Source organism: Malus sylvestris, chromosome 11 (genome assembly GCF_916048215.2).
Source record: "Malus sylvestris chromosome 11, drMalSylv7.2, whole genome shotgun sequence".
NCBI lineage: Eukaryota > Viridiplantae > Streptophyta > Magnoliopsida > Rosales > Rosaceae > Malus > Malus sylvestris.
The window spans coordinates 38,468,588-38,608,158 of NC_062270.1; the positions used below are offsets into that span (position 1 = coordinate 38,468,588).

At 38.0% G+C, this 139,571-nt stretch overlaps 18 protein-coding genes, 1 non-coding gene and 1 pseudogene across 29 annotated transcripts; 13 read left to right on the plus strand and 7 right to left on the minus strand.

The window, feature by feature from the left end:
- Positions 1-1,642: 1,642 nt before the first annotated feature.
- LOC126590481 (non-specific lipid transfer protein GPI-anchored 5-like) lies at positions 1,643-5,437 on the plus strand. Its single transcript, XM_050255928.1, has 3 exons — positions 1,643-1,655; positions 4,333-4,713; positions 5,003-5,437. Exons 1-3 carry the CDS (start codon positions 1,643-1,645, stop codon positions 5,143-5,145), a joined length of 537 nt encoding a protein of 178 aa, XP_050111885.1. The 3' UTR covers positions 5,146-5,437.
- A 1,931-nt stretch (positions 5,438-7,368) lies between these two features.
- LOC126590960 (F-box/kelch-repeat protein SKIP30-like) lies at positions 7,369-10,731 on the plus strand. 2 transcript variants are annotated; one of them, XM_050256481.1, is made up of 4 exons: positions 7,369-7,619; positions 8,436-8,486; positions 8,768-8,969; positions 9,177-10,731. In XM_050256481.1, the coding sequence occupies exon 4, from the start codon at positions 9,254-9,256 to the stop codon at positions 10,289-10,291; it is 1,038 nt and encodes a 345-aa protein (XP_050112438.1). In that variant the 5' UTR covers positions 7,369-7,619; positions 8,436-8,486; positions 8,768-8,969; positions 9,177-9,253; the 3' UTR covers positions 10,292-10,731. The 2 variants fall into 2 exon arrangements, with proteins under 2 accessions (XP_050112438.1, XP_050112437.1); XM_050256480.1 differs by lacking the exon at positions 8,768-8,969.
- An 855-nt stretch (positions 10,732-11,586) lies between these two features.
- On the plus strand, positions 11,587-14,690 carry LOC126590958 (uncharacterized). The gene is made up of 10 exons (XM_050256479.1): positions 11,587-11,789; positions 12,126-12,290; positions 12,393-12,573; positions 12,721-12,777; positions 12,855-12,925; positions 13,197-13,275; positions 13,365-13,424; positions 13,556-13,656; positions 13,753-13,813; positions 14,108-14,690. The coding sequence occupies exons 1-10, from the start codon at positions 11,656-11,658 to the stop codon at positions 14,495-14,497; spliced, it is 1,299 nt and encodes a 432-aa protein (XP_050112436.1). The 5' UTR covers positions 11,587-11,655; the 3' UTR covers positions 14,498-14,690.
- Positions 14,691-24,277: 9,587 nt separating this feature from the next.
- LOC126590963 (protein MARD1-like) lies at positions 24,278-26,832 on the plus strand. Of its 5 annotated transcripts, none has more exons than XM_050256485.1 (4): positions 24,278-24,923; positions 25,021-25,062; positions 25,140-25,898; positions 26,564-26,832. In XM_050256485.1, exons 3-4 carry the CDS (start codon positions 25,186-25,188, stop codon positions 26,664-26,666), a joined length of 816 nt encoding a protein of 271 aa, XP_050112442.1. In that variant the 5' UTR covers positions 24,278-24,923; positions 25,021-25,062; positions 25,140-25,185; the 3' UTR covers positions 26,667-26,832. The 5 variants fall into 5 exon arrangements, with proteins under 5 accessions (XP_050112442.1, XP_050112441.1, XP_050112444.1 ...); XM_050256484.1 differs by having other exon boundaries at positions 25,151-25,898; XM_050256487.1 differs by lacking the exon at positions 25,021-25,062.
- Positions 26,833-31,689: 4,857 nt separating this feature from the next.
- Positions 31,690-34,479, minus strand: LOC126590966 (uncharacterized). Its single transcript, XM_050256491.1, has 3 exons — positions 34,281-34,479; positions 32,129-34,131; positions 31,690-32,026 (listed from the first exon to the last, which is right to left on the minus strand). Exon 2 carries the CDS (start codon positions 33,936-33,938, stop codon positions 33,306-33,308), a length of 633 nt encoding a protein of 210 aa, XP_050112448.1. The 5' UTR covers positions 33,939-34,131; positions 34,281-34,479; the 3' UTR covers positions 31,690-32,026; positions 32,129-33,305.
- A 351-nt stretch (positions 34,480-34,830) lies between these two features.
- Positions 34,831-36,018, minus strand: LOC126590961 (uncharacterized). Its single transcript, XM_050256482.1, has 2 exons — positions 35,630-36,018; positions 34,831-35,535 (listed from the first exon to the last, which is right to left on the minus strand). The coding sequence occupies exons 1-2, from the start codon at positions 35,933-35,935 to the stop codon at positions 34,969-34,971; spliced, it is 873 nt and encodes a 290-aa protein (XP_050112439.1). The 5' UTR covers positions 35,936-36,018; the 3' UTR covers positions 34,831-34,968.
- Positions 36,019-39,588: 3,570 nt separating this feature from the next.
- TRNAA-AGC (transfer RNA alanine (anticodon AGC)) lies at positions 39,589-39,661 on the plus strand. Its single transcript has one exon. It is a non-coding gene; the product is annotated as a tRNA-Ala (tRNA).
- Positions 39,662-47,417: 7,756 nt separating this feature from the next.
- LOC126590969 (uncharacterized) lies at positions 47,418-48,206 on the plus strand. The gene has a single exon (XM_050256493.1). The coding sequence runs from the start codon at positions 47,488-47,490 to the stop codon at positions 48,034-48,036; it is 549 nt and encodes a 182-aa protein (XP_050112450.1). The 5' UTR covers positions 47,418-47,487; the 3' UTR covers positions 48,037-48,206.
- Positions 48,207-51,613: 3,407 nt separating this feature from the next.
- Positions 51,614-53,522, plus strand: LOC126590962 (late embryogenesis abundant protein D-34-like; annotated as a pseudogene).
- A 6,043-nt stretch (positions 53,523-59,565) lies between these two features.
- On the plus strand, positions 59,566-60,661 carry LOC126590964 (transcription repressor OFP12-like). Its single transcript, XM_050256489.1, has one exon. It carries the CDS (start codon positions 59,657-59,659, stop codon positions 60,371-60,373), a length of 717 nt encoding a protein of 238 aa, XP_050112446.1. The 5' UTR covers positions 59,566-59,656; the 3' UTR covers positions 60,374-60,661.
- A 4,597-nt stretch (positions 60,662-65,258) lies between these two features.
- Positions 65,259-67,127, minus strand: LOC126590970 (40S ribosomal protein S18-like). The gene is made up of 4 exons (XM_050256494.1): positions 66,963-67,127; positions 66,679-66,839; positions 65,785-65,973; positions 65,259-65,595 (listed from the first exon to the last, which is right to left on the minus strand). Exons 1-4 carry the CDS (start codon positions 66,963-66,965, stop codon positions 65,490-65,492), a joined length of 459 nt encoding a protein of 152 aa, XP_050112451.1. The 5' UTR covers positions 66,966-67,127; the 3' UTR covers positions 65,259-65,489.
- A 971-nt stretch (positions 67,128-68,098) lies between these two features.
- On the minus strand, positions 68,099-75,932 carry LOC126590972 (uncharacterized). Of its 3 annotated transcripts, XM_050256500.1 has the most exons (10): positions 75,686-75,932; positions 75,258-75,580; positions 73,080-75,227; positions 72,663-72,816; positions 72,444-72,526; positions 71,772-72,028; positions 71,234-71,320; positions 70,291-70,390; positions 69,921-70,131; positions 68,099-69,821 (listed from the first exon to the last, which is right to left on the minus strand). In XM_050256500.1, exons 2-10 carry the CDS (start codon positions 75,477-75,479, stop codon positions 68,632-68,634), a joined length of 4,452 nt encoding a protein of 1,483 aa, XP_050112457.1. In that variant the 5' UTR covers positions 75,480-75,580; positions 75,686-75,932; the 3' UTR covers positions 68,099-68,631. The 3 variants fall into 3 exon arrangements, with proteins under 3 accessions (XP_050112457.1, XP_050112455.1, XP_050112456.1); XM_050256498.1 differs by having other exon boundaries at positions 73,080-75,580; XM_050256499.1 differs by having other exon boundaries at positions 73,080-75,580; positions 75,682-75,932.
- A 2,672-nt stretch (positions 75,933-78,604) lies between these two features.
- Positions 78,605-80,897, minus strand: LOC126590973 (40S ribosomal protein S24-1-like). The gene is made up of 5 exons (XM_050256501.1): positions 80,712-80,897; positions 80,542-80,583; positions 79,980-80,150; positions 79,042-79,128; positions 78,605-78,841 (listed from the first exon to the last, which is right to left on the minus strand). The coding sequence occupies exons 1-5, from the start codon at positions 80,784-80,786 to the stop codon at positions 78,803-78,805; spliced, it is 414 nt and encodes a 137-aa protein (XP_050112458.1). The 5' UTR covers positions 80,787-80,897; the 3' UTR covers positions 78,605-78,802.
- A 1,141-nt stretch (positions 80,898-82,038) lies between these two features.
- LOC126590974 (uncharacterized) lies at positions 82,039-85,927 on the plus strand. 2 transcript variants are annotated; one of them, XM_050256504.1, is made up of 2 exons: positions 82,039-83,692; positions 85,413-85,927. In XM_050256504.1, the coding sequence occupies exon 1, from the start codon at positions 82,091-82,093 to the stop codon at positions 83,684-83,686; it is 1,596 nt and encodes a 531-aa protein (XP_050112461.1). In that variant the 5' UTR covers positions 82,039-82,090; the 3' UTR covers positions 83,687-83,692; positions 85,413-85,927. The 2 variants fall into 2 exon arrangements, with proteins under 2 accessions (XP_050112461.1, XP_050112460.1); XM_050256503.1 differs by lacking the exon at positions 85,413-85,927 and adding an exon at positions 83,853-84,265.
- Positions 85,928-88,904: 2,977 nt separating this feature from the next.
- LOC126590975 (uncharacterized) lies at positions 88,905-90,980 on the plus strand. Of its 2 annotated transcripts, none has more exons than XM_050256506.1 (3): positions 88,905-89,158; positions 89,476-90,244; positions 90,418-90,980. In XM_050256506.1, exons 2-3 carry the CDS (start codon positions 89,570-89,572, stop codon positions 90,712-90,714), a joined length of 972 nt encoding a protein of 323 aa, XP_050112463.1. In that variant the 5' UTR covers positions 88,905-89,158; positions 89,476-89,569; the 3' UTR covers positions 90,715-90,980. The 2 variants fall into 2 exon arrangements, with proteins under 2 accessions (XP_050112463.1, XP_050112462.1); XM_050256505.1 differs by having other exon boundaries at positions 88,906-89,186.
- Positions 90,981-95,272: 4,292 nt separating this feature from the next.
- Positions 95,273-99,514, plus strand: LOC126590976 (F-box protein SKIP17-like). Its single transcript, XM_050256507.1, has 13 exons — positions 95,273-95,643; positions 96,302-96,477; positions 96,688-96,882; positions 96,965-97,075; positions 97,153-97,238; positions 97,314-97,435; positions 97,582-97,646; positions 97,723-97,795; positions 97,897-97,959; positions 98,058-98,122; positions 98,247-98,321; positions 98,465-98,730; positions 99,113-99,514. Exons 1-12 carry the CDS (start codon positions 95,347-95,349, stop codon positions 98,676-98,678), a joined length of 1,542 nt encoding a protein of 513 aa, XP_050112464.1. The 5' UTR covers positions 95,273-95,346; the 3' UTR covers positions 98,679-98,730; positions 99,113-99,514.
- A 1,540-nt stretch (positions 99,515-101,054) lies between these two features.
- On the plus strand, positions 101,055-102,223 carry LOC126590978 (uncharacterized). Its single transcript, XM_050256509.1, has 3 exons — positions 101,055-101,368; positions 101,742-101,883; positions 102,014-102,223. The coding sequence occupies exons 1-3, from the start codon at positions 101,079-101,081 to the stop codon at positions 102,095-102,097; spliced, it is 516 nt and encodes a 171-aa protein (XP_050112466.1). The 5' UTR covers positions 101,055-101,078; the 3' UTR covers positions 102,098-102,223.
- LOC126590977 (uncharacterized) lies at positions 102,197-104,246 on the minus strand. Its single transcript, XM_050256508.1, has 2 exons — positions 103,342-104,246; positions 102,197-102,716 (listed from the first exon to the last, which is right to left on the minus strand). Exons 1-2 carry the CDS (start codon positions 104,179-104,181, stop codon positions 102,306-102,308), a joined length of 1,251 nt encoding a protein of 416 aa, XP_050112465.1. The 5' UTR covers positions 104,182-104,246; the 3' UTR covers positions 102,197-102,305.
- A 20,570-nt stretch (positions 104,247-124,816) lies between these two features.
- Positions 124,817-127,164, plus strand: LOC126590979 (N-terminal acetyltransferase B complex catalytic subunit NAA20-like). Its single transcript, XM_050256510.1, has 6 exons — positions 124,817-124,984; positions 125,067-125,157; positions 125,828-125,960; positions 126,358-126,427; positions 126,769-126,829; positions 126,924-127,164. The coding sequence occupies exons 1-6, from the start codon at positions 124,907-124,909 to the stop codon at positions 127,013-127,015; spliced, it is 525 nt and encodes a 174-aa protein (XP_050112467.1). The 5' UTR covers positions 124,817-124,906; the 3' UTR covers positions 127,016-127,164.
- A 3,088-nt stretch (positions 127,165-130,252) lies between these two features.
- LOC126590981 (ent-copalyl diphosphate synthase 1-like) lies at positions 130,253-136,645 on the minus strand. Of its 2 annotated transcripts, none has more exons than XM_050256512.1 (15): positions 136,376-136,645; positions 135,498-135,575; positions 135,280-135,359; positions 134,869-135,175; positions 134,503-134,686; positions 134,111-134,325; positions 133,833-133,953; positions 133,622-133,734; positions 133,262-133,488; positions 132,473-132,588; positions 132,123-132,221; positions 131,801-132,016; positions 131,045-131,168; positions 130,680-130,883; positions 130,253-130,575 (listed from the first exon to the last, which is right to left on the minus strand). In XM_050256512.1, the coding sequence occupies exons 1-15, from the start codon at positions 136,476-136,478 to the stop codon at positions 130,354-130,356; spliced, it is 2,409 nt and encodes an 802-aa protein (XP_050112469.1). In that variant the 5' UTR covers positions 136,479-136,645; the 3' UTR covers positions 130,253-130,353. The 2 variants fall into 2 exon arrangements, with proteins under 2 accessions (XP_050112469.1, XP_050112468.1); XM_050256511.1 differs by having other exon boundaries at positions 135,280-135,368; positions 136,376-136,644.
- Positions 136,646-139,571: the final 2,926 nt, after the last annotated feature.

Here is a 139,571-nt window from a genome sequence, read left to right on the forward strand (position 1 = left end):
AAATAATAATGAGAGGGTATACTTACCCATTCACAACAACCTCTTGTGATTACCCATCTTTTTGGCCTCTAGAGAACAATGCCTCACGATTATACGATATTGGCACCATTTCTCTTAGTTAAGTTATTTCCCACCATGCTGGTTTAGATAGGGGTTCAAGCATGACCTCACGATTATACGATATTGGCCACACTCGTTGCCTATCTTCACCTCATCAAATGTTTTAAATAAACTCCTCCTGAATATAAGCATGCACTTTGTCACTTCCCCATTATAGGGTGAAGGCGGTGTACAAGTCATAAACGCTTGGAGCCTACCATGGTGGAAGGCCACGAAAAAGTGTTCAAAGCACTCTTACGTTTTCAACTTAATATTGAGTGGTTTGAGGGATTTTAAGGTCTCATCAATTTCATTTATTTAATCACAATCAAATAAATAGTGTCCTATTACAACTACTAGTCCAAAGTTAATGAAATTAGTAGCATATAATATCCCCACTATTCGTTTTCATAAAACAAATCAATATCAAAACATTTTTCAAAATATTGGAGATATATATAACTACTAATTGTATTCATTATAGTTTAGTAGCGTATGATACTCCCACTATTTGTTTTGAGAAAAACAAATCAATATCAAAAACGAATTTTTCAAATATTGGAAGTAACTACTACTACTATGGTTTTTGCATTCCTTTGTAATTGGACTTTATAGTTTATCTTAGGCTCTTGGATGACTATGGACTTATTAGGTTATTGCAACAACGAGCCAACATTGTTGAATAAAAAACTCGGGGAGGTTGTGTCAATTTAATTACGTGCTTATTAATCCAATTAAAACTATTTTCATTGAGCCATTAGAAATGAAAGACAATCATTCATTGCTAATTAGGGCGTTGGACCCATTTAAACTTTAATCTTATGTCAAAAAACCCTTCTTTTAGTTATGTCTCCTTACCAATAGTTAAAGAAACTCTAGTCTAGCACTAGAGGGAATCAACTAATGAATAGAGATTAAGAAGTAATAAGAATTACAAACCGATTTGTACAAATTCCTATAAATTACATATACTAAAAGGAGAGAGATAGATTAACTTCAAACGTGATAAGGTCCAATTAAACAGTAATTAAAACACATTCCCAAGGTTCAAACAATTTGATTTTAGCGCCTTATCTCATAGCTCAATTATCGTTTAAGGCATAAGTCCAAAGTCATCCATTTCACAACTATTTAAACACATTTAAATAATTAAATGGAATGCAACATAAACATTTAGATTTAGTGCATATGGGCATAATATAATTATGAGTTTAAACAACTAACAAAATTAAAATCAAATATTTTAACTTTCTAGTTAGTAGGGGCCTAAATGCAAATAAGAAAAAGTTAGGGGTCAAACCATAAATACTCAAAAGTATAAAATGTCTTTTTCTAAATTACAAAATACCCCACAAGTGGGTATTCCAATAGGTAGGCCGGCCATAAGTGAGGGGAAATAGAAAAATCCCATTCATTTTGCTTTAAATCATTTCAAAGTAGAAAAACAAATTTTATTTGTCACTTGTCTATGCTTTAAGGACTTTAATGAAACAAAATGATGGAATTTCACCTAATAAAGATTAGGATTTAATAAATTTTTGAGATGGCTATGGATGGTATGTACATCATCCAAAACCACAAAACAATGCATGAAAACCATTTTCATCAAATCCAAACCATGAACACCAAGAACAAAACCATGAACACATTTTCAAGATTTATATGTTCTTGGTGATTTTTCAAACCCAAAAACAAAAGTGACAAGATTTCTACTTTCTAGCTTTAAAGTGTGTGTGTGATTCAAAATAAAAACACAAACACTAAGCCAAAACCATGCCAACCCCAAGTAACAAAACCCCAAATTTTGTTCATGACTTATTCTTCATTCATGCATACAAAACAACTTTTACATGCATATCTTTTTCAACTTTTGATTTATATTTTTCAACCATTGAAAAAACAAAAGATAAACATACTTTTAGATGAAGAAATAATATGTCATACTAGTTCTAAACTCATTTTTCATTCATGCATACAAAACATTTTGCATACATATCTTTCTCAACTTTTGACTAACATTTTTCAACTATTGAAAAACAAAAGATAAACATAATTTGAATGGAAAAGTAATATGTCATACATAACATTAATACCCATATGCATAAAATCCAAAAGGACACATTATACATAAACCTTTGGCTCTTGATACCAATTGAAGGGAAATTTATGAGTTTCATGTGGGATTTCTAGATGACTAGCATGCATATACAATTCAACAATATATATACATGAGCAACGGAAGCATGTTATCAAATAAAATCAAAGCTATAGTCATGCAAATCCCCTTCAAGGTTCATAGGTTTATATATAATGCATCAAAACATTTTAAAGAATCAAGAACAAAGTCAAGGAATAGATCTATACCTCTTGATCTTGATTTTAGACCAAGGATGGACCACCTCCAATCTCTTTGCTCCTTGAAATCCTTGAGCCTAGCTTCCCTCCTTGCCTCCTCCACTTTGAAAGAATGAGTGCTCCTAGGTTCTCTTCAAGTTTCCAAAGTAGGAAACCTCTAAAGATCCTCACCCACTAGTGTAATGAGAAGGATGAAGGAATAACCAAAAGGGTAAAAGATTGTTAGCTCTTTTTCCCTTAAGGTGGCCGGCCCTTGTGAGTATTTGAGAGAGTTTTCTTTAGCCTCTTTTTAGTTCTAAACACACAAAAAAAAAAAAACCCTTAAGAAACATTTGCTATAAAGTTCCTTTTATAGACAAAAGAAACCTAGTCAACAACTTGACTATTCTTCTCTCCTAAACACCTAATATGGCCGGCCCTCTTTGTGTTGTTTGGGCTTTGGGCTTTCATTTATTTCAAGTCATCCAATGCTTGAATAAAAGCCCAATGGGTTTGGGCCCAATGGACCCAATTAAACCCGAACGTTTCTTTAAGCCCAAAACGATCTTTATCGCTTTTATGATTTCTTTAGACTTTTCTAAATTAATCACAACACATAATTAATCCAATTAATTGTTTCCATCATCCATTAATTACTCACTACAATAGTGTATTGGTGAACAATCTTTTAGGTTCTAATTAGCAAGGCAGTGAGGTGATTGGCACTAATCCAATTAATTCAATCACTTAGTGAATTGAAACTTCATTTCAATTCACCATTCTTCTTTGATGACTACATTTAATCATCTAGAAGAACTCACAAGCTATGATTGACATCTAACCATATGTCATAGCTACCCAAGCTAATGTAGAAGTTTATTCAGAGAACCTATTCAGTTAGAATTACAATGTAATTCGATCCTTCTCTAATACAATACTCTCAATCACATCATTAGGGTATGGATGTATTATGTCAAACCCCTAATGTGATTATTCCTTCTTATATGATTCATTTGAGTCGTATAGGAACGCATTCCTTTTAATACGCTCGATACTTCGGCCGAAGATTCCCGAATCATATCTTAGAGCATTCTTCCTCTCTTATTGAGGATTAGAGATTCCTTGTTGCGCATACACTTGCCTTCATGACTAAGTGGCTTAACCCCAATCATGCCGTGAACACCCTCGAATGGGGAGACTTTGACATAATCAAAGATTAAATACTTAGCCACAAGACAACGACGATGCCTCAGGTCTAAGGACTACTTACATTATTCCAACCATTAGAGTTACTTGCTTGACATATGAGTAGACCTCCATGCAAGTACTCTCGTTCGATTGTGTTCAGTGAACTCATTCCCCTAATGAGCACCTACATACTTGTCTTAGTGTCACAACACGAATGGGATGAGACTTTCCATCCTTCCATTTGAAGCAGACACAGTATGTACCAGTCTACGCATTGTCAGTATCCCTCCGACAATCCAATGACTAGGAACCTTTTGGACATTTGGTTATGTGAAGAAGGTCTCTGTAATCTAACATCATTAGATTACTTCTTCAATCAATCTATTGTCCATGGATACACTATTTAGGACATATATCGTTCATTGAGATAGTCTTAATTCGTGTTTTTGCCTTTGATGTATAAGATTCATCCATACATCCATTCATTTGTCCTGAAAGATTTCTTCTAAAGATTGACTTTCAGGGCATATTTCCAACACCCTATTCTTAAGGGACAAGTAAGCATTTTCTGTTTTGACGTAGTCTTTACCACGATTATAGGACCTGTAAAATCGTGGGCAGTTGTTTTCTTTTCTGTTCAGTTGTAAGGCTATTTATTAGCCATGATGGTTGCTTTCAGAGAATAAGAATTCTCCCTCTGCTTTGAGTAAGCTTTCGAACTTTGCATTGCAGCAGTCCTTTGCAAGTTTCTGGTTCTAACATTTAGGAGGAGGATTAATGAATTAATGGTGCTAACTTTGGTCTTTTTTATGGCTTTGTGGGAAGGAGGCAGAGTTGTTGCTCAATCTTCAAGTTGCACCAATGTGATAATTAACATGTCCCCATGCCTTGATTATGTAACAGGAAACTCATCATCCCCATCTTCCTCATGCTGCTCACAGTTTGCCAATGTAGTCAGCTCTCAGCCACAGTGCCTCTGTGAGGTCCTCAATGGAGGTGCTTCTTCACTTGGTGTGACTATCAATCAGACTCAGGCCTTGGCTCTCCCCTCTGCCTGCAATGTCCAAACTCCGCCGGTTAGCCGCTGCAACGGTATATAGAATGAAGTGTTATTGTCGTCAGAAAAAAAAAAAGATCATTTTGTACTCCTTTGAATGTCATTTTTCTTTTGAGTACTTCAATTTAGACACACAAAACCGGCCACATTCCTCATATGGTTGTATTAAAAAATGTGTCAGCAGTGTTTTCACTTTCATGCATCTAAATAACATTATTATTCTGGTTTATGTTTCTATAACACAGGAGTGCAAGATGATAAATCTTCGTGCTTGTCTAGGGTTTAGGAAACTTTATTGGTTGACTTTTAATCATGATTTTGCAGGGTCTTCCGCTCCAGCAGCTTCTCCTTCGCCATCAACTGACGTGGGGTCTTCAGATGTAAATTCTAACAAGTTGGCATTTTCTCTGCTGTTCTTCTTGCTCTTCGTTGTATCATATGCCTCAACATCCACAGCCAATTTCTAAGCTCTTATGCCATGGATGTATCTAGCTAGATTACTCCTTGAACTATAGGGTGCCATATTGCTGTTCCAATTTTTTGCAAATTGTAAGCTTTTGGTGTTCCTGTAGGGTTACGAGACATTATTATATATTTCTCGAGAGTTAAGGATGGGATTGGCTATCTTCATATTAGTAATAAGTATGGTAACGTGATTTCTGGTTGTGTATTGCCTTATGTCTCTCTCTTTTGTCTTAAGCTATTCCGGTTGGTAATTGACTTGGGCTTCGCCGTTTGGCTTGATGGCCTGTTTTGTAATCGGATCCTTTTGGTTTTTGAATGAAGTTCTACTACCGTTTCTGTCAAAAAACATAAAAAAAAAATAATTGCGGTTATATAATTTATTGCTTCTCGTCCGAGATGATTGATTATCTTGAAGAAAATTGAGATTCTATCATGCAAAAACTTATAAGAGGTTGTGCTACTTTTTATATTGCCAATTGGTTTATGGTGTAACCTCCAACTCTCTTGGTGGTATCAGAACAGGTTGCCCCATATGTGAAGCCTAATAGTCACACATGCTCCACGTTATTCCATTTGTGTTGTCTACATGTTAAGTTTGAAAATTCGTCACACATGAACCATGCATAGTTTGATCTCTCACCGATGTGGGACCCCTTAATTGTAAGCCCTTGCATGGTTTGGTCCCTCATCAATGTGGGACTTTGTCCTCACATTTTCACATACCCACCTCACGTGTGACGAATTTTCAAGCCTAACACGTAGACAACATAAACAGGTGACGTAAAGCACGTGTAGCCTTTGAGCTTCACATGTGGCAAACTTGCTACCATAAAGAAAGTTGAAATTTTACCATAAAGCCATTTGACAAAATAAAAAATAACTATAACCTCTTATAAATCCTTACATGAGTTGGTACTTCACTCACATATTATCTCCTTATTGAATTGAAATAAAACAGCCACTGAGTTTGCTACTTTTCCATGGACGATACAAACCAAGTACAAAAATCATTGCTTGTACCAAAACAACAAAACAGATTAATTAACTTGTCACCACTAAAACGGTGGTACTCCGAAGAAGCCTCCAAATGAAGTCAAATCTCGATTTCAACAATATGAACATATATAATTATATACGATGAAGCTGAAAGAACAACCATATCAACAACAAAATCATGAGCTTTGACCAAACCGTGTTCCTTAAGTAAATTAATCCAAAATTAAAATATAAAAATGTTCTTGTATAAAAGAACTTTTCGTAAAAGCACTTTTGTAGGTCTGTCAAATTGCTTCATTTACACGCAGCACACATACCGCCACCGTGCCCCCTATGCCAAGGAAGGAAGGCTCTATTCTGGAGTCAAAACATCAATGCATCTAACCTTCCACACGGCAAGGTATATTGCTATAGGTACCATTTTTTCTAATTAATCTTTTGGAAGAAAAGTCCTACAAATTACTCATTCTGCAGAATGTATGGAATATGCCTCCACAAAAGATCACATAAAATTCGGAAATATTTTGGAAAGGACAGAAAAAGATGCTAAATCTCAATTTAAAACAATGGACATGCCAACTAAAAATATGATTCATTAAGATATGTCATTTTTTGTTTATTAAAAATATAACTACAATGTAACACGAATTCTTCGATATAAAAATATAAGAATGATAAAAAAAAACCAAATTGTAATTTATATACGATTTATTGCCCGATTAGTGTTTTTGAATTTTATGGCTACGTTAAATCTATGACCGATTTATTTGTGCATATTAGTCTTCTTTTTTTAAATGATACTTAACTTTAAAGTGATATGTTTGACCCTATTACTCTTATTTGTACATACATATTAGCCTTTTTTTTAGATATAGAAAACGATCAATAAGATTACTTTACTGAAGCAATTCTCAAATTTAGTGAGATCATCATCAAGTCGATTGGACCGACATAAAATTTGAGGAAAACAAAAATACAAGAAGCCTCATACTTTTTGACAAAACTTGGCCCGAATAACGTAGTTTTATGTCATTACCTAAATTTTTCTCATTTCGGTGAGATTTCGCAAGAGTGTGCCATGCACGTTTCAACCTAAGACGAACCAAAAATAACAAAAATGCCATGGCAAAGCGCGAAGGAAATGGGGGAAGCAAAGAGGAACCAACTAGGAATTTAAGAATATCCTTTATTTTATTCAGTTCTTAGGGTTAAGTGAAAGAGGATAATCCCAAGAAGTTCCCCAATTTTCCAATCCGTCGCTGTAACGATCGAATTATCTCGCGTTACCTTACAAGCAAACAGCACGCACAAATAACATTGGATTTTGTAACGCGGCGTTTTCCTTGAGCTCTTAAAAGTCCTCCTCTCAGCCTAGAAAACCAAACGCTACCCTCTCTCTCTCTCTCTCTCTCTCCCCCTCTAGAAGTTTGAGCAGCAAAAGCACAAATCTTTGTGTTCTTCACCCGGTCCCCGTGTACAGGTACATCCACTCTCTCTCTCTCTCTCTCTCTCTCTCCCTCCCTCTCCCTCTCTTTCTGCCTCTCTCTTATGGGCAAGGAAAAACAAATTTTGATATGTGATTAGAGTTGTTTCAGTTGTAATTTGAAATTTTTACCATAATTTTTGGTGAATTGTGATAGATTTTTAGTTGGAGTTGAAATCATTGTTTGCCCAGTTTTTGTTATGTGGAATTGGAGGTGGGTTTCGTGTTAAAGGTCAAGAATTTTGGTGTAATAGTACGGATTGAGTTTCAAAGTTGTGTGCTTTGTGCATCAATTGGTGAACGAATTTGATTGGTTCTGTTTTTTGGGTTGAAAGTTGAAACAAAAGTTTCATGCTTTTGTTGCATAGGTAGTAATGCATGTGAGTTCATACCAATTTTGTTGCATGAGGCCCGGATCATGCTTTAAATGGTGTGGTCTGTTGGAAATTTTTAATTACCTATTGCCTCATTTCTTGTTTGAGCATTTTAGTTTCTCATTTGGAATTGATAACAAAGGTCTCTTACAAGGTTAACGGGTTTTGCACCGATGCATTTTCGTTTAGTGTGTGAATCCACCCTAATCCAAATAGTTATGCCATAGCTGACAGTGGTGTATGCTTGAATGCTCGAGAATTTTCGGACCGACAACTAGTTTAATTGAAAGCTATGAGTTTTCTGATGTGTTAGAATGCGAGTAGTCTCGTACTGTGAGATATCTTTTATTACTTGTTAGATTTCTTGTTTTGAACATCGTTTATACAAGCTATTATATCTCAAAGTTCAAATTTCTTAACTTTCATTTTGTTTTTGTAGGAATTTCTGCATAGAGAAGAGAATTGTTTTGCTTACGTCGCACTAAAACCAGTAAGTAACAGAGAGCAGTCATACTCTCATGCAGCTATTTTTTGCTATATCACAATATCAGCACGGTAACAAATCTCAGTGGCTGAGATTTCTGATGTTGGCATTCGTTTTCTTATCATGATTTGTGCAGAATTTGTTTTACCTTATATTATTTTGTTTTTCCATATCTACAACATTTAATTTACATGATAGCTTGCGTTTGAATGAAGTACATTATGTTTCGACATTTTGAAACTTAACAAACGTTTTATGGTCTTCATGCTGTCATTTATGCACTGCAGGATACAAATGTAAAGGTCCTTTAGGATGTTTTAGCAGTATCATGAGGATGATAGATGCTTTTAGTAAATGAGGGGCTTGATGATAACGTTGGTGATTGAGAATCAGACCCATTTCACTTTTTGAGATTATGTTACACTGTGATTATCTTTCGTAGCAGTACATGCACATAAGGGCCTTGAAATTTGCAACACAATTGACAAGGTGATTTCTCATGTTGAGGTTTTGTTAGAAGTTTTTGTTGCAATTTGTGGCATTTATTTGCGGATTACTTATGAAGTTTGATAGAAAATACAGTGACCTTTATTGTGCACCTTCTTTGATCTTAATACACTGTCATTGAAACTTTGATTTTGAAAATTCGAAATCGATATTCTCTTCTCGGCATAACCTCATATTTTGATGTTTCAGGTTGTTTTGCGGTGCTGCCCTAGAGTGGCAACAGTCAGCAGTGAAGGATCAACTGAAACAGATGAACTGTGATTATTATGTCTGAACAACTGATAGAAGGTCTCCCTGACGCTGTTGCCCTTAGGTGCCTTGCATGGGTTCCCTTCTATCTCCATCCCAAGTTGGAGCTTGTTTCTCGTTCCTGGCAAGCTGCCATTCATAGCACTGAACTTTTTAGAGTTCGACAGGAAGTTGGCTCATGTGAGGATCTATTATGCGTGTCTGCTAATGAACCCGATAATCTATGGCAACTATATGACCCTCGTCGAGACCTTTGGATTACACTTCCTGTTCTCCCCTCTAAAATAAAAAACCTTTCCAACTTCGGCACTGTCTTTACTGCTGGAAAACTGTTTGTTCTTGGTGGTGGCAGTGATGCTGTTGACCCACAGACTGGTGACCATGGTACCTTTTCAACCAGTGAGGTTTGGTCATACGATCCTGTAACCAGGCAATGGACTCCACGTGCATCTATGCTTGTTCCTCGTGCAATGTTTGCATGCTGTGTTTTAGGTGGAAAGATTGTTGTTGCAGGGGGTTTAACCAGCTGCCGGAAATCAATCTCTCTAGCAGAAATGTATGACCCTAACAAAGATGTGTGGGCTCCAATTCCTGATCTGCATTTATCTCATAATTCAGTATGCTCGGGGATAGTGATTGGAGAAAAGATGTATGTCTTGCACAGGGGTTTATCAACGGTGCAAGTCTTCGACAATGTTGGGCGTCAATGGACGGTAGAGGATTATGGTTGGCAACAGGGTCCAATGACAGTCATTAAGGATGCACTCTATGTGATGAGCCATGGAGTAATCTCCAGACAAGACAGAGAATCATCAAAGGTATTGGTTTCGGCTTCTGAGTTCAGTGGCAGAGTTGGGTTTGCAATGGCTGGACTAGGAGATGAAATTTATGTGATTGGTGGGGTGATTCTCTCTGAACATGGGACCTCGGAAATCAAGCAAATATCAGACGTTGATGTTCTCACGATCGGAGATGAAAGACCAACTCGGCGCCAGGCTGCTCCAATGACACGGTGCAAAGGAAGCGTTTATGGTTGTGCACAGTTGAGAATTTAGGTCTCATTTGTTCTGGTCGCCATTTGTTGTTGTGTTTTCGTTCCTGCTAGAAGGAATTGGCGTTATGCCAGCTGCCTTTTTGTTGTTTCGTTCCTGCTAGAAGGAATTGGCCTTATGCCAGCTGCCTTTTTGTTATCGTCGGTCGGCCTTGTGTCACAATACGATCATCGGCTTGTGCTCCCCTCGGAACTCTTATATCCGAAGTTAGGCCGAAGCGCCGGTGGAAGAGGCGACAGTTCAGTGGTACAAGAATTATATGAACGAACGATCTCATGGACCAAGCACTTGTTTTCTTCTTCCTTCATAATCTTCTTGTATGTCTCTCTCTGCTTCTTATATAAATTTCTTTCATTCATGTTTATTTGATGGGGCAACCTGTGTTGTTCAACAAGTCATTTATAGAATGTGATCTATATATATAAAAAAATCATATCAATCCATTTTCCTAGTTTGTTTGATTATATAATTATGATACGCTGATCCAACGTGATGCCAATCAAACCAAGGACGTTTTTGGATGAATCTAGGGAGTTTCCCGCACGTAGGCAAGTACTGATCCCTTGAGCTGGGTCAGACCCCATTCGGAGGGCAAGCTCTCCCATTGTTGGCTTCTCCATTCACAAGGCTTGAACTCAAGACCTTGCTTAAGGGAAACAAGCTCATTACCACTTGAACCACCAAGCATTGGTGAACCGAGGACATTAAGTTGTACTACAAAAACGAGAAAAATAGGGGTAGAGACACCTTAACCGCTTCAATAGTAGACCAACTCTTACATTAGCACGAAGGGGACTGTAATTATGGTCTTGTCTGACTCCACATTGGCCTCGCTTTGTGTCAAAGAGAGATTTTTTTAGTGCGTTGGGAACGCGGCTCGGTACATTTAGTGTAATAATATAATTGGTTGAAAACTTGAAAAAATAAGTTCCCAACCAGTATTTAATACTTGGTGTATCAAGGACCGTGTTTCCGTCATACTGAAAATTTCTTCCACACTAGAGCAATTGTTCTACTAAAGTGTTTCTTTTGTTGCTTTTATTATTAAAAATGTGAATATAATTAATCAAAACTTCATTTGCTTCTCTAAAACCGCTTATCGGAAATATTTTTGGTTATTAGAAAACACTTTTAACCTCTCAGAAATAATCTAATTGCAACCGCTTATCCGAAATACTTTTGGTTATTAGAAAACACTTTTAACGTAGTTTCAATCACTACTTCAAACCCGTTATTTTAATGGGCCATTGGGCCCAAATACAATTAGATAGGCTTTCTACGAACCCAAAAGATAAACCCCAATTTTGGTGTCGAAACTCAAAACCCTGAAGAGGACGAGCGCCAACCAGAGCCGTCTCTGAGCAACAATGGAGGACACTCCGATGGAAAACGGTGAGACCAACAAGGATTCTGAGGTGGCCCCAGCCTTAATTGCCGTCCACCCCACCCATAGCTCCGTCGCAGTAGCAGTCGGGTCGGACCTCCGTGTCTTCGACCTCCTGTAAGTTATTTCCCTTTGTCTCTGTGCATTGTTCCTTTGGATTCTAAAAATTGGCCCCATTGAAATGCAATACGATTCAACTGTGAGTCCCTGAAGATTGAAACGGCGTCGGTCCCTTTGTATTTTGAATTGTACATGTAGAACAGAGTGTCAGTTTTGGTCAAGTTTTGAACTTTATGCTATCTTTGGATTTGAGTAATTTGTCAGGAAAATTGGAAGTTGTAAATTCAGTTTCTTGTTGTAATTTAATACTTAATTAGCTGTTTTTATGTGATTTTATGAGGAAATTAATCAATTTTAGCAAAATAACTGCTTAATCTGATGTTTGTTTGACAGTGGGGGTTGTGCGGTTTCTTTGGTAGATGATTCTGGTAGTTCTCTTCATAAGGATTCGATAAGAGCCATTCGCTACGGAGCAGACGGGAAGCTATTTGTGTCGGCTGGTGATGATAAAACCGTCAAGATATGGTCGACTGAATCTTGGCGCTGCATTACCACTGTGTAAGTTGTTTGAAACTCCCATGACATTTGTACCCTTATGAGTCGTTTTGAGGATCATATCATCGAAATCATACGATATTATTTCCGCTTATCTTTTTATAGGTGCTCGGAGAAAAGAGTGAGTGCAGTTGCCATAAGCAGTGACGGTTCCTATGTTTGTTTTGCTGACAAGTTTGGGGTTGTTTGGGTTGTGGATGTGGATGTGTCTGATGGAAATCAAGCTTCCGTTAATATGAAGGCAGCACCACTGCTTTCTCACTATTGTAGCATCATAACAAGCCTGGTGATTTATTTTCTGCTGCTCAGGATTTATTTGTTTCTTACTCTCACGTAAATACTAATGGTTCTTCTTATATTGTAGGTGGACATTGTTTCTATGACCACCAGATATTCATGAGATGAGTAGTAATTAACATTGTAATTTTGGCAGGAATTTTCACCAGATGGACGGTTTTTTGTTAGTGCTGACCGGGATTTCAAAATTCGAGTAATCCAGCATTACAACCCTTTCAGTAATCTGATAGCTACATTTGCATATAGTTTACATGATTTTTCTTATGGCAGGTTACAGTGTTTCCCAATAAGCCTTTAGATGGAGCTCACGAGATACAAAGTTTCTCCCTTGGTCATACAGAGTGGGTGGCTATTTATTCTGTTATAAGACAGCAGACAAACTATATCGATAATGAACAAGCTTTATGCAAACAATTGTACTTGCTATGTTCTTAGTCAGGGATTTCCTTTAAACTTCAACTCGATATGCACAAAACATGCAGTGAACTCAAAATTAAATAGACAGGCCTTGGTGTTTCTTATTAAGTTTAGCAATTCGACATAAAACATGTTTAGGAAATCTTCTTGCAACTAAACTTTCACTTATCTTCACTTTTTTGCATCTATTGGCAGGTTTGTTTCATGCCTTGCCTTTGTTTGCACTCAGGAATGCCTCCAGGGGTTTCTTGTCTCTGGAAGTGGTGATTCGACGGTAAGTAATCATAGTAACACTTGGTCTTTGAATTTCTTCTGCATGCATCTTGTGTACGGTAGAGTAATTGATCCACGTTGAGTTTTCAGGTTCGTCTATGGGATATTTCTTCGGGATCTCTCCTAAACACTTGTGATATTAGGGAAAAGGTACTTCAATAGTTCTAAGTTTCCTCCTCTTTGTTCTAAAATTTTCCTATTTCTCTAGCTGATACTTACTAGCAGTATGATAGTCTTGTAATTTTCTGTTGGCATGCTTTTTACTTGATTTCATTCTGAAGGCAGGACTTTTAGAATCCAAGGGAATAGAAGAGTGCTATGGGGCCGTTACCGATTTGTGCACCATCCCAGATAGCACCCTTGTTGCAGTGGCTGTTCAAAGGCAAGTTCCTATCTGTTGGATTTTGTGTCTATTTTTTCGTTGTGCGGTTGTCTGTTTATTTCATTGTCTTTATCCTCATTTGGTATTCCATTGTAGTTTGCAAGGAATAATATTGTTGAGCTGTGATCCTTCTGCGCAAACACTCCATGTGGCCAAGGTAAGGACCTCGATTAGTCAAGTAATTTGAACTGTAAGAATGCATCCGTATAAAACTACACTTTGACCTGTTATCAAGCAGCTGTAGTTGAATTCATTCACAAAATTTCTTTTCATCTTGCCTGACATTACCATTGATTTTGATCATTTGTCCTTCCTGTTAACCCCTTTATCCTAAGTGTTAACTACCTAATTAAATTAGCATGAAATATAGCTCCTCGGAGCTAAATTGCTGAAGATCTATACCAAGACATGCACATAAAGTAGACATTTGTATTTGGTGTGATTCGAACAGGTGGTTTCTATCGAGGGGGATGCCTTTATTCCGACAAGTTTGGGAACTAGCTCATCGTCAGGATTATTGTGGATGGTAACCGGTGCCTCTAACTTGCATGATTCTCAATACCCTTGTGTGGCCCGTGTCAAGGTTATCTCTGGCTTTAAGGAAAGCACTCCTGATTCAGTTGAGCACGGATCAATTGTTTTGAAAGACAATGAGATCCCCGGAGGTGAGAAATTGCTCGAGAAGTTGCAGGGAAGAGTGTCCTTTGACGAAAACTTTTTCTTGACAGCTGCTGAGGCTTTGAAAACATCCATGAGCAATTTGTTAATAAAAAAGCAGTACTCAACGGAGAAACGAGAGTTTAGAAAGAGAACCAGAAACGATAAGAAACTCAAGCAGTGATGGGATTCCTAAAACGTCAAAAGCTCCTCCGGAAACCGGTTTTGAGAAGCCCTAATGTGAACTACTTGTATTACTCTTAGCTTGTGTAACCCTAGTGATTGTTTTTACGTATCTTTGTAAGAAAATGATTGTATTGTTTTGAGATATTAGAAAATCTGTGCCTTTGCAAGTTGCGATCAACTTGAGCAGACAAGTATTTTGAGCAGGTTTGTATTCAAGTGATTGCTTTCAAGTTTTAACCTTCAATAATTGTTGCTTGGTCGAGTTTTGGAGAGATTTTTCGGTAGGCTGCACTCGCACCATCTGAAACCACTGTGGATCGTAGAAACCGAACACGGGGCTCATGGTTTTGTGAAAGTAAACTCGCATATGATGTGATCGGGGACCCCAACCGAAGTTTTCTTGAACAGTTCCGATGCCTTAAATTTTGTCTGCAGCATGGTAGATCCTTGGTGGTATGGCCTACTACCTGCAACATCCAGAATATGGACCCACTTCAGGAAATGAACGAATTATTATCTTCATGTGTGACCACTACGGGGTGTCCCCTTCAGGTCCGTATTCCACAAGACATCTCTTGTATTAGATTTATGGCGCTGGTGAATCACATAATGATGATCAGGAGGAAGTTGAATTGCCTCTGTGAGCCTTATCCGCTTCTGGAAAGGTGGACTAGCTTTGCGAAGGCACAAGCTGATTCTCTTTTGAAAAAAATAAAAAATAAAAATTTATTTTGAAGGTGATTACGATGCAGATGAAATTAACTTTCCTGTTACGAAGTGGTGTCATCACCCTTATATATGTCTCTATTTCGTGTGTGACATGCAAGTTTCTTTTCATGACTAGCAATTAGGTTAGTGATTATCTCTTAGGATTAGGAAAGAGTCTCTTATCCTAAGACGGTTTAGTTAAGTGGTTGTGCATTTCGACAACTAATTAGGTCTTCACAATCACAATACATAAGACAAATCCACCAGGTGTTATGAACATTTTGTAATTATCATCTTAATAAACCCCACAAGCATATCCTTACGCAGAAAGTTGATTATCTTAATTAATCAAAGGTGATTGATTATCCTAATGCATAACGTCATTAAAAGACAAAATTTGGACCCCATTTTTGCACTTCATTGCCCTCTTTCATTTCTCACCTTCCACATGGTAATGACAAATCATCACCTAAAAACAAATGGAAGACACCAGAAGGGATCACATAATCATGTCTTGGTAAATTAATTATCTACTTAATCCAACAAATTTTTTTTTTCTTTTTGCATAACTATATTGTCCTCCTTTTAAGTTTATCGAGGTTTTAATTTTCTAGCACTGCATCATTAGATTTTAAAATCACTCACTTTATGTCATTTAATTGTTTGATTGTCTGGTCATCGATAAATTGATGACGTAACAATTCATAAATTAAAATAATTTACATAAACGGGTCGTACATATGTCACATTAACAATCTCACATATGATTATACAATCAAATTATAAAAGGCATAAATTGAAATAATTTTAGAAATGCAAAGATGCAATATACGAAATCTGAAACTCCATAAATTAGCTAAAGAGGTGTATTCAATTGAGATTTTGAGGGATTTTAATTCTTTTAATGGATTTAGGAGTATTCAATTATGATTTTAAAGATTCTCTGAAATTCAATATGTATTCAATCAGGATTTTTAAATAGTTTATTAAAATCCTTAGAAATTTGGGTGTATTCAATTAAAATTTTAAAGAAGTTTAAGTGTATTCAATTATAATTTGATTTTAGAGAATTTGAAAAAGTTGAGAAATTTAAGGAAATTTGAGAGATTTCGTAGTGTAAATTAAGCATTCACAAATCTCACATCTCCCCATGAGATTTCGAGGGAATTGAATCAAAATTTTACATGGAATCGCTACAGATCAATTAAACTCCTTAAAAATTCATGAATTTATAAATTCATTAAAATCTCTCAAATTCTTAATCGAATGAGCATGTAAAATATAATATAATTTTTGCTTTGTGCCAACAGTACAATCCTATCTTATGCATGAAAAGAAAATCATTGCCTTGAGGAATTGAGCAAAGTCAATAGATCAATTATGTATTGCATTTATCTTTCTTTCTTGCTCTCTCTAGAATTGAGGGTTGCCCAAAAAAATAATTGACTGACAACGTCATCTTGTTTGAAGACATGTTAGTGGTGCTTGGCAATGGTGAAAGTGACTCAAAACTTGTTTGATTGCAATCGTGGGATCATTTCCTCTCTCAAGTTTTACCCCCATCGATCAAGATATCTCAATCGGTTTGTTATCCATCACTACATTTTGGACGATGCCTCGCGTGTGCTACATTTACGTATTGCCACCTACCCCTTCCATATCATTGAACGATGGGAGTTATGCTATGGGAAAAATCTACGTCAACATCTCTCATCAAGTAGGATCGTGTTTGAAATGATCACTATAAGCGAAGAGCAAGATTTATAGTCAAGGGCGGATGTTTGGTACGGGTATTTTCTGTGCTTATCAAGTGCTCAACAAGTTCTCTCTATATTATTCATTAAACTGTTTTGGCATATGTCGATATCAGTTGACATATGTGCACACATGATTTGATTGACAACAATGAGCCCACCAACTGTTCGTCAAAATGCCTCTCTTAATAAACTGGAAAAAAAAAATTGTGCGCTTCGGGTTCTATTTCTATCTAAAAACTTATATTTAACATTAGGACACTCCAAGATTCAAATCCTGAATCATTCATTGTTTATAAGTATATATGGTTAATGTCACTGAAAAAACCTTTCGTGTTTCAAGTAATCGTAGACTAAAGAGTGCCCATTCCTAACTATTGATTCGATGTGAGACCAAAGCATTATCAACCTTATGTTTCGTAAAGATGACATATGCTTTAGAATTGTAGTAAGAAATGTGTTACACGATAAGATCTACTTTGATGCTAAGTTTTATGTCACGATTTGTCAACCGACTCATACGATGAGTACTACATACAAAAAGGGTAAATAGTTTCAATTGTGCAGGAGATTCTCTCGTTTACATTTTATTCAAAAGCTATGCAATCAATAGGCAACAGGGTGACCAAGATTAATACCCGTTACTAAATATTACCTCGAGGATAAAGATGTGATGTAGTAAATAGTAAGATAGGGTAACTTTTTTGGGCATAAAGAGCATTTTCTTTGCTTTCTTATTTGTTGTGTCAACTCGGAAAAGACGTAAGCTGTTGAGCAAAGCAAAATATTAAAATCCACTCATACAAATCATAATGATTTTGTTTCCCATTTCTCTCTTGGACATTTCATCTCTGTGGAGCCCACTTTTTGACTGAAACCCAAAACTTAGGCCTTAATGTTGGACCCGGCTCCATAGTGGGGCCCACGATTTACCTGAGATTGATTTGTTTTTTTGTGTAGTGAAAGATAAATCTACGGTCTAGTAATATTCTTAGGTAATCTTCTACGACAATGTGATCACAACCGACGAGTTTGCTCGTTGTATTTCTACCACTAATAAAGATGATGGTGGTAGCAATGCAATAGTACGGTCTAGCGATATTCTTACATAATCTTTTACGACGATATGATCACATCCAAACGATATGATCACATCCAACAAGTTTGCCCATTGCATTTCTACCACTGATGAGGATGACAGCAGTAGAGATGCAAATATGTGATGAGATGCTCGCCTCCGGCGACTTTCATGCGATGATATGATAACTTCCAAGAAGTCCACCTCTCCATCGCCGATGAGGATAACGGCAAGCTGAAGATTGGTGAGACTGTTAGTTGGAGAGCAAGTACATAGCACAATCATTTTTCACCTTGTAAGCAGTAAATTTTAAATTTAACTACTATTAAAAATTATGAAATCGATACGTAATTATGATTGACCTGTAGTATGACATGGTTATTCTTACACGAACCTGGCTTCTCTGCCTCAGTTCCCATACACTCTCATCCCCTCTTATTTTTGTGGTCACGGTTAAGCCACGTCAACATTTTATATCACTATTATTTTTTGTCTTATTATGTCTATAAAAAAATTAATATAAAATATTGACGTGACTTAATCGTAATCGCACAAAATAGAAGGAATTGGAGTGTATGGGAACTGGAATGGCAGAGAAGCCGGATCCATTCTAACACCGAGAAATGTTGAAATTAAAAAAAAAAAGAAAAAAAAAAGAAAGCAGGACCCCACATCTTATCTTCAGTCGAAGGCCCACACAGGTTTAACGTTTACGTAGCCAACGGCAAAGGAGTTGGGAGCGGTTGTACGTCGTCACTGGTGGGACGTGCAACAGTGGAAGAAAGAATCCAAAAACTTATCGCTGCCCGTTACTCTCAGTGGGCCCCACCCACTCACTATAGCCACGTCCGTATTTTATTTTGTTGGGCCCCACTATTCACTTATTCGAGGGCTAACAAACAAGCAAACCCCACAGGGCCTACTCACATAATTGGGCCAAACCCAAACCTCCACCCCCCGCCCCCGCCTTTCAAATTGACAGATTGTTTTCTCTTAGAAGTGATTGGCTGTGCAGATATTATGCAAGACTGTACGATATGTGAATTATAATTAAAGATTTTGACCATATGGCTATTTCATTACATTGTTGATAACAACCTTCAAACGATTTGTCGTCGTTGAAAATATTGATTATATATGAGAAATTTTATTTAAACTCATCTAATCACTTTTTACACCTATTTTAAATTTTAAATTTTAATTGTCTGTTTTATCTTATTGTACAAAATGAAATTATTAATAAAAATCAAATTTATCAGTAGATCCACGTACTATAATTAAACCCTAGCATCACCCTTTGTTTATCCTATGTTCATTCCGACAAAAACCCTAATAGCTATGATAGAGAAAAACAAGTTTTTCTATTGATGGATGGTGATTTTGAAGTTTTTAATCCTCCAATTAAGGTATGACTCGATTTATGGATATTTTGTTTATTTGCTTCTTCTTTGGATTAAATTTCATACTTTTTATATTATATTGTATTTATTTTTCTCTGTCGTCTGTATGCGCCCCAAAACACCAATGCAAGGATTTTTTATTAGTACTGCAAAGACATCAAACTTGATTCTTGGTGCAAATAAAGATTGCTCAACCTTAACCATGAACTAGCGGGTGACATGTCTTGCACATTTTTTAGTTGAAATAGCTCCAATTTGTTTATTTGTTTATTAACATAGCAGCAAAACACTCAACCCTATGTCACTTCAAAGTTTTTTTAAAAAGTACATGAAAATGCTCGATTTAAAAATGACTGAACTGGAGCTTGCTTAACATTCTCTTGGAAAATTCAAGTCTATGGAATGATCTCTTGGATCCCAAGTCCATGGATGGGTTGTGGTAGCAGAAAGAAAAAAAGCAACCATGGAAATGCTAGTCCTATACGACATATGCAATTATAAAGGGAATGGGTGTAAAGATAATTTTACATTTTGAATTGGGTTTGAGAGGATAGTTTAGGTAATAAATTTGGGTTTAAAGAGATATTAATTCTTTAATAAAAAAACAATATGGATGAAGATAGTAAGTTGGGTGTAGAAAGAGGTTAGATGAGTTCAAATAAAATTTCCCTTATATATTTAGTGACTGTTTCTAAATAATTATTTCATTACAAAAAAGTTTAGTTTATTTGAGAGAAATGATATGTTTACCTAGTTGTGAGCTTTGAAAAAAAAAAGTAAAATTATTTTGTGTTTATTTACGATATTGCCTATAACTTTTATTTTGATTATTTTTCTTTAGTTTTGTTGATAGGGTTGATTTAATCTGTTCATCTCTTTTAAAGAAGGTTTTGTTAATAGGTAATTTAAGTATTAATAAAAAAATTAGTTTTCCGCAATCTAAACCTTCGTCTAATTAGTATTATCATTTAGTTGTGTTTATTTTCAATTGTAAATAAGAGTTCTTATAAATGACGAGCAGTAATTACAATACTTGATCATTATAGTTGTTATATATGTCGCTTAACCGAAATCTCTTTCTGAGAATAACAACGTTGTTCCTTTATCTCCCACGTCAAAGAAAAAGTGGGTGAACTAAATGAGGCTAATTAATTTATGGCCAGTCATAACTATTCAGTTTTCAACTTTGGATTTGTATTTTTTTTTTTTTTTGTTCAAGATTTGAGAAAAGTACATAGAACAAAAAGGGATAGGTGAAGAAGCTAAATAGGAGAAACAGAAAGAAACAAAGATGAATCAATGAAAATAAAATTTTATTTAAAATTTTGATTTTGATTTTAATTTTCATTGTGTTTTCTTCCTTATATAATTCTTCTATAGTTCCCTCATAATTCTTCATTTAAGCTTCTTCATCCATCATTTCTCTCTGTATTTTGATTATAAAATGTACCCTTTTGACTTTTATTTTTTAAAATATTGTATTAAGAAATAGAGTGTGAAATGTAGTAAAAACAAAGTCAAGAACGTTCCAAAACTTTCATCTAAAGCCTAGCTAGTCATGTGGGATAGATGTACCATGTTAATTATTTACTGACCTTTAATGTTGCGAAGACAAAAGCTTAGGCCACATGGTATGTCAGAAGTAAAAATGAGCATGTGAATATCACTATCCTTATCAAAGAAAGCATACAACTGATTACATTTAAGTAGTACTGGATTTTGCATTGGTGAGGTAAAACTAAGCATTTTAGACTAAACTCAAAAGTCGAAATCCGCTAAAGAATGGATTAGTATTTCTAATCACCACATGCCAGATGAGGGGTTATGAGTTATTGTTTGCATAAAACAAGAGCCTCGTTTTTGCAATGGGAACGCATTTAGCAAACGTGTGCTACACAAATAATGTAGCAATGTGGTAACGTTCGTTTCATCGAATGTTTAAAACAACTTATGCCGAAAGTGTTTTAACTTTTGCTTCATGAAATGTTGGTACTCTCCCAAATTTTAACCAAATCTAGGTTAATCAAGGAGCTGAGTCGTGCAAGATATTTTATCATACGACATGTACGTCTTGCCACGAAAACCTACTAATTGTCGGTGGCGGGTTCGGACCTTTTTTTTTTCCTTTGATTGGGCGAAGTATAAAGGCTTGGTGGTTCTTGTCTAAGTTACATTATTGGTAGGTAAGTCCTAGCGAGTGTTGCTTGAGAGGAACTTGGATTGTCTGTCCTCTCGATCTCATACGCTTCTCATCCTTCTTATTTTGTGGTCACGGTTAAGCTATGTCAACATTTTATATTCCCATTGCTTTTGGTCTTATTATTTCTATAAAAATCAATATAAAATGTTGACGTGGCTTAACCATAACCACAGAAATAGAAGGAGATGAAATGGAGGAGGGCAGACAATTCAGGTCAGCTTAAGAGATCAAGAAAAGAGTTAAACAGAAAGATTTGAGTGAAGTGGGTGAACTTGGGCGAATTAAAAAGGAAAGTAAAAGACAACCATAATTGATGGTTGGAGTAGAAAAGTGTGTTTAGTTGCGATTCTGTCTTACCCAGCTACTCGATAGTAATTCAGTCAATAACTTTTCACAAGTCAAGGTTGGCAACCCTCGCTTATGATTGACACCGCCCTACTAACTACAGATCTTTTAAGGCTTTTTAGCCAAAATTGTTTTTGAGATTTATATAATTCTTCACTTTGATCTCTCAGATTTAAAATCAGTAGAAGTGATCTCTGAGTTTGTCTACCATCAATCATTTTGGTTTTTCCGTAAAAAATCTTCATTAAATAAAAATGAAATGATGAAATTACCTTAAATTTTTGTCAAATTGTGTAGGTCCATTGTTTATTAAATTGAGTGTATTTTTATTATTTGGTCCTTATTTAGCATAATTTTTCAAGTAATAACCAAAATGATTGATGGTGGACAAACTCAAGGACCACATTTATTGATTTTAAATCTCAGCAACCAAAGTGATTAGTTATGTAAATTTCAGATATCATTTTGACTAAAAAAAACCTTATTTTAATAAAGTAACTAGAGAAATGCTAAAGAAACTTTTTCAAAATTGAAACTCTTTATGGATTCTTTGTCACTTCATGTCTTCAGCACAATATCTTATAATGTTATAACATAAATTAACGTTAAATGTGTGGTATCAAAGAATCCATAAAGAGTCTTAATTAGTATTTCTTAAGTAACTATATACTCATGATTAATTGTGTTTTATCACTTAACTAGAGAGAGTGATGTGATACCAATAATTTGTGCATTGTAATATCAAAATGGAAACTATATAATAACTTTGCATGGTGGATATATATAATCAAAGAGAAACGTAGGGATGAGCTCAACACTTCGTATGAGTGCGTGCGTTTATTTGTGCATTCATAACTGCAGAGTCCGCAGAGAGAGTTTCACACAAAGTCCAAGCCAGTCACGACAAAATACCCCCACAAAGAAGAGATTTTTCAGTGTAATTGGCAAACGAGATGGTACATCATATGTCACTATATAAAAATGGTGGAATATGTGTCTTAAAATGTTAATAACTTAAAAAATAAAATTTCTCACCATTTATATAAAAACATATTATATATCACCCGTGTTTCCATAAAAAATTTCTCCTCACAAAGCCTCTTCATAGAAAGACAAAATTTAATCTGTTTGAGAAAATAGATGCCTATTTTATTATTTTATTAGAGAAAGAAAGCTATTCAATCATGTGAGAAAAGAAAACTACAAAAGTAAAATATTAGAAAAAAATAAAAATTCGAATTTCTGGGTTTTGTGGCTGTGTGGTCAATACACAATACTTCTTATGAGTTATGAGGACCGCATACGAGCGGTGGAACACAAATATTAAAATAGGCTTATTTTCTAGTTACGTTGTCTAGAACTTGATTTGATTTCGTTTGTGTTTTTTTTTTAAACTCAAAAGTATGTACTTTACTCAATGACACTCGGAATTTATTCTATTTTAACTTGTGAACTGTCTCTTTTATCTGAAACTCACAAGTCGCATCTGGAATATATGTGAGACCTACTACTCAATAAGAGTACCATATGTGCCAATAAATTTAATTATAGATCTCCACTATGCATTAACATTCAATAATCAGAAAAATTAAGTTTAAAATAAATTAAAGATATGACAAAAATAAAAAAGAAATGGATTAGCTGGTACACCAAAATCAAACCCACATAATGGAGTTAGCATGATTAAGGCAATTTGGAGCAAATTTTGTGTTTAATAGAGTAAAATGATGACTTTTGAGTTTCATCAGTAAAATATGATCAAAATCGAGTTTCAAGGGCAAAATGGAGTGAATTTTGAGTTTTAGGGAGTAAAGTAACACCTTTTAAATTACACACACATGTGGTAGGGTGGAGGAGGACAAAATAAGATTAAAATCGAGTTTTAGACGCCATAGCTAAAAATAAGCCATTGAAATGTAGGAAGTGTCTAAGAGTCTGAATTTCACATCGATGACTTAAGGAATTTTGCATGTACTTATAAATTAAGTTACTCCTTTTACTGTCAATTACTCTTTAGACTAGATTAAAGATTAGACTGAAACTATAACCTAATTGTCAATTTTCTTCATGAACTATCTTTTCAGCCAATTTACTATGTTGAACTAGATGTAATCGGCAAATTCAAGATTTTTCGTCAATTTGATAAATTACATCTAATTTATCGTAGAACCTCAATTTTTTTTTCTCATCTATTTATCTATGAGAGTTATCTTATAAATGACGTGGTTAGAATGTCCAGCTAAAATTTTTATCTTGTTTCTCACTCTTTAAAAGGATAAAAGGCACCCCGAAACCCCACTCTTTTCTCTTCCCTTTTAAAACAAAGGGCCTATTCTTTTCTCCATCTTTCGCTTTCTCTTTTGGCCAAGTTGCAAATTCCTGCCCAGAGGAAGTGAACTTGATCGATGGGATGCAAAACCCACTAGCAAAAAGTGAAATATTTTAAGAGAGGGGGGGAGAGAGAGAGAGAGAGAGAGAGGTTCTTATATGAAATGATGGCTCTTTCATTTCATGGGAAGAAGCAAAAGCATTTATGCCAAATGTGCCTGAGACAAGAGGGGATATAGAACTCCCTTTGCTGCTAAATGCCAGAGCTGCTCTCTTCTTATATTTCCCTGCCCTGATCACATGGCATGCATGCTCTTTGTTATGATGGGAATTTGAGCCCCAATTTGTTCCAATCCCCAAAAAAATATAACCACAACTGAAAAAAAAAAAAAAAAAACCACTTTATGTTGTTTTTTTAAGTTTTTATCTATGGAGGCCACTGAAATTTAGCAAGAATCCCCCTTCATTTTTTTTATCTGAGATTCTTCCCTTTGTTTCCTTTTTCTTCATTGAATAGGAAGAAAACCATTTAATTTACTCTACTTTTCAAGCTCATAGTGATTTTCAAGACAAACGTCTGCTTCATAGCCGGAATTACTGACCTACTGAAAGTAAGTACTAAAGTTCTCATATATTCTTTCTTTATTGTTGCTAATCTCTCGCATGGCAATGTTGGATTAATTTTGCTCTACTTTTGATACTCAAAAGGTTATTTTTGAGTGAAGTTTGTTTCATAGCCGGACTATCAGGGTAAGTTTCCGAATACCGAATACCGCTTCTCGAATATTGTCACCGTCTCTCATGCAAATATCTGATTAATTTTTTAGCTATTTTGCAGTGATTAATTTAGTTCATTTGCTATAGAGCAAAGTAATGCTGAGGAACAGATCCAGAACAGTGACCAGCAAGCAACCTCTAATGGCGGATTCTCAACCGTCTCTAACTCAAAAAAACTACTCAAAAAGCCCATCCTTCTTCGACTCTCCAAGATTCAGAGGCTTCACGATGAAGGGCAGTTCCGAAACCGATTCAAATTTGATCAGCCCAACTTCAATTCTTGACACCACCAAGCCATTCCCCTTCGGAAAAAACCCGTTTTCGGGTGACCAAATCCAACCCAAAACCCCAAAAATTCAACCCGGAAACAAACCCTTTTGGGAGAAATCTGAGGCCAAAGGCATTGGCCTTGCTCTGGCTCAAACACTCAAAGATGAAAACTTGGAAGACAAAAATTCAAAAACCAGTAACCGTAAGGTCCTGTTTGGCACTAAGCTCAGAGTTCAAATCCCCAAGACTTTGAATTCCCAGTTTTCAGAAACTGGGTCTGTTATCCAAACAGAGAACCCGAATTCGGGTTCAGGGTCTGGTTGTGTGAGTGAGAGAAGTGAAATGGAGCTTTCTGAGGATTATACTTGTGTGATTTCTCGTGGGCCGAAGCCGAGAACGACTCACATATTTGATAACTGCATTGTGGAAAGTTACCATACTTTGTCGGATCAGTCGAGCTCCGGTTCTGAGAATTTCCTTAGCTTTTGTTACACATGCAGGAAGAATCTTGAGCAGAAGATTGACATCTACATTTACAGGTTCGTTTCAATGGCCCCTTCTTCAAATGATTACTCCGAAACTGTTGTTGTAGGAAGTACTTCTGTTCATAAGGGCTTTTGTCGTAGGTGCTTTTTACTTGAACAACAGGATTAGTCTTCTTTCCTAAAACACACTTTTAATACCTACAAAGTCTATAAGTTTTTATATCTAGCGTAATCAGAAGTGCTTTTTATCGTCAAAAAACAGTTCTAGCTCTTCTTCAAATAATTACTGTGAAATTGTTTTTGTACGAAATACTGTTCGTAAGGGCTTTTGTCGTAGGTGCTTTTTACTTTAGGAACAGGATTAGTCTTCTTCCCCAGAACACACTTCTCCGACCTACATAGTTTATAAGTTTTTCTGTCTAGCGTAATCATAAGTATTTCTGATCGTCAAAAAACACTTTTAGCTTTTTTTAGAAGCCATCTCAAACACGTTCTTATTCAATTATTGGAAGTTTGAAGCATGAAGACGAAGATATTGGATTGCATGCTTCTCTTAATAATCACTAAACAATATACATACCGTTTATTATTGGTTTAGTGTTTCTACTACTTTTGATCAAACATTTGTAGCGGTTATATGTATCCTACGCTTAAATCATTTTTTCAACATTTGTTTCTAATTAAATAACGATTTATCGTCTGTTGAATGTCTCGTGCAGAGGCGAGAAGGCGTTTTGCAGTCAAGAATGCCGGTACCAAGAAATGCTCTTGGATGAAGTTGGGAACACACAACTTGATGATACATTTAGGAGTTGTTCTTGAATGATTGATTTTAGAGACCAAAAATGTTAGGTCTTCCTATTTAATCCTTTTTTATGTTTCCATACCCTCTCCACTGCAGATAAAGATAAGAGAGGATGAGGTATTCTAAGTTTGTAGAGTTCTGAGTTTTTTAAATTAATGACTTAATGTCCTATGATTATGATAAGTCGTTATATGTTTTACGTTTTAACTTGTTCATCCTTTTAACGTCCTAGGTACATGTAAATTCTTCTCCTTCCCTACTTGCATAACTTGGAAAGACTCAGAACCTGCGCAACTTTAGTCTTTTCTAATCAATCGTTGATAATTTTAACTGCACAAGAGGTTTTGTTTTTTTGGTTGTGGGGAGGTCATAATTTTTTATTTTCGGTAACGTAAGAGAGTAAATCACCTCAAAGCTAACTTAATAAATGATAACAACTGCAAAACTATAGACCAAAATAAAGTATTTTAATTTCATGCAAACTTAATGATATAATCGATAGAAAAATCACACACAAAATTAGTATAGAAATTTTAAACTCTCGAGAATAATTAAAAAGAGGCGACAGTTTGATCGGATAAAGGAAAAATAAAATGGAGAAAGACTCAGTCCAATAAATGGATCCAAAGTTCCATACCTATTATTTATACATTACTTGATGGCTCGGATAATTAAATATCGGTAGCAGTTAAGAACTGTGATGCAAATTGCAGAGGCTGTCCCAACTTTTGAAGTTCACTTAGATTTTTGGATAAATATCAGTTTACTATCCTTAAGAATTTTAGTTTTTAACATTTGGTACATAAAATTTTTTTTGTTCCAGAGTCATACCTAAAGTGTTAATTTTGGAACAGTTTCATACATCCGTTAATCAAACTGTTAACACTGCCGTTAATTGATGATGTGACGTTTATATAGACAATGACTAGACGCCACGTGTCATTAAGGGGTCTACGTGGAAATTAAAAATTCAAAAAAAAAAATTAACTAAATATTAAAAAAAATAAAAAAAACTAAACTGAACTAAAAAACCAAAAAAACCCACCCACACCTAGATCTTCCCCATCGACCGTTCCCCCAAGCTGGGATTAAGAACTTGAAGAAGAAGAAGAAGAAGAAGGTTTAGTAAGAGAGAGAGAGAGAGAGTGTGTAGGGGGAAAGAGAGAGGGAGTCCCGACCCTCTACGTCACCTGCGACCGCGACATCCACCCTGCCAACCCTCTTAGCCAACGCCACGAACGAGTCTCGATCACGCCCTTCTACAACTCGATGAACTCGGCCACCGATTTTGTCCCCTCTATCAAATCTGTTGTCAACTTCCTCGATGACAGTTACTTCTCCGACGTTGACGAAGAGATCGAGGCGAGGAGGGAGACGTCGACATGAGAGAGAGGGATGAGATCGAGAATCGACATGAGAGAGAGAGTCCCGACCCTCTGCGTCACCTGCGACCGCAAGAGTGGGGTGGTGAAGGAAAGTTTGGGTTGGAGGGGGGACACTGGTCGACGGGAATATCTGGGTGTGGGTGGGAGGGTGGGCACGGGGGATTTGGGGAAGACGATCTAGGTGTGGGTGGGAGGGTAGGCACGGGGGGATTTGGGGAAAACCTCGAGCTTCTGTTCAAATCATTCCCCAATTTTAAGTCTCTGCCTTTATCCACACATTTCTCATCCTCTCTTTCTTCTCTGTGCAGATGGACCTAATTGTATGACTCAAATTCGAAAATTTTGGATTTTGATTTTGATTTAGGGTTTTGGAGAATTAGAGCTAACAAATATATTGGGAGAATGTTTGTGTTAGGAGCAGATGAATGGAGGAGAAGAGGGAAGGGTGGTGAGAGGAGTCGACGAGGAAATGTCGATTCGGCTGATTGGACGCTCGCAACGGCGATGTGACGAAGGGGAACAGGTGGGTCGCGATTCGCAATTGCAAATGGCAGGTCGAAAGAAGATGAAAGAATCGACACCTTATCTTAACACTCAGACGAGGGATTTTGGCGGAATAGGAAAGGAAGCTAAAATTAGATAGGATTTTTTGCGGCATCTTGGATTGCTTAGGTGACGAGAAGATCTGGGTCTTGCTTTTTTCTTTTTTTTTTGAACTTTTCTTTAAATAATTATTTTTTTTGAATTTTTAATTTCCACGTGGACCCCCTTAATGACACGTGACATCAAGTCATTGTCCACATAGACGTCACATCATCAGTTAACGGCAGAGTTAACAGTTTGACTAACGGATGTATGAGACTCTCAAAATTAACATTTTAGGTATAACTCTTGGACGAAAAAAATTTCATGTACCAAATGTTGAAAAACACGAAACTTGAGGATGGTAAACTGATATTTACTCTAGATTTTATTGCATTAGTTTTCCTATCATTACCAACATCTGCTTGCATCATCCAACATACCACGATACCAAGAGATTTTTTAATGTGCCAGAAACACGATTTTGTATAACAAATGTCATAACACAAATGGTTAGATACTTAAAAAAAATTATTTGTATTCTGACACTTAGTGTACCGAACCGTATTTTTGACACAATAGAAAATTTATCCATGATGGGTATCTTATCTAAACCACATATTATTAAACACACTTTGTCAATCAAATACACAAAAAGGACGGTATTAAGTATTAACCCTATATTCACTATTTCAATATAAAAAATAATAATAATAATTAACGAAAAGTCTAAAAAAAACTTTAGTTTTAATGAAAATAGACAAATAAAGGCGTAGTGAATAGTATCAGGGAAAGGTAAAAAAGTGGTTTTTCGTTAAGAGTGAACAGTACCAGAAGTGTTTTGTTAAAACTCCAAAAAAAAAATGGCAGTCATGTAGAGCGCATTGGATGAGAGGTATATCTTCAGTTCACAACATAATCTCTCACGTGAATAAGTCTCTCACGTGAATAAGCAAAACTTGTGATGAATGTATATATCAGTACAACTGAAGATACATGTCTTTGTATATCAACAAACTTAGTCATGGTAGATATATGGTGGATATAAATACAATGAATCTTAGGTTACACAATAAACTATAAAGTATCTCGTATGCTAGTTATCTATTAATAAAACACACTTCGCTAATCAAATACGTGAAAGAAACGGTATTAACCCTAAATTCACTATTTAATACAAAAACAGAAGGCAAAAAAAAAAAAAAATCATATCGCCAATCATGTTGAGTGCATTGAATGAGAGGTATATCTTTGGTTCACAACATAATCTCTCGTGTGAATAGGCAAAACTTGTGATGGGTGTATTTATCAGCATGGCTGAAGATATATCCCTTTGTATATCAACAAACTTACTCATAGTAAATATATGGAGGATATAAATACAATGAAGTAATCTTAGGTTACACCTCAAAATCTCTCGTATAAATAAGTAAAGCTAACGATAAATGTATAAAGAAAGAGATCACAATGTATCCGAGAAAATATTTTTTTATATATATCTCTAACATCACGCGATAAAAGTGTAAAACTAGAGGTGTAAACAATATAAAATATGTCATCAGTTGCACATCAGAATCTCTCACATGAGTAAACAGAGCCTGATGAGGCCAACTTACCAAGAAGCCAAAAGCACTTCGAAGATGTAATGAGGAAAGAGGGAAAAGAAGACTAGTTTAAGATAAAGGCTGCCTAAAGGGATCGGACAAAAAGGAATGTTGTCTGTCAAATGTTACTGTTGAAACAAGTATCAAAGTTGGCTTTGGCATTCATCCCTTTCTCCTGTTCACGTTCCACGCCTATACCACAGTGAAAAACTGGACCGCAGCAACAAATCAGCAATGATTGAAGGGAAAAGAACACTCGGTCGCAATAATACAGCAGCAAATTGCATAATGCTTTCACAAAATGAACAAAATGAACAGAATTAAACATAAAACATGAACTAACGAAAATGGGGGTCTTCCTTGTCCTCATTAGCTTGGTGTGGTGGGTTTGGGGTGACCATTTAACTTAGTTCAAGTGTCTATGGCTTGTATCCCCGCTCACTGCTTTGCTCTGGTTTAGTTTTCGTGGTGTTTGCCTCTTTGTAGGCTTTCTTGCTTATGTTCGGCTTCTTAGCCCTAGAATGTGTTTTCCTAGTTATCAAAAAAAAAAAAAAGAACAAAATTAAACATAAGGGTGTACGATGATAGAAAGGGTGTGGCTATCAACCTCCTGTCAAAAAATACTTGTCATGTGCCGCCACTTTAGAGTCCCATTTCATTCAAGTTGAAACACATGACATGCTTAGATACCACCCCCTTCGCATCCCTGTTTCATGTAACTCGCTCTTCAAATCATCAAATGCTTTGGTCACAAGACAAAACAACCATGGACAGATCACCACCAAGAGCTTGGTTCGTAGGAGATGCTCAAACGAAAATCCGTTTAGGAATTTCTTGTTTAACTTGAGAGCCTCCACAAATATGTACCAACCGGTTTGCACACTGGAGAATTAGAGTTATGGAAAAGAGAAACCTTCTCGACATACATCAAAATTACCAATCTTCCATGAGAATAATCCTCAAAGATGAAATGGAAGCACCCCCCAAGCTGGACAATATTCTCGAGTCTGACCGCGGGTGCAACTAGCGTTTGAAATATTTTCGATATGATCGATATTTTCAATATCAAATTTTGTTGATGTTTCCGATATACAAGTTAAATATCGAAAAAAGATTCTTATATTTCATCTAAATCTAAGTTTGACATTCTCTAAAGTTTCATTTTAAATTTCGGTAATTTCTATCAAAACCAACTGATATTGATATTTCCATCCCACAAATTTACAATATCAATATTATCACCAATACCGATATTCGCGACACAAACAGCACCCAATAATTTCTCGCAAAATGGAGGTATTTCGGACTGAAAGTTTTGCGAACGGTGTCAAGTTTCAAATTGTCATGGCGACAGAATCATCAGCAACTCGCAGATACATCAAAGTACATGATTCACATCTAAGCCGATCGAAAGAACATTATGCGCCATACAGCAACATCAATGGAACAGACCATATAAATCGAACAGATAGATAATGTTAACATCCATAAAATTAACGTACAAATACGAAAGATAACGATAAACAAGCTAGCATCGAAGTTTAAATTAGACGACAGAAGAACAGGCTCAACATTGAAACATAAATACAAGATATAAAAGGTGACCACAAACATGTCCGATACTACAATGCTCCACCGGATCGATGGAAGACAAACAGCTTTTCCATACATCATGCATTCTTCAACACAAGTGATGATGTAATGGAACCGCATTTGCCTTCAGCAAGGAACTATTACACGCATAAAGGACTACATCATGAACTGCTAACGAACACACCTCCGGAATACTGTGTACCAACTTGCACCCTGTTTCACACACATTCAAAAGAAATTAGTTACAACTGAAACAAATTATAAAAGAGTTGGCAAACACAACAATGAAAGGGAACAGGAAAACAGATGTATTACCTTGTCGATGGCGAGGCGAGATCAACAATCTCCAAGGATGAATACGATGTGAAGACCACAACCGGCACCATCATTTACAAGAACAATGAACTAATAGGTAATTCCAAACTCAGGACATCATACAGATACAGGACAGAACCACAGATTGACCAACCCTAAAGACGAAAAACCAATGAAGCAGAAGTACGAAAGAACAATCACTACCCCTTCCCTCTTTTCTTTCTTAAAAACAGAAAAGATTGTGAAAGGTGAGAACACCCTTTGATAAGAGTGTAGTTAAAGGGGTTAGATTGTTATCAGAAGTAAAGAACGTTTCGTTGAGTATGAATGCAAACAAGGCTATAACAGGAAAGGCAAGAGTGTTCAATGAAAGAAGATTACCTAAGCAGCTATTGGGACAACGCTGAACTAAGGAACAAAGAGACTAGACAATGTTAGAATATTTAGAAGGACACTAAATCTAAACCCTAAGGAAACAAAAGACGTAACGCAGAAGAAAAGTGAAACCTATAGAAACCTACAAAGTTCGGTATGGATAGATCACTAGACATTCTACAGCATGTACAGTTACCGAAAGAAGACACCTACACCTAACTCTAAAAGGGTTAACAAGAATTAGCAAATTTGTGAGGGGATTACATTGGAACGTTCACGTCCAATGTAGTTTCCCTCTGCTTTCATATGTAAGACGGGTTGCTCAATCCCTCCCATTCCAGAGTGCTGGCAACCATCCGCTTCAAAAGTACAAGCCCTGTGCCACTAGTTCCCCTCTGCTTCCGTAAGTTCCATGTCAAAAATCCCATATTACACATACCATGCCAATTTTTCCCTATAAGCCATCATCTCCCCCATTCAATAGTGCAGACAACCATCCACTTCGAAAGAACAAGCCTTCAAAAGTACAAGCCTATCACAATTTCCTTCTGCTTCCTTAAAATTTCGGGTCGGGTCCCATCCATGTCGAAAATCCCATATTACACATACCATGCCACTTTTTCGAGAAAAACCATTCATCTCCCCAATGCCAACTCCACATCCAACATAACCATGACTTTAACTTGTAGCACCACCACAGAAAACTAAGCACACTCATCACAACCCAAGACTACCAACCAATTTATTCATTCTATATACAATCTAAACCTATTTACAGGAGCCTAGTGCTCCCATCTGCCCTTCATTCATCGTCTACATCAAGATTCAGAATGCGACGCAGAGTCTTGGTCGCGGAATCAGCATTGTGAAAGAGATCTCTAGCAGAAGACCCAGAATACTCCCTAGTTGGGGATGCGGGTGTAGACTTGGCAATTGGGTGGTGCATTTCGATATCAGCGGGCGACTTGGGCAATTCGAGCGACACGGTTCTCTTGGGTCGGATTGAAAACTTGGGGATTGGCAATGAACTCGGTGGGGGAGAGTTCGAGTAAGCCGGGCCGGCCCAGAGCTCAGAAAATGAAAAACTTCCATTGAAGTGCTTGCCTTTCTTCGAGTTGTTGACATTGATAGCAATTGGGGTGCTTCTACTCAATGTTCTGCTATCAGACTGTGAAACTGGACTAGGTGTATGTATCTTGTTTGGACTAGTTGTAGTTATCCTAGGAGGAGAACCAGAGCATGCTCCCTGTTTGGATACAGGAGTAGAGCAAGCCTTGGATGGGGTTGGGAGTATACCTGACCCGGATTGGAAAGTCCGGCAATTGATCCCTCGGAAGTCCTTGGACGGCGACGGGCCGACTTGGCCCGGCCCGTGTGGCTTCCCCTGGCCATAGTACTGGTTCTTATGCTGCGCCACAACCAGAAGAGTCTCCATTACAAAAGATTCAGTGAGTCAAAGAGTACAACTCGGCCGAGTCAGTCCGATTCTCAGAGTAAACGATCTACTTCTACAACTCAGCCCCAAAATGCTAAAAGATTACAGCTTTACGGTAAGAATCGCAGGAAAATCAGTCCAATCGAAGACCCAGATCCCGATCAGATTCAGATCAGAAAAAGCACCTATTTCGCTGTAAATCGAAAGATCATAACTGAAAATTAGATCTAAGAACTGCGTAAAAATGATTACCCCAAACACGAAATACACAAAACCCATGAAAATTAAACATTCAAATCGAAAACCCATGATTATTTTCTCGAGAAAGTGATGGAAAATTACCAAATCGAGCGAGAAAATTATCACTTGGACCACAAAGGCAGTAATCACCTCTCAATCTTTGCTCTGCTTCTGGTTCTCGAGCACTGGTTTTTCGGGGATCGGAGTGAAATGGGGAATTGAGCCCCGGAGAGGAGAAAGGGAGAGGGAGAGAGAAAGGTACAAGGAGGAGAGACGAAGAAAGCACAAAAAATGGCTGTCTACAGTTGTAGTATATAACAAACGTACACTACTACTGTGGTACAGCCCCATATGGCACAGCCCAGTTGACTATTTTACCCCTTGAAATTTCCTTTTTGGGCGAACAAAGTCAAAGTCTATAAAAATCCTCTCTTAACGTTCAAAGTTGTACTGCTAAGGCCACCTCCAACCGAGGGCTGGCCAGAGGGCTCGTTTGAGCCCTTTAGCCCTCCAAGATTCCCCAAGATATTAATATTTTAATAAACAGTACAGGGTCATATTTGCCTCCGTCTCCAACCGAGGGCCAGAGGGCCAAAGGGCTCGTTTTAGCCCTGTCACAAAAAACTGTCTCCAACCGAGGGCCAAATGGCCATAGGACCAAACATAATTTATTATTTAAATTTAAAAACTACAACAACTTAAATTTAAAAACAACAACTTATATTTAAACACTACAAATTAAATTTAAAAACAACATTAACTTAAATTTAAAAATTACAACGACTTAAATTTAATATCCATAATTAATATCATCTTCATCATCCGCCATTGTAGGAGTATAGTCAGAGGTAAACAATTGCCGCCGAGCCATAATTTCTTTTTTTTTCCTATCAAAATAGGCCTTACTCATTGGAGTGTAATCCGAAGTGTTCCTTTCCATATTCTTATCATCCATCTCTTCTTGTATTTGTTTGGCTCGCTCTTCATGTCTACACTTCCTTTCTTCCGCCTCACGGGCATTTTGCTCCGCCAGTAATCGAAATGAGGCCGCCACTTCATGTTGAGCGGCGTAATCAGCATTTGCCTTGCCCTTTTCCCTCAACCTTCGGGCCTTGTTTCGTCCCATAGCCCTAGGTAAAGAAATTTCGGACGGAGTCGGATTTTCTACCCTTGTTTGTTGAATGGTAGGAGATCCATCTTCATTCATATCTACAGATGGGGATGCAGCTTCCAAAGGATCCACTCTATGTTGAGGTGGATCTTCAAATAACACCCACCCTTTACAAATTTCCCAACAACCGTGAAACTGAAAGGGTTTTGAGCTGCCCTCCATATACAATTCCTCCGCTTGGCGTACCTAGAAAATATAATTAAAAAAATTTTAGGAAATTAATTCACGAAATTAAATGTAATATAATTAAACATTTAAAATAAACTGTAAAAACACTAACTTCGTCATAGTAATTGGCGCCGCTTTCATGTCTACGTGCTGCTGCTAATAGTGCTTGATGCCATTTATTCAAACTTGGATGAAGATGTTTCTTCCATCTTGAAGAACAACTTTCGTGGTTTCGGGTATTCGGTGGAGTGGTGCCTTCGTAGAACTCTAAGTATTTTTTGGACACACGAGTCCAAACACCTTCACTTGTTTGAGAAATCCCCCTCACACTATCTTCTGAGATCCATCTATAAGCCTTGCAAAGAGCTTCATCTTCTTTTCGGGTCCAAGCCCTACCTTTCATTGCAGATGAGGCCATTTTTTTTGAAAAAAAATGAAGGAAATATTGCAAATGAAGTGAAGAAATATTATAGATGAAGGAAATATTGAAAAATTGAAACAAATATTATAGATGAAGGAAATATTGAAAAATTGAAACAAATATTATAGATGAAGGAAATATTGGAAAATATATTGAAGGAAATATTGAAAAATTAAAACAAATATTATAGATGAAGGAAATATTAGAAAATATATTGAAGGAAATATTGAAGGAAATATTGAAGGAAATATTGAAAAATATTGAAGAAGGAAATATTGCAAATGAAGTGAAGAATTGAAAGAACTTCACCATATTTATAGAAGAAAAAAAAGTTTAAAATAAATTAAAAAAAAAAAAAAAAAAAACCAACGGCTAGCTGAGTCAGCTAGCCGTTAGATTCAAAAATATTTCAAACTATTAGTGTCGGTTATAACCGACACTAATAGCAGAACTATTAAAAAAAAAAACCCTTTAATGCTATCGGTTTTAACCGACAGCAATAGGAAATATTAAAAAAAAAATAGCCAGCCAGCGGGCTGGCTGGCTGGCCGAAAGCAGCCAGCCCTCCAGCCCTCTCCGATCCCGTGGGACCCTCCCAGATTCCAGAGCCCTCTGGCCTAGCCCTCGGTTGGAGACGGTTTTAGGGCTATTTTCGGCCCTCTGGCCCTCTGAACCCTTCGGTTGGAGATGACCTAATTTGCTTCTTTGTTAGCCACTGTAGTATGAAATATTGTGCTAATTTTACCCAAAAAAAAAAAGAAATATTGTGCTAATACGACTTTTATGTGTGTCTGCAAACAATACGAGTAGTTGGCTCAGTTTGTTTTATTTGTCATATGTTAACAATCTTAACTATTAAACGATTAAAATGACTTTGAGATCCGAAAGTATACTTTCGTTTTAATCTTCTAGTTCATATTATGAAAAAATATACATATAAAATGCTTCTAGTTCCTTATAATCCTAATTTAGTGTATGAAATGTAATTTTTTAGGGAGGAACGAAGGTAAAATATATACATAAAAAAAAAGTATTTGTCAGTTTGTCTTTCAAACTTGTACAAAGTTGCTAATTTTTCTTTAAACTTTAATTTTAGTCGATTGACTACCTGAACTATTATAATTAGCCAATTTCCTCCTGAACTTTAATTGTACCCCTAAAATTTTATAAATAACTAATTTCCCCTACATAGATTTTAAAATTCTTCATCCAATTTTCACTTATCCAATTTGTCATTCTTTTGCCCACATATAGTTGTCATGTGTTGTCCGCGTGATCAAAATGAATAAAAAATTTAAAATCTAGCATCAGGAGAAAATGGGTTGTTTATAAAAGTTCAAGGGATAAATGGCTCAAATTAAAGTTCAAGGAGAAAATCGGCTAATAATAAAAAAAATTGGGAAGTAATTAACTAAAATTAAAGTTCAAAAGAAAATTAATAGCTCTATATAAGTTTGAGAGACAAATCAACAAATATGCCTAGGGAAATTTTATTTGAACTCATCTAACCTCTTTCTACACTCAACTTACTCTCTTTACCCATATTGTTTTTTATTAAAGAATTAATATCTCTTTAAACCCAAATTTATTACCTAAACTATCATCTCAAACCCAATTCAAAATGTAAGATTATCTTTACACCCATATGCTAATTAGCTTATAACAATGTATGATTGGATTGGGATCAAGATTTGGGTTGAGAATGAGATTGAGACTGAGAGGTGTCAGCTCGCTTTAGGCGTTTTTTCCTGTATATCCATGCTTACTTGAATGCATCTTTCTGCAAGGCCTCTCCAGTAAGGTGACTCATACCTGCCATAAAAACCAAACTTCAACATCAATGTTCTATCATAAACCATTCCCACATGCATCCAAGACGATTTCTTGCAAACCACGTATGCATATGTCACCAGTCTTCAATCATGTATGCATACATGAGATATGAATAGCTTTAATAAAGTAAACCGTATGGCTCCTTAAACACGTGGTTTGCGCAAGAATCTGGAGAAAACACTGCTAACTTCTTCAATGTTAGCTGCAGCAATCAATGGAAGAGACCTACATGGGTGGACTACTCTCCATAAAGCTTGTTTCAAAGGGAAGATAGAAGTCATTTGAACATTGCTTGAAAAGGGTGTGGATATGGATGCTAAAGATGAGGATGGATACACCGCGTTGCACTGTGCAGCGGAGTCGGGACATGCAGATGTGATTAAGATGTTGGTAAAGAAAGGAGTTGATGCTGAAGCTCGAACTAACAAATGTGTGACTGCACTGCAGATTGTTGAGTCTTTGCACTACGCTGGGATTACTAGGATACTTATTCATAGAGGTGCAACAAAAGACAATAGTAATATGGCACATATCTTGACCCAGGCCTCAGTTTCATTTGGGAAAAAAATTTATGGGACTAGAGGAGGAGATCATCAAAGAAGGAATGAGGAAGAAGAAATTGAGTTGAGCTAGAGCTCTATGTGGAAGCTTCGATCGTTCAATGCCATTGGCTGTTGTTTAGCTAGTAAAGCTGGAACTAATATTGGTGCATTTGTATTTTAATAAACATATGATAAATTGGAGGATTCAAAACTTCAAAATCATCATCCATCAATAAAAAAAACTTGTTTTTCTCTATGAGAGCTATTAGGGGTTTAGCCGGAATGAATGTAAGATAAACAAAGAGTGATCTTATGGCTTAATTATAGTGTTTGAGTTTATTAATAAATTTAAGTTTTATTATTAATTTCATTTTGTACTTAATAGTAATTATGCAATAAGGTAAAATAAATAATTAATATTTAAAATTTAAATTAAGTGTAAAAAGAAATTACATGAATTTAAATAAAATTTCTCATATGCCCATTAAAAACACTCATAACTGATAACTCTACTGAAAATCAAAATAAAACTTATGAGTGATGAGGGCGTTTTGGTGTACCTAGATAAGTCTGAATCAAAAAAGTCGGACCCACGAAAGTCATCTTTACTAAAATATGTGCAAAAATATCGGCAAAAAAAAGATAGTGTGCAAATAAATAAATAAATGAAAAAAGTTGTTGGAGACTTTGACGTGTTGTGTAGTGGGTTAGCGACCTACACGTGTCCGTCTTTTAGGTCGGTCTCATAATTTTGCTCTCCAACTTAAAAAAATTAAATGATTTCCCTTAGTTAATATTTTAAAAAAAATTCAATCTACCGAACCGATAATACGGTCTGGTATATTGAATTTTTTTTTCTAATATTACAATTTTACTAATGAATATAGGTTTATTTTTTACGAAGTTGAGTCCAAAAAATCAATAACTATGTTGTTCATTGTGTGATTCAATTAGTGTAAATATATTGTTGCATTAAAAATAAATAATTTTAACATTTTTTTTCTCGTTTACATTTTTGTTTATTTTTTTAATTTTCTATCATCCAATTTGATGATAATTTTTCTATGTAACATAGACAAAGATATGCATGAAAATAAAAATAAAAATAAACAATGTTTCTCCTTTTTCCCGCAACGAATAAATCCTAAAGTGGGGATATTTGCTTCGGTGGGTGAGCTTCAAAGGTGGAAAGATGCCCATGAATACCATTCCGAATGTGCCACAATTTCACTTTAGTGACATTATTAAAATTAAGTGGAATGAACGTCTCAAAACGGGGATGTAGCTCAGATGGTAGAGCGCTCGCTTAGCATGCGAGAGGTATGGGGATCGATACCCCACTTCTCCATATTTTTAAATTTTTTGACAATTGTTATTCCTTGCTAATTTTTTAACAATAAATTTTGTTATATTACATTAGCTATTGACAAGGGATCTCAACTCATTCTCACCATTGTAGTAACGGAAGGGTATAAAATATCGTTGATATCGGAAATATCGATAGTTCAAAAACACGGAAATTTGGATGGAAATATCGGGATATTATTGATATCGATAAAAATTGAATAAAAATCATGGAAATTGTAAGAAAAACTTGGAAATTTTTATTGAAACTTTGTAGGATGTTTATTTAGTCAATTATCTATTAGTTTATCACAAAAAAAATTGGTAGGAAATGCATTTCATGATGGATTTAACTGATTTAAGTTGATTATATAGCGAGCTGGCAAACATTGTGAGTGTAGAAAATATGTAGTAATTAATAAAAGAAGTTTAAACACACCATAATTATTTATATATAATGAATTAGTACAATATTTTACACTTTATACATTGCATGGTAAGATACATGAGTGACTTAGTACCACATAGAGTTCCTATGAGGTTCAAATTTTTCACTATCTTCATCATCTCTATGTGTAGAGTAAGTGTATTGTAAAGAGTAGTCATCAAATGATAAATCCCCAAAATAGTTTTGCATGTAATTGTTAACATGTCACTCATATGGATCCGAGATTGATTGACGTTGTCCATAAGCAAAATCATTTAAAAATTGAGTCTCGAATTCTTTCCATGAGTCGCTTGATTTCATCCCAACAGGAATGTGATATGAAGGGTAGGGAAATGGTTGGTTATGAGTATAACCATGGTTACTACTTCACACTCCAACAGAGTCCAAAGTTACAGATAACGAGTCATCTTCTTAACTTGACAAAGTCCTCTTGCCTCTTTCTCTACGAGTATAGTCATTCCCTATGACACTAATTCCTGGTCATGCCCGCCTACTACCATGGTCCTTATCCTGTGTTGCATGCGTGAAGTTTGCCTCACCAGTGAAGGGGCTCATAAATCCGGGAGGTGGTCCAACATAGTTTCCATATCTACCACTACCTCCAGCTCTACACTATCCTTCATCATTCCCACCTCCGGTGGTAGGTGAGTTTCCTGATCTTGTACTAGATCTATCATTAGTATTAGCATGATCTTGTGGTTGTGTAGGATTGGAAGAATGTGGAATTCCAGTGTTTCTTGGTCTTGGGCGCAAAAGTTCTTCCAAAGAGTCAGCGCTGCTAGATCCCACCTCCTCCTCTAATACTCTTTCTACATTTATCCCTTCATTATGTGCTTCTTCAGCAACTCTGGGAGCTGAGTTGCCTTTATCATCATCTAAATGAAGAGGTCTAATCCATTGATAAAGTTGGTTATCCTCTGTATCATCATCTTCAGCAATAATAACAAAAACATCTAGTGAGTCACCACAGTCGACATGATCTATTTCTGCTTCCTTATGTCGAATTTGAAGCTTCATGTTGTAATAGCAATAAACTAATTTTTCCAACCTATTATGAGCCAACCTATTTCTTTGCTTTGTGTGTATGAGTGCAAATGTACTCCAATTTCTTTCACAAGCAGATGAGGAAGCTGTTTGTGATAATACTTTGATTGCTAACTTTCTTACCGTTGGTACATCAGTCCCATACATGATCCACCATTCAGCTATAATGAAAAACAGTGTTGATAAGCCTAATAATTCCAACAAATTCTATTATAAACTGATAGTGAAATATGTTTACACTCACTATGAGACATTTTTGTTCGAGTAGCAACTGATGTTGGTTCTCCAAAAGGTCTTCTTGCATCTTTAAACCATGTTAGCTGAATTCAATAAATCGTGTTAGTTTAATCCAACAATGTAATTATTATAATTTAAGTAATTGTGTACCTCATTTCCAAATTGGCCAACTTCTGGTGATGCAGAGTCTAATTTAAAGTATACATTATGTACAACACGTATAAGGGTACCATCATCTCCAACACCGGGTTTGTATTGGTATCGAGGATTCAAATAATATGTTGTTCAAAGAAACACATACTCTAATAAGAGAAATAATACTTATGCAACTAAATAAATGAATTGCAAATTATGACATAATTTATACCTGCTACATGCAAATCGTGGTATAATGTTTTATACCATCGGTCATCAATTATCTTTATGACCCACCTTGCACCATGTTTTCTTTCCAAGTCATCCTTCACTACACATATCAACTCATATATTACCCCCATAGTAAGATACACTTCTGTGTCAACGATCCATAAAACTTTGTAAAGAGATTCAAACACTTGGCATACATGTTCTGATTTAGTCCAAAAAGCATGATCAAGCACTATACTTTCAATCATACGACCTGCATTTGAGCGGCTTAAATTGTGGTTGGCTCAATCGTCATTAGTGAATAGTTGCTTCAACCCTGCTTTCTTCTTAAGTAAGCTGTCTAATGCAATATAGTTGGTGGCGAATCGAGTGATAGCTGGACGAATAATTTCTCTTTTGCAAAATTCACGCATCTTTGCCAACAACCAACCGTGATTGTAAATATAATTTGTGATTGTTTTAGCTCTTTTTACGACAGTAGCAATATTCTATCTCTTCCTCATTGCCTCAAACATGAGATCAATACAATGTGATGCACATGATGTCCAAAACACATTATGATGCTTCATTAACTTTTTTCCAACTTTGACAAATGTAGAACCGTTGTCAGTCACGACTTGGACAACATTATGCTATCCCACCTCTATGATTACATCCCTCAATAATTTGTAAATATACTTGTAGTTCTTTATATGGTTTGAAGCATCAACAAACTTCAAAAAAATTATCTTTCCTTTGGAGTATATCATGAAGTTTATGATAGACAATCTGGTCGGGCCAGTCCATCTGTTACACATAATTGTGCAACCATTACTTTCCCATTTTGACCTCAACTTGTTAACATACTCGCCAATATCTTTATACTCCATTTCCAAATATTTGTTTCTTACCTCATAGGGAGTATGAGGTTGTACTCCAACACCGGCCTATTGACATCCCAATACCATATTTTTGAAATGATGTGATGATGCCTTCTCAGCAGAGAAATTTTCATAGATAAAGAACTTGCTAATTAGACGCCCTATTCCCTCCTTCACATTACCTCCAGTGAAATAACTCCAAACACTCTTTTGACGTGCTTTGGATGACTTATATAAACTTGGGGCTATTGGTGGTGTTGGTTGTGATTCTCTAACACTTGCTTCCCGTCTCATTTGTGCACCACCACTTGTCCCGGAACCTTGTGCTCTATTAGGAATTTTATGAAGGTGTTCTCTTTCCCATGCTGACTGTTTGGAGGCACGTAATGCTTGTTTGAAACTGCATCGTTCTTCAGGTCCCAAGTCATCATCATATTCGTCTTCATCGTCATCATCATCATCATCACCACTATCAACCGCTTGGCCAATGACTTCTCCTCGTAGCCTAGCTCGAATATTTTCCATTCCATGTGTTATATTTTCCTTATGCTGTTTTTTATTTTTTAATAATGTGGTGATGAATGCCTTCACTTATGGGGGGACATTATCGCATCGTTGGACATTATTTTCTGGATCTAATCCACTAAGATGGTACTTAAGTCTTGTCACTCTGCCACTCTTCATTACCCGACCACAATATTTGCAAATTGTGCCACATTTGTTTCCATCTATTGGGTCTCCATGTTCCCAAGCTGGATTACGTTTAGTAACTCCATTGGACATTTTAAACGTACCTATATTTATTTTTCATGAAAATTAGGCAATTACTTTTTGGCCAAAAAATATAGTAGTGACGGAAACATATTAAATAGGAAGTAAAGAAAATAGGAAGTAAAGTTATTCTACAGAAGAATTAAATAGGAAGTAAAGAAAATGATTGTAAGAATTTAAGTAATTATAAAAATAATATGGAATAATAAAACCTAGTATTAATGAATAATAATCCAATTTGATAATAAAATAATAAATAACATTAAACATATTAAAATTATTCTAGGGAATAATTATACAACATTACTTAATTACTTCAAAAAATTAACATGCAACTATTATTTGGTTCTTAGTTCACATGCACGGGTCCACACAAATTTTGTTGTTGTTGTATAAATTACAATAATATAAATATAAGTTCATAAACTTACCTTAAATATGGAACCCTTTGTGTAAAGGCCAAATAAAATTTGCGTGGAGCAACAATAAAATAATAATTACACAAATGTAACAAATCTAGAACTTTCGATGTCGTACGTAGTAGCAAAACCTCGACGATCCTTTGCAGCTTGCCGTCTGTGAATAAATGAGAGAGAAAGAAGGTATTTAACATTTAATTTGGAGTGGCGTGAGCTGCAGATCCATTTATTCAATTTGAAGCTCTGAAATGGCTCTGGAATAGATCTAGAATGGCTGTGAAAGGGCTAAGGGAAGAAGAAGAAATGAAAGGGTGTAATAGAGGTTTTTCAATTTTCGAAGGGTAAAAAAATATGTGATGATCTGATACTCTCTCTGAGAATGTGAAAAAATATCACGTGTGGCACACGGTTTTGAATCTTGATGAAACCACCATTATTTTTGTCTTGTCAAAAATTGTACAAGTTGTAAAAGTTGTAAAAGTTGTAAAAGTTGAATTATTTGGATGTTTTTTTTTTCACACGCCACCACACACGCACACAGAGACCTCAGTCTCTGGATCCTTCTCTCTTCTCTTTTATCCCTTCTCCCACACACACGCACAAAGACCTCAGTCTCACGATCTTTCTCCCACATGGCCTTCTACTCCTCCCTCGCCTTCCTCCTCGTCCGCGACTTCCGCCTCGTCGGTGCTGTTTCCATCTCCTGTGACCTCTACCTCAAGTCGATCATCCCCATCGGCGCCCTCTATGCCCTTCGTAGTACTCCGTCAACGGCATCATCATCACCATCTAAACCTCGTCTTTCTCTCCATTTCTCTCGGTGCAGCTAGGACAGTGGAACCCAGGAACTCTCCAGCGAGTTCTCTTGGTCCTTCTCCAGTTAGGTAAGCCCCGGGTTACCTCAATTCATCTTGGATGTTGTGTGGTTAAGATATACTAAGTTTTATCTCGTTTTTTTAACAAGGTTTTAGAACGAGATCGACCTGGGGGAAGGCACACCTAGCTCCGGCGAGGCCGTGAGTGTTGAGGAACTTTCCGAACACCTCCGACCGTTTCACGCCAAACGGAAGTTATAAAAACATTCATCTCGTCTTATATTTCATTTTGATACTTAGATCGGAGTCTAGGGTGCTCTTTTACAGTCGACCGGAGTTGTAGAAGCTCCGGCGTTCTTCTCCAATTCGCACCAGCCTAAAATATTGCGATATTTTGACGACAATTCAGTAGATAAGTGTGAAAATATCGCTCTCTCACAAAACTGATATTATCGGCGAAATATCACCTATAATATCGGCATTTCAAACCATGAGTAACGGAACATTTACCAATTGACATTCGATGAACGACACTGTTTTTGGGGGACGAAAATAAAATTAATTATATCACCCTCATACAAAGACACAACTATGCCGTATTTTAAGGTCAACAGGGTCATAATAGTCAAATTCTCTCTGCCTAGAACACTCAGAAACAAATACTTTAGAGTTTAGACAAATTATTTTTTTTTTAATATTTTGGCTCCATTTTAATCAAGTGTGAACAAAAGATGGCATAATCTTTCCATAATTCTACACCTTAATGTTAGTCGTGGGTACCAAACAAGACATATTCCTTTTAAATATCTTGTCCTTTTAAAAAAAAACAATTGAATATGTATTGTCCTTTAAGAATTAAGAGGATCTTTGGTATGATATGAAATTTTTTTATTTTTTATTTTGTATTGCTTCAATTGGTTGGATTTAGGCCTCTAAATATGTATTATTACTTGTCAAGCTTGAATTACCAAGCTGAGCTCAACTCTATCTCGAGTCACTTGTAAAAACTTTAGAAGTTGTTTATGAGCTTTACAAGCCAAACATACCAATGTTCAAGATTAACTTGTTTCTTAATCAAACTGAACTAGGCTTCGCTTGGTTCTTTCACGAGCCAAACTATGACGAGCAAAACATAAGTCAAACTTGGTGCGAGTCAAATTGTTTTGAGCCAACCCTAAACATTCATAAAAGGGTGCGTTTGGTACGTGGGACGGGACATGACGGAACGGGACGAGGCGTTCTGTCCCGCGTTTGGTGCGCCAAAAATGGGGGGAACGGGCTGTTCCACGGGACAGATTTTGGGTGTTTTTGCGTCCCGCCTCCCCCCTGGAACGGGTTTGTTCCACGTGTGTGGAACACAATGTTTTACCATTTTAAGACAAATATACCCCATGTCTTTTTCAAAAATTACACCTTCGTTCCGTCCCGTTCCGTCCCGTCTGCGTACCAAACGCACCCTTAGTGCCCATTTGGTGGGCAATATAGGATTGTGCTTAGGGATTAGATTAGATTGTCAGAGACTTGTAATACGGTACTTGTAACTCATGTATAAGGATATGTTAAATAACTCACTATGTTATGGATCCACAATCTATCTTGTCCGATCATGTCCATCTCAAATTTTAACACAAATTATCTCATCTAGCTGACCAAACAGAATTTTAAAGTTTAGACAAATGAAATTATTTTTATTTTTTAACTTCCGGGTCCATTTTAATCAAGTGTAAACAAAAATGGCATAATCTTTCCATAATTCCTGTACACTTAATTGTAGTGGTAGGTAGCAAACAAGACATGTTCCTTTCCCTTAAAGGGATTTTTGTATGATATGAAATTTTAAAAACATGGTTTAGATGGTCCATATGCTTTTGTCTACTCAATTTACAAAAACTTGAAATTATTGTTTGCATATAATTGAACACAAAATACGTACAAATACAATTCTTCATTTGCAATGCCTTTCTTTTCCCAGGTTGAGATCCTCTTCGGATATCTTCCTTTGGAGCCAGGAGATTAAACAATCATGGATTACACATTCATCACTTTCTTTGCATTTAATGCGCCAAATACACAGATTTGGTTGGCACATGGCAACGAAATGATCCTTGTGCAGGTCCACTTGTGCCCTTCCTAGGGACAACACGACTAAGCGCCTAGCTCAACCCTGGATCAATGGGAACCCAGTACTCAAACACTATCTATCAGCCTTTATGTCCCTTCCATAGACTTGTTTCCTCGTCTAACCATCATGTAGTTTGGAGTCGATGTCTGAATAGGTACACACTTTATTTTCCTAGGTCTTCATGCCACAATGCTATTAGTGGCCAACTTGACCCTTAGTGGTCGGAATGTACTTTTATGGGGAAGCGCTTGGCTTGATAGCCGACAAGACACCAGGAGGGCATAGGTTCAAGAGCACTCGACTTCGTCCTGCCGAGTTCATCAGGCTCTAACCTTCCTTTGGGCCGATGTTCGTTCAGGCTTGTGTTCTTCTGAGCTTGTTGGGGTTAAAAAGGACCGTGTTAACTTGAATGGAGAGGTAACTTGTAATTAAGATTGATAAAAAAAATTAACCATATAAGAACTCAAATTCATGAGTAAATCCTCTAAATCACAAAATTATAAGGTTATTTTTTGTTTTTATAATAAAGCATTCAGTCTTGGGCTAAAAAATTGGATTCAGACATTCCATGCGGGCTTTATGTTTAATCTACAGCAACATGGGGATAATTTTGGGCCCAATGTTACAACTTCCTACGTATTCCCTCGTGTAATTTATACCCTTTGCATTTGAGCTGCGAGAAGCAACCTGTGAACAAACTTGCATCCAAAATTCTTCTTCTTCTTCCCTGCATAAAAACCAGAAACCCATGAAGAAAAAAGTCCACCCCTCCCCCAAAAAGCGCAACTTGTTATACGACGTCGTCGCATCATCTTCTTCCATGCCGCCGAAGAAGCTCCGGAGACTCCCCCACGTGTTCGCCAGCGTTCTCGAGCTCCCCTTCCACTCAAACGCCGACGTTTCCGTCCAAGAAACCTCCGACTCTTTCATTTTCTCAGTCGCCATGCCCGTGCATGTGACCACACCCACCACCGCGCGACCAGTTATTGGCGACCGCGTTGCTGTCCAAGCCCACACGATAGAGATTTATCCCGGGGTGACAAAGACTGTGATAAGGAAAACGGAAGGCGGTGATTTGTGGAGGTTGGACGAAGGAGTAGTAGACGATCTTGATCTCTGGAGGTATCGGCTGCCGGCATCGACGAGACCGGAGTTGGCCAGGGCCACGTGTACTAGGGAAGAACTGGTTGTGACAGTTCCAAAGGACCATGTTCATGATCGTTATGATCGTAATAAGCAAGGTGTAGAAGAAGAGGTTTTGGGTGAAGAAAATGGGAGGCATATTATTGTACAATAATTAATATTTCTCTTTCAACTTGGAATATCTTGCTAATAATGCATATGAACATTTTGAGAACAATTTCAGAATTATTTGCTAGTTGCTATAACATATTGCGCATAAGAATAATGTTGAAAGAGTAATTTTAAGGAGACTAAATTTAGTCTACCTAGCTACTCATGTTGAAATATTCATGTGTGATGAGTTTCTAAATTATCTTCATACAAGCATGTGGGGACATGAAACAAATCATAGTATGAATAGTAGGCTCTGTGGGGAGAGATTTTCTCTAATTGTATAATAACATATAGCTTACTGTCCCGTGTTTTGAGCACATAAAAATCTCTCGCTATATGGGAGTGTTCGTCCCATGTTGGAAATTTCGTGAAGTTAGATCTTTTTAATATTAAATTGATTGAGGCCCTTTGTATATACATTACACATTGAATTACTACATCAGCGGTTAAGTTGGGAGATATTAATGTCGATATATCGATTGGTAGTGAACCAGTGAATTGTCTGTAAAATTTTGATTGTCTCATAAAATTACGTAGCATTAAATACACAAGCATTTGATGATTTGAATTACGGGATTACAAAAGAAAATGATATGGATAACAAGGGAACCACTACAATAGAAAATAATCTTTAGGTTGAGAACTAATGTACTACTTGATCGGAAGAACTATGCTCCTTTGGGCAGCGGCACAATAGAAATAAGGGTGAAGTGTCGATTTAGTCCCTAAACTATCACAATCTGAATTATTATTTTTTGGTAAAATAAATCCCTAAATTCAATAAAATTGCTAATTTCATCTCTACTATTATATTCAAAGCTATTTTATCTAATTTTTCGTCAACTTAAGTAACTTGACATATTTTAAAGTGCAATACCGTCATTTTCTCACATATAAGCCCTTAACATTTCATATAGGTTGCGAATCTAATTAACCTTCAAAGTTAACTCCATACACTATTTCTTTATGAAAATTATCAATCTACCATTCAATGTGTACCACATGTAAGTAACGTAACTTAAATTGACGGAAAATTGAATATCGTAGCTTCAAATCTAATATTAGGGATGTAATTGGCAAGTTTTTATAATTTAATGACTGATTTTTCTGAAAAAATAATTGAGGAACTTAATTTTCACTTAGGTGATAATTCATGAACTAAATTGGTAGTTCATCCTAAAAATAATAATTCAAACAAATCTAAATCATCCATTTCTCATAACATTTAATGCTACGTGGCATGAAAGAACTTTCTCGTCACCTACACAAGAATACAAAAATAGACAATATGGGCAAAGTAGAGACTACAACAATATTTAAATTGTCGCTTTATTATCAATGAAGGTGATTGATCACATAGACAAACTTAGCAAAACAATGTGGTCAGGTTACAGTAGGAGTAATATTATTTTGAGTAAGTATATAAAATCAACACGATTTACCAACACATTTGATGTAGTTACAGATCCACAACTTTTAACAGTATAAATTTTTTGTATCTAAATAGTTTAATGTATTATTTTATTTTCTCACAATAGTCTTTAAAATTCACTTTCATAGTCATAAACATTTAAAGCATCGTTTTGAAGGAAAAAAACTTAGAAAAAATGTTATTACGATGTACAAAAACTTGGTTAATTTACCCTCTAATTACGTCCGGATGTTCATGTGCTCGGTTACATTTGCCTGTATATGTCCCATGACAACCTTCCTCCTTATCTTTCGTTTCGCTTTTCTTTGGATCGATGCCGATGGATCGAATATTAAAAAGGTATATCATCCAAAAGGTTTGTATTTTTCTTACATATAGAATATGGATTTGATTGCTATGAAAGTTGTGGACCTAAATTTGGCTTCCTTACATCCACCTTCTGCATGCCACGCCCTTCGAAATGACACATCCATTCTTGTTGAATTGACAGGGAATAACAAATGTGGGCATTACCTTTTCTCAAGTAGGCTACGCTAAGTGGAATAGACCTCCACTTTCATGATTTCATATATATTTAACAAAATTCTCTTTTCTCCATCACATTTTAACTTTATTTTTGGATGCCGATGAAGTTAGTGGAACTTTGTATCATTCAATTTCATGATTTCATATATATATTTAACAAAATTCTCTTTTCTCCATCACATTTTAACTTTATTTTTGGATGCCGATGAAGTTAGTGGAACTTTGTATCATTCAACACTTTTACTCGAGGTCCTGGAAATATTTGTTTGCAAAACCCAAATCCCAAATCCAAAATTTTGTACTCTAAATAATTAAGATTCGGTCAAGAGCCCAATTTCATATTGAAACAAGTCAAATATTTCTTTGAATTGGCAATCAAATTGTTACGTCGTATTATAAATTCACTCGTAATATATTAATAATGTTGTTTCTTACTATTTGGCCACGTTTACTGATATGAAATATGAATATGATGAAATTAGAATGAGAAAGAATTAGATTATGAAGGAATCAAAATGAGTATGAAATGGAATGAGGCACTCTTATTGTCCTGTTTACTAGCGAGGAATCATAATAGAAATTAGTTTGATTACTGAAATCTTTTTGGAGAAAGTAAAATATTTTACCTACTCAATAATTTTTATTACTTGATGCAAGTAACCAAACGAAGAATAGGAAGTTCTGTACATTAGACGTTGAGTAAGAAAATAGTATTGTAATAGTATCATTAACTTATATTATGATATGTCTATTATTAACAACACATGGTGTATGAAGGTCAAGCTAAAACATTCAGAACAAAATGTTACTAGCGTTAGCCTGGTAGTGAAGTAATAAATAGGAGTAAGTTAGAGACCCAAAATGCTAAACTCTGTTTGTATCAAAAATGAAAATACATTCAAAGTAAATACACTCCTACTGGGGATGTGATTGTGTCCATCTCAAGAAAAAAACCTTCAAATCGGTGGCAAAGGTGAGATCAGCCACATGGTGCAACTAGGCAGTGTCCACCACTGTGTAGAACTCCCCTTGCGACGCGGTTTTACCGGGATCTTGTGCTGTTTTGGGGCTCAATGTAAATGGAAGACCAACTTACAGTTTATCTTAGCCGTGGTGTTTCGGTTTCTAATTCATTGTCAATGTCATTGTGACGTTTTTTTTTGGTTCATCTCCATTGTGACGTTTTGGTTCCGAGTTCATTTATGTGGAGGAGAAAAAGAAATACACAATGTAAAACTAAACTAGAATGCATCGATCGTGTCATTCGTAATACATATCTCAAAAGTATAAGACGTTATGTATTTTATTTTCACTCACTAGATTTTGTAGTAAGTTAGTAACCCTCCAACTTGTTTAAGAGCTGCCCTAACCGACTATACCCAAGGAGATTTTTTTTTTAATATGCCCAGAATTCAGAATGGTATATTATATTTTATTATACAAATGGAAAAATTATATTTTTTAAGTATTTATCTACTTATATAACGGATACGGCGTATATATCACTAGTCCAGACATATTAAAATTTCTCTCCTACCCAAGGCCAACAATAACACGCGTCAAAGGTCTAGTAGTTTAACGCTGAACACCGACCGAAGTTCAAGTGTCGCCGGATATCGTGTCCAACTTTAGACATAGCGTCCACCTGTGAGCTTCCTCGTTCTCCATCCACCACCTGTAAATTTGAACCCTGCGGTCCAATTCTCACTTTATCCCATCCTCAACAAATTTCATATATATTTAGTCAAATATTTTGCTTAATTTGGACCGTACGTATACTTGCACTACTGTTAAAAACATTCCACCCTAATCGGTATTATTCAAGCCCAAAAACATGAACCAGGAACAGCCACAAAGACACCGACCGGACCAGTCCACGGTTGCGGAACCCATCAAATACGGAGACGTCTTCAATGTCTCCGGCGAATTAGCCTACAGGCCCGTCGCACCCCGCCACGCTGCCACTGCCCAAGCTGCTGAAAACCTAGTGCTTGGAGAGAATATGAGGGGTGGGCCAGCTGCTGTCAGTCGGCAGCTAGACACAACGAGGGCTTTGGCCTTGTTGGTCACCGCGACGCCACTAAAGTCGCCCGAGAGGAAGGCGTCACCGTTACTGATGAAACAATTAATCCCGATGGCAACCGCGTTGTCACTGAAAAAGTTGCTGGACGGGTATATATTTTTTCTAGCCGAACTTGTTACATATTGAAAGTGAGGTTTGATGATAAATTAAAAGAAAAATTAATGAAAATGGTTTGAAAACTTTGAATTTTAATCAAAATGACAAAAATGGGTTGTAAGTGAATAGTATAAGAGTAACTTTTTAGAGTAAAAATATTATTTTTAATTAAAATGAATAGTACCGAAAATGTTTTTTTAAAACTTGTTAAATTAAATACTATATAAAGTAGTACTATTCCTTACGAGCTCATGCCTCTTAATTCTATGATTTGAGATTCACTCTCCGCAAGTAGTATATGAGGTCATATGACATTACATATTGAGATTCCAATACCATTGTACTGAGATCTTATTATGTGGGTCGTTAAGCTTAACCTACTATTTTTGTGTTTATCGCTCAACTCTTTATAAGCACACTTAACAAGCATATGTTACGTTTTATAATTATGGGATTCACTCGTAGCATATAATTCATAACTTTAATAAACTTTGTACGTATACTTCCCGTTATATATTTGACATGGTATGTTTTGCGCCCATCAATCGAACACCGTATTCTTTAAAATATACTAATTGAAACATCTAATTGATAATGAACTAAAACAATGATAGTCAGCGTTTTATGTATATGTATGTGACTGTATATATTGGTTGCCTTCTTTTGAAGGTTGTGGCACAATATGTGGAGCCACCGGTGCCAGTTGCATCTCCAGGAGAAGCGCTTGATCGAGATGCAATTACAATTGGTGAAGCGCTGGAGACCAGTGCTCTGTCAGCAGGAGACAAACCGATTGAACAAAGTGACGCCGCTGCAAAACACAGGCGGCTGAAATGAGAGCCACTGGACGCAACGAGATAGCACCCGGCGGTGTGGCGGCTGTAGCTCAGTATGCAGCTTCTGTTAACCTGCGCGACGTCAATAAAACGAAACTTGGTGATGTGTTAGAGGTACAGATTATGTTAACATTTAATATAATACATCAATAATTATGTTTAACATTCTAGGGTTTTTAATTCTTTTAATTGTTTTTTTTTTCTGAAAATAATGCAGGATGCAACTCAGAAGTTGCCTGCGGACAAACCTGTGACTAGAGAGGATGCAAGGGCGGTGATAGGAGCGGAGATACGGAACAGTCCGAATATGGCCACTACTCCAGGCGGAGGTGCTGAATCGCTCGCGGCAGCGGCTAGGCTAACCAGAAGTGGGAATAAACGTATGAAGACTATTTCATTATGTACATATATGCATGCATGTTAGAATTTGGGCACAAGAATATGGGTTGAAAGTTTTTGCGTGTATAAGTCGTGTTACTTTTGTTGTAGTACTATGTTTCTACATGGACATAAAAAATCCCTTGTAACGTAAATATCTCGTTTAATGTAACATGTTTCGTTCGTTTTGTTAATTTCTAACTTTATGTTGTTTGGTGGTAAAATGCAAAACTAGTGTCTTCTACATTGCATAATACCAGTTTCCTTAGGGTACATACGTTTATACTCTTGTTCATATTGGTATATCTGACAACTAAGCACATTATTTTAGTTGACTATTTAGGTTTAAGACGTGATTTTTGTTGGTAAGGATATTGTTCTAGTCAACATCACTGTCCTCGTTCACGTTGATTCGGCCTGGACATAGAGAAGTCGAAGAGGATTTGAAGTATGGACATCTAGATCCCCTAGAAGTTGGCCCAATCTATAGGAGAAATTTTTTATTGTAACGGGAATACGGGTGGTACACTACGTGTTTTTATGTGAGTGGTGGGAAATTTTATTTTTGGGTAAATATCAGTTTACTACCCTCAAGTTTCGTGATTTTCAACATTTAGTATGAGAAGTTTTTTCGTTTCAGAGTCATACCTAAAGTGTTAATTTTGGGACAGTCTCATACATCCGTTAGTTTAGCTATTAAGTCTTCCGTTAACTGATGACGTGACGTCCATATGAATAATGACTGAGCGGCACGTGTCATTAAGGGATCCACATGAAAATTAAAAATTCAAAAAGAAAATTATTTAAAAGAAAAAAAATATAAAAATAAAACCAAATCCCCACCCATGCCCACTCACCCGTCTTCGGCTCCCCCTTTTCTCTCCCCCATTTTTATCCCCCCTTCTCCACAACCACCACCTCCTCCACCATTCCTCTCCTAACCTCACCGTCATCTTCCTCCTCCTTATCTTGCACCCCAACCCAAACCCAAACCCAAACCCCCACCCTCATCCTCCTTATCTTACACCCTAGCAACAACACCACCACTAGTCGTTGCTCAGTACTTTATTCCTCAATCCATGGCCCAACAACTCCCACCACACTCTCACTCACTCTGAGCTATGCACGTCACCGGTTCCTCACCTACTTTTCTCGACAAACTCGTCAGATGACTCGACTTCGTGGTCGTCTCGATCTACTCACCGGCTGGTTCACCCAGTTCATCCAGCTCCGAGACATTACCCGTATTGACATCTCTGGTTCCGTGTTCCTCGGGTTTTGGATCTGTCGTCTTCGATTCGTCAAACGACCGCCCATCACGCGACTGCATGAGGGTGTTGCAGGTGCAGAAGCCAGGTATTTGTCGACCACGCGCTGCGACTGCACGAGGATCGATTGCACCTTCTTCGAGCCAATGGTGGTGGTGCGGTTGCTGGGGTGTAGGATAAGGAGGAGGAGGGTGGGGGTTATGATGGATGTGCAGAGGTTGCGGTCAATTTTTCGAGATTTGCTGTCAAATCTGCAGGGAGAGTGAGAAAAAGTGATTAACAGTGGGGGAATATGGAGGGTGGAGGAAGGTGGTGGTTGCGTACAGAGAAACGGGGTCATCAAAGAGGATGAGGGTTGAGTGGGTGGAGTTGAAGAGGGTGGGGGAAGGATGGATGTGCAGAGGTTAGGTAGGTGCAAAGAAGAGAAGGGAGAGAGAAGGGATGGGGGTCGGGGTGGGGAAGACGATAGGGTTTTGGGTTTTTTATTTTTATTTTATTTTACTTTTATTTAATTAATTATTTTAATATTTTTTAATAACACGTGACACTCAATCATTGTCCATATGAATATCACGTCATCAGTTAACGGAAGACTTAACAGCCAGACTAACGAATGTTTGAGACTGTTCCAAAATTCACACTTTAGGTATGACTTTGGGACGAAAAAAACTTCATTTACTAAATGTTGAAAACCACGAAACTTAAGGGTTGTAAACTATTTACCCCTTATTTTTTAAGTTATTAACTTTTTAACACACATATTCTATCATTTATATAATGACTACCACTTCGTGTGCCCGTCACACTAAAAAATCTCTCAATCTATAGTGGTGTACCGTGCCCATTAACAGCCAGACTAACGAATGTTTGAGACTGTTCCAAAATTCACACTTTAGGTATGACTCTGGGACGAAAAAAACTTCATTTACTAAATGTTGAAAACCACGAAACTTAAGGGTAGTAAACTATTTACCCCTGATTTTTTACGTTATTAATTTTTTAACACACATATTCTATCATTTGTATAATGACTACCACTTCGTGTGCCTGTCACACTAAAAAATCTCTCCATCTATAGTGGTGTACCGTGCCCATTAACCTCTTATTCCCAGAGAACAAGGAAACAAAAGAAAAAGGAAAATTTGTAATGCACCGAGGTGGATACACTTTAGCTACACAAAGCCAAGTTCAGCACTTCTGGCAGAAGATTGGTTCATCCTGTAGGTGTGGCAGCAAATAGTAGTGATTCTGATATGAATATTTTATTATAAACCAAATAACTTCGGAGGATAATGTAATACAGATAACTTGCAACTAATTGTACTTTTGGTTGAGGAACTTTCTCTTGCGGTTGCCCGTTACATATGGCTTGGTTGGCTGGTGGTATTTGGCTACACAAACCTGATCCAGCAGACATCCATGGTACAACTAAGATCTAAAGATCTTGTATGCTTAAAGAGCCTCCTCTGAAATTGCATGACTTCTAATCTTCTTGTGCTTCCCTCCTTGCCCTCCACAATCCATAGTTGGTGGAAGGAGAGGAACTTTATAGGTATACTGATATTGTACGTCTTGTCTTAATAATGAAAGAAGATAAACTTCATGATACTAATAATAGTATGGTGTGCCAACCAACACTGAAAAATACAATTACATATACATACATATATATATATATATATGTATATATATATATATTTCTTATCATATAACTTGCTCATAATAACAAAATTCTAAGTGCGTATAAATTATTGAATACCTCGTGTCAAATAGGCTTAGTATATTATTTATTCTAGCTTACTTACAAGTTGCAAGTACATTATTAAGAAATAATATCCTATTGATCACAACGGATGGTGATTCTCATCTCTTTCATTTTCTCTCTTCTCCTCTTGATTTTTTTTTCTTCTTTCTCTTTTCACGAAATAAAATCTTAAGCGTCCAAATAAAAATTAAAATAAAAAAATAAAAAAGTAGGAGAGATATCTTGTTTGACTGAAAGGGATCATCTTCGTATCTCTTCCATCAAATTCATTAATTTAGACTCTTGAAATTTAATCTAACATATAAATATATTGAGCTTTTTATAAAAAAGGAAAACTAATAAAAATGGCTTGAAAACTTTGAGTTTTAATGATAAGGACAAAATATGCTTTTCGTTAAAGTTCATTTTTAAAAATTATAATAATTTTAGCAATGTAATCAAATTTCAAATTTCCAAATTGATGAATTTAGTAGATTTGATGAAAAAAAAAATCGAAGAGGATCCCTTTCCTTGTCCGACCACACCACCTCATGCGGTCAGAATGCAGAAAGGAAAGACAGTTTGTTTCAATCTATCGTGTTTCAACAGAAGAGGGGTTCATATCAATTAATTTGACTTGACAGATAATAAATTATATTTATAACCTAATTGGTCTGACAGAAGTAAGATTATGTGTGTACGTAATTTGATGGAAATTAACCACAGTTAAATCTAATGTACATTAGGTAAAATGGGGTAAATTCTTGGAGGCGAAATACACGTGTGGCAAGTCCTGCTAGACTCTCTTTAGGAGCGACTCTGGCTAGCAAATCTCTATCAATGAACCCTTCCCGGAACTCTGAAAATAAATACATGAGATCGAAGAAATTTAAGCATGTAGTCAGTTGTCCTACTCGTGGAAGGTAAGGCATTTATGAGATTTATTAAATAAAAAAGAATGCCAAATATCAACATTCGAGCAAAATAATTAACTAATCTAATAAAAGGTAACTACTCTATAAGAGATGAAACGGTTTTTTATTGTATAACTTCTACGAAGATACATTATAAATAAGTTAATAAACTCAACTCAATCTCCAAGAAGAAATGCAAGCATTATCCCCAGTAATGTAACTAGTAATTAACTTTAGCCTCATGTGATGTTGATCTTTCAGTACAATACACTGGTAGTTTTGTTCTCTAGCAGTGCAATGTCCTCCTCTTGCATAGAAAAATAGTAAAAGTAGATATATATTCTTTTTAGACACAACTTTTCTGTGTTGCATGCATCAATCATCGTGGATCTTCATGTGCAGGCCACGCATAGATTTGCACTTTGCACCACACCCACGAAACAGAAGCTAATAATTCAATTTGGATCGGATTCATACGGTATCGATTTGACAAGAGGAAATAGCTAGCTAGTTTTCTTCTTGTTCGTAGAAAGGGGGTTGAATAAAATGTAGATTGCTACCAGAAAAATGGAGATAGGGTTTTGAAACACTAATTGAAGCAAAACGTTAGTTGGCTCTGTGACTAAATGGGTCACCCACCACCCCCACCATGTGCAATATGCATGATGTCTGCCCTATTCTGAGATTTGGTTTGGAATTGGACCATTCTTTACACCCATATGTAAGTCCATACCTACCGATTTCCCTCCTCAAAATCCTCACCTTCACTCAATATTTTTCTTCAAACTTAGCACCAAAACTAGATAATTAATTATAACATTATAACATCTGAACATCACGAGTCTTTTCTTAACTGGAATTCCGATCTCTTGTAGCAAAAACGAGATAAACAAGACCTTGTAGGGATCTTGTATTTATCGCATGGGACCTCCACATTTTAAGACAAAAAGGAGAGAAACAATGGAATATATAGGATGGTGTTATCCACACATTTATTTTTACTTCTTACACACCCTCACAGTTATGCGACTACAAAAGATATGCATGAGTTAAACCGGTTTTACCCAAATTATGCAGTTCCGCTTGCAAAGAAAGTTTGAATGTCCTCGTTTAAACCAAAGCAGTTTAATACATGTGAAAATTGTATATAGAGTCAAACTATACATATCACACATGACATATTTACATCGAAAGAACATTACTACGTGATAAAGCAACAGAGAAAGAAAATAGAAAAAAAAATTGAGGCTTTGTTTCGGGAATTTTGCTGCATAAATGGGACCCCGTAGTGTGAGAGGTCCTAATTGGAAGATCAAAAAAGTGCTAAGGAAATCCAAGCGTTGTTGATCAATCTCTTTCTTCATCAATCTTTAATGGTGACAGTTCAGAAATATTGTAATTGCGCACGGACGAAGAAGCAGAGGTATGTAGATAATCTGAGTTATCTCAACTTGAAACATATAATTTCTCCTATCCCATGATTTGAAAGCTCCCTCTAGTTTCAGTACATGCAGCCTACTCCTCCTCCATCTTCCTTAAATACCTCTATCATAATTTCACGCTGTTTACGTAACTACTTACATACGAATTACAATATTAATGGATAGACGGTAATACTAAAAATATTATATTTGTAAATTAAATTTTAGAAATTAAAGGACATAGAAGTTAATAATTGATTTATTATTTAAGTGTTGATAATTGTGTTCATTTTTATTGGTAACATATAATTTAATTTGCAAATTTAGTCTTCCTACATACAAAATGATTGATGTTTCACGAGTCTATATTAACAAGTAGACATATTATAACGTGAAATGTTACATGATAGTATCATGGTCACACAAAATATTTACTCCGATTTCAATGCAAGAAAAACACCAAACTACTAAAATGTACTTGATAAAAGGAATGGGAAAGTATGATTATTATCTATGGTTTTACATTAACTCTCTAAGAAATTACTGAACATTCGTACTCTTGACCGTTTAACAGATAATTTGTGTTTAATATGAATCTAATGGTTAGACACATATTAAACGTGACATAAGTTATAACAATTTGTGTTCCGAGTTACAATTGAGTTCACTTTACAAAAAAATTTAGTGTACTCGGAACACAACATGTAATTTACTAACATGTTGCGGATAAATGAAAAAATCTCCCAAGTTAACAGTCTCCTTACGGCTGTCCAGTCGCGGTTTTCAAACCAAACTACAAGTTACATCGCCACTAAGACACTCTATATAGAAATACTGACTTCGAACATTGCTCACACACACGTTCTCTCTCTCTCTCTCTCTCTCTCTCTCTCTGCAGTCGCTGCTTCTAATTTGTGAGAAAAAATGGCAAACACATTGGGAAGAAACCTAAATCTCTGCTTCACAAAGATCCGACGGCCACCAATGGGTACAATCCTAGATGACGACGCTCACGGCCGTCCATTACCAACCGCCACCGCATCCACATCCACGTCATCAACGTCCATGATTAAGAACTTTAACTCCCTCTACGATGACCAGTCCACGTCCACATCAAAATCCCTCAGCTCCTCCCTCCTCTCCACCTCCAACGACTACTCCGACACAGAGGCCCCTGCTCCCGACTTTGCTACCGCCTTTGCCTCCCGACGCTTCTTCTTCTCCTCTCCCGGCCGATCCAACTCCATCGTTGACCAATCATCATTCGTCGCCACGTCATCCTCGTCCAAAACATCAGCCTCCGAGCCCGAAGACCGCACGCTCTTCATCAACCACAGCGTGGCGATCCCCACATTCTCCCCGGATCCCTACCGCGACTTCCGTCGGTCCATGCAGGAGATGGTGGAGGCGCGTGAGAGAACGCCAGACTCGGAGGACGTGAAGAAGAAATCCAACTGGGAGTTTTTGCATGAGCTCCTCCTGTGCTATCTTGCACTGAACCCTAAGAGCACCCACAAGTTTATTATCGGCGCTTTCGCTGATCTTCTTGTCAGCCTCATGCCGTCTCCCGCCGGAGGCTCCCGCATTGAATTAGAACCGGAGTTCACGGCCGGCGTTTGTGAGATTTCACGGTGCATCTAGTTAGTAATTAGACGTTTATAATATTGACGTCAATATTTGTCAATATTTGTTCATATGTATGTATGTATAATATTTAATTAAGTCGATCGGTCCATCTTTTTGTTTTTGGATTCAAGCACATCGACAAATCTTATGGTATCTTGTCCCTCATCTTCTTCTTCTCCAGTATCTGGTCCTTGTCCTTGTTTCGTGGCTTAGCTGTTTTTCAGCTCTATATAATATACATGACGAGTTGTAAAATTTTAATAAAAAATAGAACTGAAGCTTTTTAGAGGCGGATGCATGAAATATTATTGGTCTCTCAGATTACCATTTTATTCACTTGCATTTATGGATAGTCTTTTACATTCATTCTTTTTTTTCTTTGTAATCATAATCAACAAACAAGCTAAAGGTAAATAATATTAAGATTAGACTGTAAATTAAAATTTTCGACCAACTCAAATTATAAAGAAGTACAAAAATAATAATAATAGGAGATGAAATGTGCGACAAGCAGCACAAATGCTGCGCACAAAACATCTCCTGTGGTATGTATGCCCAAATCCAAGCATGCCCTGCTGCCCAACAGTCTAGGCTCCTCTCCAAAGCGTTTTATCAAGCAGTTAGAGGCATATAAAAAGGCAACTTCAAGCATAAAGGGGTTGTACCCAAGTTATCTATGGAGATTCATCGAGTTTGTAAGGGTCATCTAACCCCCTTGCATCTAAGTCAGTCCGCCCCTAGAGCTGTGACTCTAATTACAATAAGCTATATATCAATAATTTACTATCGCTTGTTCACAATAAGTGGCTCAGTGGAAAAGTGCAAACAACATCTTTCTAAAGAAAAAATAGAAGGTTTTGGGTTTGATACTTTGTAAGTTGTTAATGTGTTTGATCATAGCTATGGATAGGGTGCAATTTCCAATTACTCTCTTCCAGGCCCGAAAAAAGGTGATGGCCGTAGTTCACCGTTAATTGTCTCCCTTTTGAGAAAAAAAAAATAATAACAATTTACTATCCTCTAAAGTGTGTAGTAATTAAGTTATTGTGGTTAGCACATTGGTGAAGGCTCCTGTAGTTACAACTTTTAATTGTATCAATGTTTTTTTTTTTAATAAAACTTCATGGATATTAAATTTTACATATTCAGTTGGGATAGTTGGTGTGATGTAACAAAAAAATTTGTATATTTCCATTTAAAGTTTGAAACTAGTTTGTTGCATCTGTATACTTTCCTAGTTGGGAAAGTGAGTTTTGATCATTGCCTAACTTTCTCACCAAAAATACAAACGAAAGACCAGCAGCTGATTACTATATAGTATATAGGTACCTCCTCTTGCTTAGTTAGAAGTGTACAAATATACAGGGAAATTATTCGACGACATACATTTTCGTAACACTTAATGTTACATACTATTGAAAATTTGCATTCCATACGCTAATGGTTATTTACTCTTTTTTTTTTTTTTTTTTTTTTTTTTTTGCGAAAATCACATTTCATATGTGTGGTTTAATTATACTAGTACAACCGTATTATTACTACATCCAATTATTGTTCATGATAAAGTTCAACTTCTTGGGAAATGTGGATCATGGTCTAACTTAAACATGTGAACTTGGGTACTTTTACTCCTGTATACAGAATTACAGTGGTACTCACTACTCACCAAATTAAACATCTTACACACTTCGGGTAATTGATAACGAGAGTTCAAGTGTTCAACCTAAAAAGCCTGCTAGCCTACTTTACCTCTTGGCTAGCTATGGCTATTAGGTTAAAATTTCTCTCTGTGTATGTAGGAGCAAGTTAATAGAAAATAGCAATGCACTTAACTTGGATAGATAGAAAAGCATGTGCTGAGGGGGCCGACTGCTCTTTTCACCTTTTGTGATATGCATAGCTACAACCATGCATGTTCACGTTCAACTACTTGTTACTCCATGCTACATCCTTATCATTGGATTTTTGTTTATTGAATCCTTAACCGCTCGTCTAACTATGTGTTGTCCTGGTGTAATGTCATACATTGAAGTATATTACTTTCGTACTAATGTCCTTAAGCGTGAGTTGTACTACAAAACATTGTATGCGCTCACTTGTACTTAAAGTTTGATAAAAAACAGTTCTAGACAAAGCAGTTTCGGAATTGTCTATCAATCCAAAGCATAACTTGTATTATTCATACGCTTCAAGTTCGCCTACAGTTCGCTCCAAAAAATAGAGTCATCCCTACCCTCACATCCCTTTCTTGACTTGGCCTGCGTGCATTATACCTACACCCTTTTAAAAGAACTTTATTTCAATTTCAACAAAGCAAAGAAACGAAAGCATAACTCTTTGCTTGTTGTCCTCTTACTCTTTTAGCCTGCCTTGTGGGGGTCCCCCGGGTGTCTACGGCGGATCCGATCGGTCTCGTGATGAAGAGAAATCTTTTCCGATCTTCCACTAAGAAATAAGAAAGGTATCGTCACGACAACTAAATTTGCTCACGAAACTACTCTGTGGATCCCCGTGGAAGGAGGGGAGATTTTATCTTCATTGGGGGGTCATTTCGAAACATTTTGTGAAAAGACAAACAAACATGTTAATGCTATAATATATGCTTGTTTGGGACAAGCATGTGGTAGTTAATTACTTAATTTTGAAGGAAAAGCAACTGTATTATAAAATGTATAAACATTTGTCGACTGGTTGAAGGTTCCCGAGTAGAGAGTAGAGACAAGTGTGATCCAAGTTTTAGTCCCCATCACCTTATGTAACTGCTGGGTAACATTTCTTGATCATGATATGCTTTGATGTCGACTCACACACTTCAGTTTTAAGCAACATGAGGATGATCCTTTTCTTCTTTTTTTTTGTTCTCATGAATTCATTAATTAATTCCACAAAATAAAATAACAAGAGATGATTTCCGCATTCTTCTTTTCATAGACACTTTTCCTTATACACTAATGTTTTTAATGTTTGAATTGAACAAATAATGAAAAATCAGGAGACAAAAGCAAGAGAAAAAGTGTGAGAAGAGAAAACAAATTTAAAAAACACTACTTAATTCAATGATAGAAACTGACAAGTGATTTAGCAAATGAGAAATGCTAAGAGGACTTTTTTGAAAGTGGAACTCTCTGACACCTCACAGTTTAATGTCAATTTTAGCGCCAACATTATAAAACATTTTCCAAAAACATAAGGTGATAAAAGTTCATAAAGAGTCTCAATTTTAAAAGTCTTCTTAGCATTTCTCTTAACCAATTCATCCAACACTTCCCTTTTAGCTTCCTTAATTAAGAATCCAACACAAACCACAAAGGGAGGTCCGTTCTTGAACTTATAAACTTACAACGAGCAAATCCTCTGTGCGCCCTTTGTTTCCCACTCAATCACAAGGAACATTATAGAACTCTAATTACGAAGTCTAGCTAATTGGCAGTAAATGATGCTAGTTTTTTTTTTTTTTTTTTTGGGGGGGGGATAAATTCATTAATTAAACAATGCATCTCGAGACAAATTATGAACTCGTTTAGATATGCTTTTAAAATGATCAAAAGCGTTTTTAGTGAAATTGGTTTTGGGTTCCAAAAACATTTACAGGAAACACTTCCAAGTGCATTTTCAGGATTCACTTGCATTGTGCTTATTGCAGAAAGCACTTCAAGTTTTTTTTTTTTTTTAAATTCAGGATTCACTTGCATTTTGTTAAGAATTGTTTTCAAAAACATATTCATAAAAAATATTTTCAATCATTTTAAAAACACTTACCAACAAATTAAAAAAAAAAAATTAAAAACATATTCATAAAGAATAGATAGGGTGCAGACTCAGAGGTGGGTCTGGATGATTGGCAAAGTCTTTGCATTAAAAAAAAAAACAAATTATATAGGTAAAAATCAGTACCTCTAACTCTAAGCACAGAAAAAAAAAAAAATAGGGAATCTTGTTTTCGTCTCTGCCTTTATTTATTTATTTTACCTCAATGTTTCTGCCCAATGTGTTTGTCTATGCTTCAACTTGAACCTGATGAAGGGCAGACTGGAGGTCCAATGTATTTTATTATACTTGTATAAACATGGAATCTTGTTCTCTTGGTTACCAGGCAATAACGATTTTATGATAATTTATCGTTGGGTTTGATCTTAAGGGTTGAGATTAAGGGAGTATGGTTATCTTTCATCCTATTACCATCACATTCTCTCTCTTCCTCTCACACTTTTTTTTTTGTATTTATAAAAAAATCAATATAAGATTTTAACATGGCATAATCGTAATCGTTCAAATAGGAGGAGAGAGAAGATATAAGTGATTAGGAGGCAATAGAATCTCCCCCATGATTAAGACATTACATCCATTTACTCTTCACCTTTGATATCTAATCAAAAGGTGAGTGACCAGCATTCCCCAATCATATCGTCTTCCACCGTTGCACTTACCACCCCCTTCCTAAAATATAATTGTTCTTAACCCACGGAGTTTGTAGCTCAGTTGGTTAGGAGCAATTAATCTCCTATAACCGATGTCTCGAGTTTTCCTTCACCAATATTGCTCGTGTAAGAAAAAAAAAATATCTACCGACCAACCATCGAACAAAACGCAGCTTACAGGTCCCAATTCTGTATGGGAGGGAACTCTATAGGATTGGATTGGAGAATACTCCATTCTGGACGGGAGGCTACTCTATCGGATTCGCCTGGATAACCCACTCTCAATTCCGTCTAGACGAAAAGGGTGGAGCACTTCTCAAATACGTGACAAACATCTATTGAGCAGGTAACGACATTAGAACTACATCTTAGTTTACGCGACCAGCGAGGGAGACACATGACTAGTCACGTGATCAGAGAGCCATCAGAGAATGAAAGGCAGATAAGAAAAGGTTATACTTTAAAGACAAGAAACAGAGCACTTAGCAATACTGAAATATGCTGGAACACCTTCACTTTGGAAAATTAGTGCACTTACAATTAACGAAAATATGCCTCGGGTTAAAAAAAAGAAACTAAATCCCTGAAACAATCTAAAAACGTGTATTTCAGCATTCAAAAACATTCTCAGATATACTAAAGAAGCAAAATTTCTCAAGCTAACATGTAAACATCCAGCAACGAGCTCAAGAAACGGAAAATGCGAAAGCAGACTATCGCTTCTTGGAGACACCAACAGTCTTTCCTCTGCGACCGGTGGTCTTGGTGTGCTGCCCACGCACCCGGAGACCCCAGTAGTGACGGAGACCACGGTGGTTCCTGTCGCATTACACACACTTATCAACTCAATCATACATGATAAATGGCTAAAGAAAGCTAACGGTATCACAAAAACAAGAAAACCCAATCAAACTGGATTGTGAAATCCATGTTAAGAAGGCATTGTCAAATGCAGCACACAAATGACACGTATCTCAAAGGAACAATTACTAATAGTAGACAGCAAACCTGATCTTCTTCAAGCGTTCGAGGTCGTCCCTCAGCTTCATGTCCAATGCATTGGAAACAACTTGAGAGTACCTCCCGTCCTTGTAATCTTTCTTCCTGTTTAAAAACCAGTCTGGAATTTTGAACTGGCGAGGATTCGCAACAATTGTCATGAGGGTATCAAGCTCCGCGGCAGACAGTTCACCAGCCCTACAATGAATCATCCACATCAAACCCAAAATTTCCGACAACAAACAGGTTTCTCTTTATGCAATATCACTACTACAATTAACTCAGCCAGCACAACATATACAATGTATTCAAAATGAATCATTAAAAGAGAAAATTTAAGCATAGACTGTGCCAGAAGATAACAATCAAGCAAAAATGAAACAAACCCGAACGAGTATGGTGATATGATCACAATTCAACCGCAAACATATGCATAATCAAACTTTCTCTTCATCTAAAAGTCTGTTTTAAGAGGACTAACATGGAACGGGTTCACAGTCATGTGGCCTCCCTTGTCCAATAATGAATTGCCATGTGCAAGTTTTTCTTCACATGGCAATGTATTATTGGGTTGGGACACCACAAGGCAGTGATCCCGTTCCATGAAAGTTGCTCTCCTGTTTGCAACTTCTGTCCAAAAAGTGGTTTCTGACAGAAAAAGAGATTCTACCTATGTTCTTCAAGAATCACTTCTCGTGCTTCTCGAGGAAGCACTTCTATGTGCTTCCTATTTTTAATAAAAATTCATGTGTGTTACAATAAAATCACTTCTAACAGAAGTGCTTAAGACTTTACAAACAGAAGTGCTTCCTACAGATGCAGTCCTAAGCAAAAGCAATTGGATTTCAAATATTCATACAACATCAGATAAATTGTAAAGGTGGAGTCGAAGAGAAAGGGCACCTCTTGTTCATGTCGACGTCAGCCTTCTTGCAGACAATGTTGGCGAAACGACGTCCGATACCTTTGATGGAGGTTAGGGCAAACATAATCTTCTGCTTCCCGTCCACATTGGTGTTCAGCACACGCAGAATGTGCTGAAACTCTTCGTTCGCTACCAGAGACTGCAGCAGATTCCAATTCACACACACATAAATTAACTTCATATATTAACAGAGATTTGACATATATATTAGTACGCAAGGAGATAGAAAGTATAGAGAGAGAGAGAGAGAGAGAGAGATGACCATGGCTTGCTAGGGTTTTGGATCTTGAAGCTTTTGGAGCAGTTCTGCGCCTGTGTGTGCCGTGAAGACGTAAGTGAAGCAAAGAGAAACCCTAGAAATGGCAGCCGCGGCCTTTGTGAATGATTTTATACACCCACCCAATGGGGTATGGCCTAATATAACTGTAATAGCCCAACATTTATTTTCTTTTCAAGCCCGGTTGATAAAATGACCAACAACATCAACTATGGCTCGGGCTCGAAGCGGACGTGAGTTACGTTAGTTAGTTAGTTAAGGTGTTGTGTCTATCATTTTGATTATGAGAGAAACTTAGATAGATTCATAGATTGGGTACACAGTCACGGTGCTTCCCAGCCTATTAACACAAAGTCACATGTTAATCTCACTTTACATGGCTTCGTGTTAATAGACAAAAATGACATCGTGATGGTGATCGTTCGATTAAGTCTTTCTCCTTGATCACAAATCCAAATTTCATTTCCAAGTTAAAGTAGTTTAAAATACTGATTTGTTTAAAATATAGCTTGTTCTATAAGGCATTTTACAATAGTTTAAGTGACTATGATATATATATATAAGAATCAGGCAACTTGAATTTGATACTTATAACACTACTACTACACTAGCATGGGTTTAATATTGGCATCACATTCAAATTTTCGGCCTACTGTAGGAGTGTTATTCCTGTACGAGTTCAATATATTGGTATCACACTTACTTTTTCCGAGCTACTATGGAAGGCCTAAGGGGTTTTATTAATGAAGTTTTTTTTTCTTCTTCAGTATATTTCATAAACTAACCTTGATTATAAGAGCAGAGATTCAAACTCAGATGTATGAGAGACATCAACTTTGGCTATTCTACTCCACGTGATTTTTAGTTAATATGAGGTTTTAGAATGCCAATAAAACTTTCTTAAATAAAAAGGTAAATGATGAAACGTATTACGAAGAAAATTTTACCTTATCACATATTGAACACAATCATGTGTCTCATTGCATGAACAGTCTATATACAAAAAATAGCCGCATTCTACCGGTGATGCTTAAGAATCTCTCTTCACTACGAGTTTTTAGTGATACCTCTGTCACAGTGAACAAAAAAAAAAAACTTTCAAAAACGAATGGCAAGAGATCTATACAAAAATGATAGGCTTTTTTTTTCATGGTTGAAGCAAATGAATCGTTTGATAATACAATGAACACCAGGAGGCCAAAACTTATACGAACCCACCAAAGCCATAAAATCCTAAAAAGTCCGGTAATTCTAACTTCTGTACTTTGCGACCCCGAAAATGGGAGTGATTTACGCACACCCTTTTCAGCTTCTGCACACTCCTCTTAAATTGGGCCATTTGATTTTCCATTGATTTGTTCAATCCGGCGGCTAGAAAAATAGAGGCGTGCGGAAGGCGAAAAAAATAGCATGCACGAAATCATTCCCCGGAAAATAAAACTATATATTTACTCCCCAGTTTCCAACAATGGGAGAAGCATGGCTTGAAGCTCTAAGTCTTAAGGAACCAAAAACTGTATTGCTTTCTAACAAGCGATAAGATCAGTTTTCAACCCTTTGCCAAAATACTTCTACTACTCTTTCGCCGTTGGAGACTCTGCTGTTACGGAAAAGCCTCCTGCTTTTACTTCTGTCAGTATATCGAAATACGACATCACCTAGCCTGGTTTGATAGAATAACCGCCTCTGAAGTACCCCCAACGGATGCGCAGTGAAGAGCCACAGCAGGGGTATTGCTCGAGTTGCACTGTGTGGGACTTGTATTATCAACCTGAGAATTGAGTTCTGATTGCTTTACGGATATTGTGTTCTGAGACTCCTCCGGGGTTAAGTTCAAATCAGTAACCTCCAGGGAGTCGGCACGTCCACATGTAAGATGAGAATCTCTGTCAGCTGGAGTGGATTCAACTTTATAAGTGTTGCTCCGGTTGCCTTCAAACCCATGTGCAACTTTATGAGTGTCGAGCCTATTGCCTTCAAACTCATCTGCTTTCTGGTGAGACAACAGGGGAGTCGGGCTTAGTACATCTCTGGCAACCTTGCTAGGTTCGGTCACAATTTCAGAGCCATAACACTTGATAGATTCTGGATGCACATCAACAATCACTGCAGGTGTATGCTGAGCACCAGGATGGTTATATTCCGGTGCACAAGTTTCAGGCATCTTTCCATCTGGGCAGGAAATAGATCCTGAAACCTGCAAATTTTGAGAATCCTGATGCTTAAGGTCGCTTGCCTCTTGAGATGCCTGAGTTGTAGTCTCTGAATCATGGCAGACAGTAGTTTCATCAGGAACTTTTGCTTCATGTACCATGCTCTGCAACTTAGTGGCATTTTCAGTAGAGCAGCAAATAGATCCTTCGTCATGAGCAACGTGATTCTCAAACGCGTCATCTTCTATTCTGACCTCGCAATCAATTTTTTCAGTGACCTCCCTGGAAGCAGAAAGAATCTTTACACGAGAGTCAGCGGCATCAGAATCACTATGAAGTGATGTCAAAGATTTGCTTTCGACTTCAGGCACGATATGCTGGCCTTGTTGGGTGTCCTCTTCCACTGTGGCTACATCAGGAACTGAAGCAGAACTCTGATATTCTTTGACCTCCTCAGTCTGTTCATGAACGTCACAAGTTGATTGAGGAGGAATGCTTTTCTCCTCCAGATTATCCTGAGAAACACCACAGATATGCTGTGTATTGGATTCAAAATCAGCAAGTTCATCAGTTGCCTCGTTTCCACGGGGTGCTGATGCTTCACTTCCAGACGCAGCCAAACGTTTGTCATTAGTATCACATAAAACGTCTTGCTCGAGTTGCTGATCCTCAAGTTTGGTGGACCTCACACCTACAAGAGCAAATACAGCGTAAGTCAGCAGGAAGATACAATTGACAGAAACAGTGTGCCAAACCCACACATGCTCATTTCTGCTGATTTCCTAAATACCTTCAGCGAGAATCATATTTGCTTCTGGTAAGTGCTTCGACACTGGCTTCTCTAATATATCTACACCAGGGAAAACCAATACATTCATGTTCTTCATCCTCTGCTTGCTTGATCCTTCAAGGGGCTTAAAACCAAAAACAGAAGTCCATATTTCTCTGAGTTCCAAGATTGCTGGTATAACCAATCTTTCAACATTCAACGAGCCGAGAGCCTAATCGTGGATCAGAAAAACGGCACAAAAGAAATAGAAAGTTAGGGATCAGTACACAGTGAGGACACAAAAAGATTCTTCTTAAAGTTATGAAAGTGTAAGGATAAGAAGAAAAAAAAAAAGAAGCAAAGGCGTCTTTGAACTGAACAATGAACATACAGATTCGATTCCAGTTAGAAGCCGACGGCACATTCCTTGACGCCTATACATATAGCGCGTCCCAATAAATGGCATCTCTGCTAAATAGTTCCCATGGATCCTGATCGACCAAGCAGTAACGTAGTGTCAGAACATAATTGCATAAAACACAAACTCATAAAAGTCATTCTACTTGCTTAGAATTACAACTACGTATAACCCAATCCAAGAGAGGATTTACGAATCTCTACTAATTAATAAAACACTCATTGTCAACCAAAATCCTTTGAAATTACCAGTTTAACCCTCTAATTAAAACAGAACATGAATAAGAAATATGGAGCATAAATGTAATTTCACACAACCAAATTTTGCTATTTTTTTTTTTCAAAGCCTCACCTACATGTAATCCTAACATATCTCTAATTTAAAAAAAAAAATTAAAAAAAAAAATCCTACTCCCATATTATCTATCACTCTCTTCCTCTCTCCTATTTCAAAAACAAAAATAAAAAATTTTCAAACACACTTTGTGTGTGCCCATATGCTAGTAAATAATAAAGAAAGCAAGGGGAGCGGGTTTTAAAGAATGATCACAACCATTATTTTAACAGTAAATCTTCTAGCCATGAGAAGATGAAGGGAAAGTTTGACTTCTTCTGATTTTTTGCTTCCAAGTTAATTGGGTAGGGAGAGATGGAGCAGCAGAAAATAAATTCCAATCAAACTCCAATGGTCCCAGAATTTCCTTTATTCAACAATAGAAGTCCCTATCAGCATTGAGCAAATAGAATTCTGAACCGGGCTAAACTGCTACTTGCTAAAGTTATGGTTGGAAAGAAAGACTCGAAGAGACATCCCAAGTTTTGGCATCAATTACAAGAAATATAGCTACAAAATCGATACATGGCAATTCAGAAACTGATACTTGCATTGATTAACTGTGATGTAGGCAGTAACATACCGGATGGATGCTGCTGATATGATCTCATCACCTCTCTCTAGAATTGCAGTTAAGAAACCACTATAATTCAGTCTGCTAAAATTTGACCTGGATAATTGAAAATTATAAAATCATTAATAAAAGTATATATTTCTACACGTTAAAAGTGGTGAAGAGACAATTTGCAATATATGGAATGAAAGATTCTTTCAAACTTGTTTGAATGCAAAATATACCCACATAGAAGATAAAAGGACGAAGTAAATTATGTAGAGCTCTCTACATAAAATTAGAAAAACATGATTAGAAACACAAATTGATTTTCATATGGTCAAGCACCAAAACTTTACCTAGGTACATAATTCTAACATCCACCACCTTGAACTCGAAACATATTTATATTATTATGACCATCAAACATGTTTGCAGTGAGATACTGCACACCGTCGTACTTATTCCAAGACAAAGACATTATACTAAGTCCAAACCAATTAAAAGTAGTTTGGTATCCACATAGACATACACACACACACAAAACTGCAGATTAAAGTATGCTTACCCACGATTATACAGAATATTATGAATTAAATTGACTCCACTTCTGTGGTCAACCATAGGCAAAAAACACTCATCCATTATTAAAAATGCAACAGCCAGCTTGGAGTTGCATTCAATTAGCTTTGAATCACAACCATCCGTCTGTGGTGTGTCACAAATAGAAATTGAGCTGATATCAGATCGGCGAATCAGAGTCAATGAAAATCCTTCTTCAATTTCTTGCCTCACTCCAAGAAGCATCTGAAGACTCGCAAATAACTGCCATGACAAAAACATTATGAATTACATACAAATGGCGACAATAGAAAATGGATAGAGAAATTGATCAAAAGAATTTCTCTGGGATCTACTTAGAATTAAAACTGAAAAGAGAAAACAACTCAAATTCATAAAACATTTAAATCTGCATGCATTGTTAATAATTCCTATACATGTAGATGACGCTTTGTAAGCATCTCTTTAAAACTAGTGTAAGCAATCTTCCTACAACTGAAGCATTAAGAAAAACTGTCAAATCTTTTAGCCCCTGTTGCATGCAGATCCCGAATGCATGCAGCACAATATCATTTTACTACTATAAATAGTTCATGAAACTACAGATGCATGCACCAAAGCCCACACAAATATTGCAATCCCAAGCTAATGTTACAACAATAGATCACAAATGTAGTACCTCTTGACAATTCTTCCCACAGAAGGATGGACCATTGAAATCATCATTTACAGCATCCTTTGCCTGAATACAGGATTGGTGAACTAAAAAGAAAAGGTTTTTTTATCAGATTTTGCCAAATGTACTGAATTTGGGTAACACAGATCAAATACTAATAACATTAAGGGAAAACCAAATCTAGCATGGAAAACGAAAAAGGATAGAATGTAGAGTTAATACATTTTTCCTCACACACATGGCAGGTAACTAATGCTGACGCTGCTAAATTGTCAGTGTCAGTGTCAATGCCATTGCTTTCGCATATATTACCGCCAAACATCCCACAAAATTTGCATGAACAATATACACAATGCCAATCACCTGAGGGGAACTTCTGCAAAATATAAGAATAGAGTTCTCATCTGCTTCAAAACAAACCAGAGGTATAAACGATCTCCAGTTTCTAGGCATATCAAAATGCTTCCAGTTAATTCTCAGGACATCCCAGATTCCCACTATGCAATTAGTTAATGTGATACCCCAAGGGCACTGTATATTTACAACAGTCTTAGAAGGCAGAATGGGCAATGATAAAATGGCGATATAAATGTTTATTCATGTAGTTAGAACAATTTATAATTGGCTCTACAAACGTACCTTTATCTCTAAACAATTTTGGTGGAATGTTGATGGACAGCCATCACAACAAATCAAGTCCCCACCATCTCCACAGATTCCACACGTATCATCGTTTGGGTCTTCCCTGTTAACACCCACAAAATGAAATCCCCGACGTTCATATTCATCCTGTTTATTCCATGAGTCAAGCAGGCATTGCAAAAGTGTAGACCCTGAGTCTACATATATATGTTTAAACGGCTCAGAGTAATCACTTTTGGCGTGGGTTACAAACTTCGAAATTGAGATTGTTTCTCCACAGCAACCACAATGAATTCCATCTCTTGTAATGTTACCCTCAAGAAGCACCTGTGTCTTTCTCTTGTTCATGTACTTCACCTTTGAATTAAGTGATAGTGTTCCCAAATCAATCATCCAGGCAAGTACTGTTCTTTTCCCATCATATGGTACATGGCCATCATTATCTGAATCCGCATTATCAGAGTTCCGAACCAACAGACCACATCGCTTTCTATATTTTGTCTTATGTAAACTTCGCCTTCCCTTGCACGCTGCACGTGCTGAATCATCCTTCTCAATAAGTAAACGTTTCCACTTGAATGGCCTACCCAATTTCTTTTTCTTTTTCTCTCCAATAACTCCATCCACTGCATACCCGCCCTTTTTCTTCTTTTTCTTTTCACTAATCCCGCCCTCCATTCCATTTTTTCCCTTCTTCCCTTTCTTTTTCCCCACCCTTTTCACAATTTGTATCCTTGCTAGCATGTCAATTTCCTCCGGTGGAATCGGAGTAAATTTGAAGCTAGGCTTACAAAATTCGGAATTATTTTCACCATTTTCACAACGCATTTTTAGGGTTGTGTAAGCCTTGGTGACTGACCAGTGAGTCTGTCCTGCTGGAGTTACATACACTGCATCCTTGTAATCTCTGCCATTCCTAGGCCTATATTGAATGGTCCAACCTGCACGCATAATTAGATCCACTATTTTATCTCTCACCAACTGTTTTTGCTTACTTCTGGCGCAATCTTGATCCTGACCCTTGTGCTTTATTTTCCGTTCTTTATTTCCCTTCTGTTTCTGTTTCCGTTCATTATTTCCTTCTCCATCCTCACTGTCCTCATTCTCCAAATCATTTCCTTTTTTATCCCTTTTAGCTGGAGAAAAGGCCTTCACATCAAACTCTTTCCCAATATTCCTCCTTACCAGATATGAACTGTTAGTTGTCATATTCACTTTAATTCTTTCTCGTGATCTCAAAACCATATTGCCTTCATTAGCAAGCTTTCCTTTCAAACCCACATTAGTCTTTTGCACATTAAATGGTCTCTTGTGCTCCAATTTTGACTTCTTTCTCAACGGACCAACCGACAGATCACTCTCTTCCGTTTGTACCTTCTTAGGTCTCCCACGCTTACGTTTCAGTAGCACGGCACCTGAACCATCACTTTCATTCTTTTCCACCTTGAGTAGGCCCCCTCGCTTTCCTTCCAACTTCTTTGCAAACCGTTCAACCAACTGATCACCCCCTTCGTTTTTAACCTTGGAAGATTTCTTGCAAGACCCATCACTCCCTGCCTTATCACACACCCCATTCACCACAACTCGTGACCGCAGAACCCTAACTGTAGTTAGCACTTTACTATCCACCTCATCTTCCTTGACCCTTTTCTTCTCAAGAGCATCATTATCAATTTCTTCGCCATTATCAACCTGCCTCCTTTTCTTCCCAGTCTCACCTACTCCCACATTTTCACTCTGGCCCAACAGAACAACCCCTTCATCTTTTACCTCACTACATTGCTTGTCAGACCCATCACTTTCTCTACTTTCGGCATCCAGAACACTATCACTCACAACCTTACCACACCCTCCATTCACCGCTGACTGTGACCACAGAACTCGACCAACAACTTGCACTTTACCATCCACCTCCATTTCCTTCCTCCTTTCATTGTTTCCCTCACTACATTGTTTCTGAGACCCGTCATTTTCTCTACTTTCCGCAACCAGTTCCCCATTGCTCACCTCCTTATCGCCCCCTCCATCCGCCGCTGACTGTGATCGGAAAACCCGCCCAAAAATTCGCACTTCACCATCGGCCTTTTTTTCCTTCACCCACTTTTTCTCAACACCCTCATCACCAATTTCTTCACCATTACCACCCTCATCACCAATTTCTTCACCATTACCAACACACCTCTTCTTCCCACTCTTAGCGGCTCCACCATTTTCACTCCCACCCTCCTCGCCACCCTCCCCCACAAATTCTTTCTCGGGTTCCTCTGCCCCGCCCGAAACCAAATGCCGGGTTTTCTCCCCGCCGGAATCCAAACCGCCCCGCTTCAACTCATCCCCTTTCTTTTGAACACCAATTTGCTTATCCCTCTCACCCCTTACCTTCCCAGATCTCAACATCTCTCACGATACACCCTAATCACAGAAAACCCACTTCAGTTTTGAACTTGATTACACAAACCCAACAGCTAGAAAGCTCTTCTCTCAAGAATTAACCCTACCTGTAACCAAAAAATTAAAGAAAATATTTACATAAAAATATATGCATACAAATATATATATATATATGGAAATCAGTGAAATGTTTTGAGCGTGTACGGACTGACCAGATCACCAGCCGCGACAATGGGTTGACGAAGGTCCCAGTCAATGCAAAGTCACGGGGGGAAATTCTGATGCCTCTCTCACGAGCACGTGCGCGGCACGTGACCCAAAAGCTTCAGTGGTTCAGCCATGGCGCTTTGTGAAATTGGGGAAGAAATTAAAGGAGAGAGATTCTTGATAGAGATACGGAAGCCTTAGGGGACTTGCAAGCTTTCCCTTTGCTTTTTTATTTTTTTATTTTTTTATTTTTTCAGGGGTGGTTTTGTGGTTTTCCCTCCATAAATTACAACAAATTGGAAATTTCTGTTTTTATTTAAATATTTTGTTTTTTGGGTGGGTGGATGGTATTTTTTTGTCACATGGGGCATAAGTCCTTTTCTCACAGGACCTTTTTCTATTGATTAATTGATATCTTGTTTTGCACCGTTAATTAATAGGAAAACTAATAAAAATAGTCTGAAAACTTTGAGTTTTAACGATAAGGATAAAATAAAGGGTAAGATGAATAATATCAAGATTGACTTTTTAATGTAAAAATGTGGTTTTTCTTTAAAACAAACAGTACATGAAGATTTTCATAATTGATATCTAAATTGTACAGATTTGTTTATTTTAACATTCGACTCTTCAACTTACCATATTATCTCAATTTACAATGTTAATTTTTCTTTTGTTGTTAATAAAAGTTTACAATAGTCACTTAGTATTATGATTTATTGGTATTCATCTTTGAGTGAGAGATTTTAGATTTAATTATCGCTAAAGGTGAATTTTATGGAGGTTCATTGAGGCCTACCCTAACTTCTCTTAGTGTAAATAATAACGTTTATTAAAAAAAAATTACAATGCTTAATTAGTTTTGATAATTATCTTTATTTTGGGTTTTACTCCATTTATTGAAGATTTGAAGTAACGTCTGGGATCTTATTAATTGGTGAAATTATATTAAATAGATTTTGATTTGTTATTAACGTAGGAATCGTTTAAATTTGCTTTTAAAATGACTAAAAACATTTTTTGTGAGGTAGAGTAAGGACTCGTTTGGATGTGCTTCTAAAATAACTAAAAGCACTTTTAGATAAAATATTTTTTGGTTCCAAAAGCATTTAAAGTGTTTTTTGCAATAAACACAAATTATGTGATTCTTCCAAGAAGCACTTTAAGTGGGTTTTCAAGATTACTTGCATCTTTGCTAAATATTTATTCTAAAAATATTTTCACCAAAAACGCTTTCAATTATTATAAATGCACATCCAAACGAACTGTAAGTCATTCTAAGTCCGAACGAAGTCAAGGACATTGAAAACTTGTGTTCCTAACTTGACCGAAAGACTTGTGAGTTTGTTTGTTTATGATTGGGTCGACAATGAGTCGCAAAAAACAGTTGGATCCTGTCTTGTAATATGCGACCAATGGATTCTGTCACCCACCAACCAACAAGCCTAATAGGGGCAAAGCTTAATTAGCAAAGTAATCCTACAAGCTTTGTGTAAAACTTTCCTTTCTCTCGCCGTGAGAGACCTTCCTTCTGTGTGAGGGTTAATCTCACCGATCTGTATGAGTGGTTCTCAATCTAGTCCAATTCCGGTGCCGTCAATCCTAGCTTTGACTAGGATTGGTGGGTTTTCTTTTGTTTCTTTCTCCTCTTCCATCCGCTGTTTTATTCTCTGGTTTTATTGGCTGATTTGCCTTCTTCTCTCCCTTTTGTCGCCTCTCATCCAATTTCCAAGTTTCAGCCACCCTTTGCCATGATTTGTTGTTGTGTTTCGAGTTGGTGTGCTTTGATCTGATGCTTGCATTGGGTTGGGTGCTCCTTGCATCCCCCACCTTCTCTTTGTTATCTGCCTTTGTTGGCAATGTTGCTCATGGACTACCATGAGCTTCTTTCACTTGGCTGTAGGTTCTCTGGTGTCTGTAGCTGGGAATTGGCTGCTGGTATCGATGAGGTGAGGCTTTGTTTGGGGATCGAATTTGGTTGGATCGACATGCACGTCTGCTGTTTTGGTAGTTGCAGCGACGGTTATGGCGGAAGACGCAGCGGCTCCGGTTGTTTCTGTGTTTTCTTTGTTTTGGTCTCAACTTTGGTTGCGCCTCTGTTGTTTGTTTGTGTTTTTATTTTTGGGCCTCTGTGTTGTAATGTTTGTTGTTGGTAATGCATGTTACCTTTGCTCCAAAAATTAAAAAAATTAAAGACGTTGACATCATGGTTAAGGTAAGTAATCCGTTTTGTTTGGCCGGATATGGTAAGTAATCTTAAGATAAAATGGTAAGTGGTTCAATGCAATAATCATGCCTTTAAGGACATAGCAAAATGAATAACCGAATGGACTATGGATAGAAAAATAGCAACATATTGACATTTTTACTTACTTGAAAACAAAACGTTGAAAATGAAAATGAAAAATATAATAATTGAGAATGCGATCGACTACTCCTTATTCAATCGAATTCATCATGGTTCATGCATGCAATACGAATTGCATTTTGAGACTTAACAAATTTTCTTTATTTCATGCCTCGGGGAGTGCTTGACCATCGAGCTGATCATGCACTCTCCGAAAGAAACAAGCCCCATTGTATTTGAGTATCATTTAAGCTTGTGTGAGCACAACTTTCCATAACCGGTTTGGCGCTCTCACAAAGAAGCAATGCCCAACTGGTTGGTTAGACACTCTCACAAGGAAGCATGCCCGAGAGTTGCAAAGGAAAGGAAATCTCGGATGTTTAGGTAACATCCGAGATTTCCTTTTCTTTGCAAGGTTGGTTAGGTAAGTGCGTAGGAATTGGCTATTCTAAATTCCAGACTTCCCCCATGTTACTAACACATGGTACTAGAAATGAAAACATGCAAGTTCATTTCCCTCCCGTATTCTGAACATCTCAAACTCATTTCCCTCGTTCCAAGTAAATAAACATGCGAATTGATGGTTTAAATTTCGTTACTGAATAATTAGAACATACATAACATTCCGCAACTCATAAAACATCATAACGTGTTTGATGAAATTAAAACATCCCAAAATTTCATGCTCGCTAACAAAAGAAAATAACAAGATGCAGTTAGGCTGATGACACAGAACCCTACTGCGAACACATACGATCCCAAAACATGCAGAAGCTCATTTCTTCTTCGCCTTGGCAGCATCACCGGCCTTTGTCTGCACATATAACATTTGAAAATGTTAAACCAACTCAAGAAAACATCAGGGTAAAACTTTTAGCTGAAAACGTTGAAAAGGTTTGATAACCAGTGTTTCCAATTCCAGGGCGTACCAACTGCTTAAGGTAATACATTCCCTGACCGTACGGTCACATTTTACTAGCACTAACCAGGACAAAACAATAACAATATTCTTACCTTCTTAACTCCACGAATCTTCTTGGCTCTGTTCTTCCTTTCCTTGAGTTGTTTCCTTGATTTTTCAACCTTTGTATCCAGTCCATTCTGCACAAGTAGCCAAGTTTGAGAGATAACAACAGACAAATATATGTGTGTGTGTGTGTGTGTACAAAGTATATATGAGTATGTTGAGAGAGATCTCAAAATTTATAAGGTCAAAGAGACAAGCTTTGAGAGCCATATGCATTTCATGCCAAACAAACGACAGATTCTTTGACCGAAAGATGCCTATAGACTGAAACTACACAGTATCACAAATCAGCAAAAGGAATACCAAAACCCGCTTTTGTAACATTGCAAGCAATTGTTTAAATCAGCACCCCAATTATGGAACAATATAAATATACGGAGAGTGGCGAAAAGAAACATTATACTCAACGATATTAAGTAAGAACCCACTCTAAAACCATGAATCAAATACTGACTAAATCAGTGAACTTAAATAGACAGATGAACCTCCTCCAACAGTTAATGAACAACCTCAGAGAAATTTTGTATCAAGCTCATTCCAGAGAACTGCTATTTTTAAGATCCTGTTTCTCTCTCTTAGTCTCATTTCTGCCAGTTCCAACCCCAATACGTATTGGATTTGTTCAAATCCAACACCATACAATGGAACCGGCCATACCAGATAAGTATAAAGGGAAGTCTTTAAGGGAAGGGGATCCCCATTTTTCAAAAAAAAAAATGGGGATATCCTCAGGACCGTTAGATTTGGCTTTAATGAAATCCTGTGGTTGAGATTATGTGGCCTGTGATTTAATCACTTCCCTTAAAGGGCCTGAAGTATAAAGATACATTTAATGCACATTTTGAATGACTACAGAGGTTAAAAACAGATATTTGCCAATATGCAAGCACCACATAATGGGATGGGAGCGAATAAGATAAGTTACCCTGATCAGCCTGTACTTGGGCTCGTACTTCTTGGCATTCTCTACTGAATCATAGATCAAACCGAAACCAGTAGACTTCCCCCCTCCAAAATGGGTGCGGAACTTGAATACGAAGATGGCATTTGGGTCCCTCACCTCGTACAACCTCGCAAGTTTCTCCTTCAACTCCGCCTTCATTACGAAAAGAAACAGAAACCCATTTCAATCAACACTTCTTTGCCCCATTATTACAATTGTACTTCTCCCACCTCTCTAACAAAACCATAAAATCCATAAAATAAATAGATCTAGCAGCAAAACAGTCCTAAAAGAATTGACACAGAACCGAGCGCAATGACATTCTAAGATTTATAAAGCTGACCCCACTTGGTGGGAAAACGCTTTGTTGTTGTTGTAGTAAAACAGTCCTAAAAAATTGGACAAACCCATGATTTCAAATTATATATTTTCAAAACCAATATCGAAACCGTACGCATTTCCTATTAGCGAGTACAACAGCATCAAATATACAGAAACAATTCCCCATTGAAAGAAACAACAAGCTCGAAGAAAGAAACCAAACCTTTGAGACATTGGGTCGGCCAGGATGCAGAACATCGATGACCTACACATCAAACCCAAAAAATCACACAGCAAAATCAGCCGACCAGGTAAAAAACACACATCTGGGTAATTTTCTATGTCCTTTTTCCTGCATTTTCTAGTTGACCAAACAGGGAAAGTAGTACTCACGAATTGCTTTCTGGATAGAAGGCGATTGGTCATGAACTTCCTCGTACGGATCGTCACTGCCTTGGTATCCGCCATGGCTCTCTCTCTCTTCTCTCTCTCTGCGCCTCCGCTCTGTGTTCGGCTGGAGACTGTCTGTGTGAGAGGTTTGCGCGTTTGAGGAGGAGGGGGTGATAGGAGGTTTTTAGGGTTCCGGAATTGGACTGCGCATCTTTTATATAGCGGTAAAGCCCATCTTCTGAAATGTTTGGGCCGATCCAAACCGTAATGGTATCTCCGGCCCAACCGTTTTTTTGGACTTTTTTCTTTTCTTTTTGCAAACATAATCTCAAAGATATTTTTTTTTTGGTAAAGAACATAATCTCCAAGATAAGACTTCATCTAATCGAAATTGTTTTTTTTTAATTATTTAAAAAGAGGACCAGCTGGTGGTTTCGTCCACCACAGTCCACCTTTTTGGAGGTCAAGAAAACTCGCGGAGACATTTCAACATCTCCTGACCACCATTATGCGATTCACCATCATAAGGAATCAAACCCAAGATGTGTCATGTGGAAAACATACCTGGAATTTGTTCTCAACCACTAACCACTAACCACCCCGTGATGGTTATCTAATCAAAATGGTTGGATCATAACAAGAGTGATGAAAATTGTTGATGTTGCAAACTTTGAAGAAAATAAAATTTGAGATGTTTATATTGTGCATAAGCTATTGATTGAGATTCGAAAATTACTTTTGAGACAGTTATATTTTTCAAATAGGGATGAATATGGATTATCGGTCTTAAGAAATGTTTACCAACACTACAGAAATGAGAAAATCATATATGGTTGAATATGCGTTTGGGCTCATGTCCACACACATCGGCCGATAACCTCTAGCTTGCTCGTGGACAATTATTTTTACACTACTCCAATTGGATGGTGGTCTTTTATACTTAATGGTTTCAACACGTCAGAAATGAGTTTGAGCGATCGTTGGGATGTAGACACCCATTTTACAATCTCATATACGACAATTGTTGAAGAAATAATAATTTTCCGTTGAGTTTATCAAACAGGGAAAAGGATCCCGTGATGATCCTTTTTTTAGGGATCCCGTGATCGTGACATTCATCGTATATCGTGCGGTCAGAAATCATTTCAAAATTTAAATTTTAAAGTTCAATATAAATAGTACCTAACGAAAAATTACTGCAATATATACGATGATGTGGAAAGTGCTTGTTGGGCCAGAGCATTTTTTAGGCCCATAAACTTTGGAAGACAAAGAAAAGCCCAGCCCAAGTATTTTTACTAATATTAGACTTTAGTACCAGAAGTTAGATTTTGGTGTCCAAAACAGAAATTTCATTACCGACCCTCTTCCAATTTTCTCTGATGGGGAGGCCATCATCCACCATCCACATACCGGAGAGACGAAACCGTTCCGATCACGAGAACGGCCGGTACCCACCGCACTCCGACTCATCCGGCGACAACCGCTACCAGCGTCGCAGCCCCAGCTACGAAAACTACGACCGCTACGATAACCGCCGCCACCGAAACCCCTCTGGAACGCCCCCTAGACGAAGCCCTAGGAGCAACGGAGGAGGCCCGGAATCCTTGGCTCGGCGTCGCAGCCCCAGCTATGAGGACTACGAGCGGCACGACAACCGCCGCCACCGAAATCGCTCGGGCTCGCCTGATTACCCGAACCCTAGACGAAGCCCTAGGGCTAATGGGGGGCCAGACTCTCTGCCGAAGAAATTCGGGCGTGGCGGGAACCGTATGGACCGGAATGGAGGACGGGAGGAGTCGGAGGACTCCGACGAGGAGCTGAAGGGGCTGCGTTTCGAGGAGTACAGGAGGCTCAAGAGGCAGAAGGTGAGGAAATCGGGGAAGTTTTGTATTTGGGAATTGACGCCCAGCCCGCCTAGGGTTGAGAACGATGAGTTCGAATTGGTGGGTAAGGCTGATGTGATTTCGGAGCGGTATGGCGAGGAGGAGAATATTGAATCGCAGGACAAGAAGAAAGAGAAGGAGAAGTCCGAGTCTGAATCCGAATCCGATTCTGAATCGGAGGATTTGAGGTCGAGGAAAAGGAAGAAGAGTTCGGGTTCGAAGCGCAGGAGTGGGAAATCGAGGTTTAGTGATAGTGAATCGGAGAGTGAGAGCGAAAGTGATGATGAATCGGATGAAGAGGAGGATCGTAGAACGAGAAAGAAGTCGAAAAGTAGGAATAAGAGAAGCAGGAGCAGAAGAGAAAGGAGAAGAAAGAGGAAGAGCAGGCATAGTAGCAGTAGCGAGTTGGATGAGAGCGAAGACAGTGAAAGTGAGGTTTCAGATTCGAAGAAGAAGAAGAAACAGCGAAAGTCCCGCAGTCGGAGTAAGAAGAAAGAGTCGGAAACTGAAATGGAGAGTGAGATATCGGACTCGGAGAAGGGTTTGGATTCTGAGGTTGATGCCAATGCTGCTACTTTAGTGGAAGAGGAGATGATGAAGGATGAGAGTAACGTGGAGGCATTGAAGTTTAAGGAGATTTTCGAGGCCCAGAAGAAGTTGTCATTGGACGATGAACTAGTGGTTGGGCCAATGCCGTTGCCTAGAGCTGAAGGGCATATTAGTTATGGTGGAGCTCTGAGGCCTGGTGAAGGTGATGCCATTGCACAATATGTTCAGCAAGGGAAGCGTATTCCGCGGAGAGGAGAAGTGGGTCTTTCGGCTGATGAGATTCAGAAGTTTGAGAACCTTGGGTATGTAATGAGTGGTAGTAGGCACCAGAGAATGAATGCCATTCGTATTAGGAAGGAAAACCAGGTTTACAGTGCTGAGGATAAGCGGGCTTTGGCCATGTTCAACTACGAGGAGAAAGCTAAGCGCGAGCACAAGGTCATGGCAGATTTGCAGCGGCTGGTTCAGCGGCATATTGGGCAGGATGTCGGACCTACTCATGACCCTTTTTCCGGGAAGGAAAAAGAGATTGCTGATGCTTAGTTTCATGTATGTTTACTTTTATCTGAAATCTTGATTTCTTTTCTCTCTTTCATGAATTATGTCATGTATGTTACTAGTTGATTTTGAGCAGTATTGAATTGGATGCTTTGGTCTGTTAACATCTAGTATTGCGGTGCTTAAAGAAATTAGCTTTTTATCATGGTAGATATCAAATTGTGGAAACAACAAAGCTAGTGATTGCATTCTCAGTTCTCAATTCATGCAATCTCCGGTGTTCACTACTGCAAGAAGTTGATTCTCAAGATTCTAGCAGTCACTTTTGTGGTTGATGTTTTTGAGCTTCGGAATGTTTATTCGTTTTCTTTCCCTTCATCTTGTTGGAGTTTAATAGGTCTAATGTATATAGAAACTGATGACTACTTGCCACATCTTGTTGGAGTTCCGTATAGATTTTCGTGTGATGGCAGAGACTTTAAATGTTTAGGAAGGAGCTTGTACTTATTTTGAATTTGACAAGTCATGCATGAGGAAGAACTGAACTGGGGGGATTTCAGTACTAAATATGTAATGGCTGAACTATGAGTAGATATCTGTTTAAATTTTTGTTTCCTTGGTGAATGAGACAGAGGCAACCTAAAAAGCTGAAAATATCAGGCATAGATAGGTACTTACAATTACGGACATGTAATTGGTGTATCGAATGTATGTGGTTGATGTAGGACAGAGTCGGGCAGCAGAATTTAATGGCTCAGCAGAAATGAAAACACTGACAACATAAACTAAAGCAATAATAAAGGATAACTGGAATCACTCCAGGGGCCTCTCACCAAGAATTTTGGCATCTCTCAAATAATTCCATCGCAGGATAAGAATTCCAATCTTTGGAAAACCAAACTTTTCTATTCATCAACTCTTCATTCCTTTTGAATACTTAAACCTAAAGAACCCAGGAAAGTAAACTTATTATAGGATCTAATCCAAGATAGAATAGGAAATCTGAAGACTAAAACCCTAAATATTAGAATACTAAAACACCCATTGATTTAGGAAAGCCACCGCTTCTGTTCCGCATCAGTAGTCGGTCATATGTAAAAGTACCTCCGATTAGAAGCCAAGTACGGGTACTTTCAATTATGGACATTTTTTAGGTATATCAGAATATATGTAGCCGGTCATACAATCACTTATTCACAACCTCCTGTGGGGCATAGTTTTCATTTCCCATCTCATGGAAAACTGTATAGACTTCTAATTAGGGACATGTAATAGTAATAGTGTTTAAGTACTTTGTCTATGAGTTTTTGTTTTTTGTGTGTCTTTCTGCTCGAGTATACACAAGTTGCCATGACAGTTTGGTTTAGGTCAAAGAACTCTTAAGTTTTTTGCAGCATGGTCTGTGGTGTATTGGTGTTTTGGAGTTCATATTTTCATGGAGCTTACTATGGTTTCTGTGCTTTTCTTTCATATAACTTTGACTTTCCGGTCTTTGAATAGTTGAGGCGGAAAGGTAGGTTGGTTTTGACGTTTACGCTGTTTACCTCATGTCTTTATTTATGTACTCTGTTCAAATGAAAAAAAATCATATCATATCATATCAGGGTTCTCCTTGAAATTTCTCGCTCTATCAAGAAATCATGTTGATATGAACTCTTGTTTCAAAGAATACTCCGGAACCAGAATTCTTGACATATTTTTACATCCGATGCTATATTTTTCTTGACCAATATGTAATATGTATTCACTTGTTTATCTCAATTGTATGCAGTTGGAAGTTATGGTCTGCTTATGATACTGGAAGGTCTGGCCAATACCAAACCTATCTGAAGTTGGGAACGCCCGCAGAATACAAAAGCCGGAAGCATACTATCGGATCACAAGTTTCTTGCGCAACAAGCACCACCCCAATAGCGTGGGGCAAGGTGAGTTCGAGCATGCTAACTGGGACTTCGATGATAGGACAAAACAAACACTTTGGTGGAGATTATGAATTGAAGCTTTCAATCTTATCGCACAATACGAGTAATCACCGTTCCTCGATAGCAATTAAAGCTTAATGTAAGAATCTCGTCTCGAAGTGAGCAAATTCGGAAACATCACCGCTGTATTTGACGACGGTGGAGACTTTTAAGAATACAGAGGAGATGGAGTCGGATTTCTGAGTCGAAGGTGACTAAGAGTTTCATGTGTGTAATTTTGCTTGGATGCTCATCATGTATGTAACGATGCTTACTTGGTATCATGACACAACTTGAATAGTAGGATATTGTCTCGGTTACTTTACTTTTTTCGCGCAGGAGGTTTTCGAACTCTGAATCTAGCCTATTCTTATCCGTCATTTAACCCACCGTCACCGTTGGGGTTACATTTCTTCTCCTTCCCTCCCGCGTTCACCTACTCTACATCACCACCCATGCATCAGATTCTAATCGCAGAATGCGATGCCTGGGATTTCAGAACCCGGCCGATTGTTCTTCCGGTTTGATTCCGAAACCCTCCGACCTGAAACCAGCTCGCCGGCGTCCACTTCCCTAGTCCCGAAACATCAAATCCGGCTACCCGTCTCGAGCGTTGGAACTCGATGCACACGAGAACTCGATGCACGGAGCTGGGACCTCGGAAGTGGATGCACATTCATCGTACCGGTAAAGGTAGAAAAAGGGTCGTAAATTGCCTTTGATTACATACAGTAAATCGTTAATCCCTTTTCATCGCGCATGCTCTATAGAAAGAAAACGAGGAGAGAGACAGAGAGAGGGAGGGAATGATTAACTTTTTTTCATAAAAATTGCTGCTCTCTTAAGTAAGATGGAAAAATGATTGCAGACAACATCTTAATTAATTTTCTGGTAGATTGAAATGGTCTCTCATTTTTTTATCAACTTTTTTGTAGGTCCATCCCTTATTCTAGCATATCTTGACTAGGTTAGTTCAGTAGGTTTGTTCAAGGTGGGGCAAACCCTTCACCAAGTCGTCAAGAAACCCTCTCATTTTCATATTTATGACCCAAAAAAACGACATTTCAATATCGTCATCACCTCAGTATAAGTTGAATATGACATCTTCTTACTGAATGTCTTTAGAGTTTAGACATATTGGTCAAGTGACGCGTTATGAACACCATATCAATATCATGTTATCGGCCCATCTTTTAATAGAACATGTGTCATGTCTAAAGAAAGAGAGTCGAGCCTAAAATATCAGGGGTATGAGTATATACTTTAACCGCTTAAGCTATAATCTGTTGTGTTAAACACAAATTAATCATTTCCCCAACATCCATAATTATGATGATAATGGATTGTTCTGTTCCTACCAACCAAAATGCCTACAAAAAGATGAACATATAGTGGAGTGGAGTATGTAATCCTTGGCTTAAATTTCTACCCAAAAAGCAAGAGAAAAGTATGGGTCTAAATTAAAATAGGCAGTTTTGGCACAACATTAGGGAAGGCTTAGGTCTCCTGCGACAGCTGACAAGTGGTTTTCGTCAAGGAGGCAGATTGTCTGCACTTCTCTTATAATGTCCTTCCCATCTCCTCCTATTTGTGCGGTTACGGTTAAGTCACGTTAATATTTTATATTCATATTATTTTTTGTCTTATTATCTTTATAAAAAAATCAATATAAAATGTTGACGTAGCTTAACCGTGACCGCACAAATAAAAAACGATGAAAAAGACATTATAACAGGAGGGCAAACAATCTGCCTCCGATCAAGGGCAATCTTGCCTACAAGTTCATTTTCATGCCCCATCCTAGACCCTTCATTTTCCTCTCCCTTAGGGCTAGACCCTTCATTTTCCTCTCCCTATGACTGCTCTTAAGTAGGCATTAAGTATTATTATTAATGGCTCGTTACGAATTGCTTTTAAAATGACTGAAAGCATTTTTTTTGAAAATATTTTTAAAACCAATCTTTAGTAGAAATGTAAGTGAATCATAGAAAAATACTTTAAACGCTTTTGGAACCTATAAACATTTTCTTTAAAAGTAATGTTAATCATTTTAAAAACAATTTCAAACGAACCCTAAGAGATTTTTACATAGCAGATTGTTGTCTTCTTGTAAGTGTTACAAAAAGGGGATATGTTGCATTTAAGTTTATACACGAGGTATGAAAAGAATCTTACACACAATCGAAAATAAAAATAGATTGTAAAAACTAAATAAAATAGTATATGATTATGCTTTTTGCTGTTGGAAATCATGGATGGCGACAACAAATTGAAACCAAAGAATTAAAATGTTGGCATAACAAATGTATCACATCGATTAAATGCGCATTGCCATAAGCATGTAAATTTAGCATTATGTTGTCTCTTCCTTTTCTTTTTTTTTTTCACTTTAACAGAACAACTTTTGATTTTTGTTGTATTTGCTAAAGAAACATTCTTTGTCTCACTTGACAAGGTGAGCAGGTGACAACAAATTATGGAAAAAGTTCAGAAAAAGGGGGGAAATTCTCGCAAATGCCCTTTTGAACTTTCAATTTGGTAATTGAGTTCCACCAATCTTTTGAAAATGTCGTCAAATGACTCAAATCTGTTAACTTTTTTCGTCAAATTAAGGGTTATTTTCATCTGTTTAAGTGGAGAAAGAAGAAAAAGTGTGATGTTTCTTATTATAAACGGCAGGTTGACACATTTTAAAAATTAATAAAAAGAGTTTGAAAACTTTGAGTTTTTACGATAAGACAAAATAAAGGGTAAAGTAAATAGTACCATGATTGACTTTCCGTTAAAATTCCCCTCTTTTAAAGATTATGAAACTCGTAACCAAATCGAAAGTTGTGAAGGCAAACTAAAACAAAATCATAAGTTGTGAGGCATTGATGAAACAAAATCATTAAGTTTGTGAGGAAAATTCAATTGTTGGTGTGTTTTTTATTTAAGCTTGAATACACCGAAATGATTACATTGCTCTAGTCAAGTTAGAGTTCTGAATATCTGTTGTTTGTATTTTCACCTCAAAAAATGCAATGCATGTGTAATATCAATTATGAGATTTTTATTGTATCCGAAACACGATTCAGTATGTCTTATGTTATTATACAAGTGGAATGAAATTTTTTTTTAAAATTTTTCTACTTATACAATAACATATGATAATACGAGCACACTAAAAAAATCTCTCGTTGGTTAAAAGGGAAGAGGGGAGGGTCCCATTTATGATTCTTTCAGTTATGGACAAAGAACGAAAGAGTGCCCCAATTGGCCATGAATGAGGGAGGACTTTTTTGTTTTTTGGTCATTTGTGTAACGTAATATGTAAACCCAAACTTTTTCCCAGCAAAATCCAAACCCTTTTGCAATTTTAAGCACCCCCTTTCTTTTTCACTTTATTCTCTCTCGAATCTCTCCCCATGTGACTTCATCTCTCTCTGTCAATTCAGTTTTTCAATTTCTTATCAAAATTCTGGTTCTTTTTCTGGACCTCAAAAGGCAAAATCCCGGATAAAGAATGAACAACTTTGAAGCTGCAGCTTGGAAAATCTGAATGATGGGCGCTTAGGTTCGTATCAAATTTTGAATTTTTGAAGGTAGGTGTTCTTTTCTCTTTGGAACCCATTTTTCTGCTGCCTGCATTCTTTCATTTCACCTCAAATTGCATGCAATCGGACTGGCGGACACACTGTTCTAGCTAACTAGCGTAATTTGTCATCCATGTTGATTGGTGGAGTCATTTTCTCTGTGTAACCCATTTTTCTGCTGCCTGCATTCTTTCTTTGTCACCTCGAGTTCTTGGCAAAACTCGAAACGACCTGATAGAAATTAGCCATCTTTGTTTTCTTAATAAATGGCGATATTCTAAACAGCTCTAGTCCACAGGGAGGGAATTCATACTTCGGTGCAAGAGGACGGACACGCTACCTGGTCAACTGGCATAACTCACGTCTGCAAGTTGTTATCTTTTCGTTGAGTGATGCTTATGATGAGGGACTTCCCTTCTTGTTTTGGTGAAAATGGTGTTCAAGTTGCAGATTTTTCATCATCATCTTCTTCCTCAAGAGCCACAAAAGCTGCCCAGAACTTGGTTTCCTGCGTCTACCAGTGCAAATTAAAGGGCAGATTGTGTTTGATCACTGTGACATGGACCAAGAATCTGATGGGGCAAGGCCTCGCCATTGAAATCGACGATGCAGCCAGTCATTGCCTCTGCAGAGTTGAGATTAAGCCATGGATTTTCTCCAAGAGAAAAGGGTTGAAGAATTTGGAGGTGGACTCTACGAAAATTGACATCTTTTGGGATTTAACAAATGCCAAGTTTGGTTCAGGACCTGAGCCATTGGAGAAGTTTTATCTAGCTCTTATGTTTGATCAAGAAATTGTTCTGTTTCTTGGGGACTTGAAGAAGGAGGATTTCAAAAGCCCTGCTGGGTCCAATTCCAAGTCCAAACACAAATTCAAATCCAAATCCAAAACCACAGCCGAATTCGTTGCAAAAAGAGAGCACATTTGTGGGAAAAAAATTTATGGAGCAAAGGCACAGTTTTGTGATTTGGGCAAAACCCATGATGTGAAAATTGAGTGTGAAACTGCAGGTGGCCTCCATGAGGCATATCTTGTGATCTGCATTGACAGCAAGATTGTATTGCAGGTACATTTTCGAAATTAGGATTCAGTCAATCAATATTTTGTGCGTTACAAATAAGTTAATGGGTGCCTGCCTAAGTCGTAAGTGGGCATTGACCTAAGTTGAAAAACAAAGTATCCACTCACGAAACCAGAAATATAAAATTATTTTATTGACCTAAACATTTCGTGATGCAGGTGAAGAGGTTGAATTGGAAGTTCAGAGGCAACCACACAATTGTGGTAGATGGGATGAGAGTTGAAGTGTTTTGGGATGTGCACAACTGGCTGTTTGGGAATTCAATGGGAGACGCAGTTTTCATGTTCCAAACTTGCCTTGATGTTGCTGCAGATGAAAGCAAGAAGTTATGGACTGGTTTGCCAGTTCTGGATCCTTCTGTGTTCACTTGGTCTTCTTCCTCTGAGCAGTTGAGAGAGAACCAGTTGCAGGATTTTGGGTTCTCACTGGTTTTGCATGCTTGGAAGAATGAATAGAAGTAGAAAAGCAAGAAGTTATGTTTTCAATTTTTGGGGTTTTACAAATACTTGGCGCCAAAACCTAGCGTAGTAGCGTTCTAGGATTCATACAGTCGACCTCACTTAGTAGAGTAAGGTTTTGTTGTTGTTGTTGTTGTTGGGGTTTTACAAATACTTGAAATGAAGCCTATGTTTGTGGTTTGGCAAATAACCTTATATATACAAAGTATGAGTCTTTACTCTCTTCTTGTTTTATATCAACATAATTGAAGGACATTGAATTTCGCTTCCGACTCTCTTTTTCTCAACTCTTTTCTTTATTTTCGTTATTGATTCTCCTTTAGCAATTTCATATCGATGGTATAAACAAAGAGATAATGCAAGGGGAGAAAAGGTGAGTGTGGGAACTCACTTTCCTTGTACGCAAATTTGGTTGAATGTGAATGACAAGCTATTACCACTTTTATACCATTTTTTATCATTGTTCACGCTCCATTGAAAAAGAAAAGAGAGTGCAAATACAACATGTAGCTAGAGTTGTTAAAATTTTTGTGTATATATATGCATTCTTCATTGGTTAGGACAAATTCTAGAGTTTAACTGTCGAATCACGTAGTTATGCAGTTACACACATAGAAATATGTCACATATATTGCCCTTTCTCCCGTCTCCACCCATGATCCCACCAAATTCTCTTTAAATCGGTCTGCGGAGAAAAAGAGTAATTGGTTTGGTTCAGTCTCTTAGTTTAATCATGAAACTTGACTTTGATGGATAAAACTTGAATGGTTTGCGTGTTTGATGTGTTCTATGAACATTGAACAATTACGGTTTCTAGTAACATGTTATGTTTGTGTTAAATTTAATATTTAAGACCATTTCCGGTCCATTTAGAGTAAAATATAGATGTATAAAAGTAATCAGTACTATTTTAGATCAAATTAAAACATTTTTTTTTAGTACATCGATATTTTTACATTATAGAAAAAGTGAGTTTGGCTAAGTCACACATTGGATAGCCTAATTTGCTATCAAATTCGCCATCCACGAGATTCAAGCCTAAGAACTCTCACTTTCAAATAAAAATGAATACCACAAGACCGCATTACTGAATAGCAATTAAAACATATTTAATTCTGTAATATTATGAATTGAGATAGTGAAGCTTACTCATGTTGCAATTGCTCCTTTTAATTATTTTGGGCCTTATGGCATGTGATATCCTCTAAACCTTGGGCCTGTAGCTCACATATAAATTGTAAGTTTAAACTAAAAAATTTGTCTCTCTGATTAAAATACTAATAGCATGCTTATTTAATAAAATGTGTATCAAAATTATTTAGAGTTTTTCCTTCTATTCTTTTAGTATTGTTGAAAGTTGGTGAGTTGTCCTGATGATCAAGACTTTTAATTCACTATGTTCTGTATTTAAACCTTTTTTTTTTCTTTAACGTAAATTAATATAGAATATCGTTTATAATAAAAAAAATTCATGAGTGTTTAAATATAAACTTTTATTAGCATTTAAAAAAATTCAGTTTACACTTCTCACACGTTTATTTTTCTTTACATATTGGAGTGCAAATTGAGAATTTTTTAGTGCCAATAACAATTCTCGTTTCAATTACTACAATTCTTACTTCAAGAGTTTAGTTTATCCTATTCTGCTTCGTTCACATCTTTTTTTATGTTCCAAACTTGCCTTAATGTTGCTGCAGATGAAAGCAAGAAGTTATGGACTGGTTTGCCAGTTCTGGATCCTTATGTGTTCACTTGGTCTTCTTCCTCTCAGCAGTTGAGAGATAAACAGTTGCAGGAGTTTGGGTTCTCATTGGTTTTGCATGCTTGGAAGAATGAATAGAAGTAGAAAAGCAAGAAGTTATATTTTCAATTTTTGGGGTTTTACAAATACTTAGGCGCCAAAATCGAGCATAATAGCGTTTTATGATTTATACAGCCAACCTCACTTAGTGGAGTAAGGTTTTGTTGTTGTTGTTGTTGTTGCTGTTGCTGTTATTATTGAGCTTTTACAAATACTTGAAATGAAATTTATGTTTTTGGTTTGGAAATAACCTTATATATACACAAAGTATGAGTTTGTACTCTCTTCTTGTTTTATATCAACATAATTGAAGGATATTGAATTTCACTTTCGATTCTCTTTTTCTCGACTCCTCTCTTTATTTTTGTTATTGATTCTCCTTCAGCAATTTCATATCAACGGTATAAACAAAGAGAGAATGCAATGGGAGAAAATATGAGTACGGGAACTCACTTTCCTTTAAAGGTGCACACAAATTTGGTCGAGTGTGAATGACAAGCTATCACCACTTTTATATCATTCTTTATCATTGTTCACGCTCCATCGAAAAAGAAAAGAGAGTGCAATACAACATGTAGCTAGAATTGTTACAAATTATGTATAGATATATGCATTCTTCATTGGTTAGGATAAATTATAGAGTTTGATTGTCGGATCACGTGATTATACAACTACACACATAGAAAAAGGTCACATATATTGCCTTTTCTCCCGTCTCCACCCATGATCCCACCAAATTCTCTTTAAATCGGTCTGCGGCTGAAGAAAAAGAGTATTTGGTTTGGTTCAGTCTCTTAGTTTAATAATGAAACTTGACTATGATGGAGAAAACTTGAATGGTTTGCATGTTTGATGTGTTCTTCAAGTATGACCATTGACCAACTATTACGGTATCTAGTAACGTGTTATGTTTGTGTTAAATTTAATATTTAAGACCATCTCTAGTCCATTTAGAGTAAAATATCGATGTATACAAGTAATCAGTACTATTTTATATCAAATTAATTTTTTTTTTAGTACATCGATATTTTTACACTATGGGGAGGGGGGAGTTCGGCTAAGCCACATAATGGGCAACCTAATTTGGTATCGAATTCACCATCTACGAGATTCAAACATAAAATATCTCACTTTCAAAAGAAAATGAATACTACTAGACCGTAGTACTGATTACTGAGTGATAATTAAAATATATTTAATTTTGTAATATTATGAATTGAGAGTGAAGTTGGGCTTACTCATGTTGCAATTGCCCCCTTTAATTGTTTTGGGCCTTTTGGCATGCAATATCCTCTAAACCTTGGGCCTCTAGCTCACATAAATTGTAAGTTTAAACTAAAAAATTTGTCTTTGTGATTAAAATACTAATAGCATGCTTATTTACATTAAATTAAATGTGTATCAAAACTATTTAGATTTTTTCACTTCTATGCTTTTAGTATTATTGCAAGTTAGTGAATTGTCTTGATGGTCAAAATTTTTAATTCACTATATTATGTATTTAAACTCTCATCTTTCCTTTAGCGTAAATTAATGTAGAATATCGCTTGTAATAAAAAAAATTCATGAGTGTTTAAATGTGAAATGTTATTAGCATTTTAAAATTTCCTCATAAGTGTATTTTTCTTTTTACATATTGGAGTGCAAATTGAAATTTTTTTAATGCTAATAATAATTTCCGTTTCAATTACTACAATTCTTACTTCACGAGCTTAGTTCATCTTATTCTCCTTCGTTCGTATCTTTTTATTTTATTCAAAAATTTTCACCATTCAAAAAATGCAAACATGCCGTGAATAATTTTTACCTATTATGGTAGATGCATTAAGACAAGAAGGGAAATGCTAAAGGGATTCTCTTAGGGATGACAACAGTTCGGTTTGAGGACAGAAATGCTTTTTTTATCCCCATAACCACGAAAATTAACCATATCCATAACCGCAAATTAACCATAAGGTATTATCCATAACCACATCCACCGGGTAACGGATTCTCATCGGTTAACAGTTATATCCATCTTCGTCAATACAAAAAATATATTCGTTCAATTGATGCATGATAATTTAGTAAATATTAATGTTGTCATTAAATATTTGATGTATAAAATAATTTAATGAAAGGATCTTGTGGAGCATAAAAATTGAAACTAAACATTGATAATATTGGCTGATCTTTGATATCTTTCATAAGTATTATTGGTCTGGATTCTCATAGATTTTTATTCATATCAAATCTTTTTAACTTGCCCACAAAATGCAACTCACATAGCGTAACTTTTGTATTCTCAAGGTAATGGATTCAGTGAATAATATATATTATTAATTATATATAATTCGGTTCGGATTCGGGGACGATACGGATTGGGAACCCCTATAACCATATCCAAAACTATAACCGAATATTATTCATGGTTTTTCTCTATATCCAAAATATACCCAAATTTTCATACCCAAATCCAATCCATTCGGGCAGTTATCCACGGTTATCGGTTTTAACGGTTAGAATTATCATCCTTATATTCTCTCAAAAGTGATACTCTTTATGAACTCTTTGTCACTTCACGTTTTTAGCATATAATGTTGACACAAAAATCAACATTAAATTGAGAGAGTTCTTTTAATATTTTTCATGACAACAATATCTTAAATCAATTATGCATTCGTATATACTTTCACATTTTTTGTATGACAATGTGACGTAAAATGATGACGTTAGAATGATTGATGTTATGGAATCTAGTGATGGTTGGAAGCAGAAAAGTAAAAGAAGAAGAGCATTTGATGCAGTTATAACGGGGCTCCGATACCCTGCTGCACAGCCCGGCATCCATGGCGAAGCGACCCTGCCCCTCCCAAAACCCTAGAGCCCCGAACCTCAACCAGCTCGACCGCGACCACCTCCTCGACACATTTCTCGAGTTCTCCGACTCGCCGCCCTTCGCCATCGACCTCTCCTTCGAGCGCCTCCTCGAGTCCCGGGCCTCCGACGCCGATCAGACCAAGCTCATCGATCGCGCCCTCCAGTTGGGCTCCGTCCTCCTCGAGGCCGCCAAGCGCTCCGCCAGGAAGCGCGCCTCCAAGCACAACTCCCTCGCCTGGGCTCTCCCTCCCGACCTCACTATCAAGGTACGCAGAATCGAAATAGAACTGAATTGAATGCGAATCCGGCGGTTGATTGCGTAATTGTTCGGATTTTGGGGATCGATTTGAATAGAAATGTTGATTGTCGATTTTGGGGCATGTGAAACTGAAGATTTGATAGTTGCATTTTTGTTGATTTGTGTTTGTGGGTTGTGTTTAATTGCCTGATCACTGATCTTTCTGCTGCGTAATGATTTGATTCTGCAATTCATATGCGATTCTTTGTGATTACTGATTAGTGTACCCCATCAAATCGAAACCGAATTTGAGGCTGGTATTTTCTCATGTATTCTGTGGATATATCAATCCGTGGGTAATGTTCCGGCGAGGGGTTTGCAAATACCATGGATTTAAGCTCATTTAGTTAGAAATGCACTACGAAATATTAGAAATGCACTATGAAAGAGACATTTTCAAATCCCTTCTTTATGTATTTGTAATGATCATGTAAAGCATTTCAAATCCGCTATCTAATGTTTTCTAGTTCATTTCTAACTGATTTGGCCCAAGTACAGCGGCACTTGCTAAACCCTCATCCAAAACTAGTTTTAGTTTCAACTTTTTTGCATGCCAGAAGTACTTTATTTGTCGGAATTTAGATAGGAAATGCATACATTATCTGTGTACATCTGCTGATATGCAGGTCTTTTCCATGCTTGATACACAAAGCCTATGCTATGCTGCAGCTACTTGTTCAATGTTTTATAAATGTGCCATGGATCCCTCTTGCTATGCCAATATTGACTTGACAACAGTTGTCCCAAAAGTTAACAATGCGGTAGTTTCTACAATGATTCACCGAGCCGGGAAATCTCTCCAGTAAGAGTTTTCAACCCAACAAAAACTTCAATTTTAACAGTCTGCTCACGCATTTGTGTCAAGTGAAAGCTTTGATGCATCTCTGTAGTTTACAGTTCTAATCTCATACTTTATGCTTCCTTATTTTAACGCTAATTTGATGTTGCATTAGCATATGATAGTCTCATTTTCATAACATTTTCCCCTCTATGTGTCCGTCTTAATATTCAGGTCTCTTAAGCTTGGGGTAGTTCCAGGCCCAACTACGCCAATTGGATCTTGCCAACCGTTAGTTTATACCATCAGGAATTCTGTAGACGTGTCCAACTTTTCATGGAATGATAAGAGATCTCGACAAGGGAAGGAGTCATCCATTCTTTCTAGATCCTGTTTAAGCCCTTTATGTGGGAACATTGATGCTCCAGGGTATGCTTGAATTGTAAGACTTTGAAAATTTTGTTTTTGCTACTTACTTGTTTACCTTATACTTTCTTTTGCTTGTTGTAAGGACTCTTCTGAGGAGGTTGCACCTTTACAATATTGAAAGAATGGATACTGTGTCACTTTGTGGAGCACTAATGGCTTGCCCATTTCTCATTGATTTGGAGATTGTTGGCCTGTAAGTTCAGTTCTTAATATTTGTAATCTTGTTTGTCGGATTACACTATGAGATTTTTGATTTTTTGCAATCTTCAGTCATGTTGAATTGAGGCAAACATTGCTGTCAGTGAGTGCAAACTGTCAATCAATAGAGCGTCTGTTCTTTGAATCTTCAAAATCAGGTATTGCACTTCTTCATGAGGAACCCCACCTTATGTTCTCAGAATTTATTCTTACACATGTTTGACAAATCCCAGGTAGAGATGACAGTTTGAAATCACCAACTTGTGTTGATCTGGTGAACAATTGCCCTCATCTAACATCATTGGCCTTCAGAGGGTTTAAGTTGCATGATTATAAAGTTCGTATACTTCTTAAGGTATGTCTTGGGAAATTCAAGAAACATTACCCCCGAGTCTTATATTATTCATTTTGTGTTATAGTAGAATACATTTGACAACAATTTTTCGGTGAAATGACTGCGTTTTGTCATACTGGAAATCTAATGTCTGGGTACTTGTTCAGGGACTTAAGAAATTAAAGTACGTTGATTTTTCAACTTCCTACTCGATCACTGGATCATTTTTAAGGTCAGTTATCTTTGATAGAGGAGACTTTTTATTAAGTTTCTGTATCATAGACTTAGTGAAGCATCATATTTTTCAGGAACCTTGGAAGCAGCACAGGTGGGAATCTGCTGGAAGTCTTGATTCTACGGGATTGCATGCATCTCAAAATGGTGAGCATTTTTTTTTATCAATTGTTTTTTAACAAGGTGAGCATTTCGGACTGTGCCTCTCCTCTCTTTCTCTCTCTGAAACCTAAATTGTAATTTTGAAGGTGGAGGCAACTCGGTTGTTGACAGCTATTCTTGCTGGGGATTTCAAGTTCCTTAGACATCTTGTAGGTGTTTAAAATATCATCATATTTTTGTTGTGTAAGCGTGCATATAAAGTTCTAGGACTCAAAGTGATGCTTACTTTTCCTATTGCCTCAAACAGGATATATCTAACAGAGAAGGCTTGGCGTCTGAGGATGACTGGATTCAGAGATGCCACACCTTAAGGTAATGGAATAGAGCTTTCCCATCTCTTAAACCACCACCTTACTGAAGGTGGGATTTGATCTTAGGTTCCTATTGTGTCACACAGAGATTTTAATAGTGAATTGTTTTGTCAATTTTATCGCAGCACCATTCCCTCGAAGCGGGTGTTAGAAGAAAGGCCTAATCTCTGTATGCTGGCTGATTTTCCACCAGAAGGAAGGTTTGCTTACTCTTCAACTGTTGTATTTCAATGGAACTTCAGCTTTGTTGTTCTATTTTAATTTTCTTTTTCCAAATATAGAATTAATAGGTCGTTGAAAATTGGATTATCATAGTTGTCTCTGGTTCTGAATGTGTTTGCAGTTACCCCGACATGGACCCAATGTTTGACAGTGAGCCATATAGTGATCTCAGTCTGCCTTCGGCATCACAGATGAGCAGTCCTTTATCTGATGGTTCGATGTTCGTGAGTTTTTCTGAAAGCAGTTACAATAGTGATCATGGTAGTGGCAACGAGGATGCTCGTTATGTAATTTATGATGAAAGCTCAGACGAGGTAGACTATGTGGCCGTGTAGTAGAAAACCAAGCATGGCAGGGATTGAAATCTGTGGCCGCCAAATGGATCATGTACCTCTCTCTCTCCCCCTCTCTCTCTCTCACACACACACATGCAAATTAATAAGTTGCAGAGTGATCTTTTTGGTGATTATTTTACATATTATTGCATGAGCTCATGCACTCATACAAGACGAAAGTTCTGCAAATTAGAGTAGGCTAACATGCTCGAGGTGTGCATATCACACATGCATACATCTTGTAACAATGTCGGTGGTTCATACATTGTTTTGAACTATCTCATCTCCCAATGATGCGTGGGATTTTAAATGATTCGTAGCGATAAATTAATCATCAGCTCTATTTATCTTGCACTTAATATTATCTGCATTGCACGACAATCTGTTAGTGATTTGCATTACTGATGGTTCTTTCTTTGTGATTCCTCTAACAGAGTGCCTTTTTGTGCCTACAAAGTGTATGATTTGAAGCCCTATACGAGATGTAGCTTCAACTATGATCGAAAAATAGGACTCGTGGACACTAGGTGTACTGCCATCACCATCCTTGTCCATCTAACAACCTTATGTGGCCGAACCTAGCCAATCTCAATTTCGTATGGGAAGCTTCCTGGTGGGCTTGTTCTTTTCTCGTCCGCGTATCTTCCAGTATACAGAGTAAAGTGTCCCTTGAAGAATGCTGTTTCTATCATTTCTTTGATGTCAACATATATATTAGCCTATCCGTTGAGCATGAGTTCGTTTTGTACGGTAATTATTAAGATCTCTTAACTATTCACCAAAAGAAAAATCTCTTGAAACTGGTTTTATTGTATCTCATGAATTTAGTTATCTTTCTTCATGCTCGCATTTACTGTTTACCAGAAATGTATCTCGGTCACCCCATGATCAAGACATTCATGGTCACTCGCTCTTTGATTTGATATCAACTTTTGAAGTCAAAATCATCGACGGGCGGCCAAAAAAGCAGGACCATGAGAGTTTTTTACACACAGGTGAAATTGTGCCAAAATTACCAATTACCCAATATTCTGGTGTGGGGACGAATTTCAAATGGCATGTCTTGAGTTTGATTTTTGGCATTGGTGAATCACACAATGGTAGCTAGGAGAGACCGAAATGACTCCGTAAGTCTTTCCGGCCCCCAAAAGATTAGACTATTGACGGAGCCAATAGCTGGATTCTATTTTTTCGGAAAAAAAAAAAATTAGTTTGGTGTTGGGTGCATCCGCGGGAAGAATTTAGTGGGTGAAATTATCGTACCAAATAACATAGTGTGTGTTTAGTGTGAATGTAATGCAGAGCAGAGAAGCGATGGCAAGTAGTGGCAGTGGCTAAGCATCGCTGCCCTACAGGCCGTACCGCCACCTCAGGATCCTCCCCGAAAGCGCCATGTCGTGCGTCAAATTCTCCAGCGACGGCGGCCTTCTGGCCTCGGCGTCGCTCGACAAGACCGTCATCCTCTAGTCCGCCTCCTCCCTAACCCTCCTTCGTCGCCTCTTCGGCCACTCCGAAGGCATCTCCAACCTCGCCTGGTCATCCGATGACCGCACCCTTCACATCTGGGACGCCCGTTCCCCCGTCGGCGAGTGCGTTAAGACCCTCCGTCGCCATTCCGACTGCATCTTCTGCGTCAATTTCAACCCCATTATCGAGTGCATAATAGAATTTTCGTAGTCTTTTGCCTACTAAAGGACAAAAATCCATCCATCCCTTAGAGAAAATGCATCCTATTCACCGGTGCATTGTAGGATTTTCGTAGCCTTTTGGCTACCAAATTTCGGACTCACTATCGAATTAAGCAAAGAACTGCATGTGCGAGTTAGGCTAGTTTATCATAGCATGTTCGGCCCCTTGTATCCAGATTCGAATTTCATTTTTTTTAAAATATCAAAGTAGTAAAAAGAAAGAACAATACTTGACTACTTAAATATGAGTACGAACTCCTACTCAAAACTCTTAGTATTTTAATTACAGAGTTTTGTGCTTATGATCAAAACCGTTCATACTATGAATCACACTGTAAATATCATCTTTGCAAAAAAATAAATTAAAACTAAGGTCGTTTAGTTAATCTATTATAGCAAATACATCGACAGTTCGTAATGCTTTTACCAATACCGTTAATTTGTTTTTAAACAATTTGATGACTAAACAACCTTAGTTTTAATTGATATTTTTGCAGAGACGATCTTTATAGGATGATTTATAATATGAACGGTTTTGATTATAAACATTAAGTTTTATAAATTGACAACGAATAATTTTGAGAAATTTAAGTATAAGTTACTACTCATTTTTCAGTCGTCCAGTTCAAAAAGAAAAGGGGAAAATAGAGTAACAAGCAAAGCATTATTATATAGCAAACAGATATTTTGCTTACGATGACATTATGACAAAATGGGAACTCTATCTCTCTCCCCTCTTCTCTCCCTCCATTCTCCACCACGACCCCGTCTCACCTCTGCACAAACCCATCTCTGCAACCCCGTCTCCGGCCCACACATCTCCGTAACTTATCCGAAGCCGACGAGATTTCGCAGCGAAAATGTCGTCGTCTTTGGCAGCAATTCAATCGACCCGAAAGAGTCGCAGTTCTTGGACGAAGACGGAGTTGTGGATGACATGGATGGCTACATGAACTACCTTTCTCTTGAATACGACTCCGTTTGGGACACCAAGCCATCCTGGTGAGCCCTTCACCCTCTCCCCGCTCTTCCCTATTTTCCTGTTGCTTGTTCTAAATAAGGTTTTTCGTTTTGTTTTGGACCGGTTCGGTTCGGTTCGGTTTTTATTGTGTTCGTCTTAGCTTGGGGACGTTGTTGGAATTGAATTTCAGGTTACCCAGTTAAGGGTCTGTTCCGGAATGCTAATCTAGAAAGTACTTTTGCTCATAAGAGCATTTGTTAAAAGCACGTCACTTCTTCGGAAAAACACTACTTCCAAAGTGCTTTTATACAAGAGACGCGCTTTTGGTTATTTGAAAAACACTTATAAGTCATTTTAAAATTACTTCCAAACAAACCCGAAAGAGAAATAACAAGGTTCTCTGGTTAATCTCAGGTGTCAGCCATGGACAATTACGCTGACTGGAGTGGTAGTGATTGGTGGTAGCTGGTTGATTCTGCACTCAGTAGTCGTGACAATCTTGGCAACCTTACTAATTAGCACTTGGTGGTACATCTTTCTCTATTCTTACCCTAAGGTATGTTGGCATCACTCCCTCTATTCTTTGTTTTCTTGTTTTCTCCTCGGTGCGACGGGCAAATACGCTACCCTAGTCAACTGGCATAACCCACGCATGCGTCTAAATTTACTGTCTTTTTCGTTTCCAGGCGTATGCGGATATGATTGCCGAGCGGCGGAGCAAGGTGAACAATGGCGTTGAAGACACTTTTGGTTTTGGGAAGAGCCAATGATCTTTGTTCTCTCTATATCTCTCTCCATGCTTCACAATGTTTGTAAAACAATCTTAATTTTAAGGAATATAACTACGAGATGTTAAATCCAGATGAATATGGATTAACGATTTCAATTGAATTAAAGATGCGAGCTAACTACATAACAAAGTTTCAGTTTGATTGTGCACTGAAAAAATTCACACGAATATATACATGACTAGATTTTCTATGGAGCCGGCATTATCAGAAACCTTTCCTCCAAAACCTGATTTCCGCTAGAGGCCGCCCTCTCCTCCGATGCTAGCAGAGACTGCAAGTCGCTACCATTAGCCAAGCTGTTGAACTCCACAGCTTTTGAAGGCATGGCTGGGTAGCGTCGTTGGCAAAAGGTCATCAATCTCTTGATTGACTGCAAGTATTTCCGAGTTGTCTCGTCATTCATGATATGAGCCACACTGTTGGTGTAAATCTTCTCACGGGCAGAACGTTCGTGGATACCAACCATAGTGACACCAATTGGCCACGGGGCGTTCCCAATAGCCAGCTTGATGTACTGATCCATTGCAGCTAGGTAGTCTCGCTTCATGCAGCACCGAACCACCACCATCAACGCTATGCGAATATCATCTTGAAGGATCTGCAAATCGAATACAACAATTCAATGCTCCATATCCAAAAATCAAATGAACTAAAGGGTGGTTTGGGAGTGAGGTGCTTAAAAAAAAAAAGCACCCATGAAAAAAAGCTGTGAAGGTTTTAGGGGCTTAGTAAACTGAAAAAAAAGAAGCTTATTTTGGAAGCTGCTGTAAGAATAAGCTGAAATCAAAAGAAAAAGCTGAAATTGCTATTTGCAGCTTTGGAAAACTGGCTTTTTTTCAAAGCACACGGAGTTACAGTGCTTCTTTAATGAAAATACCCCCTATTAGATTGTTTTTTTTCCAAAAGCACTTTTACAAAAAAGTTTACCATATAGATTTATTTCACAGCCGCTTATTCTCACAGCAAGTTTTTTTTCAAAGCATAGCAATACCAAACCTGCCCTAAAACTATACAATCCAAAGAGAACTACAACACTTAAAAAGCACAGGGTTTTGACATTCTAAGCTCAATTGTGAGAAAAATGTACACCTAAGAGCATACCTTCGAGTTCTATTTCCGAGTTCTTTTCGCGGAATGTATATAAGTTGAGCACGATGCGATTGGTCACTGAGCTAAATATAATCGAAAGAGAATGAAAACACATAAAGCAGTAATCAATTTACCTTCTTCCTGCAGAACTTGAACAGAGGATGCAAGTAGCGGGCACATTGCTTGAATGTAGCAACCATGGACTTCCCCTTAGCAGTTCTCCTCTCCGCATCCGGCATCTCGCGCAGCTCCTGGTTCCATTCATTCAACAGCTTCTTGAAGAACACCAAGATCTTATCTTCATCACACAGCTCCTCGAAATTCGTCTTCATTCGCTTCAAATCCTTATCAGCATCGACGCCGCTCGAGCACCCATCTGCGCTCAAATCGTCTTCCCGGACCCCGCCCTCACCATCTTCCACGCCACCATCAACCTCCGTCTTCTGCCGCTTGCTCACAAGCCCCGACTTCTGCCGCTTCCTCAGCTCCGCAATGTCGCGAAGGAAATCGTTCGTCTGCCCCTCCGTCATGTCGCTGTCGACCTCGAACAGACCAGCCTTCAACACGTACTTAAGCCGGTCGAGCCGGGCGTCATCATCCTCGCCGAAGAGAGTGATCGGCTGCTTGAGGAACCGGAGCCGGCGGACGACCTCCTGTTTCGGAAGGTTCATCTTGTCGATGTTCTGCTCATCGGTTAACGACTTCGACGCGGTGGCATTGGAGGATGCGTTGGCGGAGGAAGAGGCTGCGGCGGAATTGGAATTCGAATTAGCGGCGGAAGAGTCGTTTGCGGAGGCGGTGTTGGAGCCGGCGGCTTGGCGCTGGGCTTTGGCTTCTAATTCGCGCTTCTCTTGCTCCCGAAGCTTCTGGATTTGCTTCTGCTCGATCTCGGAGCGCTTGAAGAATCGTTTGCCGCCGGTGTCTTCTTTGAGTCTCTGCCGTTTCTTGGCGATTTCTTCCTTCAGCAGGTCCATCTAGGGTTTTGAATGGGATTTCGGATTTAGGGAAGAAGACGATGATTTGATTTTCCTGAATTAAATAGATCGATAAAAAGATAAATACTTTTTGGTGTGGGTTAACGGAGCGCAATTTAGGTTTTCGGTTCGGGTCTAAAATAACCCAATGAGAAAATTGCATGAATGGCACTTGAACAAAATCCTTTTATGAATGAACCACCCAAATTTCACATTGTTTCACAATTGGCACCCATACTTAAGGGCATTCTCATCATTTTGTACAACTGGGTCACTCGAAGTTGGATCTATTTACGAAATGTTCTTCATCTACTAAGTATGATAGGTGAAATGTTCTTCATCTACAACCACGAGCTAGTGATTCAGTGGTAAATGACAGATTGCGAGAGTTCTTTCAAATTAAAAATTGGTGGTCTTGGGTTCGAAACACACTGCTAGTGTGGAAGCCAAACTTGTGACCAGGGGGAGGCTGAAATATCTCTGTGAGTCTTCTCGACCCAAAAAATAGTGGATAATTGTGGCTTGCAACCAGTTGTTCCCCTTTTAGAAAAAAAAAATGTTCTTCATTTACATAGATTTTAATGTAAAACAACACCATTTTAATTTTTATATATATACAAGCCCTTTATGCAAAGAGATCCCCATTTTTTGAAAAAAAAATAAGGATTAAGTGTGGGGCTCACTCCACATCGAATTTCAACGATCCAAACCGTTTAATTTGTTAGTCTCAATTCACAGATCATAGGGGAGGCTGAAATGTCTTTGTGAGTCTTCCCGACCATCAAAAGGGGTAGATAACTGTGGCTTGTCACCAGTTGTTCACCTTTTAAAAAACAAATGTTCTTCATTTACATAGATTTTAATGTAAAACAACACCATTTTAATTTATATATATACAACCCCTTTATGCAAAGGGATACCCATTTTTTGAAAAAAAAAAATAGGGATTAAGTGTGGGGCTCACTTCACATCGAATTTTAATGATCCGAATCATCTGTTTTATTAGTCTCGATTTATAGATCATCTTTGCAAAAATTCAATTTAATCTGAAACCATTTGCCTATTTAATTATTAAAATCAAATTTCATTGTTTCTTATATAACAAAGTATTCATTCATTTCTTTGAACCCAATTAGATGTGTTAAATATTTCTGATTTGACTAATATTTTGTAAGGATGATCTATGAGGTACAACTTAAAAAATAGACGATTCAGATCGTTAAAGTTCGATGTGGTGTAGACCTCACAACTAATCTCCATTTTTATAAAAAAAAAAAGGTAAATTACATAGTAGCCCCTCAAGTTTGAAGTCTATTTGCAATCTTATACAACATCTTTAAAACATTTCACTTTCATACCTCAAGTACTATTTTATTTCAATTACATACAACCGTTACATTTTCCATCCATGGATCTGTTAAATGCTGACGTGGCTGCCACATATATGCCATGTGGTTGCCAAATGTTTGCCATGTGGCAAATAAAATAATTTTTTTAAAAAAAACCTGAATATGGAAGGAAAAAAAAAAAAAGGGACCGAACCCTTGCAACCCAGAAGAAGAAGGAGGAAGAAGAAGAAGAGAAGAAGAAAGAGGAGGAGGAGGAAGAAGAAGAAGAAGAAGAAGAAAAAAAAAGAAAAAAAAAAGAAAGGGACCGAACCCAGAAGAAGAAGGAGGAAGAAGAAGAAGAGAAGAAGAAAGATGAGGAGGGGGAAGAAGAAGAAGAAGAAGAAAAAAAAAAGAAAAAGAAAAAAAGAAAGGGACCGAACCCAGAAGAAGAAGGAGGAAGAAAAAGAAGAAGAAGAAGAAGAAGAAGAAAAAAAAAAAGGGATCGAACCCAGAAGAAGAAGAAGAAGAAAGAGAAAAAAAAAAGTACTGGCAGACATGTTTTAAAAAAAATAAATAAAAAATTATTTTATTTGCCACGTGGCAGACATTTGGCAGCCACGTGGCATATATGTGGCAGCCACGTGGCATATATGTGGTAGCCACATCAGAAGAAGAAGAACAAAAAAAAAAGGGATCGAACCCAGAAGAAGAAGAAGAAGAAAGAGAAAAAAAAAGTAGTGGCAGACATGTTTTAAAAAAAATAAATAAAAATTATTTTATTTGCCACGTGGCATATATGTGGTAGCCACATCAGCATTTAACAGATCCATGGATGGAAAATGTAACGGTTGTATGAAATTGAAATAAAATAGTACTTGAGGTATGAAAGTGAAATGTTTTAAAGATGTTGTATAAGATTATAATAGACCTCAAACCTGAGGGGCTACTATGTAATTTACCCAAAAAAAATGAAGATCTCTTCCTTTAAAGGCTTCATATATATATATAAAACACATGAAAAATTAGTAACTAAAATACAGAACTTTAATTCTCATAATTTATTAATTCATGAAAATAAAAAATAAATATAATTTCAAAGTAATAAAATCAAAACTCAGAATATTTTACCTCTATGTTGTGCCTTGTTTAACAACGAAAATGACGAGAATGCTTTATGAAAAAGGCACACATTCATGACACGTACCGATGTTTAACAGAAAAGTGGATTTAATTGCATGAAGGTGGCAAATTGTAAACAGCATGAAAAATGAGCACTTAAGTGTTAAGAGTAAACAATCATTTAACCCCCTAAACTATCATGTGAGTATCAATTTCCCCCTGAACTATTTTTTCAACCAATTGACCCCCTAAACTATGTTAAAGTGGCCAATTCACCCCCTACCGTTAAGTATCTTTAACTCCATCTAATTTTCTGTTAGAAAGTGTCATGTGCTTGGCACATGACCACCTTTTTACATTTTTTGTCTAAATCTTTACAAAGAAAATATATAAAACAAATATTAAAAAAAAAAACATACAAACCCTAAACTTAATCATTCAAAATAATAGAAAAAGTACGGCTTTTTATATTAACACCCTACAAAATGTTGAATGCACCATATATTAAAATTTAATATTAAATGACTTATTTACTCCACTATGCAATGACAATTTTGACCTTATTAGGTTTTAAAAAAAATAAAATTTTATAAATACACCCAAAATCACTTTTAACGTATTATTTATTTTCTCAACTATCAAAACCCTCTCATCCTCCATTGTTGGACAAAACCCTAACCAATGAAACTACAAACATGTTGATTGAGACAAATTGTTTTGACAAATGAAACACGAAATCGATGTTTCTGAAGCTTCACATGAGATAAGTGTAGACATCGAAATTTTGGTAAATAAATGTTGACCGATAAATCAAAGTTTTAACGCTCATATATTACATAAATTTTACACGTAGCATATGACTCGATGAAAAATTGAAATGAGTCGGAAAAGCCATCAAACAGGACACGTGTCAACACCTGGCAGAAACGACTTATTTCATCTGGAATATTATATTCAAAATTAGGCCTTGGAAAATTCTATAAATAGAAGCCAATTTCATTCATTTTAGGACGAATTCATATTACACCTTGAAGCTCTGAAGCTCTGAAACTCCGAAGCTCTCAAGCATCCAGGTTCCCGAAGAATCAAGAAAGCCTTCTTCGTTCTTCGTTCCTTGAAGATCTGCTCAAACCCACATTCAAGATCAAGCTCAACGGCCCTTGAAGAACGTTCATCCTTAGATCAAGCCCAAATGCCCTTTGGATCAATCACACATCCACAAATCAACACTTTACGGAGATCGAATCAGAGGATCAAATTTGAAAGAGATTGTAACTCAAAATCATCAAATACAAATATTATTTTGTGCACGTTGTTCTTGTCTCTTTTGTTTCAGGAAAATTTCGTGTTCACAAATTTGGCACGCCCGGTGGGACAATCTCTACCTCTCATCTTTTTCTCCGTTCAACAAATTCAAGCCCACTTCCAAAATCAATGGCATCAAGCAAAGGACAAGCCGTTCTCGCAAAGGGAAGAAACCTGAGCACTTCTGCCATGAACGGAGCATCCATTGGCACCACAACTACTCTTCAACAAACCACCTCAAAGTCGATGCCGCTAAGGGAGCAAATGGAGCATCAAAGACGCAAGCCCGTCATCAACCTAACCTCGCTGGGGGCATCGAAGCATACCGTTGATGCACATCAGATGACATCCCTAAACGGCCAACGGGGTCCTTCATCAACACCCTGGATGCTTGTAGAGTTGCGTATGATGGTTGCACAAGTCATGACCATCAGCGTTACCTCAATTGAAGAACAGCTGGCTCAAATGAATGAAGCAATTGCAAGGCTAACACGGATTGTTGAAGAAAAAGACTTGCAAATCGTTGCACTCGTCAGCTGACTGGAGCCACATGACGGCGAGAACCCCGACCCAGAGGATGATCCACTAAAGAGAACAACTGGCGAAGAAGAGGAGCCTCCAGTGGAGAAAATCAATATGAAGCCGGAGCCAGACCAAGCAGCGACACTCATGGGATCTCTTTCTATCCAGCAGCTGTAGGAGATGATCACCAACACCATCAAGGCACAGTAGGAAGAGAGCTCACATACCTCTTTGTTCTACTCGAAGCCATACTCCAAGAAGATTGATGCCCTGAAGATGCCAATGGGTTATCAACCACCAAAATTCATGCAGTTTGATGGAAAAGGAAACCCACAGCAGCACGTTGCACATTTCGTCGAAACTTGCAACAACGCGGGGACAGAGGGAGACTACCTCGCCAAGCAGTTTGTGCGCTCGCTGAAAGGAAACGCCTTTGAGTGGTACACGGACCTAGAGCTTGAGTCCATCAACAACTGGGAGCAATTGGAAAGAGAATTCTTTAACCGCTTCTACAGCACCCGCCGCACTGTAAGCATGCTGGAGCTCACAAGTACGAAGCAATGGAAAGATGAGCCGGTCATTGACTACATCAACAGATGGCGCACTCTAAGCCTCGACTGCAAAGACAGACTCTCGTAGACCTCTTCAATCGAGATGTGCATCCAAGGCATGCAATGGGGTTTGCAATACATCCTTCAAGGCATCAAACCACGAACCTTCGAAGAGCTAGCCACCCGCGCCTATGACATGGAGTTAAGCATCGCCCATCATGGGAAGAAGAAACCGATCACCGACTACAAGAACGATAAAGTTCTTGAGACAAAGGTAGAGAAGGCTGCGTGGAAATCCACCAATGAAGCAATGACGGTCAACACAGCTCCCGTCAAAATCTCTACACGAGGTTAGGCGATTCAAGCCGAAGCTTTTCGTAATCAAGAGATGCGTAGTCGTACTTTGAAGGAGCTCGAGGAGAAGACTTATCTATTCCCCGACTCTGATGTGGTTGCCATGTTAGAAGACTTGCTGGAAAAGAAGGTGATCAGCTTGCCTGAGTGCAGACGGCCAGAAGAGATGAATCGCACCGACAGTCCAAGGTACTGTAAATTCCACCGCTTCATCAATCATTCAACAGAAAAGTGCTTCGTACTGAAAGATCTCATCATAAAGCTGGCTCAGAAAGGAATCATCGAGCTAGATCTTGACGATGTAGTGAAGTCAAACTATACCACCATCACTTCTGGCTCTTCCGACTCAAAGTTTTTACCTCAACCTCCGGGGGCATCCTCCAAGACAAGCAAAGTTGAAGGATGGACTCAAGTCACTCCTAAGAAATTGCACAAGAAGCATACGTCTCCTCCACAAGTCCGCCAATCGGAAAGGGGGCAAAACAACTCTTGTCAACCTTCAAAGCAACGTGAACGTGTTGAAGATGATGAAATTGCGACACAAAGATCGTCCGTTGCCATCACGATGTGCGACTTCATACCCGAAGACTTCTTCAATCACACGGTCAAAGCTCTTTGCTATGAAGATTGCGAGGAACGACTCTCTCGGATCGTTTGACGAACCACCAAGGCTCATCGCCTGCATAAGCCTAAACTGCATGGCACAAAACTCCTGGTCTGCACGAGCATAAAAGGCAACACCAATGCTCCTTGTTCGCACAAGCCTAAACTGCACGAACCAATGCTCCTTGTTCGCACGAGCCTAAATTGCACAAACCAAAGCTTTGTTGACCAATAAATCAAAGTTTCGACGCTCATGTATTACATAAATTTTACACATAGCGTATGTCTAAACAAAAAATCAAAATAAGTTAGAAATGTCATCAAATAGGACACGTGTCAACACCTGGCAGAAATGACTTATTTCATCTGGAATATTATATTCAAAATTAGGCCTTGGATCAACAATCATCCACCTTCAAGATCAAGCCCCGACAGCCCTTGAAGAAAACGTTCTTCGTTCATCGTTCTTCCAAGATCAAGCCCCGACGGCCCTTGGATCAACAATCATCCATATTCAAGATCAAGCCCAAAAGCCCTTGAAGATCTGTTCATCACTGTTCTTCGAGATCAATCCCAAAAGCCCTTGAAGATCCGTTCATCACCGTTATTCAAGATCAAGCCTCAACAGCCCTTAAAGAAACGCTCTTCAAGGGGCTTTTGGGCTTGATCTTGAAGAACAGTGATGAATGGATCTTCAAGGGGCTTTGGGCTGATCTTGAATAACGGTGATGAACGGACCTTCAAGGGCTTTTGGGCTTTGATTTTGAAGGACGGTTGGATGTGTGGATTTGTCGACGTTGTTGATCCAAATGGCCGTTGGGGCTTGATCTTAGGATGAACGGATGATGAACGATGATGAACGATGAACACTTTCTTCAAGGGCCGTCGGGGCTTGATCTTGAATTGGTTGAAGTTCTTCAAGGGCCTTTGGGGCTTGATCTTGAAGGTGGATAATTGTTGATCCAAGGACCGTTGGGGCTTGATCTTGGAAGAACGATGAACGAAGAACGAAAAAGGTTTTCTTGATTCTTCGGGAACCTGGATGCTTGAGAGCTTCGGAGTTTCAGAGCTTCAGAGCTTCAAGGTGTAATATGAATTCGTCCTAAAATGAATGAAATTGGCTTCTATTTATAGAATTTTCCAAGGCCTAATTTTGAATATAATATTCCAGATGAAATAAGTCGTTTCTGCCAGGTGTTGACACGTGTCCTGTTTGATGACTTTTCTGACTCATTTCAATTTTTCGTCCAGTCATATGCTACGTGTAAAATTTATGTAATACATGAGCGTTGAAACTTTGATTTTTCGGTCAACATTTATTTACCAAAATTTCGATGTCTACAAATGCCCCCAATTCAAGGCGCGTCGTATACATGTGCTTGTCACGTGTAGGAGATGCGTTTTGAAGTCCCTTAATGTAGATGTCGATCCAAGGGCCGTTGGGGCTTGATCTTGAATTGGGCTGGAAATTTCTTCAAGGGCCGTTGAGGCTTGTTCTTGGACTTTGTTTGAAATTTCTTCAAGGGCCGTCGAGGCTTGATCTTGAAGGTTGAAATTGGACCACAAGGAGCTTTATGTAGATGATCTTTGGCTTTGGTAGTGGATGAATCATCACGTATTTGTTTTTGCGCTTTGTTGACTTTCCACAGCTTTGATCTTGAACTGGGTTGGAGGCTTTTCTGGATTCCTGCAATTGTTGATTTTCCGCAGCTTATTCTTGAACTGGATTTGATTCAAATATGGTGGACGCTTGATCTTGAATCGGACTTGTGATTTCCTCAAGGGCCGTCGAGGCTTGATCTTGAATTTGGCTGGAAGCTTCTTCAAGGGCCGTTAAGGTTTGATTCTTGAAGGTTGACTAGAACACATGGCAAACAGGCATGAGGTGAAGGTGACGACTTGTTGCTTTGTTCAATCTTTCTAATTCACACCTGAGCAGTTTGGTCAATGGTATGATCTTCAAGATTGATGGGCTCTTCTTCCAGTTGGTGACTTGATCTTTAAAGATTTGATTCAAGGGTGGTGAATTGGCACGTGCAGCCCACAACGCCTAGCGAGTCGACCCAAGAATTTGAGGGTCAAAACGAGTCCTCCACCCAGAATGATTGCAACCCTGATGATATGAGATACTTTTGATTTTGAAGAAGTAGCGGATGAATCGGCACGTGCTTTGTTGTGCTTGTCTCCACATGCTTCAATGTATCATTTTCCCTTGCCTTATCTGTTCTTCTGGCAGATTTGGTATCTTTTCTGGAAGCATAAGATGTTGAGATAATGGGTACTTCGAGAGCAGTGCTAGGTAAGCAATCAGGGAAGGGTTCCAAGTAGTCGGTTCCAGATCAGAAGATTGATAACAAGTGCTGGCTGATTGCTTTCTTTCTCCTTGTCCCACAGGTAAGAACAAGGACAAAGAAAAGGACATGGAGAAAGCATGATATGAAATACTCTTGGTTTCGAAAAAGTGGTGGCAATTTGACAGCGTTGCATAGCGAGGCTTTGCTCTTCGGCGATGGTGCCGTCAATATGTTGTTGAAGCTTCTCGAGCTCTCGGATTCAACTCGGACCCCTTATTCTCTCTAATTCTTCAACTCGGATTCCTTCTGTTGAGTTGATTGTGCATGCTGCATTTCCTTATTTGTTCTCTAGGCAGATGTGGTAGCTTCTTGAGTTCTTCAGCTCAGACTCCTTCTGCTGAGTTGGCTGTGCATGCTGCATTCTTCTCTACTTGTTTGTTTTGCACGTGGTCTCCACATGCTGTAAGGTATCATTTTCACTTGCCTTATCTGTTCTCTAGGCAGATGTGGCAACTTCTTTGGAAGTACAGCAGTAGTGGAAGACGAGTACTCGAGAGCAGTGCTAGGTAGGCAATTAGGGAAGGGTTCCAAGCAGTCGGTTCCTTACCCGAGTTTGAGTGGAGGTTCCGGCATATTGCTTTCTTTATCCTTGTCTTTGCAGGTAAGAACAAAGATAAAGGAAAGGACAGGAAGAACGCATGATATGAGATACTCTTGCTTTCTACCCTGGTGATATGAAATACTTTTGCTTTGGTGTCATTTGTTTGCAGAGGTACCCCAAGGAATAAGGAACACTGAGTGACTTGAGAGGCTTCGCTGGGAAGGCATTCTCGGAGATGAAGAAAGGTTTTGTATATCTGCCTTGCTATGGAGGGTGAAGGTGGATTGTTATAGGAAGTTTTTTAATACTTGTAGAGGTACTATTCTTTCACTCGTGTCGGCAACCATTGAGTGATTGATCAGTATGGCTTCACGTGCTTTCTTCTTTATCAGAAATCTTCGACAAATTGTCTTTAATTTCCGCCAAGCTGAGTGTGCATATGACAGGTGTTGACGAGGCTGAAAAAGACTGGCGCCTCTTCGATATCTGGGATCGGCGTTTCGACAAATTACTCATGATTTCCGCAAAGCTGAGTTTGCGTGTGATGGGTGTTGACGTGTCTGGAAAAGCAAGATGCTTCTTCGATTTCTGAGCTTGCCTCTTCGATTTTTGAATTGGCCTCTTCGAATTCTGAGCTTGCCTCTTCGATCTCTGAAATCCCGTTGAGTGCTGATTTTTATAGAGGCACGCAATTTGTTTCAAAGCACACTTGAATTTTCGCTTGTAGAAACTCCCTTCTTGCACTTCTAAGATCTTGATTTGTCTGACCTCTTCTTTCTTCAACACCTTTGAAAATGTCTGGACCCTCCGACCGTCGTTTTGACTTGAACCTTGGTGAAAAGGTAGTCCCGCCTTTTCCAGACAACATATGGCGCCCATCCTTCATATCCCCTACTGGTCCTCTTACCGTTGGGGATTCGATGATGAAGAATGATATGACCGCTGCGGTGGTGGCCCGGAACCTTGTCACTCCCAATGATAACAGACTACTTTCCAAACGGTCTGATGAGTTGGCTGTTAAAGATTCTCTGGCTCTCAGTGTGCAGTGTGTAGGTTCTGTGTCTAATATGGCCCAACGCCTATTTGCTCGAACCCGTCAAGTTGAATCATTGGCGGCTGAGATGATGAGTCTCAAACAGGAGATTAGATGGCTCAAGCATGAGAATAAACAGTTGCACAGGCTTGCACATAACTATACTACAAACATGAAGAGGAAGATTGACCATATGCAGGAATCTGATGGTCAGATTTTACTTGATCATTAGAGGTTTATGGGTTTGTTCCAACAACATTTGCCTTCGTCTTCTGGGGCTGTAGCGCGTAATGAATCTCCAAATGATCAACCTTCAGTGCCTCCTCCTCCTAGGGTTCCGCCGAGTGATGAGGCTTCACACGAGCAACCTTCGTGAAAGCTCCCTATTGTTTGCTACTTGCACATATGTAAAATTTTTTTTTTCGTTTACATGTAGAATGCAATTTTATGTAATCTTTCCAGAGAAATAAATAAAATGGATTTTATTTCTCTCAATGCAATTTTTTTTTAGAGAAATAAATAAACTGGGCTTTATTTTTTCTCAATGCAATTATTATATATATTTTTTATACATATTACATTATATATATGCACACACCGCACCATCATGATCCTTTTTTTTTTTTCGGTGCTAGCCACCACCACTTTCTTTTGCATGCACCATTCCACATCTTTTCATCATTTTATATATATATATATATATTTTTTTTTTTCTCTCTTCTTTCATGGTGCTGAGGCACCACCTTTGCTTTTCCTTTTTTTCTTTCTTTCCTTTCGTGATACTTACATCCACCATCACTAATGAAATGATGGCTCTCATACTCATACCGCACCATGATATATATATATATATTATATTTTTTTTCTTTTTTCTTTTTTATATGATGCCCATGCCGACACCACCAATGGCTGTCATTTTTTATTATTTATTATTATTATTATTATTATTTTTCTTTTTAAAGGGGAGTGATTGCCAGGGAATTTGCAGGGATGGACGAAGAGCAGCGGAGGGCATGAAGAGGTCATTTCTCTGCATGTACTGACGAGCATGAGGAGCTAGTGACGACGATGCAATTTCTGCGCTCGAGGAGTTCTCCGTGAAGCGGCTCCGCGTTGTCCACGACGGCTCATGCAGGTTTGGTGCTAAAGCCTTGAACGCCGTTTTCAAGCACTGCCTGGTCATCGAGGATCTCTCCGTGAAGCGTGTGAGGTCCCTGTAATGAATAAGAACCAAAACGTCGTCGTCCTTGAACAACATCGTGATGTGTTGTATTTGGCTGGTAGTAACCGGCTTGGGGAAGTCGTGGGCGATGAGCAGAGCAAGGTAAGTACAACCATTTGAGGTTGTCATTTTCGTGCCACCTTGTTGACGAGGATCGCGAGCTGTTGCTGCCTCGCTTGGAGTTGGTGGGAGTGACGGGGGATAGAACCCAAGCCCATGACATCAACCCTCGAACACTTTCGGAGCTGAGGACCTCAACCAGGAGACTATTGAAGATCTGACAGTGATTTGAAGGAGGAGATGACGCCTGGTGGAAGAGCTGTTGAGGTGGAGGAGTCGCAGCGGAGGTGCGGCCTTGGGGGTGTTGGAGTTGAGGCATAGCTCTTTGCACACCGGCAGCCATGACTTGTAGACCAGCATCGGCCCTATCTATCGTTGCTCCGGGGTGAGCCGTCCCAAGATATTGATTAGGCGCTCCTAGGTCAAATCGGCCCAGTCCGAGACATACTCAGTCACTGTTTCTTCACTGTTCGTTGTCTTCATTTCGATGGTTGCGCGAAAGCAAGAGAGTTTGGTGGCTGGTCGAGTTGGGCGACGAGGAAGTTAGCCTGGTGGGTGCGGGCGTTGCAGCGACAGGTCTGTGGAGCTTATGGTAGAGGTTGCTGCTGAGCTGCAGTTGCGTTGCGGGGGAAGATGAGAGCTGACGAAAGAAGACGAGAGTAGATCTACCATTTCCTCTGAAGCTTTGCAAATCTATATGATCCCAGCATCTTTGAACCCTAATCCTGAACCATTTCATCTGAAGGCTTTGTGGAGCTCCGACCGAGAGAAGGCGAGAGTAGGCGGTGAAACAGTGGAGAAGGAAGAACGATCGTCGAGACCATCGATTCGCTCGGTTTCACATTCCCCGCAGCTATTTCAGCAGAGAGTGTGAGACTTGTGAAGATGGGCTTTGAGAGCTGGGCCCGGATTTGTAATTGGTGGACAAGGAAGGAGATGAGCCTGGATTTGGTCTATGGTTTTGAAGGGCCTGGGCTGTATCTAATGGCATCAACTGGTTCTGGGCTTTTGGGCATGTGCTCGATGACGAACCTGTTGTTCGTCTGTGTGTCCTTCTGCTGCTGGGCCGAGACATACATATACACATTTTTTTGGTATTTTCTTTTTTGTGCCGTTTGCAGTTTCAACTCGTGCAGGCAATGAGCGTTTGTTGCCGTGTGCAGTTTAGGCTCGTGCAGGCAATGAGCGTTTGTTGCCGTGTGCAGTTTTAGGCTCGTGCAGACAATGAGCGTTTTGGTGTCGCCTTTTATGCTTGTGCGGACAATGACCTTTGGTTGTCGCCTTTTAGGCTTGTGCGAACGAGGAGCATTGGTTCGTGCAGTTTAGGCTCGTGCGAATAAGGAGCTTCGTGTCCTACAGTTTATGCTTGTGCAGACAATGAACTTTGGTTGTCGCTTTTTAGGCTCGTGCGAACGAGGAGCATTGGTTCGTGCAGTTTAGGCTCGTGCGAACAAGGAGCATTGGTGTTGCCTACATTTTAGGCTCGTGTGGACAAGGAGCTTTGGTTGTCGCCTTTTAAGCACGTGCGAACGAGGAGCATTGGTTCGTGCAATTTAGGCTTGTGCGAACAAGGGGCTTGGTGTCCTACGGTTTAGGCTCGTGTGGACAAAGAGCTTTGGTTTGTGCAATTTAGGCTTGTGTGAACAATGAGCATTGGTTCGTGCAGTTTAGGCTCATGCGAACAAGGAGCATTGGTGTTGCCTTTTATGCTCATGCAGACCAGGAGCTTTGTGCCATGCAGTTTAGGCTCATGCAGGCGAGGAGCCTCGATGGTTCCAAACGATCCAGGAGAGTCGTTCCTCGCAATCTTCATAGCAAGGAGCTTTGATCGTGTGATTGAAGAAGTCTTCGGGTAAGAAGTCGCGCATCGTGATGGCAATGGACGATCTTTGTGTCACAATTTCATCATCTTCAACACGTTCACGTTGCTTTGAAGGTTGACAAGAGCTGTTTTACCCCCTTTCCGATTGGCGGACTTGTGGAGGAGATGTATGCTTTTTGTGCAATTTCTTAGGAGTGACTTGAGTCTATCCTTCAACTTTGCTTGTCTTGGAGGATGCCCTCGGAGGTTGAGGTAAAAACTTTGAGTCGGAAGAGCCAAAAGTGATGGTGGTATAGTTTGACTTCACCACATCGTCAAGATCTAGCTCGATGATTCCTTTTTGAGCCAGCTTCATGATGAGATCTTTCAGCACGAAGCACTTTTCTGTCGGATGATTGATGAAGCGGTGGAATTTACAGTACCTTGGACTATTGGTGTGATTCATCTCTTCTGGCCGTTTGCACTCAGGCAAGCTGATCACTTTCTTTTCCAGCAAGTCTTCTAACATGGCAACCACATCAGAGTCAGGGAATGGATAAGTCTTCTCCTCGAGCTCCTTCAAAGTACGTTTACGCATCTCTTGATTACGAAAAGCTTCGGCTTGAATCACCTTGCCTCGTGTAGAGATTTTGACAGGAGATGTGTTGACCATCATTGCTTCCTTGGTGGATTTCCACGCAGCCTTCTCTACCTTTGTCTCAAGAACTTTGTCGTTCTTGTAGTCGGCGATCGATTCATTCTTCCCATGATAGGCGATGCTTAACTTCATGTTATGGGCGCGGGTGGCTAGCTGCTCGAAGGTTCGTGGTTTGATGCCTTGAAGGATGTATTGCAAACTCCATTGCATGCCTTGGACGCACATCTCGATTGAAGAGGTCTCCGAGAGCCTGTCTTTGCAGTCGAGGAGAAGACTTATCCATTCCCCGACTCTGATGTGGTTGCCATGTTAGAAGACTTGCTGGAAAAGAAGGTGATCAACTTGCCTGAGTGCAGACGGCAAAAAGAGATGAATCGCACCGACAGTCCAAGGTACTGTAAATTCCACCGCTTCATCAGTCATCCGACAGAAAAGTGTTTCGTGCTGAAAGATCTTATCATGAAGCTGGCTCGAAAAGGAATCATCGAGCTAGATCTTGACGATGTGGTGAAGTCAAACTATACCACCATCTCTGACTCTTCCGACTCAAAGTTTTTACCTCAACCTCCGGGGGCATCCTCCAAGACAAGCAAAGTTGAAGGATGGACTCAAGTCACTCCTAAGAAATTGCACAAGAAGCATACGTTTCCTCCACAAGTCCGCCAATCGGAAAGGGGGCAAAACAACTATTGTCAACCTTCAAAGCAACGTGAACGTGTTGAAGATGATGAAAGTGCGACACAAAGATCGTCCGTTGCCATCACGATGCGCGACTTCTTACCCGAATACTTCTTCAATCACACGATCAAAGCTCCTTGCTATGAAGATTGCGAGGAACGACTCTCCCGGATCGTTTGACGAACCACCGAGGATCCTCGTTTGCATGAGCCTAAACTGCATGGCACAAAGCTCCTGGTCTGCACGAGCATAAAAGGCAACACCAATGCTCCTTGGTCGCACGAGCTTAAACTGCACGAACCAATGCTCCTTGTTCGCACGAGCCTAAACTGCACAAACCAAAGTTCATTGTCCACACGAGCCTAAATTGTAGGACACGAAGCTCCTTGTTCGCACGAGCCTAAACTGCACAAACCAATGGTCCTCGTTCGCATGAGCCTAAAAGGCGACAACCAAAGCTCATTGTCCACACGAGCCTAAACTGTAGGCAACACCAATGCTCCTTGTTTGCACGAGCCTAAACTGCATGAACCAATGCTCCTCGTTCGCACGAGCCTAAAAGGCGACAACCAAAGCTCATTGTCTGCACAAGCATAAACTGTAGGACACGAAGCTCCTTGTTCGCACGAGCCTAAACTGTATGAACCAATGCTCCTCGTTCGCATGAGCCTAAAAGGCGACAACCAAAGCTCATTGTCCGCACAAGCATAAAAGGCGACACCAAAACGCTCCTTGCCTACACGAGCCTAAAACTGCACACGACAACAAACGCTCATTGCCTGCATGAGCCTAAACTGCACACGGCAACAAACGCTCATTGCCTGCACGAGTTGAAACTGCAAACAGCACAAAAAAGAAAATACCAAAAAAATATGTATGTATTTGAACTACGTTACGACTTAATCTCTTCTTTTGAGGGGTACGTAGGCAGCTTCAATATTCAAAATTTCGAGTCCAGTCACATCAAAATATAAATAAATGTTTAAAAATAAAATAAAATAAAATAAAATGCAGTGGCTGTGCAGTAGCAGGCGGTGCAAGGCAACAAGAATGCAGTGGTGGTGCAATGGTTATGTAGTGGCAATGGCAAACAGCAACGGTGAAGAACTTCAATAACCGTCGTCAAACGACTAGCCGGTCATGAAGCCTCGACTGTAGCCTTCCATCCGTGGCAAACAACAATGGCGAAGATATATATATATATATATATATATATATCATGGTGCGGTATGAGTATGAGAGCCATCATTTCATTAGTGATGGTGGATGTAAGTATCACGAAAGGAAAGAAAGAAAAAAAGGAAAAGCAAAGGTGGTGCCTCAGCATCATGAAAGAAGAGAAAAAATATATATATATATATAAATGATGAAAAGATGTGGAATGGTGCATGCAAAAGAAAGTGGTGGTGGCTAGCACCGAAAAAAAAAAAAAAGGGTCATGATGGTGCGGTGTGTGCATATATATAATGTAATATGTATAAAAAATATATATAATAATTGCATTGAGAGAAATAAAGCCCAGTTTATTTATTTCTCTAAAAAAAAAATTGCATTGAGAGAAATAAAATCCATTTTATTTATTTCTCTGGAAAGATTACATAAAATTGCATTCTACATGTAAACGAAATATTTTTTTTTTTTACAAATGTGCAAGTAGCAAACAATAGGGAGCCTTCACGAAGGTTGCTTGTGTGAAGCCTCATCACTCGGCGAAACCCTAGGAGGAGGAGGCACCGAAGATTGATCATTTGGAGCTTCATTACGCGCTACAGCCCCAGAAGACGAGGGCAAATGCTGTTGGAATAAACCCACAAACCTCTGATGATCAAGTAAAATCTGACCATCAGATTCCTGCATATGGTCAATCTTCCTCTTCATGTTTATAGCATAGTTATGTGCGAGCCTGTGCAACTGTTTATTCTCATGCTTGAGCCCTCTAATCTCCTGTTTGAGACTCATCACCTCAGCCGCCAATGATTCAACTTGACGGGTTCGAGCAAATAGGCATTGGGCCATATTAGACACAGAACCTGCACACTGCACACTGAGAGCCAGAGAATCTTTAACAGCCAACTCATCGGACCGTTTGGAAAGTAGTCTGTTATCTTTGAGAGTGACAAGGTTCCAGGCCACCACCGCAGCGGTCATATCATTCTTCATTATCGAATCCCCAACGGTAAGAGGACCAGTAGGGGATATGAAGGATGGGCGCCATATGTTGTCTGGAGAAGGCGGGACTACCTTTTCACCAAGGTTCAAGTCAAAACGACGGTCGGAGGGTCCAGACATTTTCAAAGGTGTTGAAGAAAGAAGAGGTCAGACAAATCAAGATCTTAGAAGTGCAAGAAGGGAGTTTCTACAAGCGAAAATTCAAGTGTGCTTTGAAACGAACTGCGTGCCTCTATAAAAATCAACACTCGACGGGATTTCAGAGATCGAAGAGGTGAGCTCAGAATTTGAAGAGGCCAATTCAAAAATCGAAGAGGCAAGCTCAGAAATCGGAGAAGCATCTTGCTTTTCCAGACACGTCAGCACCCATCACATGCAAACTCAGCTTTGCGGAAATCACGGGTAATTTGTCGAAGTGCCGATCCCAGATATCGAAAAGGCGCCAGTCTTTTTCAGCCTCGTCAACACCTGTCACATGCACACTCAGCTTGTCGAAAATTATGAACAATTTGTCAAAGATTTCTGATAAAGAAGAAAACACGTGAAGCCATACTGATCAATCACTCAATGGTTGCTGACACGAGTGAAAGAATAATACCTCTACAGGTATTTAAAAACTTCCTATAACAATCCACCTTCACCCTCCATAGCAAGGCAGAAATACAGAACCTTTCTTCATCTTCGAGAATGCCTGCCCAACGAAGCCTCTCGAATCACTCAGTGTTCCTTATTCCTTGGGGTACTTCTGCAAACAAATGACACCAAAGCAAAAGTATCTCATATCACCAGGGTAGAAAGTAAGAGTATCTCATATCATGCGTTCTCCCTGTCCTTTCCTTTATCCTTGTTCTTACCTGAAAAGACAAGGATAAAGAAAGCAATATGCCGGAACCTCCACTCAAACTCGGGTAAGGAACCGACTGCTTGGAACCCTTCCCTGATTGCCTACCTAGCACTGCTCTCGAGTACTCATCTTCCACTGCTGATGTACTTCCAAAGAAGTTGCCACATCTGCCTGGAGAATAGATAAGGCAAGTGAAAATGATACCTTGCAGCATGTGGAGACAACGTGCAGAAGAAACAAGCAGAGAAGAATGCAGCCTGCACAGCCAACTCAGCAGAAGAAGTCTGAGCTGAGAAACTCAAGAAGCTGCCACATCTGTCTGGAGAACAAATAAGGAAATGCGGCATGCACAATCAACTCAGCAGAAGGAATCTGAGTTGAAGAATTAGAGAGAATAAGGGGTCTGAGTTGAATCCGAAAGCTCGAGAAGCTTCAACAACATATTGACGGCACCATCGCCGAAGAGCAAAGCCTCGTTGTGCAATGCTGTCAAATCGCCACCATTTTTTCGAAAGCAAAAGTATTTCATATCATGCTTTCTCCCTATCCTTTTCTTTGTCCTTGTTCTTATCTGCGGGACAATGAGAAAGAAAGCAATCAATCAGCACTTGGTATCAATCTTCCGATCTGGAACCGACTGCTTGGAACCCTTCCCTGATTGCTTACCTAGCACTTGTATCGAAGTACCCATTATCTCAACATCTTATGCTTCCAGAGAAGATACCACATCTGCCAGAAGAACAGATAAGGCAAGGGAAAATGATACATTGAAGCATCCACAAGCACAACAAAGCATGTGCCAATTCATCCGCTACTTCTTCAAAATCAAAAGTATCTCATATCATCAGGGTTGCAATCACTCTGGGTGGATGACTCGTTTTGACCCTCAAATTCTTGGGTCGACTCGCTAGGCGTTGTGGGCTGCACGTGCCGATTCACCACCCTTGAATCAAATCCTTAAAGATCAAGTCACCAACTAGAAGAAGAGCCCATCAATCTTGAAGATCATACCGTTGACCAAACTGCTCAGGTGTGAATTAGAAAGATTGAACAAAGCAACAAGTCGTCACCTTCACCTCGTGCTTGCTTGCCATGTGTTCGAGTCAACCTTCAAGAATCAAGCCTTAACGGCCTTTGAAGAAGCTTCGAGCCAAATTCAAGATCAAGCCTCGACGGCCCTTACGGAAATCACATGTCCGATTCAAGATCAAGCGTCCACCATATTTGAATAAAATCCAGTTCAAGAACAAGCTGTGGAAAATCAACAATTGGAGGAATCCAGAAAATCCTCCAACCCAGTTCAAGATCAAAGCTGTGGAAAGTCAACAAAGCGCAAAAACAAATACGTGCCGATTCATCCACTACCAAAGCCAAAGACCATCTACCACATGAAGCTCCTTGTGGTCCAATTTCAACCTTCAAGATCAAGCCTCGACGGCCCTTGAAGAAATTTCAAACAAAGTCCAAGAACAAGCCTCAACGGCTCTTGAAGAAATTTCCAGCCCAATTCAAGATCAAGCCCCAACGGCCCTTGGATCGACATCTACATTAAGGGACTTCAAAACGCATCTCCTACACATGACAAGCACATGTATACGACGCGCCTTGAAGTGGGGGCATTTGTAGACATCGAAATTTTGGTAAATAAATGTTGACCGATAAATCAAAGTTTCAACGCTCATGTATTACATAAATTTTATACGTAGCATATGACTCGATGAAAAATTGAAATGAGTCAGAAAAGTCATCAAACAAGACATGTGTCAATACCTGGCAGAAACGACTTATTTCATCTGGAATATTATATTCAAAATTAGGCCTTGGAAAATTCTATAAATAGAAGCCAATTTCATTCATTTTAGGACAAATTCATATTACACCTTGAAGCTCTGAAGCTCTGAAACTCCGAAGCTCTCAAGCATCCAGGTTCACGAAGAATCAAGAAAGCCTTCTTCGTTCTTCGTTCATCGTTCTTCCAAGATCAAGCCCCAACGGCCCTTGGATCAACAATCATCCACCTTCAAGATCAAGCCCCGACGGCCTTTGAAGAAAGTGTTCATCGTTCATCATCCGTTCATCCTAAGATCAAGCCCCGACGGCCTTTGAAGAAAGTGTTCATCGTTCATCATCCGTTCATCCTAAGATCAAGCCCCAACGGCCCTTTGGATCAACAACGTCGACAAATCCACACATCCAACCGTCCTTCAAGATCAAAGCCCAAAAGCCCTTGAAGGTCCGTTCATCACCGTTATTCAAGATCAAGCCCAAAAGCCCCTTGAAGATCCGTTCATCACTGTTCTTCAAGATCAAGCCCAAAAGCCCCTTGAAGATCCGTTCATCACCGTTATTCAAGATCAAGCCTCAACGGCCCTTGAAGAAACGCTTATCCTCAAGATCAAGCCCTAACGGCTTCTTGAAGATTCGCTCAAATCCACCTTCAAGATCAAGCTCAACGGCCCTTGAAGAACGTTCATCCTTAGATCAAGCCCAAAGGCCCATTGGATCAATCGCACATCCACAAATCAACACTTTACGGAGATCGAATTAGAGGCTCAAATTTGAAAGAGATTGTAACCCAAAATCATCAAATACAAATATTATTTTGTGCACGTTGTTCTTGTCTCTTTCGTTTCAGGAAAATTTCGTGTTCACAGCAAGACTTCACATTTTTCATTGTTTTAGTGATTTCGATGACATCGATAATTATTTAATCTTGCGTTTGCTGCATTATTTAATCTTCTATATTCATATTCATCTTTTAGGGTTCATATTGAAAAATAATGCAGCAAACGCAAGATTAAATAATTATCGATGTCATCGAAATCACTAAAACAATGAAAAATGTGAAGGCTTACCTCATGTGAAGCTTCAGAAACATCGATTTCGTGTTTCATTCGTTAAACACAATTTTTCTCAATCAATATGTTTGTAGTTTCATTGGTTAGGGTTTTGTTTAATAATGAAGAATGAGATAGTTTTGATAGTTGAGAAGATAAATAATACGCTAAAAGTGATTTGGGATGTATTTATAAATTTTTTTTAAAAAAAAATCCTAATAAGGTCAAAATTGTCATTGCATAGTGGAGTAAATAAGTCATTTAATATTAAATTTTATTATGGGGTGCATTCAATATTTTGTGGGATGTTAATATAAAAAGCCTTACTTTTTCTATTATTTTGAATGATTAAGTTTAGGGTTTGTATGTTTTTTTTTTTAATTTTAATATTTGTTTTATATGTTTTCTTTGTAAATATTTAGACAGAAAATGTAAAACTGTAGTCATGTGCCAAGCAGATGACACTTTCTAACAAAAAATTAGATGGAGTTAAAATACTTAATGGTAGGTGGTGAATTCACCACTTTAACATAGTTTAGGGATTAATTGGCTGAAAAAATAGTTCAGGGAGAAATTGACACTCGCTTGATAGTTTAAAGGGTTAAATGACAGTTTACTCAAGTGTTAATGACGGGGAAAATATTAAGGGGCCACTGATGCAAATTCCCCAAACCTCATTGTCCTATTTGTTCAGCGGTAAAACCGACCCGAAATACAGCCGGAGAGAGAGGGAGAGAGGGAGATAGATGACGACTATACGCAGATTCTGCTGCAATGATCTTCTTCGATTCAGCTCTGTGAATCTCGACCACCTCACTGAAACCGTAAAGTTCTCTCCTTTCCTTTTTCTTCTCCAATTTCCTGAAATTGTTGTGCAAATTTCTAATAAATCTGGTGATTTTGCAGTTCAATATGTCGTTTTACATGACGTATTTGGCGAGATGGCCCGACTACTTTCACGTTGCCGAAGCACCTGGACACCGAATCATGGGTTACAGTAAGCACCCCAAATCTCTCTCAAATTTGCTTTCGCCCCTGCAAATTTACATTTGTTTTATGTTTTCGTAATTACAAATTGTGTCTTGCAATCCCGTTTGTTTCTGGTCGAAAGGTTTGAATTTTAAGTATAAAAATGGAGGGTTAATGACTGAATAAGAAGTTGGGAACTTAGGAGTAAGCTTTTTCTTCTCTGCTAGATTTGGGTGAAAAGAACATTGTACTTTAATTAGCACTTTACTTGGTATACAAGTTCCGTTTCGTTTCTCTTTCGTAAAATTATTAAGTATGTTGTATCGATGTTGGTATAAAGTTGTTTACTTGGTTGGACCGACCAACTACCAAGGTTGTGGGAGGAGAGGTTTCAGATTAAGAAATGGGTCCTTGTTGTTTAGGATAGGGGGTGTGCTAAGAAAATCAAATTTGCGCAGAAGGTTATAGGTTTGTGTGACCTATTGTTCTCGAAAATGCGGTGTTAGTGAGGCATGTTTGTTTGCTAATTTATTCATTCTGGTTATGTAAGAATAGAGGTGGATGTTGCCAATGGGCGAACGCTTGTTGGCTTTCTTCTCGATGCTAATGTGATTGCTTCTCTTTCTCTTTTCCTTCCAAGCTTTGTTTTTAGTCTTGATAGGTGTATAAATAGCTATCTGATTTTGATTTGATTGCAGTTATGGGAAAGGTTGAGGGGCAAGGTGAGTCATGGCATGGTCATGTAACTGCAGTAACCGTTTCCCCAGAATATCGCAGGCAGCAACTGGCCAAGAAGCTCATGAACTTGCTTGAAGAATTCAGCGATAAGATGTAAGAGGGGCATACCTTGATTAAGATTAACTTTCAGTTCACATGTCAATTGTTTTCTTTGTATGAAGTAGAAACTTGGGCATCTTCTTGCACAAATCATTATTTTGCAAATTGCAATAATGGAAAACCTGATCATAGTTTTTCTTGACACGCTCAGACATGTTGATAGGTGAAATGATCCTATGACTATTCTGACGCCTTTTTTTTTGTCATGTTATTCTATCTTATCGAAGTGAGCATTGAATTCTCCACCATCTTTTGAGTCTCTTGTGAGTAGCATTTCGTCTTCTGAATCAGTTTTTAGGTTGAGAGCAATATGAAGTGTTACCGGGTTGTGTAATTTTTCAGTCTTTTTCATATATGCCTCAGCTCTTTAACGAGAAGTTTCTTTTGGCAGTGATAAGGGTTACTTTGTTGATCTTTTTGTGAGAGCATCTAACACCCCTGCCATAAAGATGTATGAAAAGGTAATGTTTCATTAACTGAAGAGATGGTTTGCATTGCATTGTCAACCAAAATTGAAATGAGCGGAAAGTAGGTTCCCTGTATTTCTAGCATATTTTCCTTTTTTACTATTTCGTTAGAAGGATCTTGTTTGTTGTATAGATTTGAAAATAATTCCTTGAACATCAATATAAGAATGGGAACCTTTTGAGAACTCCATGTGGAACATAAGTATATGATTCGGGGGTTCTATGTGAGTTTTGTGGGAGCCAGACATAGATTGACTTGGATATTTCTGGAATTTCCATTGGGACAAGCGATGCTCATTATCTATTTTGTTTTCTGCTTTTATTTTTTCCCACAGCTTGGTTATGTAATCTATAGACGAGTGCTACGGTACTATTCAGGGGATGAAGATGGGTTAGGTGAGTTGCCCCCATCCAAATTACAATGCTCGTAACTTCTTTATGTTAAACTGTGTGGCCTGTCACCTTTCTATTGTGGTTGTGCCTGTTTCAGATATGAGGAAAGCATTATCTCGAGACGTTGAAAAGAAGTCAATCATTCCCCTCAAACGCCCAGTTACTCCTGACGAATTAGAGTATGACTAAATCTGTTTTCTCCTGCTAAGTGTTATGATGATGATGCTGCATTACATTGTGCTTATGGTTTTTTGTGAAACTGAGGATCCCAGTGTGTGATTTGGATGAATATTACACTAAAGCGTAGCGGATTTGTTAATGGGGTAATTCTATTTAAAGGGCTTGTTCTCAGAATCCTCACATCCCAATGGCCCATTTCAGGTAGACGGGCCATGGGTCCACTCTAACAACACTGATACTATTCCTACTTGGCCACCTACTCAATCCATCCGGTGTGGAGTTTTTAATACAAAAGGCCTTGGTATTAGTTTGAGTGGGGTAATTCTATTTAAAGGGCTTGTTCTCAAGCTCTGTGGCTGATGTGGGACAGAGGAATTCTAACAGGGTGATTGCACAAGCATGACCATGTGGCCTCCCTACCGAAGATTATCTTGTGTATTAGCGGTTTCAAAACCTCTGAAGCATCTCATTTATAAAAAAAATTCTCCAAATTTAACTCAGAAAAGAGAAGGTAAAAAAATCTCCAAATTTGGGTTCGATGTATAGAAAATTGATTTCATTCGATTAGGCGGAAGTCCATCGAGATGATTGGGAAGTGGGCTGCTGCAACTGAAATGTTGAGATCCAGTCCAAATGAGTTGCCCGTAAATCTTGTTTACTTGGCACTTTTTACCTTTTAGGAAACCTCGCCTAAGCTAAATGGGTTAAATGTTAATATCTCCTACGGTCCTACCAAAACGCCTAAAATCCCTTTTCATTTGACTTTCGTGGAAGAAAAGTACCTTTACTTAATAGCTTTTATTTCATAACCTAGACTCATATTTATCCACTTTCGGCAATACGAATCGTAATCGATGGTGAGAAAAAGAAGATGAAATTGCTTGTGATCGAAAGCTAGGCAGGAACAAGTTGATAGGATCCCCAGAGAAATTCTTTTGTTTGGCAAGTGGAACATGTTATATGTCTGGCCATACACACGAGAAAATTTTAATTGTGACGGGAACACGAGTGGTACATCATAGTGTTTTTATACAAGTAGTGGGAAATTTAATTTTCTAAGTTATTAACTTTTCAACACACATATCCCACCATTTGTATAATGACACGTGATGTACCATCTCGTGTGCCGGTTACATTGAAAAATCTCTCCATACACACAAATAGAGAGCCCGCTTTATATTGAGAGAGATTTTTCAGTGTGACCGTCACACGAGAGGTACATCATGTGTCCTCATATAAATGATAGGATATGTGTGTTAAAAGGTTAATAACTTAAAAATTAAAATTTTCCATTACTTATATAAAAATACGTGGTATACCATCCGTATTTTCAGCATAACTAAAAATTTTACCTATATTGAGGTCCTAATAGCCTCTATGTTGGTCCCACTCTAGATGCAAGGGGTATTGTAGAGTGGCCGGACAGGTCACGCGGTCCACGCGTCAGACCCATGAATACCATATCTCGCTCTTAGGGTGGGGGGCCTAAGAAAGGAAGAGAGAAATGGGACTTCTTTATATTGTCATATTTGGCTAAGGGTGTGCAGTGCACCCACCATGTTGCGGGAGGTGGGCGGAAATGACATGTTTGCCGCTTGCGCAACAAAGAAGCAACAGAAGATATGCCTCACGTGCCCTCGTCATGATCCAAAATGAACCAAACATCAAAAGCCACAAAGCAAGATATGGGGGATTTTTGGGGTGGTGAAGCACTTTTGCCAAACTGGGTTAATCTCCAAAAGCATGGTCATATTGCTTTTGGCGTCTCATGCTTCTGATACTCAAAATCTTCCTCCTGCTTTTTTTTTTTTTCCCATTCAAAGCTCTTATAGCCCATTGTCATTGTCTGTCGTGGCCCTCAGATCAGATCACACTTCCACGGTTCCACTACATGCACACCCACCATCCAATCTCGTCACGTGCTTTTTTGGATTAAGATAAAAAAAAAAAAAGGGGAGTACTTTTTAAGGACTCCATTCCATGATTGAACTCAACCACGGAGGGACATCATGATGCCAACCATCTATGCTCTCTCTAGTCTCTATACCTAATGTCTTTGCTTTGGTAGACCCTTCTTGCCTTTACATTCATGGGACCTCACTTCTTGATGTGATATTGACTGCCATTTAGGAGAGATTATACCTTACAATCGGAATCATGGATAAGTAGCTTTGCGTTATAATATGTTATTTAGCGGAGAATTTGCTCTACACGTATGTCTACAGCACTCGTTATGTGCATTACCTCTTTAGATAATAGATCTTAAGATGTGAGATGTGAGGATTCGGTGAATTTCCACCATTGGGTGAAGGCCAATCCAGGAACTTTTTCATGGGTTATGTATGCAAATATTGTCCGCCATTGTTAATATTCTTACACGTAGTAGGAAACCATTAAACCAACAGGTATGAAAGATATCAAACTCCTTACAGAACTAACTATTTGTCCAGTAACCACATTTGTGCAAACCACCGTATATATGATCCTCACTGAGATTGGCCGCTTCGAAAAATTAGCAAAAAATGCTATCAGCTTTAGGTGTTCATGCTAACATATATGTTGAAAATTCTTCAGTTCTTCTTCCGTGTTTGGATTCGACTTGAGTTGACGTTTTTCTGGAGAGTGTGAGAGTGTTGTTTGTCTTGGCTATTTTTGCTTTGGTATTAATCTGCAAGTTAAGCTCGTAATTAACAGTTTGTTTATTCACTAATCATGGTTGCTTTTACCACAGTTTTATTAATTTGGTTGAAATTGATGAACTCATTTTTTTATGATAATTTTCATTTGGTTTGCCACAGGGGTTTGATGGACAGACAACAATGTCTCTCTCATTCGATGTGTCCATCACCTCTTGTGGTTTGTGTTTCTGTTCTTATTTGTTTATATTTATTCTATAATTTGTAATTATTGATCTTGCTGCATGCATGATGCATTATTTTGCTTCTCATTTTAATCCCATCGTGCAAGTCTTCATTCCTTGGACAATTGAATTAGCTCTAATAATTTTTTTTTTTTTGCTTTAACTCCCTTGACAACTGTTAATGTTAGTGAGACTTCAAGATCAAATTCTATAATAAGTCCCGAAACAACATCAAGTTTGAAGTGTTTTTTACCATGAAACCCTAAAACCGTGTTTAAAGTGTTATCGTGAAAGGGAGCGACCCTAATTTTTCCTTCTTCAGTTTCATTGTTTCTCCCCCGTTGTGATTGGGGAACACATCAGATACCACAGAAAAACAATGAACATGGGCAATGACTTATTTTTACTTCCCTTTCTGGGTTGAACTGAGTACAAATGCAATGACTAAATGAGGCATTGCTTTGGGGCCTAATCTTATACACAACGATCAGAATACTCTCTCGAACAGTACTTTGGTAAGGTGGCCATTGATTGTTCCAGGATCCGAGCATGCAGAGTAGTAAAAGCTCCTTGCAACCGCGAAAAAGGTTTGCTTGATCGAAGATTCTATGGCACCATCCAAGGGCTTTTGCAGCACCATTTGCACAAGCTGCTGCATCTCCGGTTCGATTTCCTGAGTTGTCTTCATGTAGCTGCCGTTTTCATTCACCTGAGAAAATAAAAGAGAAAAAAATATATATAAAAACAGCCTGATAACATAAAACGTGGAGAAAGGAGCCAACCCTAATGCAGAAATAGGTTTAATTTTCTGACCTTATGGTTTTGGTTTTGGTAGCAGCGAAGTTTGTTACAAACTTTGTTGGTGATCTTGAAAAGTTGCTCATGCTCTGGACTGGACAACAACAGCCCGTCTGAAGGCAAAAGGCCGGCGGTTTGATTTATCATTTCGACCAGCAACTCGGCTTCATCTTGGTGCACATCTCCTTTCTCTTGCCACTTCAGAAGCCACTTTTCCCACTGCATTTTGATTAAGGAAAAAACAGAAGAAAAAAAAATCAAAATTAAACTTTTAGCTAGGGATCAGTAGAAATGTTTAATTTCTATAGTTGGGTAATGCACATAGAGATTTGGCTGCCAAACAAGGCCTAAAAAATATGGATGTTTTGCTAGAAACTCACAGCTTGGCGTAGAGGGTGGCTGATGTCTTGGCCATGCGCCACCATGGCGTCCAACGAGAGGCAGTGTAGGGTTGTCAGCAAGGTCTCAATGAGTCCCTGCCCTTTCTTGTTGGTATTCATCTTCCTGTAGCACAAGCCACATATAAATCTGCCTCATCCAAAATGCCTAAAACTCTTCCGCGACGACGGAAAATACAAGGGTCGTTATTCTATGTACGCAATTATTCCTTCTAGACAAACAACAATTTAATACGCAAAAATAGCGAAGTAGTATTTCTCGACAACAACCATAGTGGGTATCAGTAGCTTCCATCATGTGATGCAGAAAGTAAAAATTGGTAACATGGATGGTGTGCATTATTACCTAGATCTAAATCTTGGGACTTCCCACTTTTGAGTAGATTATTTGGTGCTTTGTATGACACTATTATCTGGTCAAAGATTTGTCTGTGTGTACCTAGTAGCCTTTTGTTGGGTACCCTAGCAATGGAGAGATTTTTCAGTGTGACCGGTATACGGGATGTTACACCACGTGTCACTATACAAATAGTAGGATATGTGTGCTAAAAAGTTAATAACTTAAAATATAAAATTTCCCATCATTCCTATTAAAACACGTGGTGTACCACTTGTGTTCCCGTCACAACTAAAAATTTCTCCTAGCAATGAACCCTACTTGTGGAATTGGCACAAATGTGTCTGGCCGATGAATAAGACACCAAGAGACCGAACAACAATTGTATAACATTCACGTACCTAATTTTGAATTCATGTACAAAGGCCTTCCTTTGCTCAGAAGTTCCTTCTCTGAAATGAGACCCAATTGTCTCAATTAACGACGTCGTTTTAGCCCATGCAAGTCGTTCGTTGGCTCTTTCCGGCTCGAAAATACTCGATGCCGCAACAAAATAAGCCATGAGGAGGCTTCTTGTGCTCAATCCATAGTTTTCAAGTTTACATTCTGCGTACCACCTGCATATATATGTCGTAATTTAATATTGTATACAAGTTAAAAAATCAAGTTCCAAAAATTAATAATAATTTTCTATTCATAAATATAATATATTAGGTTTTATACTTTTGAATGCTGTCCCATTCGATCAGATGCAGTGCTTGGCAATTGTTGTAATCCAGTTTTGCCAGGTCGAGATACAAATTGTTGTTTACGTAAGGCATCCTAGAACCAAACAAGTCGTTAGATTCCAAGTTCAAATTATTAGAAAATATCAAATAATTAATTGAAATAATTAGTTAATAATTAACTATTCATTCGGGTGGTCCTATATGCTGTCCCCTTACGGGGCCATATCTTCTGTTTGATTAATTAAATAATGCAAACAAAAATACGACAAATGATTGGAATCTCTCAAAAGCGAGGGTTGGGGAACGTCCACCGTACAAAATACAAACTACAAATAAATAAAATACCTGTAGAGAGTCTTGCCAATCCAGACGTCATCACGGCCACCGTACTGTTGGATGTAGAATCTCGTCTCAAGCCGAGGTAAGCTCGCATACCATGGAACATCTAGTGCGTACCCAACCTGTTGGGTTTGCCCTCTCTTTAGAATATTCTTATTATATTTTTGGAGAGTACAATAAGACACGTATAAATCTTAGTAAAAAGACAAATCGCAGTTGTAATCTGATTTACCCTTTCGCGATCTCTGAAGACAATTGGTATGATGGTTTCATCGCAACGTAATGTTATTATTTTTCGTATATTTTTATATTCTAAAATATACTCTAATATGAGTAAGACGACAATCTTAATGTAACAAGAGTATAATATCAACTCTTTTTTTTTCTGACCCTTTCTCTTTAGAATACTCTTATTTATTTTTGGAAAGTACGATTTATGGAACATACGTATATGTATACTCTTTCGCGATCTAGATTTAAAGGAAGTTTGTGATAGCAATATGTGACATTACAAATTTTATAGTATAATATAAACAGACAACAAGTTTAATATTTACTGTCAGTAATGTAACTAGAGTATAACATGAATAAAAAGTTTTGTGTTAACACGAGTAAATTGGTCGCATATACATCATAAAAATATGACCTTAATGGAAAATTGCTTGGCATCTTATTGATTTCTACTGAAAAGTAAGATTGGAATTTTACCCGAAATTGAAATGAAAAGACTGAAACGCCCCTCTATTGCTCTCATTAAAAATGAACTAATATGGAAAATTGATGTTTTATATATACCTCGCCGGGCAAGTCCTTCGTGATGATCCATTTGTCCAGCAGCTCATTAGAAGCTTGTTTTTCCCTCAGAAATTTGGTTGAAAAGTCCTTAGCTTCCTCAAGGATTGTCTCTCCCGGGAACATCACCTGACTAGCCCTAAGCAAGTTGTACATTCCAGTCACAGCTTGTGTGGATTGCCCAGCAAAGCAGATGAATTCATTGCCCTTCTTGAAATGCTTAAACACATCTGTCCTCATTACCAAATTAGGTGATTAACAAGATTTGTTAACTAAACCAACGAAAGTAGAAACATATATACCTTTACCTATGCATGCAGATTGTTACAGTAATATTACTACATATGGCGTAACAAAACTTACCAGGAGACACTTGGTGGCCATGCAACCTGAGTAGTCTGAATGCCATGGCTGTGTCATCAATATCCTGAACCTCCGAATTTCTTGCCCAACAAATTCCTTTCTCAGTCCAATATCTATCACAGAAAATATATTTGTTAATTTTATTTATACGCTACGCGACAATGCGACAGTAAAGCTGAAAAATTAGTCGAATGTAAGTTGTCGAGCGTACCTGCTTACGTAATTAATACATTCCTTAAGCTGCGGCTTGAAATACCTAGAGATTCCCAAGCGCTGCAGACGATCCACAACCCATACGTGTTCGAACAAGTCAACTGGGTATACATTAGGTACTGAAATAAAATAGAAGAAGGTAATTAGGGTCATCATTCGGCTCGAGAGGCCAACTTTGGTCAGCGAAGTCACAAATGGCATGCATGATGTTAAACTGTTAAACAGATTTTCGGATAATACTATTTATTTATACGCAAAACTCACACACTTGCTTACCTCCGCCGTTGAACTTGTGAACAGCTTTGGACAAATAATTCATGCAGTTGGGGTTTTTGGTTTGCATTAGTGCATAGGCAGTGGAGGCTGGGGAGAACAAGAAAGAGCCGTCTTGGGACTGCAGTTTTAGAAGCTTTTCCCAGTCCAAACCTGCCATTCCTTCCAAGCTGTGGAGAAGTGTTGTGGGCACTTTGTGCATTATTTCCCTCGGTATCCTATCCCCCATACATGCGCACACCCAGGATTAATAATTACACCATGTACAAAAGTTCACAGACACCCAGCAGACCAAATTATAATATATCCACAGCGGATAAGGTTTCTTTATAATTAATTTGAAAAATAACAAACTTAAAAATTCCAAAAGTTTATGAGACTTGTATACTATGTACCTTGTGAGCTTTAGATCTCTCATGGCGTAAATCTCATGCAACACAGCACAATCATCAGGCACCTCCAGGTTTAAACTCCTAGCCATTTCGAGAACCGAAGGAAAAGCTACTTCGAACCCGATCGGCATGTGTTCGGCATTCTCGTTGCCAAGCTTGCTTATGTTCTCCTTGAAATACGTCATTCCTACGTGTGCATCGGCCAAAAACAAAATACGGTCACAGTGGATAACTAAACGCTAGCTTTTCATTTTAGGTAAACAGTGGCAGAGATGGTATTTCATCATTATGACCCAAAAATGACCGGATAAGATTCCAAATCAGTCGTTAGCGCTGTATTGACTTATTGACCGGTTAGTTAGCGGTTACCTTTTTCACACTTGTCAGGATGAACGTTCCATGATTTGAGTGCGACAACGCAAGCTATGGTGTTGATGATGCGATCATGAGCAGTGATGATCTCACTATCTCCCCAAGAACCATCTGGGAGTTGGTTGTTGGCAATCCATTGGAGGCTGGATGGGAACTGTGGCAAGCCACTGCCTTCGACATCCTCCACTAACGCCACCCAAGCGGTGTCGTACGCCGAAATCGTAATCTCTCCGTCATCCATCGACTCCACCATCGATGTGATGGTCTCCACATGTTGCTTGATCTTATTAATTTGTCCAAAATCCTTTCTCAAAACAAAAAGGAAAAATCAGAAAAATAGAAGAAAAAAATTGAAGTTGATAGAAAGGTAAAATATTGTTGGAAGTAGAAATGTAGTTTTGTTAGTACCGCAGGAGCTTCGTCTCCTTCTATGTCATCCTCCACAATCTCATGCCACTTTATCACTGGCAGACCATTTTGCAACACGTCTGCATATTCTGATCGTACATATATAATGATATATAAAACTGTATGCATATATTTACGAAGCAACCACAGTAAAAAGTAAAAAAAGTAAGAAAAGAAAGAAATAATAGAAGTATAAAAGAATACTAGAGCATGATCACCTTGAGTACGGGATTTGGAAACCGCACTGCATTTGGATCGAAAATCTCTTTTGTCATTAGCACCAAATAGCCAAACACCTGTAAGGAAAGGTGGTAAAAATTTAATTACTGTAACGGAAATAACATTAATTGGATAAATGAAATTTAATTACTGTGACGTAAATCACGTAAATCGGACAAAGACAAAGGTCTAATGCAAAGAAACGGTCGCAGAGAGTATGTGGCAGTTGCTTGCATGGTGAGATATACGAGGTTTTGCCAAATACAGAGGAGAATCCAAGACAGCACACCTCAAGCCATGGAAGTTCAAGAAAAAGAAGACACAGAAAAGAAGAAGACAGCTTTTAGCTATCTCTAAAGAGAAGATCGTATTCAAGAACAGAGTCTAATACAACAAAATAATATATGAGAGAAGTTCATAACTACTATTAGCAAGATTTTTTGTGATAAAACACCAAACTATTAAAACTCAAAAAGATGATCGGAATTTGAGAAGATCTTCCTCTGCATGCAAGCCCTGAAACAAAGAAAGTTCAACCAGTTTTTTCTTGAATTTTCTGGGGAACCAAACTTACATGCAAGAAAATGGGAAAGAAAATGAAAAGAAAACGATGAGAAAACAAGATCGATCGGAACAACCAGAGATCGACAATCTTGTAGATGTTTAAATAAAACCCAGTAGGGAATTTAAAAGAAAACAAGGTAAAAAGTGATCATATGGCTGAGAGAAGGGGTAGAAATAGAAAAGGTCTGGAATTATTATTCTAACTTTTTTTTTCTCTGTAGGGAAAAAAGAAAGCAAAGAAGTGTGGGTCGGAGAGAAACTTAAAAAACAATATAATAGATTATGTAAAAAAAGAAAAGTTTTGGGAACTCACCCGATAAATATTTTGGTTGATTAAAGGCAGAGAAGGATGAGGTGGTGGGTCGAAGAGTTAGAGGAGGCGCAGAGAGAAAAAGTTGGGTGGAATGAGAAGACATGATGATGGTGGGGAAAAACTGTGGTTTGCTGCCTGGAGGAAGTAGAAGTAGTGAAAATATGATAGAGAAAGAGAGAGAGGAAGAGGACAGGAAGAGGCTTCCCAAGAGATTCCTGCTAGGAGGAAGGTATCATCCACATCCAAGAGAAATATGGAATTGAGGGCAGTACTGCCCCTTTACTTTATTTAGGTCGTATCAAATTTAGAAAATGTTTGGTCACATAAAACTTCATATGGGGGAGATTTATTAAGACGGGAATGTATCATAGAGTTTGTATTTTTTGGGGAAATAAATACCAGAAATTACCTGAAATTTCCAATTGGTTCAATGAATATTATCCACCATTAATTCATGAACAGTCACATTTGGATGAATATACCGGAAAATTACATAGATTCCAAAGATTCATTTCACCTGGTCAATTTTAAACAGTGTATATAAAAAGAAGGCTAAAAAAGTGAAGCTTTCATAATATTCAAATTGCTCCTCTTATTAAAATTTCATTAAAAAAATAATATAAAAAAACTATGGAGAATGGTTAATAAATTTATTATTATTATTTTAAAATATATTTTAGTAAAAATAATAATATCTAAGATAATAAAAAAATTTAAAACAAGAAAAGTAAAAAATAAAAAAGAGCAAGCGTGTGGCAATTGAGGCTAGAAAAAACATTGTATAATGCCTAGTCGATTTTAAATAGTATCTAATTAATCATAAATAACGTATATGGTATATCTCGTATGACCCAAGAAAAAAACATTGTAACTACTCTAATGCTGTTTTATATATTCTCTCGTAAATATGGCAACATAATTTGCATCTATTTTCTCATAAATATGGCAAGAACATAATTTGCATAACCACATGAATCCTCCTTGATTTCAATAAGTTTAAAGATAAAGAAACATGTGAAACATAAATTTGGAGAGCATGGACCAACATTTTTGCCTCATAAGAAAAATGTGAAACATAAAGAAACATTATTAATACGCAATCATATATAGTATATAAAAATACACAAACCTTACTCCACGATGTTAAAGATTAAGAGAAAACTAGTACTGGAGTTGGCACGAATGGATGAAAAAAACATGGATATGGGCTTGTCCATCTTTCCCTTTCATGGCTCCTAATTGCAAAGCATATCATGGAAAGAAATTTTGTTTTCAACGTTATATGGAGATCTTGTTATTCCAATTTTATAACAATTAGTAGCCATATTTTATAAAATCAAAACAAAAGAAATAAAAATACCTACCATATGAAGGCATATATTATATATGCAGCTAAGATATTATTGTTTGTTTGAATTTCAAATGAGGCAGAAAAATATGTGGATGGGGTATTATAGGAAAAGAAAAGAACCATAAAACGTTATAAAAACAAATAAAATATGAGATGGAATATGCATGCTGACATGGACATGAGGTTAAGGGATTGAATTTAATTTTTAATTTAAAAAGTTGGTCTACGTAATTAGCATTTTTTTTATTTGTGTTCTGTTAGGTCCCACCACCCTCATTTAACTAAGGATGAAATTTTTTATCAAATTATTGTTGAAAATGTGCCCTAAAACCAATCATATGATGATACTTTACGGACATTTCACATGTTAAACTAATCTAGTTTAATATAAAGGGCAAATATTATTGTTTTAAGCTGTCTCATATAAATGTTATATGCTTAAACAATAAGTCCAAGGAATATGCAATTGTGAGAATGTGATCTAAAGAAGTTAGATACATGAGATCATTCTCTTTTGTATACATATTCTAAACGTTCTTGATCATAGGATTGCCAATTGGGCATTGACAGTTCGTTAAGATCAGTACGTGCTATGTCTTCTCTTAGGGAGTGATTGGTCTCGAGTCATTGGTGTGACTGACACCAAGACATGTATGTAGGTGCTCAATAAAGAATGAGTCCACTGAAAACGATCAACGAGGAGTTCTCATACTCATGTCACATGAGAACTCATGGTTGGGATAATGCAAAATAGTTCTTTGACCTGAGGCATCATAGTTGTCTTGTGGTTAGGTCCTTGATCTTTGACTATGTCAAAGTCAGCCCATCAGAAGGTGTCCACGACATAGTTGAGGTTAAGCCACTTAGCCATGGAGGTAAGTGAATGCGCAACAAGGAATCTCTAACCTTCAAACCGTTTGAGGGAGAATACTTTATGATATGATTAAGAATCTCTAGCCAGAGTTTGAATGAGATTTAGGAAGTCGTTCCAAATCACATTCAAGGTAATCATATAAGTAAGAGAATCACATTGGATAGTAGACATGAATAAACTATCAAACCAAACAATATGGTCAAGAGTATTGTATTAGAGAAATACCGTATTGCATTGTAATCCTAAACTTAATAGGTTCTCCACCTTTTCTGATTAGCTTAGGCAGCCATGATATACTTTAGGTGTCACTCATGGTTTGTGCAAGCCCTAAAGGTGAATAATCGCTAAAGGGAGAATTGAAAGTATGTTTCAATTCACAATCGATTGTTAAAAGTAACAATTATGTTTCAATTCACAATCGATTGTTAAAAGTAACAATCGCCCACTGCCTTACTAAAAGGAACTTAATGGATCGTACACCGAGTAAGGTAGAAATTGAAGAAACAACGGAGATGAGTAAGGATAATTAAATGGTTAATTATTTTTTGGCTAGGATTAATTAGTATGCTAATTAATCAAATGAATATGTTCGTTATAAACCTCGGGTTAGTTTTGGGCCACAAGGCCCAATGAGATTTGAATGTCAAGCCCATTAACTCAAGTTGTATGACAACTTGAAAACACAAAGGGCTTGAAAGCCCAATGAACCCTTAAGGCCGGCCATATAGAGAAGGGTAGTGAACTTGCCTTAATTGTAAGTTTGCCACTCCATTGTGAGGTGGTATAAATGCAACTTTATAGCCATTTCATCATTAGGGTTTTTCTTTGAGAAAATTGGAGAGAACACAAACTCTCCCTTTCTCTCTAAGAGGCCAGCCACCCTAGAGGAACATAGCTAGCAATCTTACTTCCTTTAGGTCACTCATCTCCTCATCAATGCTCTCCTTGGTGTGGAAAAATTAGAAGTTCTC

Excerpts from the sequence above, each read along its gene's own strand:
- LOC126590481 (XM_050255928.1), top strand. Across the intron at positions 4,714-5,002 it reads GCCGGTTAGCCGCTGCAACG|GGTCTTCCGCTCCAGCAGCT; the intron begins GTATATAGAATG and ends ATGATTTTGCAG.
- LOC126590960 (XM_050256481.1), top strand. The coding sequence starts at position 9,254 with ATGTCTGAACAACTGATAGAAGGTCTCCCTGACGCTGTTGCCCTTAGG.
- LOC126590958 (XM_050256479.1), top strand. The coding sequence starts at position 11,656 with ATGGAGGACACTCCGATGGAAAACGGTGAGACCAACAAGGATTCTGAG. Across the intron at positions 13,425-13,555 it reads CTTGTGATATTAGGGAAAAG|GCAGGACTTTTAGAATCCAA; the intron begins GTACTTCAATAG and ends TTCATTCTGAAG. Across the intron at positions 13,814-14,107 it reads AAACACTCCATGTGGCCAAG|GTGGTTTCTATCGAGGGGGA; the intron begins GTAAGGACCTCG and ends TGATTCGAACAG.
- LOC126590963 (XM_050256485.1), top strand. The coding sequence starts at position 25,186 with ATGCTGAGGAACAGATCCAGAACAGTGACCAGCAAGCAACCTCTAATG. Across the intron at positions 25,899-26,563 it reads ATTGACATCTACATTTACAG|AGGCGAGAAGGCGTTTTGCA; the intron begins GTTCGTTTCAAT and ends TGTCTCGTGCAG.
- LOC126590966 (XM_050256491.1), bottom strand. The coding sequence starts at position 33,938 with ATGGAGACTCTTCTGGTTGTGGCGCAGCATAAGAACCAGTACTATGGC.
- LOC126590961 (XM_050256482.1), bottom strand. The coding sequence starts at position 35,935 with ATGGCCTCATCTGCAATGAAAGGTAGGGCTTGGACCCGAAAAGAAGAT. Across the intron at positions 35,536-35,629 it reads GCGCCAATTACTATGACGAA|GTACGCCAAGCGGAGGAATT; the intron begins GTTAGTGTTTTT and ends TATATTTTCTAG.
- LOC126590969 (XM_050256493.1), top strand. The coding sequence starts at position 47,488 with ATGAAGAAAAAAGTCCACCCCTCCCCCAAAAAGCGCAACTTGTTATAC.
- LOC126590964 (XM_050256489.1), top strand. The coding sequence starts at position 59,657 with ATGGCAAACACATTGGGAAGAAACCTAAATCTCTGCTTCACAAAGATC.
- LOC126590970 (XM_050256494.1), bottom strand. Across the intron at positions 65,974-66,678 it reads GACGTCGACATGAACAAGAG|GGCTGGTGAACTGTCTGCCG; the intron begins GTGCCCTTTCTC and ends GATTCATTGTAG. Across the intron at positions 65,596-65,784 it reads GAACGCTTGAAGAAGATCAG|GAACCACCGTGGTCTCCGTC; the intron begins GTTTGCTGTCTA and ends GTAATGCGACAG.
- LOC126590972 (XM_050256498.1), bottom strand. The coding sequence starts at position 75,479 with ATGTTGAGATCTGGGAAGGTAAGGGGTGAGAGGGATAAGCAAATTGGT. Across the intron at positions 72,029-72,443 it reads GTGGGAAGAATTGTCAAGAG|TTATTTGCGAGTCTTCAGAT; the intron begins GTACTACATTTG and ends TTGTCATGGCAG. Across the intron at positions 70,132-70,290 it reads TTCTAACTGGAATCGAATCT|GCTCTCGGCTCGTTGAATGT; the intron begins GTATGTTCATTG and ends ATCCACGATTAG.
- LOC126590973 (XM_050256501.1), bottom strand. The coding sequence starts at position 80,786 with ATGGCGGATACCAAGGCAGTGACGATCCGTACGAGGAAGTTCATGACC. Across the intron at positions 80,151-80,541 it reads GCCGACCCAATGTCTCAAAG|GCGGAGTTGAAGGAGAAACT; the intron begins GTTTGGTTTCTT and ends TTCGTAATGAAG. Across the intron at positions 78,842-79,041 it reads AGATTCGTGGAGTTAAGAAG|ACAAAGGCCGGTGATGCTGC; the intron begins GTAAGAATATTG and ends TTATATGTGCAG.
- LOC126590974 (XM_050256504.1), top strand. The coding sequence starts at position 82,091 with ATGGGGAGGCCATCATCCACCATCCACATACCGGAGAGACGAAACCGT.
- LOC126590975 (XM_050256506.1), top strand. The coding sequence starts at position 89,570 with ATGCTTATGATGAGGGACTTCCCTTCTTGTTTTGGTGAAAATGGTGTT. Across the intron at positions 90,245-90,417 it reads ACAGCAAGATTGTATTGCAG|GTGAAGAGGTTGAATTGGAA; the intron begins GTACATTTTCGA and ends TTCGTGATGCAG.
- LOC126590976 (XM_050256507.1), top strand. The coding sequence starts at position 95,347 with ATGGCGAAGCGACCCTGCCCCTCCCAAAACCCTAGAGCCCCGAACCTC. Across the intron at positions 96,883-96,964 it reads GGGAACATTGATGCTCCAGG|GACTCTTCTGAGGAGGTTGC; the intron begins GTATGCTTGAAT and ends GCTTGTTGTAAG. Across the intron at positions 97,960-98,057 it reads TCAAGTTCCTTAGACATCTT|GATATATCTAACAGAGAAGG; the intron begins GTAGGTGTTTAA and ends TGCCTCAAACAG.
- LOC126590978 (XM_050256509.1), top strand. The coding sequence starts at position 101,079 with ATGGGAACTCTATCTCTCTCCCCTCTTCTCTCCCTCCATTCTCCACCA. Across the intron at positions 101,369-101,741 it reads TGGGACACCAAGCCATCCTG|GTGTCAGCCATGGACAATTA; the intron begins GTGAGCCCTTCA and ends GGTTAATCTCAG. Across the intron at positions 101,884-102,013 it reads TTCTCTATTCTTACCCTAAG|GCGTATGCGGATATGATTGC; the intron begins GTATGTTGGCAT and ends TTTCGTTTCCAG.
- LOC126590977 (XM_050256508.1), bottom strand. The coding sequence starts at position 104,181 with ATGGACCTGCTGAAGGAAGAAATCGCCAAGAAACGGCAGAGACTCAAA. Across the intron at positions 102,717-103,341 it reads TCAAGTTCTGCAGGAAGAAG|ATCCTTCAAGATGATATTCG; the intron begins GTAAATTGATTA and ends TTCGATTTGCAG.
- LOC126590979 (XM_050256510.1), top strand. The coding sequence starts at position 124,907 with ATGACGACTATACGCAGATTCTGCTGCAATGATCTTCTTCGATTCAGC. Across the intron at positions 124,985-125,066 it reads TCGACCACCTCACTGAAACC|TTCAATATGTCGTTTTACAT; the intron begins GTAAAGTTCTCT and ends GTGATTTTGCAG. Across the intron at positions 125,158-125,827 it reads ACACCGAATCATGGGTTACA|TTATGGGAAAGGTTGAGGGG; the intron begins GTAAGCACCCCA and ends ATTTGATTGCAG.
- LOC126590981 (XM_050256511.1), bottom strand. The coding sequence starts at position 136,478 with ATGTCTTCTCATTCCACCCAACTTTTTCTCTCTGCGCCTCCTCTAACT. Across the intron at positions 133,954-134,110 it reads TCACAAGTTCAACGGCGGAG|TACCTAATGTATACCCAGTT; the intron begins GTAAGCAAGTGT and ends ATTTTATTTCAG. Across the intron at positions 131,169-131,800 it reads GTACATGAATTCAAAATTAG|GAAGATGAATACCAACAAGA; the intron begins GTACGTGAATGT and ends CTTGTGCTACAG.